Raw genomic sequence first — 138,927 nt, forward strand, 5'->3', positions numbered from 1 at the left:
ATAGACCTTTGATAGCTCGGGACACCTGGGGCCCCCCTCTGCTTCGGCAGCCCATCAGATGGTGTTTTTCACCTGGGAGCCCCCACCCCCGAGTTTCCTCAAGGTCAATTTTGACGGGTCGGTGTTGGACGGCGGCGCGCGGGGTGGCGCGGGCTTTGTTATACGAGGCCCGCACTCCAGGGTAGTTGCAGCAGGTGGCTGCCAGCTGTTCGACACGTCGGTTCCGGAGGCAGAGCTTCGAGCAGCCTGGGCGGGCATGCGCTATGCGAGGATGATCCTGCGAGCCAGGTCGATCATTTTGGAGGGCGACTCCACCACGGTCATCGGATGGATTCGGAGGGAGGCGACGGGTGATGGTACAGACCACCATTTGATCTGCGACATAGGGAGCATGATGAGAGATGAGAGAGCCTTCCAGGCTCAACATGTATTTAGAGAAGCTAATGGGGCAGCCGACTGGGTGGCGGCCCATGCGGCCCATCACTCAGGGTACACTCTTTGGTCGGGGGAGGAGGAGCTGCCACATGCGCTCCGCGAGTTGCTTTATTTTGATTTTCTTGGATGTATTCGTACACGTGTTGTATGAAATACCCGTTTTCAGAAAAAAAAAAAAAAAAAAAAAATCAAGCCGATTGGGAGCACATCGCCGTCGGATGAGATCATTGCGGGTTCTGACGGTCGGGAGAGGCGCTGCGTGCTGATGTAACTCCTGTTACGGATTCGGATGGAGTTTTTTAATCCATTTTTGTTTTTTTTTTTTTCAGCACGATGGATGAGGCCCGCTGGCATATTGGGGGGGAGGCGGTTGTGTGTACGGTCCGCTCGACCTTGGACGCTTTGTCCCGGTCCCTTAAGGATGGGGTCCGCATGGATTTAGTTATGGCGTCCGCCGCAAAAGCACGAAGACATGTACTTGCATGGATTTTGACCATTTCGGGCGATTTGCGTTGCTTGATTAGCGTTTGTTTTCGTCGAGCCCAATTGGAGAATTGTCCAAAGCTAGGAGAATTTTTTTCTCCCAATGTTTATTACATCTGCTTATTGGATAGGCTAGGCTAGGTTTGACTTAGCCTCGGCCCCACGTATAACCAAAATTAGTTAGATCTGAGATTGGCCTGGACTTCCCGGGCTCAAGTCCGATAGCCTTGGACATCGGTCTGCACCTTAAGCTTTTTGAATCACTATGTTGGCAAGCGAGGGAGAGGATGCTCCGGCGGCACCGAGAGGGCAAGCCACTGATGCGGATGCAGCGGCGGCGACATGGAAAGCAGACGATGACTTGGCTATTGTGATTAGCTGGATTCAGAAGTGCTCTGGTGACAAAGGTGGTTGAACATCTGAGGCGTGGCAACCGGAGACATTGTCTTCCAAGCCAAATACGTCTATGGAGAGATTTATGGAGCTGTGGATTGGGTGACTTTTTTTTTATGGCCAACTAGTTTGGAGAGTTCTTTGGATTGGTGAGAAGCTGCCTAGAACGCTTTGCAATTTATTATTTTTTATTTTTTAAAAATGTATTTATATTAGAGCTGTATGAGCCATTCGTTGTAATAAAAAAAAATATTGTTAAAGCTTAAGCCCATAACAAGCACTTGCCAATTATTCTATTGAATATACAGTCGGAAAAAAAGAGAGAAATAAGCAGTTTCACGTGGACCTTTTAAAGGCTAGGCTGCGGCAATCAGGGCTTGTGGGTGGAAGTGAATGGAAGTGGAGGGTTGAGCAAACGAGTTTTGGTAGCGACTTTGCATGGTCAGCTTGGAAGGTGGCCTCCATCCAAAGAGCAATCTGGCTCCATTGGTTGAGCGGAAGCAAACAAACCAAGAGGAGTTGAAGAGAGCGGAAAGCATGGTCCAATCCAAAAAGGGGAAGACGGCACAACTTGAATATAGAAATTGGTGATCAGAGGATCGAGAAATTATCTGGTGTCTAGTCAAGTTATCAATGATAAGAAGACGATATAGCAAGGACCTGTATGCATACCACATCGGCAGTGCACCACGGGAACAAATTGAGATGAGATGCATAGGGCGGCAATCCAAGATGCATGCGTGATACATAGAGCCCACAGAAATTGAGATGCATGATTGGCGTAGTGCAATGCCACGCGGTGCGTGGCATAATTTCGTAATTTTAAGAGGGTAGTCAAGTTCTCAGGCAACCAACCCAAAGGAGGCTAGAGCAGAATGGCAGCTAGCGCTCATTGGAAGCACCTTGGGCACTGAGGCTAGCTCATTGATTCCTACAGCAATCTGATCAGCCCAGCCCAGCGAGCCAATGCTATCTTGGTGGCATTGAGCCCCAATTGTGTTGACACAAGTTTATGGAACTTGACCTGGTTCCTGGCATTAATATTTCTCTTGACACTAGCATCTGGAACCAGGTTTCTTTACACCAATGCATTCATATCTGCTGCTCGCCCCCATTAATAGGTTGCAGGGTGGGCGGAGTGGGGGTGGTGGGTTTGTTGGTTGGTTAGGTTGATGTGATAGGTTGGTATTTGTTTCTCACAAGTTCTTGGTGAATTGTATAGACAATACTGCAAGGTGAATTTGATTTGTCATATGTATTCACAGGAGAAATTAATGTATCAAGTAATTCATTTTATCCACCGTGTTTAAAATATTGTTTTTTGCAGACTTGGGCAAGGTCATGATCAATCATTCTATATTTCTATGTTAGTTTTTGCATGATATGTGACATGTATTAAGAAATGATCAAGTGGCTGCATGAAAGCTATCCTCCCCTAGCCTTATATTTTTATCTAATCAGTATGGTTTCTTAGTATCGTGAAGGAAAAGGTCATTCTGCTCGTCAGACAAGTTATGTATGGTTGGGGAATAAAAAACATATTGTATGCAGCTAGGTTTTGACAGGTGTATATGTGAAAGGAACCATGAATGGACGTAATCTTTGGTATGATTAGAATTTTTTTTTTCTGTATTTTTTTTTTAAGTTTGATGATTGTACACTCATTTTTTGCTCATGCACTATTTCTCTCTCTCTCTCTCTAAAAATTTTCAAACTCTTTCTAAAATAGGTATACTTAATAAAACCGCTTTTAGTTTCCACACGTAAAATTTTTATTGCTGGCTCGTTTTCTTGAATTTTTTTTTTTGGCATGAATATCCTCATCAATATCAAATTTTACATGAATACTTTTTAAGAAATGATATTTGCACGTATATCCTCATCAAAACTTATTTTGCTATTTTGTCTTTATTTTATTCTTGTTTTTGCATATGTAACCACACCATCGAATGCAGTTAAAAAATTAACGATTTCAAATTAAAATGATTAAAATACTTCTAATGGGTAGATGCGTAAAAAGAAATATTTATAAGACAATTACGATAGAAGACAAAAAAATAATTTCAAAATTTTATTTATTTTTAATTAAAATAAATATGATTTCTATTAATAGTGTTAGAAAAACCATTTTGTTTGGGATATTTGTATAAAAATAGTATTTTATGAGAGTATAAAAATAAATATAAATTTTTAGAAGGTATTTATGTAAATTTAAATTTTTAGAAGGTGTTCCACTGTTCCTATTAAAAAAAAAACCCAAAAAAGAAATAGCATATCATCCGAAACGTTACGGCGACTAGAACGTCATAGCGCGGGCTAAGAAACAAATTTGAGTTCGCGCTCAGTGGAGCGGGATTATTGGGTTCTTAGATATCTCAGCCGTCGTCTCTCTTCCTCTCTGAGGCGGCGATCACCGGGAAAAGAGGACTGCATCCAAACGCGGCAGCTGGTTCGATCCTCAACTCCACTTCGATTTTTGTTTCAGGAAACCCTAATTTCGTCTTCCTCGAACTTTCATTTGTAATTTTCTTTTTTTTTCCTCTTTTCCCCCGAATTCTTGAGTTGTTGTTGATTCTTGTCGATATGAACTGAAATCGGTTCTCTACTTTTAGAAGGGCCCCGATCCCTACGAGTTCTTCGTTCGGAGAATGCTCAGATTTGTGTTCTCGAGGACCGCATTTCCGATTGAGATCTGAAGGCCTTTCGATTCCTCGAATTCGTGTCATTAGCTTTCCTGATTTGGTATGAGAAACCCTAATGGGTGTGAGAATTTGTGAGTTGAGATTGCTTTCTTGCTCCTCGTTGAGAGGAGTTGCTCTTTCTCATGCGTGCTTGCTGGTGCGCCGGTTCAATTATTTAGAAGTTATACGAGGAATCACGTCTCTCTCATTAGCTTTGGTGAATAATTTAAGATTCATGGCGTGAGAAGGAGTTTATTTCGCAGGTTATATGATGAAGAGAAGGTTTATATGAAGTCTTCCTTTTTGAATGTCTTAAAAAATCATTGTAATGGAAGGGAATTGAATAAATGGATATACTTGCATGGGTTCGGGGAACTGGTGACCTGTGGAGGTTTGCAATATCACAATGGGATTGCTGATACAGGACTAGCTTTTTTAATAAAAAAAGTTTTGTATCCAACTGTTAGTTTACCTGTCCCAGGGAAAAGACAGGGCTTTGCAGGGGATGGATACTCTGGTTATGTTGGTATCTACTTCAATCACCATTCATGGTGCGTAGAGGGAAGTAGATCATGAGCTGAGTATAACAACAAAATTGTAATCAATTATTCTATTGTTGACCAACGAGGGTTGCTTAATAGTTAGCATAAGATCTCACAATGCTGAGCACTTGATTTGTGTTGAGGGTTGCTTGTTCTTCCTTGAAGATCTTGCATTACATTCTTTCCAAACTACATGGTTCATGGAGTAACATTTTAAGTGCTGTGTGCTAGTGCCATGCCAGTTTGGCATTGGAACGAACATCCAGTGCCATGCAATGCTAGTGTCGATGTGCATGGGCATTCGGGTGTGTCATGCCAGTCTAGTCTTGGCATTGTACGTGCCGGTCTGTCGACAGGTGCAGTTGGCACTTTGATCCTTGTTATTGGAGTATTCTAATATCCCAAGAATCTTCCAGAGTCCAGTAGCTCGTCCTCAACATTGTTTTTCTTTCTTTCTTTCTTTTTTCATAGATAATACAACTTGGAGATCTCCACGGACACCACTATATATTTTATGTTCTCCTTATGCTCTGACTTTTGACAGTGCATCTACCTAGAACCCCTGAACTCTGCCATCAGAGGCCTCTCTTTTGAAGCCTCCCTCCTAGGCTACTGTTTTTGTTGGACAATTCCTTTGCTCTGATTGCCTATATGCCCATGATCTATAACAAAGTCTATTCACTGCTCTTTATAGCTCTCATCAGATCTCTAGAAAACTGCCTGTAAATTGGAGAACCCAACTTAAAGGGAATTATGACCTACATCCTTGAAAAGCTTGTGCCACATCCCATCCTGATAATTTTTCATTTGTTACTAGCATTTATCATTCTTAGCAAAATGTTTTGGAGGTTTTAGTCCTATAGATCCAGTACTGGAAGACAAGCTACTTCTTAAACTGTTTGCATATGTTTTTATTCCTATTTACTTCTTTTGTAGCTTAGATTGTGTGCATTGTAAAGATGATCTGATGTGAGCAGGTTGCAGTCTAGGACATGACTTGCACAAAGAGATGGACTGTAACCTATACGAAGCACATGAAGCAGAAGAGAAAAGTTTATCAGGACGGGGTATTGGAGCAAAGTGCTTCAGGTAACAAGGTAAAACATCTAGATCCTCAAACCCCCATGGGAAAAAAAAGAATTTTGGTGCAAATATTTTCTAATGACTTAGGTTTTGGTACAAAGCTAGTTAGTTTTAGGCACAATGTAAAATTTTTGTCTGTTCTGATCCTTTGGCACTACATATTTAGACAATGCAGTATTATATGATTACCTTTTTTTGTGCTATTATTGGGCAATAAAAAAAACAACTGCTCCAAGCAGAATGAAATTACTTTGCTGCAGAAGAACAGAAATTTCTATGAAAATAAAATGACTTAGTTAATAACGGTGTATGAGTGAGTAGAATGACCATATACATGACTTGTGAATTGGCCAAAAAGAACAGTTGAGTTTGGGTTGTTTCAAGTGTGGTCATTGATAAATTGCAAGAAATGTGGTATGCTTTTTCTTAAGGGAGAACCATATCTGTAGTATGTACCCAACACTTCAGGTTTAAAAAGGAGAGGAATTTGTATAGGAAATCTACTCATGATTGAAATGAGGGAGTTTGAATAGGTGTATTTCGTATGGCCATTAAGATGCTTAAGCTTGAAACTTCATTAGCCTTTCTTTTCTAATTAAAACATACCCTTCGAAGGTCTCACAAAGAACTATATTTTTCTTTTTATTTTTCACTTACTGCTCAATCATTCTTATCGGACAAAGCACTACAAAAGATGCTTTGCTCTCCTGTTTGAATCACATAACTTAAATTTCCTTATTGTTTTGGTTCTAAAAGATACCTGGATAAAGCCATGGAGATTTGAGAATCCTCAAACATGTGGTGAAGCTGGATTGATTAATTTGACCAATGACATATGGCCAGAGACCAGAGACTAATTATTATATTTATGGCTATCAATATATCTCGGTTAAAAATTGTGGGTTTACCATTTGTTTATCTCTGATTATATTGGTTAATTTATCTGTTTAGTCTTGGTTCCTTATTATAATTTTGTATCAGATAGGTCAGAATTTTCCATTTTGATTGTATTCTTTACTAATCTATCTTGTTTCTGTATATGCTTAGGTAATGTTGTATGATGACAGTGAGAAACTCATAGATAGCAGGTTTTTCAAGAAAGGTGAGGTGGTTGAATGTGGCAGAACGCTGACCATGGAAGCCCATCTTGTTGATATTGGAGATCCCGAAGCAAATCACAAACCTCTTACAAATTTAAATATCAGCAGAACAGATAAGAAATTAAATGAAATGGCTGGCCTGCAGGGACAAAATGGTAGGATTATTTATTGTTTCTTCTCATTATACTCATAGACACTGAGTTCCCTTATGCAAAACTTTAGTACATTCAACATATTGATGCAGACTAGTTTAGGCTCTTACTCATGGTAAAGTGCCTTTGTTATAGAAAACAGAAAAAGCATGTTGCAGAGTAAACGACCGAATAAAGTTTTAAATGCGATAAATTGCAGCATCAGAGGTCAGAGGTTCTGCCACATTTAACTATTTGATGCATTAAAATAGGTGATTTCTGTCAAATGTTTCAGTTCTTATACTGAAGTATCTTTATCCTCAGATAACAAGAAAAACACATCGGATGGTAGACCACCGCAGAAACATTCAGTTGCCGTACCAAGAAGCATTACAGGTCAGTCTTGTGTAGCTTGTGGATATATTGCATGCAGTTGGTCAGCTATGAATTCCTTCCCAGCTCTTCTTTTCTAAATTTTTACATGCTACCTGGCTATTATGCTACTCAAGTTCCAGCTTTCTTTCTTTTCTTGTCAAGTAGAAAACAACCTTGCACTAACTAGTTCATCATGGCTTGATTTTATATTTAATTCTTCAGTAATTGCGTATTTAATCTAGCATCGTTTAATGCTTTTCCTGATCCAGTGAGCACAAAGACTGAATTTGGTAGCTCTGGAGCACCACAAACCCGTCCAAATACAACACATACACCATTAAAAGGTTAATACAACATTTTGCTTTTTATTGCCTACAATACCATTAATATCATTTTATTTATTTTCAATATTTTGCAGGTACATGTTATTTAGATTTTATGTTCTATAATTGTGATTTAGCCTTATTTACATTTTCAAGAATCAGTTTCTTTTAGTTTCCAAGCCAAGTAGAAAGCGAAGTTGGCATATGGATGCACGTATTCCCATGATTTTGCAAATGATACTACAGAAAGCGAAGTTGGCATATGGATGCACATATTCCCATGATTTTGCAAATGATACTACAGAAAGCGAAGTTGGCATATGGATGCACGTATTCCCATGATTTTGCAAATGATACTACAGAAAGGGAAAAGGTTTTATATGGTTCCTTGCAAATATTGCAGATCTTATTTATGTCAAAAGAGGACAAGTGACAAATGAAATTATCTGCTTCTGGTAACAGGTATCATGCCTGTACCAGTTAGTGCTCGGCATGGTATGCTCTACCATATTATATCATGCTGAGTAGTCTCTCAGACTCACACCCTGCCAAGGAAAGATGCACAACATTTTATATACGTTCAGAAAAGACCAATATTCAATATGCTTATGAAACCCTTCTCGTTTGTGGTATAGACTACTTCAAAATGCCTTTTATTTTCCGGGATTTTAGTCCAACTTTATAAATATTAAGATAGATACATGCACATACTGGTTCGTGCCTGCTAAAAGATTTTTTTTTTGATCATCAGTGACTTTGAAGAAAATATTTAGAGAACGATGGTTACTTTCGTATTATATCTTTAAAAAGTGATAGTTGAAAAATACCTTTCTTTGAGCTCTCGAAGAAAAGAAAAGAAAAATACCTTTCTCTGTCCACATTCTATTTGTGCTTGCCGAAATGACCTCAATGTCATTTTAGCCTGTACCCTACTGCGTATGATTAATCATTACTGGAATATCCTACTTAAGTATAAGTAAGCAGTTTTGTCACTACATGAGTTGATAATGACATGTAAGGTACATATCCTATTCTGAAACCATTCCTTTATCCTGCATTATGATATTTACACATCCATCTCTAGACCTGCTCTCCATTCACATGACAGCAAATTATTCTTTCCAAATGGTATCTCTTTGATTTGTTTAAAGTTTCTAATTTGGAATTCTTTCCCATGTCACAATTTTAAAATTTCTGGTTTTGTAGAGTATGAAGCATTTATAATTGTCATGAGTGTAGTCCCCTTTTTTTGGCAACATGTATAGAAACAGCTAAGAATGTAACCAAACAAACAAACAAAAAAGACAGGATAACAAGTGTATTTATAAGAAGGGCGAAGATAGCACATTCCTCTTGCATCAGCTTCCAGCAGCAAGGCCAATTCCGGGTGAATATGAGATCCATCAGAAATTTCAAATGTCCTCCCTGTACCAGCTAACCAATCCACAGAAGTGTTACCTTGTCTCAGAACATGATGTACAGTGAAGTTCCGAAGCGAGGATGTTAACAGGAAGATCTGTTTAAGCAAAGGAAATACTGAGGTAGAATTGGATCTCTTCTTTAACCATGGAATGACAGTCAGAAAATCTCCTTCAAGAATGAAGCAAGGATCTCCAATTTCCAAATTTGGAAATTACCAGCACAATAGCTTCCCAAGCTCCATGTAGTTCAGTATAGGGAACAGATGATGAGTATAGTCCTTAATAGATAAAAAAGTAAGGGAAAATTTTATTATATGACTCCTTAGGAGAAATTTTATTATATGACTCATCGTTATATCTAATTTCCAGCAACGATCAGGTTTGACGGTAATTTTGCATTATTAGATAACCACCTAAAAAAGCTTAAAGTTTTCATAGAAGTATTTAAACTTATATGCCTTTTTTGTTCCCTTCCATGCATTTTGTTTTTTCCTACTCACCTATAATCCCGTTATTCCTATATAGAATGGAATGTCTTATATACCACACAAATTACTCAAAAGGCAAAAAGATATCATGATGGCATATTGCGACTTGCACTATGCGGTTCTCATAACAATCAGGTTAGTTGATATCTTTCAATTATCTTTACTAAAATTCTTTCAACAAGCTCACTCTTTTGCATTTAAACATTAAATAAATATTAAAATGCTCAAGGTCTATTTGTTATCTAGATTCTAGTTACAATCAGTACTAAAGGGCCCAAGTGTAGCTCATAAAGTTTTGTGCAAATTCTCATATGTCCTCAGATTTTCTTATTGGATGAAGATGGTGCAGTACTGAGCAGCAAGTTCCTCAGGTCAGCTGAAAATGTGGAAAAAGGCAACAAGATTGGGTTGTCCAACTATCTGGTTGAAGTTTGTGAGCCACTAACTTCCCTGGAAGGTACATTTTTTTTCTATATATCCACACGTGAGCTCTTGTTTTAATTGACTGTTTTTCAATAAAATCGATACAACATGCAAGAAGTTCCACTGGTTATGTTTCATGAGGAAAGGCTTGATGAAAAATGTCTGCAGATCTTTATTATTAAAGCTTTTTTCCCAGATGGTATGACTCAAATATTTCCTGATGTGCAGAAGGTCTCCATCAGGTTCCTTCAGTGCAAGTTGCATGTTCTAGCTGCTCTAATGACAGCAAATTCACAACTAATACGGAAAATCTTAGTGGCATGATGCTGCCTACTGGTTCGTTTTTCCTTACTAGATGCAACTTTTGGATGATGTCCATTATTGGATATGATTTTAGTGTTATTCATCCTGATAATCAAAGTGCTTTAATGTACAGAAGATTTACAGAAGGGTCATTCAGAGCAAGTTATAGGTTCTAGTGGCTCAAATATTGGGAAGTCTACGAGCTGTGGAAGGCTGCTAAATGATGAGCCATTGCGTGATGGTTCGTTTTGCCTTGATGCTTCTTTTTATATTAGCAACATCTTCATTGAAATGTTACTGATTTGACATGTGGTTCAGGCATAATATTATCTATTGTTACTATCTAAGTATGCATCAGTGACCCTATCTTCGCTAGTTATAAAGGATTTGTGGTTCCTATTGGAGGAATTTGATGGTTGCATATTTGCAGTGCGAACCATTCTTTAGTTCTCTTATAGATGTGATCTCCTTGCATAAAGTTATAGTTTTTTTGGTGACTCCTGTTCCTTTTCCAGCCTGCCAAATTCTATCTATTCTTCAAAAGCCATTGCCAAAAGAGAATGTCGGCCAAAGAAAGCTGCCAGTAGATCAAGCTCATTCATCACCATCTTCAGACTGCACCTTATTGGATGTACAAAGTCATACCAAGGAGCTTAGTGTGCCAGGGATGAATTTTTTGAGGGAAACTGTTGGTGACAAACGTGACTATGACTCTGCTGGAGGTGCTGCTCAAACCTCTACGTCAGGAAGTCCCTTCGTAGATTTTGAAGCTTCTCAGGAAGTTCATACTTCGAGCATTATCATTGCGGCAGACATTGATAGTGAAGAGAAATTGCCATCAGATGGTTGTTCATCTACTTGCAATCAGTTATCTGGGTATGCCTTCTATATTTTCAAGTTATTATAAATTAGGATTGATGTCATGCAGTAGTGAAATATATGATTCTTGTAACTTCTGATCATCTAACATCCAAACATGTCTTAATACAGAAAACCAAATGTTTGGGTTTTCATTCCTGAAGAACTTATGCTTGTTGATCATTGAGGGAAAAGGATCGATATATTTATAACTACTTAATGTGAATATTTTGGTGGTATTGTGTGGTTTTCCTTGTGTGCCTAAACCTAGATGGTCAACTATGGTGCTGGGGCTATGTCACCTAGCTTCTTCTAAAGTTTTTTTTTTTTTTTTGACTTTTTCTTTTTCCATAGAAGCATTTTTCTGTGATCATTACCGAGCATTTTTTGCTTTAAAAATTGCAAAATTACTTTTAAGTAACACCAAACATGCCCAAAGAATATCATGAATATATTTCATTGAATTTACATTTGGTCTTTTATATTTTCCATCTATTTTCGATAATGTTTTGTTCCTGTTTCAAGGATGATGTTGCTTCTGCCTTAGACATTAGAACTATTATGTTTTGGGTGTCTGTCCACGATGTTCAAACTCATGCGTCAATGATTTTGATACAGGCAAGTGGCACCAGAAACTTCAGCAACCATAATGGTTATGGAGTCTACTGAGAAAAGTTATGCGGGCATGACAGTTTCCACTGCAGGATCCAGAGTCTCAGATGCTAATGCTTGCACTTCGTTCAGGATGAGTCAAGGAAATGTGTCTGATAATAGTAGTGCTGATAATGATAGGAGTCCAGGACCTCCAGGTGAATATATTTAACGTTCAGTCTCCAATTCCTCTAATTTTATTCTAACAGCCAAGATCAATTCTTCTACAGGAACGAGTGGTACTGGCATCTTGGGTGTCTATAGCGTGAAATATGAAAGTACCGATCAGGTTTGAGAGTTTGAACCTTCTACATTTCTTGTTTCCTGTGACAAGTGACTTGTCTGTTTTGATGTTCGATATAAAAACAGTTCATTCTTCCAATGATTTAATAGGCATCTGCTGTAAACTTTACAAATGAGAGGAGCAAAAGAAAATAGTTTAGTTTTCTGGAGATCAGAACCTTAGAACCTGAGACATTTGAAACTGTTTTACCTGTACGGACTCAGTTCACATAATTATTTTTTGGTGCAGATCTGTACCGAGAACAAAGCAGATGGGAGGCTTGGAAGGGTCCCCTTGTTGGACGAATCAGAATCTCTAAATGCGACAACTAAGAATTCCGAGTGTCAGTGCTCGACAAGTATGTGCCTTGATGTGGACGAAGCACCTACATTTGATTTGGGTCTCTAAATAAAGGATCAGCAGTATGTTGTTGCTGCGGCTCAAAGCTTAGACATTCATCGGGCCATTCATTTGCTTTTCCCTGGCCAAGCTTGCCGTTCTGAGCAGCAGAAAAGTTAGTGCTATGGTCCATTTCTTCTATAGTCCTCATGATTTCAGTGCGTCACTGTAAACGTAAATCAAATCATGCTCACTTGCACTTGCACCGTTGCTTCAAGCCCTATGGTTAAATCCATTGGCCTCCTGATTTCGATTTCTTATAACACCCTCTCTCCTTGGAAAATAATTTCGATGTTGAAACGTGTGTACTGCTTAGCTCACGATGTTGAAATTTATGGTCCGGTGGCTATGTACCAGAGAAAGTTTGGTATATAACTCTATTAGTGCGGGTGATGTTATGAAACTGAGTCTGAAGACTCTACCTGCGATGAAGACCGAAGAACACATATCTGGGCACTTGGAAAGTATTCCATTCAGTACGTCTGATTTGAAATTGAATCAAGTACATATCCATGTCCGCTTATTCATCCAGCTTGCGATAATTGTGTTTGCCAACCAAGTTTCCAGATTCCAAATCAATCGACGTGCCGTAATCCGTTCTGTGTCCGGACTGCGGAGCTGAAGCCCATTGTTTCCTGGGTTTTACGTCAAATCGAATCATAATGGCCAAGTAATAACAAAGTGAACGCATAGATTTAATCACTCGTGGCCCTGGTTTCCCAGGTTCCCCACTTGTGTCTCTCTCCAACTCCCTTTGCCGGGAGACAAGAAGCAACATCTACGAACAGTCCATTTGAAAGCCGAAGTAGTAAAAATAGGCGTAGGAATGAAAAGAGAGCCGAAAGGAACGGAGAGATTTTTCCGTCAAATTTGGCTTCAGATCCTCTATCGCTTCTGGTTACCGTCATAATTATTTTGGTTCTGAAACTGCCACTATTTAGTATAAATGGCAGGCAGAAGATTCATTACTCCAGATTTCAGATTTTCTTTATTGTTTAATCTTTTTCTTCGTAAACTAAAAGGCTTAAACGGCTAGACCGGGCAAACTTGACCTACTTTCTGCACAAGATTTGCATACAATGTATTCTGATCTTGGTGCCCAGACCTGTCACCCTTACACCATTATAGGGAGAAATCATAGGGAAACTGCTATTAATTACAGTCCAAATTTGTGGCAAAAGAAACATAAGCTAGCCCAATAATTAACTGAATCCCACACGGGAGATTTGTCTAGTCAATATTTTTTATGGCTCGAACCTATTATAAGGCATCCTTTTTGAGAGAAACATGGATTAATGTTTAAATAGTTTGAAAACTATAAGCCGAAACCTTCACCTAAATAGGATTGACAAATGATTAGAAGACAAGCGGAGAGGAGACATGCATATAGGCTGGAAGCGTGTCAATAAATAAACGCCCCACGTCACCTTATCTAAAGAGCCATGTCCTTTGGATTTCGGAGGAGCCGGCGGACGCGTCTCCATTACGCGGAAAAGGAAAATAAAAGCCCTGATTACGGGAAACTGAGATCGGTCAGGTTGGGTGGGTAAACGACGAGCTCCACAACTGTCCTCTTCACGTCCACATCGCCGGCAGCTAGTCCGGCACCGGTGACAGCAAACTCACCAGCTACGATGATCCAAAATTTTCTTCCTCTTTGGGTCTTTCTTCTCCTCCTCGTATCTCCTATAATAGCAGAGTACCCTCTTTGTTTTTTATATAGAAAACTGGTGCACACCATCATGCCCTTCCAAGAAGTCTTTTTTTTTAGCAGAAAGAACAATCCAATCAAAATATTTCTACTCCTCTCTGGAAAATTTCCATGGCCGCGCAACTAAAATTCATTGATCAATCGATTGGAAATTTGCCCTCACAAATAATATAGATGAAAAAATCTGCAAAATTTAAAAAAAAAACAAAAAGGGATAATTTCCATAACAAAGAGAATGTTAGATCGCTATTGCGAGTGTTCTGGCGTACCTACCTGTGATTTGGATGACACGGAGAACAGCGGTGATTCTTTTGCTCACTTTTCAGCCAAGTTTGGTACAAGTTCCCACCGAGCGATTTTTTATTCAATTAACAAGAAATAGTTAACGGCGTTAAGGCGAGAAGTCCGAGGCCTTGCGATTTGCAAACATTCCACGTGGCCTTCCGGCACGACCGCGCACTGCGATCAACTATGAGACGCGTCCGGAGCTGACACATGGTCAGAGGTACACAACGTAGCCGTACATGCAGCCAATAAGAGCGGCTGGTTTCTGGAAACCTACGTGCATCTTAATGCATCATCATAAAAATCAACGGTCATGGTTGGCTGCTTGTACGGTTATATTGGTGCGCGCAGTAGACAATAATTTCTCAACATCAGGCGGTGACTGGATCCAGAGACCCCGCACAACTTTTGTTTTTTTACCGGAAAAATATAAATCTCCAAAGTGATTTCCTTCGATTGACGGCACACGCGGTTTCCGTGTAGCAGCGCACGATTGCACCGGCGACAGATCCCTCGCGCAGTCTTGGGACACGTGGGAACCCATGTCCGTACCTCCTCCTTATCCCCTACTTTTACGTAATTAATTAATTAACGATAATAAGTAATAACTGCCCATTTATCCCCAATTTAAAAAAAGAATACCTCAAAGTTATCTAGAGGCTCGCGATTAACGCCCCGGGATTTTCATATAATTACAATCGACATCATTTTTTTTTTCTCCCTTCGTTATATTATATTTTGTACAAATATTTTTTTTTTTTTTTTTTTGGGTACAACGGCTACCCTGTACTTATATGAATGCAGACCATAGAGTTGAGAGAAAAAAAAATAGAGCAACGATGAGGATGTCCAAAAGACCCTTTTCGAATGGGGAGCGATCCAATCAGAGTCTTTTTACCCATCGTTGGTTGGAGCCACGGCTATCTGTGGGGTTTATAGAGGGGACCCCAAATCGACGGGCATAGCCGAGAGAGATGGATGGGGATTAAAAAGGGACGGGTACTTGGGAATTCTCTTAGTTAGTCAGGGTCTTTTTGGATGTCTAACTTCGAAATTAGTGGAAGTGGGAGAAGGTAATATAGAATGATAAGAATTCGAAAGATAAAAAGTTTGGGGAAAAAAACGATTGGAGAGAAGAGAGAGAGAGCGAGCGCAAACTAGCGTCATTTTTTTTTTCCTCGCCTTGATTAGATTCGGTTTTAGATCTCATCTTAGAGAGTCCAGCGCTCCTGTCTCCCAGTTTCTTCGTTTATGAGGTATATCTTTTCGTCTCGATCCCGGATTGCTGAATTCTGGAGTTAAATTCGATTTGCTGTTTTCTTTTTCGAGTTCTATTCGGGGTTTTGTGAGTTGGGCTTCTGTTCTGTTGTTGTTTTTTCTTTTTTTTTTTGAGGTTCCGGGTTGTGTGTTTTTCTTTTCCGGTAGGTCGTGTTTAGTTTATTGGTGGATTTGTGCGAATTTTAAATAATTTTTAAATTGTAGATGGTGCTTATCATCAGTGACTGTGTTAGGAGTTGGAGGGGTTCTTTTATTTTTATTTTTGTGTCAGAAGATTTGAGTATGTTTGACTAATTGTGACTTAAGATATTGCGTGCTTTAGATTTTTTTTTTTTTTTTGGTCCGGCCCGAATTAGATATTTTGGATTTGTAAACATCTTTTGGGTCATAGTTATATTGATGGGGAATGCAGCCGTGGCCTCTTGGTTAAATTAATAGATTACCAGGGGAGTGTTAAAAGAACTCTGTGCCATGGTTATTTATTGCATAAGGTAGAGGTGGCGGCTGGGAAGAGTAAAGTTCTGCATTTTCCCCTGTTTCGCCACTCGTTCGGTACTGGCAGTTGGCTGCTTTCTTTTTTTGCCCTGCTTTGAAGAGAAAAACGGCAAGTATTGAATCATACATGGTTTTATGAGCACTGAGGATTTGGAGAAGTGGCCATTTTGGTATCTCTTGACAAATGTTTGAATATACATAGAGGATTGGGGTGCATTTTATTTTTTCGGCATAGAATTTTCTTATTTCAGCTATTGTGTCTATAGTAATAGTGTTAGTGTGGTTAATAAATCATATACTTGTCAAGAAGGCGTAAGCATAAGCTTCCATATTTGCTAAGAAGAAGCCTTGTCCAATCAATCTAGTATTAGCAGATAGTTTTGCAGTCACTCTAATGCACCAACCAAAGAAATGGATGCATGCTTTAAAGAGGCAAGCATCGTGTGTTGGTTTGTCATATTGTTTTTTAAGTTCCATTTGTCTCCTTGTTGATGTGTCAGGTTTTTTCTTTTGCTGGATGCTTTGTTCTATAAATTCAGAGATGCATGGCTAAAAGAAAGCTCCATAATGGCAGAAAACTATAAAAAGGCCATATTTCATAAGAAGCTTCAAGTGCAGAAGCAATTGTATTGACCAATTCATCTTCTTTCTAACTCAAGGGTGGAACTGAAAAATTTCTATATGATGCTCAAGTTAAATTGCGTAATAATTAAAGGCACAAACTATCTTTTTTACATGTGCATGCTTGATCATACAAAATCATAAGCAGCTAGCTTCTTGCTCAACCGACTATCTTCCTTGGTATGTCATCCATGGGCGGATCAAATGGTCATAGTAGTCGATAAAGGTTCATTTTATGAATTTAGTATGGCTATTGCCTCCCTTATCTGACTTACTGCTGAGTCTTCAGAATGGGCCTCCTGAAAGTCAATATGTTGATGCAATTTTTTAAAATGAGTTTTTTTGGATGTCACCATAAAAAAATGCTGCATCATACAAATTGAAGGGGTTTATGGAAAGATAGTACCTTTGCAATGTGGTACTGTATCTTATCCATTACTATCGTGTTTGTTCCTACTATGATGCACATGAGCAAAATTGAGTCAGGAGACTATGACTGCACTTTGAATTTCCTTACAAACTAGCATTTGTGAGGTAATAGCATTAGTCTTTGTTGTACTGAAACTTAGATATATCATGATCAAGATGATGCAATTTTTTGATGCAGCATTTTTTTATGGTGAAAATCTTATGATCCATGTTGGAACAGATGTTGACTAATTGATTTACTAGGCTATAGTCCACAAAATTGTTGCGTTATCAAATTTTAACCTTGTTACTGTTTATCAGTATTGTAATTCTTAGTGATAGAGACTTCTAAAACCAAATTCACTTCATTGCTTCTTGCTCCCTTCAATTTTCATAATTCTCTCTTACAACACTAGGTATGGCTCATCTTATCTCAACAAGCTCTAAAACTAAGTTTAGAAGAAGAGGCATGATTAAACTGAATGTTGTACTATTTCTTTCATCAGGAATATGGTTACTAAAATATATGTCCATATATAAACTTATATATACTTGCATGAGCCCCCTCCCCTGCTTCGATTTTCCAGCACAAATTCTGTCCTTTGATTGCTTTGAATAGCCTGTGTCTCAATGCTAACCTTCCAAAGAGGCCAAGGGCCTGGTCTTATACTTCATCTGCCTTATTTAATTTCATCCCATTCCTTTATTGGAATCAAATTCATTCATTTCTTTGGTGTATGTACAGTAGGACCATAATGAAGGTTAACAGTACTAATGGCAATATACAGAAATTTTATGAGAATTTCACTGTTACTTATTAATCACTTTGAATCTTGAAAATGGGTACCCATCTTCAAAAATATAGCATTCCGTGCTTGTATACTCTAACCCGATATACTAAGCTGTGCTCTACCATCCTTGCTATTGGCATGGAAACATATATAGATCTATGTTGATAATTATCTAAAGGTACACTTAGATACGTGAGGAAATCTTTTCTTCTTTAAATCTTCATTAACCGATGATGATGGTTAAACATGATTTGAACACCTAAGCTGTGTGCAAGTGCTTCTACTTCCATTATACGTCTTCTCCTTGATGATGCGTTATTGTTTCTGATAAGTGCCACAAGCATACAGATAATACTCCTTATTAGCTTTTCAAACCACATCCTTGCATCAAAATAGCATTAAAGTTTTGGTTTTGTATGTGCATATCATTTGATAGAAACTGCCACTTTTGTAGGATACTAGTATGTATTGTAATGTAAATCAGTGTTGACTAATACTAGGTTGAAATGAATTATCATGTAGCTTGAAGATATGGAGTACTATATCATGATGGGCCATGTGGACCTAGTGCCCGGTGCAGGTAGTTGCCTGTTACAGTATGTGCTAGCTGGCACTAAGTAAAACCATGATGAAGTACTCTACTTGCACATATCATTCCCCTTTCTGGGCCGACATTCATATCCGTACAAATTTATGACCCAGCTGGATCAAGGTGCTAAAGCCCTTGGGCAATCATGACTGTTGACCCATAAACAACTATTTGGCGATCAAAACTTCTTATGTAGCCTATGCTTAAATATAGGAGTAGTAATAAGTAATATGTAAATCTACTATATTGTACATGACCACATTTTTGAAACTGATTTTCAGTCATCTTCTTGTTTCTCGTTTGGGCCTAAATAGTGGCTTAGTATTCAGTTATAAATGTCGCAGACTGTCTGCCAATTCATAGTTACTTATAATTGGGTCTTGCTAGATTATATCAATGGTGAATAACACTTGTTCCTGAGACAGCTTCCATGCTGGGAGCTTTTGGTAGCTCTATTAGTTTTACTTTCCTAGCTGTTCCTTCTGTAGGCTTTTAAGGTGATGTCCTCTAAAATTTGAAATTAAAAGCTTTTTGTTTGTTTTTTTTTAATTAAAAAAAATGTCGAAGTGTTCTTACTGCTTCAGCTTTTAAGGTTAGTTGCACCCGTGTCTCTAGAATTCTTTGATAGATTTTTTTCTTTAAATCCAAAATTGCTCATACACTCTTTTTCTTGAGAATATAATTTCACTAGCTTTGTCCTCTCTGACAAAGAATTGCTGTAACAATCTGTTTTAGAGAATGAGGGAATAATGGCAGCTGCAGAAGCAAGGGCTGCTTGGCAGCGTGCTGCAAACCGTTGCCTAGTCCAGGAGGATGCAAAGAGAGCTCCAAAGTTAGCCTGCTGCCCATCATCATCTATGCTGCAGAATGATTCAAGCAATGGCAATGCAACAAATGTGCAAGATCATTCTGCCCCCAATTTTATGCATTTAAACTGGAATCCCGTGAATTCTAATCTTCCATCGGACACAAAATGGTGGCTTCAGCTGCAACCCAACTTTGGTTACCAAAAGGACTACATATGCGAACAACTGAATTTCTTAGAAGATCAACATGATGAGAAGAGTGTAGAAACTACAGTCCCAACATCTAAGTTTATTGAAGAGTCGTTGCCAGGTGAATCAATGGACATTGATCTTAAAAAGAGCGAATGCTTTCTGGAGTCTCCATGGATTGTATCTACAGCTTTTATGAAACACAGTTCTGAATCTGGAGTCGAAGAGATGAAGACGGTAACCAGTTGCCTGCAGCAACCATTAAAGCGTAAAGTAGATATGAGTGATTATCTTTACAGGGATGAGGAGCTGCTGGATTGGAAGCCAGTTGATCGGTTGGGTTCAAAGAAACAAGAGAAGGTTTCTTCAGACGTTAATACACCATGGGCAGGAGGTAACAAGAGTGAGCCCTGGTGGCGGATATCTGACAAAGATGAGTTGGCTTTGTTTGTTGCCCAAAAATCACAGCAGCATATTGAGAACTGTGATCTTCCCAGGCCTACCCAGACGGTGCATATTAGTGGGGATCCATTTCCTTGTCTTGAGAATTTAGACAGCAACGGGATATTTGCATCAACATCAGGTCAAAAGTTGCATGCTGGCATATGCAGCCCCTTTGATTATGCACAAAATAGTTCTTCTTCTGGGAGTGCGGATGATAAGAATTGGTCTCCTAATGGAGGCTATTCGCTGCACGATACTGCAAAACCGTACAGGTATTGATTGTATGCATCTTCAAGGAAACAGCACATGCTTAATTTCTTATTTCTTATTTCTTATTTTTCAAAAGGAAGGAGCATCTAATTTAGATTTAGCTTTTGTTTAGTATGATCAGATTGCCACATGCAATTGATAAGCAAGAAATTTCTTGTGTTTTGCTTTAATATATCTGTATCTACATATGTAGGTAGAAGAAGATGGCTCTTGTCTATCTTCAGTTTGCTTGCCAAGGACTGGCAAGATGAGAGCATGAGAACGAACTTAGATAAATTCTAGTTTATAAGTAGATTCTTGCATATCCTGTTACTGAGAGAAATTCAAATGTATGGTTTCATTTGAATATTACATCTTGATTCATTTCATACGACATATGCTATTTTTCGCCGTGCAGCATAAAAGATAACTGTTAGGCCTTTGCAATCATAGTTGTCAAGTTTCTTGGCCAAGCTATGATTGTCTGCTAAACAAAATATTTGTTGTTTACAGATAGGTGCATACTTCCATCCTTTGTTGGTTTTCCATCTCTTATCTATATGAAGCATACGTGGAATCTTTGACTAACTGTTAATTAATCTTCTTCTGAATTCTGTAATTAAAAATTTTGTTTATCAGATTAATTAACAGAGTGCTGCGTGATCTAAAGATTTGATATGTACTGTCTGTTCAGATTCCCTGCAATAACTGGTGGTCGAATAATTAGATATACTTTTGGTTCACGTTATTTATTCCATTCTTTCAGGATTCATGATAATATGTAAACTTGATGAGATTAACTTGTAAGCTTTTATTGACTGACTAATTATCTATATAAATCATAGCAGTTTTGGTACTTTTACAAGACGTGACTTTTTCCCATTGAGAAAATCTTTTATATGTGTCTGTATGTCCTCCAACAGTTTTCTCTTGTACAGAGACGTACTTAAATAAACCTGTTCTTCTAACCAATCAATCTTCTTCCCTTCTCTGTTATTGCTTATATATGCATTATGCTTGATGCCATGATGCTATGCAGTGGCAACCAAGGTTATTGTACAACTAAAAATGATTCACCAGAAAGCAACCAGATACCAGAAGGTGACCCAAGCCGGGCTCAGCTGTTGGAAGCACTCTGCCATTCACAAACCCGCGCAAGGAAAGCTGAAATGGCAGCCCAAAAAGCTTATAATGAGAAGAACCACATCATCAAGCTACTGTTTAGACAAGCTTCTCATCTATTTGCATGCAAGCAGTGGATACACATATTGCAGTTAGAGAGCTTATGTCTCCAGCTTAAGATGAAAGACCATCAGATCTCAACACTCTTCCCTGTCCTGCCATGGATGCCATTGAAGGGGACACCTTCAAGCAAAGATAGGAACACAAGGAGGAAAGGTAGGAAGCAGGAGACGTATAATATCTGCAAGTATGTGGTTGTCTTTGCATTTGGACTGGGTTTGGCTGGTGCAGGTTTGCTCTTGGGATGGACCATGGGCTGGTTGCTACCTACTCCGTAGATTGCCTCGCTGTTTAAAACTGGTAACCAAGAATTTCAAATCCATGCATGCCGGGTTTGTATTGTTGCAGTTAAGCAATTGCATCGAGGCTAATATTTATGGGGGTAGTGCGAAAGAGTTGGGGTTCAAAGCATGCGATGCGGTTGTTCATGTTGTGTTTATTGGCTCAAGGGTATCATCTGTTAATGTACATAAGCAGTACCTAGTGTACATGTGTTGGGACCTAGATGGTTTCACTTGTGTAATGATATACATGCAAGATGATGAAACTTTGCGGTCAAGCAGGCAATGAAATGTATTTTTTAACACCTTTGGTGATATTATTTCTGCATCATTTTAATCACATTTGCTTGCATGCATTGCCTGTGGATCTCTTAAAAATATGCAAATGTCATCAAGCCATTGGTTTGATGCAGTCTTCTTGTTATGAGGATCACCAAGTTGACAGCAAATTATGAGTTCTAATATTGGTTCAAAAGCAAATCATATTCTTGGATGTGAGGCAAAGTGCTGAGCAGCAAACTCAATTTTATTGAAGGGATGGATCAAGTTTTTGGACACATCTTACATGCATGCCATCGATTCAAACGGACTAGTGTTTTGGGGGTTGTTTGGCTGGCTGAACTATTTATCAAACTGATAAATATCAAATATGATTGTGTAAAATAGGTTTCGCAAAAGGCGAAGGCCAGACTTTTTTAACTTTAAGTACTGTTTTTCAGATTGTATAGCCGACTAGAATTTCTCATAGCAGGTGTTTTTAATTAATTGTCATGGTTCTTTTTTTAGACGTTTCCCTATATGTTATGTACCTGCCAAAACACACAGCAGGTGTTCCAATATGCTTTCTATCTGAATGCAGGGCAGGGTTTTGGCTGTGTGGCGAGGTTGGCTCACTGCCTGGCCTCTCACAGCAAGCAGAACTTTTCTTATATTTTTGGTGTCAATTGGTAGCCACGGAATGGCTCGGCTTTGTCTGTCTTGATAATGGAGATTGGGACGAGAAAGTCACGAAGATTGCTATGAACATTATCTTCGATGGAAGAAATTATACCCTACAATCCATGCACCACGTGGCCATACACGCAAATGATCACAACCACTTATTTCTGTAGTGTTGCACCGAGATGAGTATTTGATGAGGAGAAATTATACCCTACAATCCATGCACCACGTGGCCATACACGCAAATGGTCACAACCACTTATTTCTGTAGTGTTGCATCGAGATGAGTATTTGATGAGGCCCACAGGAATGAGGCCACGTGAAACATGCTGGGATATAATTTTTCTTCAGATAGTGACCCTGTTTTTGGATATCATCAATCCAACCACTCGATATTAGATACTTTTTCTGTCTTCTTCCCACGTAGAATTGTATCCGAAACCTTATCTACCTGACAACAATAATGTAAGCCATCTATATTTATGCTATTTAGTGCTGCAGTGAATTCAAAAAATTTCTCACATCCATTGGAATAGAAATCAAAAACACAATTTTCACTTAAAAAAGTATGAAATATAAAGTTCTTTAGGTACGTAATATAAATGATTTTCTGCAATGTCAGAATTTGTATGTCTTGTGCTTATAAATGCTCGCGCAGAAATTCCTACAAACAGCTGAAACATCTTTTGGCATTTGTATTGGAGTCAGGATCCTCTTTATTTTAGACTGAAAATTTCTAATTTTCCCAACATGACCATCCACATGTATCCATGCACACTATATGTACATGTATATGTACATATGTAGATAGATGGATAGATAGGTAGATAAAGAGAGAGAGCACTTGAATACATCTTATGTTGTACGCGCATACTATATACACAGACAACTATGATTTGGGGATGACAGCTCGATCCCGAATAATTGAGGATCTGAACTTGTTCACTTATCTTGCATGGAACAACTCATTTTTTTTGAAAATCCTCTAAGATCATGAGCATTTAAATGTGACCATTCAACTATTTAAGACATAGCTCATTTGACATAATGTGGATACATGAAATTGAGCCATTATCCCCCAGTCTTGGCATCGTGTCACCAGATCACTCTGCTCCTGAGGGTGATGGATATGGCTATTTCATTTTCACTAACAAAAGAACACACTCTGAGGTCCCCTCCTCTTATTTTTCCGGCTAGTGGGAACCGGTTGAGGTCCCTTTCGACCCTTCCTTCTCCTCGTTTCTTAAATTATATTAATTAGGCCAACGGGGAAGCTGAGACCACGCCGTCCACGTCCGTGGCCGGCACTTCTTTACAAATTAATCTCCATGATAAATGGTACGAATTGGCTTTTGTGGACCGGGATTTCTCCAGAAACTTTGCATATTCTAAATTAGATCAAAAGATAGAACATCCTAGTTTCGGTTCCTTTCAGCAAAATACAATTTTTTTTAATTAAGAATAAGAAAGAACAATTTCACATGGAGTTCTTTTTTTTTTTTTCTCTAGTTAACATTTCATATTGCAAGTTGTGTCCAACTTTGTTGGAGTTACCGGCTTACATCTCATCGCGATTTAAGTTCCTAAAATCCGTCGATGCTAAATTTTTCAACAATTGGTAAGAGAATTATTAGAATTTTAGTAGGATGCATCGAATCATATATTCATGATTTTTTTAAAATCGTGCTTAGTATGTCACAATTTTTTTTTTTATTTGCAATAGTTGGTATGCGCATGTATGGCATCTCCTATTCAATACATGAAATTATTTGATTACGATACATGATTAATTTTCTTATAATTACTATCATCAAATTTAAATTTAAAGTCTACTAAATATGGAAGACTCTTTCAATGTTGAATTGGCTCCTTGTCAACCTATTTTATCATCACTGAAAGGCTACAACGACTCAGTTCGTTTGATTTGGCATTGTTTACTATCCAGACAATACATTCTAATGCCATGGTTGACCAATTGTTGAACAGAGCACTAAATCTATAACATACAAACCGCTGACCAGATTGATGAAATCTAAATTAATCTCTAACTCAACCAAAAGTCAGTCATAAGATTTCTCGTGCACCCCCCCCCCCCCCCCCCCAAAAAAAAAAGGCCAAAAAAAAGGAAAAGAAGCAAAAAGAGGAACCAAGGGTTGGTCCATTGATCTAACGGTGGACCCCGCGATGGTTTCACCGGGCGATGATGCGACAGGGCAAGGCGAGACGCGCCAGGTTTGACAGCCGACCGATCGGATGACGTGGGTCCGACCCGCCCAAATCCATCTACGTGTCTTCCTCCCCCAGCCTTTAAATACACGCCTCGGAGCTTCTCCTCCGCCTCTACACAGAACCTAGCCGTGTATTTCGTCCCCCTTTCCCAATTCCGATATATATTTTTTTTCACCATTACTGCAGTTTATCGACAAATAGATTGTTTTCTGATAGTTTTATCGAAGAAAAAGAATATTTATTTCGGTAAAATTGAGGGGAAAATGCCGTTTTGCGAAGTTGGCAAATCGAGAGGAGAAGGGAATGCGATGAGGATTTTTTATAGGAGACACGGCCATGGGAGTAACAAAGTTCTCCTCATTATCGGTAAGGATTTTTTTTCCCATTTTTTTTTAATTTTTAGGTTGGTTTATCGATTTTTCCCTTAAAAATTGGATTTTGAGGGGAATTTTGGGTGCAGGATTGGCGGCGACGCATGATTCATGGGAGCCGCAGATAAAGGGGTTGACGGGGACGGTGAAGCCCAACGACGAGGAGGAGGAGGAGGCGCCGGCGGCCGGCGGTGGGGGAACGGACAGCCCGGATGAGGAGGACGAGGGGATCGAGGTGTGCTGCTTTGATAATCGTGGGATGGGGCGGAGCTCTGTGCCCACGAAGAAATCCGAATGCACGTGAGCTACCTATTTCTCTTATGTCTTAAAATTTTCGTTCTTCTTTGCTGGCTAAAAAGAACAACTTTTCCCATCCGGAAATTTGGCCCAATTTTGGATTCTTTGTTAAATTAGTATTTTTTTCTTTTGATGTTTTGAAAGGAGAGAAGGATTTTTCCTTTTTTTTGTTTTGTTTTGTCATCTGATGAAATTGTTATAGCTGGAAAGCCATTTCCAGCCAATTTAGATCTGGATAATTGTATTCGACTTTGTTTTCACATTAATTGAGACAAAAAAAATATTAATGCAATATTTTCTTTAAAAAAAATTATGAAACAGAAATTGCAACCGATGCCTAGTTTGTAAAATCTGTATCAATTTCTGCTCATCAGATCTGTTTGCGTCTTGCAAGCATATTATCACAAGATCAAATGCAGCTTATCCAACAAAATAGTTACAAATAATTTACTTTAGAATTTTGATATTTAAGAGGACTAATAGTTGGCAACGTACATTATTATTTTTTTTTTTTGTGCGTGTGTGTTGAAACACTTAAATTTCATGGCTAGCATTTGATTTATGGGAAGACACTGATGTGCTGCGTTTGATGGGGTCCAGAACAACTATCATGGCCAAAGATGCCTTGGCTCTATTGGATCATTTAGGCTGGAAAAAAGCTCATGTCTTTGGTCATTCAATGGGTGAGTTGGTTCTTTTCCTCTCTTTTTACAGCTCTTGGTTCTTAATGAATGACTTGGGTCTATTCTATTGTGTTGCTAGTATGGAAAATGGAGAGAGGGTTTGCTTGATTTATATAATGTTGTTTTTGTCATTTGTTAGCCTAATTTTCCTTGTTATCCACTATTGTGTTGTTGATTAAAAGCAGGAGCTATGATAGCTTGCAAGTTGGCAGCAATAGCACCAGAGAGGTTATGCTCCTTGGCTTTGCTCAATGCTACTGGTGGTGGATTTGAGTGTTTTCCAAAGGTATTCTAAGAAATGCATTAATTCAAGAATACAAGTCCATCTCAATACTGAAAACTTCTCAACTATGTACTTATGATAAGGATGTTATAGGGAACCTTCTGTTATGTATCACAAATGAGCACTGTCGGTTAATGCAGTTTCTTTCCTCTGATTTCCATTTATTCCCTGAGGTTGGGGATTTGCCTGTGCCTTTTTTGTTATTTTTTGAAGTTCCCTTTTTTCATGGATATCAAGGGATTTGGCATGCCACTTTGTTTAATCTTGATGCCAAAAAAGAGAGAGAGCAAAAAAATATATGCTGTTTCATATGTGAATTCAATCTTTAAATGGAAGCTTCATATAGATTCCTTTACCTTCAAAGGCATGTTCGAGAGTTCAAATGCATTGTTTCATGACAACTGTTTTACTAAGTCATATACCTCAATTTCCTTTTGCTCCAGCTTTTTTTTTGTGCTAAGATTTGCTCCAACTTTTTTAGTGGTTTTATAATTATCAGTTCATTCAGAGTTTGTTTATGCTATGACTATTTTTTTCTCTGCAGATTGATCGCCAAATGATATCCCTTACATTTCGTTTCTTAAGAGCAAAGACTCCAGAGCAAAGAGCTCTGGTTGACTTAGAAGCACATTACACTAAGGTTGGTCAACATAGACTTTTCCCCCTTTTTCATGCACTTTCTTCACCTAAAAGATTAAGTAACTGTCTAATGGAGCCTAATTAGATTTTTAAACTTTCCTAAGACATTCAAAAACAAATTAGTTGCTGACTTTTTCACATTGTGTTTTATCAACAGGAATATCTAGATGAATATGTTGGATCATGCACACGAAGGAAAATTCTTTATCAGGTAAGCGGCATTAGTGGATAGATAAAATCTGAAGCCAGCCATATCAGTGCTACCAAGTTTCACTCTGAAATTTTTACCTCCTTGCTCCCCTCATCTTGAGATTACTTACTATTGGAAAAGATTCTTCAGTGTTCAAGGCCATTTAATGTCTTCTTGGTGATAATGCCGGCATTGTTGTTGAAAATGAAACATGTACATGATAACGTTTTCCTAATATAGAAGCATAACAATGGAACAAAAAGAAACGGCCAAAATCACCAATGCTCAGACTCAAAATGTGAGGTTTTGTTTTAGGATGGAAACTTCTTTGCATCTCCTTTATACATATGCTCTGTTTGAAAGCTTTACCCATGAGACCAATGTTGTCAAGATTAACTATTTCTTCTATACTGCAAATACTGCTTAAATGTCTCTGGTTCTCTCAGACAGAGCGGACAGTTTATTTGCTTTCATTACTGTTTGTATGCTTTTATTACTGGGTCTGCCCATTTGTTTTGATGCTAACTAGTATGAACTTTGGTTGCTACAGGAATATGTGAAGGCCATATCATCAACAGGTATGCAATCAAACTCCGGTTTTGAAGGCCAAATTAATGCATGCTGGACACACAAGATGACACCAAAGGAACTTGACACAATTCGTTCATCTGGGTTTCTGGTCTCAGTGATTCATGGAAGGTTGGTACTCATACTCGATCAATGAAGACTGATGACACACTCCCGCCGTCACCCCCCCCCCCCCCCCCCTTTCTCTCATGTACACACAGATATTCACCCACACACACGCACACCTGCCAGCAACCAGCCTGCTATTGGTCAGTAGTATAGGAGACTGATTTTACAACTCAAAATTTTGATAGGGATGATATCATTGCTCAATTAAATCATGCAAGGAGACTTGCAGAGAAGCTGCACCCAGCTGCAAGAATGGTAGAACTTCATGGCGGACATTTAGTGAGCCATGAAAGACCAGAAGAGGTATGCAATATTTAGAAATAAAAAATTAGTGGCATTTCCTAGATATCATCCATTGGGAGCTTTGACATTCAGATACCAGTCAAATAATTGAATAAAATTCATAGTGATGACAATGTGATATTATATGATAGAATTGGAAACTCTGTATGTCAATCTTGAGCTTAGCATGTAACAGCTACCTGAGCAAGAAAATAATATATGCAAGTAGGATATCCTTCAAGACATCGAGCATTGCACTTGGGCTTGCAAACAAACAATAGGTACATCTGAAAACATCAGTAATGAACTTAAGAACATAGGTATATGAATTCCCTAATTCTATAAAAAGTTAAGACTGTCAAGCATCATCTATTGCATGTAGAAGATCCATGACTAGATATTATCAATGCTCAACAAATCTCAGAATTAATGCTACACCTTCAGGTTAATCAAGCTCTTAAGGAACTGATAAAGGCTTCAAAATCTAAGCTCAGACCAGAGGATTGGTCATACTTGCCAGAGGAAGCATCCGGTAAGATCACAGCAACAAGCATATTTTTATGCCAGTGCCAATCAATAGCATCGAGTATATATACCATCTCATATTTGACATTTTATATAACTGGTTTTTCATTTTTTTAACAGGGTGGCTCGTGTTGGGGATGCCAATGTCACCAAGTGTAAAGAGCAATGAAGGAGCAAGTGGACTGGTAGCTGTGTACCACTTATTAGGGAAGGTACAACTTAGCTTCCTTTACTTCATTGGGGTATTTTTGATGGGATTTCAGCACATGAGAAATGTTCTCAGAATTATGAAGCCTGTCAGAGTTGCAGCCTCCGATTCGTAAGGTAAAACTGTGATGAACAATATGAACTTCTATTTCTTTTGCTTCAATCTGTATTCATGATATATCTAAAACTTGAATTTGAATCCTCATTCTCACTTTGGTAAGCATGTTCTCAAAATGGGTCAGGTACAAGAAGATTCTGTTCTTAATCTACTTCCTTACCTTCACAAGGGTGTTGTCCTTCGGAATAGCAGTTTTTTTTGCATCTGCTATGTATTCTTTCAATCAAAAAAGAGCTATTGTATGTATTCTGGAATAAATTCCAACAGGTGTCTATTGCTGTACCATTTTTATTCTCTGTATGTATACTTTTTCGTTCATGGAATGCAAAATTACATGCTATTTGATACACTAAGGATGAAAAGCTATTTAAAGATTGACTTGCATTTGAAATTGCAAGTTGCTCCTCATTTTCACATCGTTCGCAGTTATCTTGTAGTAACCCAAGCTACAGGATTTTCCATCATCCACAGATGCTTCCCATGTAGGCACTCCTTTTTTACTCTTTCAGTATTATAAGAACAAAAGTGATAAAGGAGGTTCGGTGAGCTCTCACTAAATCTAAATCATATGATATTCTATACAAGGTTCGAAAACATAAATTGAAGCCTTCAGAAGGATAGCACAATAAATTTTTGGATGAATGTTTATATTTCATATCTAAAAGCGGAGATTCCTACTCTGGCTCAGCCACCACCCAGGTAATCTTTGCAACACGAACAATTCAGGCAAATGAACGTATCTTTTGTATTCGAGCAGGATATCTTATGGATATGATCCAAGCAAGGAAGTGTCTGAATGCCATAGCATGCAACAAAAGGATGGCACTTACAGAGTGTCGAAACTATGCAACAAAATTTCTGTACACCATAATCCAATATACCTAATCCATTATACTTCCAAAGGGAGTGCACTGGTGTCCTAATTTGGGTGTTGTTATACGTAATAGCCGAATCGACTTCCAAAAGGTATCCTAATATTCAATGTTCACAAAATCTTCAAAAATTCCTATATTTCTACTGATACAATTAACTTTTTTATATCCCATAGGATGGAGTTGTCCCGATTTTTCTATGAAACGAGATGCGGCGTTTTGTCCCGCTCCATCCTGACATTTAGAATGGAAGATGTCCTAAAGCGCACCAAACAAAATGTTGGAATGATAACGAAACTCAATACTCAAAATGGTACCTCGTCCTGATGTCCCGTGGGATGTCCTACTAGGACTTGAGTTCGTGGATACAAGCATACCAACAAATGGGCGACTATAAGTTACTTTAACCTCGGTGGACGACAAAACATGGAATGCAAAAAACTGGATTCGGTGCATAAGCCAAGAAATGGCAATCGGATAGGATATACCATTCAATGAATTCTTCATTGTTGTAGCTTCCGATGCAGTGGCTATAATAGAGAATCAAGACATTGGTACCTATATCAGTTCCCACTTCTTGGAATTAAAAGTCGAGAATATTCAGAAACTATTCAATCTTACAGGAGAAGGGACGTTTTATTTCTCTTAAAAAAAATGTTATGGTGCTCAATAATGAGAAAAATTTTCTACAAATTAGATAGAGTACTTCTATTGTCCCACATAGCTTTTGCTTCGATAAGGTCCTGTTTGACATCATTTTCAGTTTTAAATTTTTATTATTTTTAAAAAATATAAAATCAGAAACAGTGTTTGTAATCTAATATTTATATTCAGTACCTTTTTTTCTTAGGACCAAAGAATTTCATTTTTAAAGCTTTGAAAACCAAAATTGCTTGTGACCGCCATCATGGCGGTCACCTTCGTTGCCCTCTGCCGCCCCACGCCACCCCTATTAGGTACTACATGAGCCACCTCCGGCTGTTATTGCCACCATTGTTGTGAAGTGCAATCCATGCAGCTACCAAATAAATTTTATTTTTTTAAAAAAAATAAGTTTAATTTTTTAAAAAATTAAAAACTGAAAATTGGAAGTGATGCTTAGTAATATTATGCAAGAAATCTACTCCTGCTTGGGCATTGAGACCCTAAATCCAAACCTTATGACTTAGGAGATAAAAGAGAGGGACAGGCACATGCTTAACATCACTCAAATCACTCTACCGTTCAAAAAACCTGGAAGCATTTGCTAATCAAAAAACACATGCTAGCACGAAATGAAGAGCAAGACAGCAAATCGTTGTTCTAAGATAATCAATCACACTAACCCAATGAATGTTAAAAAATTTCCAGAAAGAAACTATAATGAACTTGTCTGAAATATAAAAGAAAATAAAATGGGGGAGAAAAGAAATTAAACTATTACACAAATTCTTCTTTATTTGTGTGATGATCAGCCTGTGAAGAGACTCCGGACTTCAGAGAGACTGCAGCAGGAGAAAGCATAGCCAGGGTGGAGGACAGGACGAGGGAGGAAGATGTCACGCTTGGTATCATAAAACCCGGCATAGTAGATTCCCTTGACGGAAGTATTATTCCGGACTCTCACGGGACATTCGTCGAATAATTCCCCTGCCCTTTGCGTGCTCGGTTGTTCCACCGTGGGATTTCTCGTTATCCTGCGCGTTGCTCATGGATTACTGGGCCACTCCAAATCCACCCCGCGCCTGGATAAAACCGGACTGGACCTGCCGGTTCGACCGGTTGAACGGGAAATCGTTAGTCTGTCCGGTCCGAGTCCAAGCGTATCTTAAATTGGGTCAAAACAGGTCAAACTTGAAAAAATCGGACGAACCAATCAGGCCGGTCCGATTCTCACGGACTTAGTTTTTTTTAAAAAAAATTAGAATTTTTTTTGCATAAACACCTTTCTAAAAATTTATATTTGTAGGATTGTTACGCCTTTCGTGCCTTGTGCAGGTCGAAACTCATCCAACAAAAATATTTGTTACCTTAGGACCGTTATAGTTACGACCATCGTTCACTAGGGCTTCGGTCGCCAGCTCCCCTATCATCAGGTCATCAATTTTTTTGTGGCTGAAGAGATGCTATGGTGGGGGAACCGAACTTATCCATAGTTAGTCAATGTAATTGCATAAGCCCAGAGCCCAAGTAGCTTGGCATGGGAGGAAAAAAAAGATTCTTGAACTAATGATCGATTGCTTACTCTATAATGCTAAGTTAAGCCTCTTCCTCGATACTCCAACATCATCCTATGCACTGCTGTAGATGTTCACCTAGCTATTCAAGAAGTCCAAGGTGCATAAGCCTGCTCCTCGATAAAGTTTTACTCATCCTCTTGTTTGATAATGCCTAATACCTTCTTAAAATTTATATTTATATTTGTACCCTCATAAAACATTGTTTTCGCACAAATACCTCTAATTTAACAGTTTTTTAATAAAACCATGTTTTATTTTAATTAAAAATAAATAAAAATTTGAAATCATTTTTTTTTCATCGTGATGGCCTTATAAATATTTTTTTTACATCTACCAAATAAGAATATTTTAATTATTTTAATTTGAAATTATTAATCTAATAATGTTAGATAGTGTGGATATATATATAAAAAAAAATGAAATTTTTTTTTAGCAAACTAAGTGTTTTAGCGTAAATATTAATTTTAGAAAAACATTCATGCAAAAAAAAAAAAAAAATATTCATTCTCCCGGGGCTGACCTAATCGACTAATGAAATAAACGGGCCCCTAACGGGCCAAACCCTAATTCCACCTCCGGTCCTCCCTCCTTCGAGTAATCTCCGTCCACCTCGGCTCCTCCCGAAGCTCTCTTGATCTCTCCCTCTGTCCCCTCTATCGCCGGAATCCACCGCCCGATCGGTGGCCGAAATCGGCTTCAAACCTCCCAGCCTCCACCCACCGGTCACCCGTGCTCTCTATCTCCCCCACCTCTGTTTTTCTGTCCCTGCATCAACCCCCGCTCGCGGTCCCGGCCGCCTTGCCGGACCAGAAGCTTGCGGTCCCAGTTGACTTCGAAGAGGACGCCTCAAACTCACCGCCGCTCGCCGTGAAAGTGGTTTCATCACACTACTCTCAAATCTTACCGCGTTATCGGTAAGGCTCCTCTATGTCTCTCTCGTTCCCCCTTCCCCCTTCCCCTTCTTCCTTTTTTTTTTCCTTTTTCTCACGTTATCGGGTAGATTGTCAAATCCTTGAACAGAGTTGCAAACGGCCTAAACTCAGTCTGATCTGACTTGGTAGATGAGCTGAAATTCAAACAGAATCCTCCCTAAAAAGCGGAGTTATGAAGGAGAAAAAAAAAAACCAACCCTCCTGCTGTGCTGCTTTGGAGAGTTTCGTTACCATATAATCTACCACCGGTTATCTTTACAGCTATAGAATATGATGTCATGCTTTCAATGGGGCTCTGCGAGCTTCATGTCTTCTTGGACATCATATCTGTTTCATCTCTTGTTAGCTTCTAGATTCGAGAATAAAACAAATTAAGCCGCTCTTGAACTTTGCGAGTATTATGTCTTCTTGGACATCATATCTGTTTCATCACTTGTTAGCTTTTAGATTTGAGACTGAAACAAATCAAGCGACTCTTTTCCCCAAGATCTCTTTATATGTGTCTGTCGCTTTGCCTCTTCTCACTCCCGGTCCTATTCATTTCTTATACATGATCAGATTCAAGTGACATTTACCAAATCCAATGGTTGACAGGGGCCAAAGTATGAAATTTAGTGGTAATACAATGACATATTGATCAATACCTTATGTGTTCTATCTTGTAAATTGTAATTGGTCATGTTGTTGTAGCCTTAGAGGATGCAGCAGTCACACTATCATGCTTGCTATTAAGATATAACTCTGTATCATGTTATGCTCTACAAAGACAAATGAAATTCAGATTTGATGTTGATTCCATGGTCTATTAGATCCTTTCTAATACTGGGACTTATGTTCCGATCCTATGATAGATAATTTGATCCACAATATTTGAATTCTTCCTTGTATTTTTATCTTTGATATTTTTTCCTATTTTTTGAGAATTTTCTTTCTTTATTTATTTTTAGATTTTTTTTTTTAAAAATAAACTATAATCACAACATTGTGCTGATGTCATTGGTCGGACTGGCCAGTTGACCCAGGAATTTGAAAGCTTGCCGGTTTGCTGTTCTCTTCGGTTTAAAAATATTGCTGGATATTATACTAACATTCAGCACTTGTGTTGCACATGAGGAGAATAATATAGGGTCGTTGCTATTCGATATTGTAAGCCATATGCTTTGGTTGGTTTTCCTATCGACTATTTGAAGTGAGGCCCCTCTATCATACTTCCACCAAGTTAAACATCCGAACAAAATGTAAATATACACGGAGATTTTACTGTTTCTGAAGTCGGTCTTCACATGGTTTAACTCTAATGTTTTATTTGATATAATAAACTAATATTTGATATGTGCAATGTGTGAACTAGTGTGCTGAGAGAAAGGGTAAGGATGGGCACAACTTTGATGTGGGTAGACAAGTCAGTGCCAAGTGGGAAGATTGGAACTCGATTTAAAAATAATTCAATATTCAATTACGGATTATGAATAATTATCTTTTTAAGAACTTTGACATTTACAGTACGAAGTTGCCAAGAGCTATAAATTTTATGCGACGTTTGTAAAATAAAAATTTGTAAGTAATTTTATTAGTCAAATGGGGACCTATGCATATTTTTTCCTCAAGATTAGTTATTAGCTATCTGCCTTGTTGACTTTATGTGAAGCTTGTAAAATAGAATTTTGTAAGCAATATATTATCATCTAAAACATGATATTATGAATAATCTTATTCTGAGTAATACTGCAGAGCTCCTGTATTATCCACATAAATAATTTGTTGTCATGTGGTAACAGGGAATTGATGCAATTTGTGGAATTTTTGCTAAATATAAAATTCAATTAATTATTGAGTTGCCAAATCAGTAGTTGTAGACTCAATAAACTTTTAAATGTGTACGGAGGAAGAATTTTCCTTCTACCTTATATAGTGTAATAGGAAGTCAATAGCTTCTTGAATTCATATAGACCTTGGGATACAGGGACTTTGAAGTAATTTACAAGTCAATCAGGGAACTATCAATATCTTTCTTTGGCACAACCCTTATAAATGCGGTCGGTAAAATTGTCGATTTTTTTTTTTGATTAAGATGGATGGCCCTGATCGAAAGACGAAAAATAGGTAAAACCCCTTTTCTACCCTTTTTGTCTCGACCGCATCCGCCACTTCTACTCTCTTGTTCCCTCTATGGGGCCGCCGCTATCCTCCTCCCGCTCGCCAGCCTAGCCAAGTTCTATAGACTCGGTACTCTCTCTCTCTCTCTCTCTCTCTCTCTCTCTCTCTCTCTCTCTGGGGTTAGGGTTTCAGTGTGCTGTGTATCGAATCCTTAGGAAGTTTTTCCGGATGTTGAAATCCATCTAAGAAGTTATTTTGGTATCCCAAAATTTTTGGGGGATATGGGGGATATCCCCAAGCCCTCATACTTATCACTTCTCTTGTCTCCTCTCTTAAGCCTATTCCTGCCCATGTGATATGGGGGATATTATGTTGATAACTAACCCAGCATCCATATGGTCAATGAAGCCCTTAGATGAATGTAATAACATGTTTCCTCTAAATTCATTACAATTATATTTTCTAGCTTCACATTATAAATAAATAAATAAATGACAAGGTATCATTTTCTGATAAGCTAGCTTGCACTTCTTACTCCTGTTTAATTTGAACACAAGTTATCTTTTATAAGTTATCAACATTGTCTTTGTATGTGGAATTGCCATTGTTTGCCCATCAATGCCCTCGATCCTTTTCCTTTCCACCAGACACCGCTGATAAGAAAAATGAATCTGCTCGAGCTTGGTTTTTTGAGAGAGTTTTGGCTGGCAAAAGTTTCCCTGCATGTAATTGCATTGAATTGTCTTCTTTTCTTTCATGAGGTTGCTCTTCTGGTTTTTCTAATGTATGAGGTAATGCTTTCAGAGAGGCCAAGATGGATGCTATGGTCTCAGATGCTGGCAATGTTGATTTGAGATCTCAGGCTCCTTCTGGGTGGGATTTCAGCTGGTCGGTTATTGATTTCTCCCTTATTACTCTTTAAAGATTGGAATTTAGGAAATGGATTGATTGTGTCGTAACATTTGAACAATTTTTTACTGGTTCTATTTGATTTGAATCCTTATGCTTGTCCACTGATGATTTTGAAGTTTCATAGCTTTAATGGATCTTTTGTGAATAATCTTGGTGTCCATAACCCAATTTCTGAGATTTCAGGATCATGTGTCTTTCAATAGCATAGACTCAGCATGCTATGAATTTTAGTTTTATGGTCTCATATTTCATATTGGTGGTCTCTGTGCCAAGAATTTGAACAGCTTCATCTTTCTTTAGTGCTAGAGGTTGAGGTTTTATTTTTTCATTAGACTAATCCTTGAAGAAGAGTTAAAGTTTAAATTTGATCCATGATATATTAACAGTGATGTGTTGTTGTCCATGGAAACTTCTTCATGCAAAGAGCATAACTTTTATCTCAGTTTGTGCATACACATGTTACTGGATACCACTGAACTTCTATCTGATTATTGTGTGAAAAAACTAAATATGGTTGAGAATCTTAGACCCTATTATCTCAGTAAGTGAATGTTTATTACCATTTATGAAGCAGCATAGGTAGCAGAATAATTTATGTTTTCTTCATAGTACTGGTTTGATATGTGAATTGGTAAATACCTTTGCTATAGATAGATGAAAACGTGCTTTTCACTTGAAGTCTCGTTAGGTTTATTTTATTTTGAAATGGCAGGCAGTATTTTCTCTAAATGATACATAACTTATCTTCAAAATAATTTATATATATGTGTGTGTGTGTGTGTACATAGGAAAATGTGGTACCATTTTTGTGTAACTTTCTTATCAAGGTCTTTGTCAGCAGCGATTTTGAAGTGGATTATGGATCAAAGGAGCATGCAACAATTGTCTATGCTGCATTAGCAGTTGATAAGGAGGTCTGAAAATTACAAAATGTTTTTTATTTCTCTGTTTTCTTTGTTCGCCAACCAGCACATATGCTTCTGAATTTAGAAACTTGACAAAATCTAGAGTATAATAATTTAACATGGAGTTTTGGTTACAGTTGCAGCCAGACAAGGTTAAGAGGCAGGTGTCCATTTCCGATGGCAAGCTTCAAGTGTGAGTTTCTATTTGCCTTCTTTCTGAAGTGCCGTTCTTCTCATGTCTTCTCTGTCTTCTCTTGTCATGCTAAAAAGAGGTGGTGATTTTATACAGGCACTTTGAGGCAGTGGAGGCTAGATTTCTGCGTGCATCATATAGTGCATTTGTGGATCTTATCATTCTTGCCACAAAAATCATTGAAGAATTTGGTCAGAACAACAAAAATTCTGAACAAATATGATTTTAATAAGCAGCATTTTGTATCACAAGTGGAACAGAAAATGTAGTCGGTTCTTGTATTTGTGTTGTTCCTAGAAACTCAATCTGATATATTGTACATTGTTTTTCAATCAATGGCAGCTGCTTGGATTGGCTATGCACGTTCTTTTCAGTTAGTTCGTAATATCTTGGTGGCTTATTCTCTAATTTTAGTAGACCTTTAGTTGTGTTGATATTGTTTTTTTTTTTTCTCTTTCCCATAGACAAAGTTGAGTTGTACCTTAGCTAATGCTTGTGGCTTTGATCAATAGCATTTAACACTACGCATTAGCTTAAATTCATGAGCTGGAAAGATACGAAGCTCAAAAGGAAAGTTAATTTTCTATGTGGATAAAGGTAGGCATATCTTTTTCTACTGTGCAGCAATTTAGCAGTCCAATTAACTTAGCAAAAGTTATGGTGAGCAAGGATTCTGGAAACCTTTTCAGTTGACTTACTTCCATTACCACTTACGCTTGCTATCCAGATTGAGGACATGAAACTTGGCAAACCTTTGATCATCACACAGTTGCTTTTGATGGTCATTAGCCAAACTCCCCCTTCATGCGCATTCATGATGATCAGACTTTCAGAAGCCTCATCAATCTTCTCTTTATGTGCTTCATCTCCGGCATCACCCATCTCTGAAATTTTATTCTCTATGGCAATCCTGCAGTTGCAGACCACCATCACTTTGTTCGTGATGCATCCATGCACATTACTGATTGTGTGGTTCTTCTCTAGCTCAAGTATTCAAGGTCAGCTTTCCGTTATTTTATTCTGATCATATTGCAATTAGGAAAATTGATGTTCAAGTTCTTATTTCTATCTAGTCTAAAGCAGGTGCCCCTGTTTCAGATTAGGATTCCTGCTATACAATTTGATTCCTGGTGAATTAGATGTGACAGTGTTAGCCTGGAAGGATCAGAGGAATTTTGATATTTTTGTTAATACTAACACTGTTACTCATTTATAATCTTGATTCTTTAAATTTTGTTAATGTGCGAAACTGAGAAGGGAATAGAAGTCTGAAGTTGGTGAATGGGGACCCAAAACCTGTTGGCAACCATTGTATCAAATCAAAACCTCTTGGATATGTTACAGATACACAAAGGTGGTGTCCTTCATGGAGTTGGTAACTGAAGGCAGGACCTAAGGTTTGATGGATGGACCTGGAAAATTGTGCTTTGAGGAGAGTGCATCGATGATGATCATAGTCTCGGACGTTATTTCCTTATCAGGGAAAATATCAATAGAAAAAAAAAACACCTTACTCAAGTATGTAGTGCTTGAATAGCTATAATTTTGCATTTAAATATGGAAGTCGCCCCACCCTTTATAAAACAACATTATCTATATTGAAAAAAGAATATATACAAAAGAAAATATGATGAAATAGAGAACATAATGGAAGGCAAATGGGAAGAGGTTAGCCATTTGTTTGCCCTCCCATGCTTCTCCGAGTTTTAATATCCCGGTATTCTTCCAAGAAACTATGCAGCATCTTATCTTTCCTGGACATGCCCCTACTAAGCAGGGACCTGAGGAAGCTTTGGCTTTGACTTGAGTTTTGCTCAATCCCTTTATGTTCATTCCTTTCAGCATGCAAGCGCATGGGTGCTGATTTCTGGAGCTCTGAAGGATGCTGCATGATATCGCGACTTAGGCAGAATAATTTGACTAAATCCATGTTAGGTGAGGTGCACGTAATATTGTTTCCATGCATTCAAACCAAGAGCTGTGCGGCATTAGTGAGCTAAAGGAATGCATATTTGACCTTGGTCAGAACTACATGTACATCTGATGCATTGTGAAGCACATATTTTTTTCTTCTAGAGACTTTAAAGCAAACTAAACTTACCATATAGTCACTAATGAGATCATCCTATATTATCAACATTCTTACTGTTTTATACCACTAATTCCCTCTTGATAACACATAGTTCCAGTGAATCAGACAGCAGGATCACTTGCGAATGTTCTCTGCAGTTACTTAAAATTGCAATAACCACGAAAATATAAGCAATATTTGCATGTGCGCCGTCCGATGCCTGAACTGAGAAGAGATGATCTGATTGAGAATGATAACCTGAATGTGCAAGAGGATTCCAAGTTGGAAGTGGTGAAACTGCTCTTTTATCTGTTTACATAGAAAATGATGCGCAAAAACCTCCAGCAGGTCATCAACTCTGATAAAAATCACCCAGAACTTTTACTTAAAAGTAAACCGATCCAATCATTTTAAGGACATTGTCGAGCCCGTACCTGTACCAAAAAATTTCCCAGGCTGGGGAGAAGGTGACGGAGAGAGGACCGTTTCGATCAGGTGACGAAACGCATACCCGCTGGGAAGCGCTGAGGAAGACGGAACGGAACTTCCTGCATGGATTTTTTAGTGTGCCAGACAAGGTACACCATCTCGCAACAGAGTAGACGATGAATTCAGAGTATTTTGAGATCTGTGTGAGGCATGGTCCAACAAAGATATAACCAGAATCCAATCACTCGAACATAACTATGAAATTCTTTGTCTATGAGTTTTTTCAAGATTAATTTCGAAGGACGCGTGTTTGATAGCAGCATAATTAGAGGTGCTGGCTTCATCATCAGAGAGTCGGACTTCAGGATGGTGGCTGCTGGTGGCTGCCAGATTTTCGACATCTCATCTTACTTCGAAATGTTTAGACTATGATGAGTGATGGTGTGGCCTTTTAGACCAAACATATTTTTAGAGAAGCAAATGGAACCGTGGATTGGGTGGCTTCGTATGTGGCCAGCCACTCCGGAGGCACTATGTGGGTTGGAGAAGGAGAGTTACTTAGAGTGCTTTGGAAACTGTTTTCTAATTTTATTGGATGTATCAATACTAAAACTGTAACAATCATCCATTTTACTATATATATATATATATATATATATATATATATATATATATATAAAACTATAGTTTAAGCTCAAGGACCAGTCCAGTCCATTGTTGTACTAGGCCTCTACGCCCCTTGGTTGCTATAAGCTTGTAGCTGTACTTGTATGGCTGATCATGATGTAGACTCTGGCTGGACTCATTTTATCTGCACCGTTGATCGGAGCGAACGACCTGACTTACGTTTCACCTCTACCTCACCTGGAGTTGCACCGCGATCTCTGGAAGGGAGAAGAAAGGGCGAAGGCGATCGCAGAGAGATCGAGAGATAGAGAGAGAGCGATGGGGGTTATGGAGAAGCTGAAGATATTTGTGGTCCAAGAGCCTGTCGTCGCCGCCTCCTGCCTCATCGCCGGATTCGGTACTATTCTTGTTCCTTATTTTATTTGTTCCCCCCTTCCCCTCTCCCCACCCTACCAAAACCCTAACCTCCTTCGATTCTTTTGAATAAATTCTTTATAATTTTTGAATAGCTCGTCCTAGGATAAACCAAAAGGATACCGTCCCTTCCTCTGATTTCTTTGAATTTATAAGTGATTGTGAGCTTCTTTACCCTATTTCGGAACTTATTAGATCTCTCTAGCCCTTATGCAAATGGTCATTTTCTCACGATGCAAACACATTCCATCTAAGATAAATCCATCTTGTTAGCGCTAAAATGGATTGCAAAAATATTTAATTTGGAGGATTGTTTCCTTCTCAGTGGAATACATAACCTTAAAGCTTTGAATTTTGCTTTGGGGAGGCTAAGTCTCTTTCGGAACTTAATCTTTACATTACTTGGCGTTCGAGTTCTTAAAATATATGGGAGGCAAAGACCAACTTGCTGCAGGTAATTAATGATATGCTGTAGCATTTGATGATTATGCTGAAAATTGAATTATATAGTCACCGGAGTTGCAAAGGTGGCGTTCTTTTGTTTAAGCAAGCACCATCGTGTTGGTAATGGTTTCCCAATTCTTGGAACAGGTTGCGGTGCCTCTAACTTAGCTATTGTTATGTTCTTCTTAAACTATTTATTTTTGCAAGGAATGAGATTCTCAAGAAGTTGGCTCGTATTGGAATCTCTAGAGGTCTGATATGAGGAGAAAGCGGAATAATCGTTGAGATGGGGATAGTGTAACGCGAGAAGACTTGGAGCGGATCCTTCTGTAACTCAATTTGATTTAGCTCAGCACCGCCATTCCTGATCATAGGCACCTCTCCGGGATGTTGCTTGTAACAACATCTGTACCATGTATGCCAAGATTTTACCATGTGTGAAGGGGATGGACCGACTCTTTATCACTCTGTAACTGTTTCTTGGTTCTCATTGGACATGCCATTGTGCCTGTGTTTCAAAATCATTTCCAAGAGAAACAGACCTTTTCCCTTTGTTTGGTGATAGGAGGAGGTCCCAACCAGTTAGAGGATCATAATGAGTGGCAACTTTGTATCACAATACCATGGGCATTTTTCTATATGATTAGGTTCAGCATGAGTTAATGGATTTTTTTTTTTTTTTGGTACACCGGCGTCTCACAACACTTAGATCTGAGGACGCCACAAGCAATCAAAATACAAAACACGAGCTAGTCCCTGCGGAATGGAGTCAGTGCCATTCCATGAGAAGGCCCCGGAATGCTGTTAATGGATCTTTCAGGACTGAATGAAATGTACTGATGGGGTGGCAGTTGAATGACTTTTAAACCATATTTTCTAATCTATTTAGACATGCGTGCAATATATTATCACCATTTTGAAGATGTATTCTGATGTCATTAATTGTAATCTGTTCAAGAATTTCTATGCTGGTGAGCAAAATCTGTTACATTCAGTATATCTGTAAAATCCATGATTTTTGCTTGGTAGATTTGTCTTAGCTTGCTAATTTAGTTTGGTGTTTTCCTATGATTGGGCTGGTGTTCATCTTCTTGAAAAGCTCATTGATGAGAATTAGTGTGCAAGTTGAATCATGGATGTGGCTACTGCTTTTATTGCTTGTCTGAAAAAGCGATCGTTCCTTAAGCAAGCCTGTTCATAGGGTAGACCTTGACCTCTCGTTTCTAGGGTAGTCTGATACTTCTGCCTTTTTCTGTCTGTCAAAATCTGGACGCTGCCAATACTTACTGCACAGAGATAAAAATTGTTTTGTAAGGTAAATAATAAGATGAAGCATTATGTTAGGAATTTGCCTTTCAAGGTTTAATGGGTGGACGTTCTGGAAGGATAGTGTTTTGACAAACAAATCTCAGATACTCTAGGGTTTAGAAAACCACACCCATATTTCTCTCATCTCTAAAGGAGATCATTAGAAGTTAGGATTCTTAGACACTAGAAAATACTTCAAATCCATAGTGGAAGAGATTATTTGGTTTTTATATAACAGATTTACTTCAAAAATAAGCATATTTTTTCTAGCACTTGAAATATATGCTTGGTAGTTGATGGATTTTAAAGGGTGAGTGATATCTGTTTGGTGCGTGGTAAAAGAAAGTTTTTATAAATATGACATTTTTGATATATTATTATATGCTAGCTGAGCAAGTAAAGTATTGATGTTCCTTCAGGATATAAGATTTTGACGGGTACTGGACTCATGTAGAGTGGCAGATTCTAGGAAGTGGAACTGCAGGTCTGGATATTAATCCCAAATACATATCTTTGAACCTAGTAGGAAAGAGATGAAGGAATCTTGAAAAGGAAACCTTCCTTCTTTCTGCCTTATTAGTTTTGTCCCATATGGTGCCGGTTTAGTTTAGCGGATGGAATTCACTGTTTTTCTTCATAAAACTGATTTAGGAATAATCTATAGCTACTTAGGGCCAGGACTTGTCTCCCCTTAGTCAGCACTTGTCACCCTACAGAATTTATCCCCTGCTGAAGGGAAAATAGCCATGTCAAGATTATGTAAACTAGCATCTCCCACACCTGCTTCTGGACTTGATTTTGCATATCAGATACATATGAAATCAAGGTTTCGTAGTGGATTTTGCTATCTTTTTACAAAAAAATAATGTTATCTATTCACACTTGAATAGTTGAGTTTCAATGCAAGATAAAAGTTATTTATGTTATCCATGAAACTAACAAGAATCTTTTTTCCCTTGCTGTTAGCATAATATGACTCTTTATACTAAAAATATGTATAAATCTTGTAACCATGTAATGGTTCTTGCATATAATCTAAGTGATAAATTTTGCTGCCCTAATTTTGTTTTTGATGAAAATTGCTGTCTGTCTTAGAAACCCTTTTTCTTATTCACCTCTATTTGTGCTCGCTAGGGATTCATGTCCCCATAGTGTCCTACCGGCACTATACTGTTCTAGGAAGAAAATGGTAATGAGGATGGGTGCGGGACACCAGTTCTTTCTTGAATTGGGATTTCCTGACTGTATACTTGTGCACAAGACTTGCGGACACACTGGGATTATAGGGATGGGCCAAGATGCATTATCATTTTTCATTTTTATTCTTATTGTTGATGACTATTTTGGTCCATCTTGAGCATACTGTCCTGTTTCCATTCTGTATCATCCCAAGAGTAAATAGAGATAAGGCCGGTGCTGAGATTTAAACCCTTGGTGCTCACAATGTTTCTTGTCCTCGTAAAAGCAATCTATGTTTTTCCCCTAGAATCTCTACTTGATTCTATTTCTGCATATATATCTTTTTTATTTCTGCTTCAACATCAGGCATGTATTAACTTTTATGCATATAATCAATTGTTTATTCAGTATGTACATCAACATGAATTACTGTTTGATCAGTAATCATAGACAGAGTATTATGTTCACATTACATTTGGACCATCTGGAATCCTTGGAGCCGAGTGGCTTGTTGCCTGAACAAGCTGCTTGCCCTCTATTCTTTTGATGTTTAATTGTGGTACAAAGTTAGCATTCCTTGTCCTAGAATAAGGGTGACTTATTTTTTGCAATACCACGTTCTATTTGTTTGAAATTTCTGAATAACTTTTATTTTTTCATCAATTAGTACATGGATCCACTACCAGTGACTAAAGTGTGATTCCTGTCCTGAATTTTTTTAGTAGACATTTACTGTAATTACTTCTTTCAAGTATGCTGATCTCTTGTGCAATACCAGGTCTCTTCCTTCCAGCTGTGGTCAGGCCTATCTTGGATTCCTTCGAGACAGCCAAGCAAGTTCCACAACCTGCTCTAAGCGATGTATGAATACCTTGCACCTTTCTCTTTTTTTTCTAAAAAAAAAAACTTGAGAGTAATTCATGCATGTCAATCCTTATTTTCACCTGGTTGATTAAAAATGAGATGCATTTCTCTTATGTTTCTAACCGAAGAAAAACCAATTCTCATTTCAGCTCTGGTTCATCTCCAATTACCTACTGCTTTTGATTGCTAATAATGTTCATCCTAACTTCGAAAAATGAAGTTATCAATTTCTCACGTAACAGAGTGCACTCCTACTGAATAAAAGAATGAAAAGGATGTATCTTAAATTATGTGGTGATAGTTGAAATATCAATGTCCAGGAAAGCATACAACTTCACCAAGAAATGGCAAAACTCAATTTGGTTTAGCTTCAAATTCAATATTGGGCAATCATTTGTAGGGAGAAATTTGTGAAAAATATAAAACTAGCAGAGGTTGCTTAATCTATCTCTATATGAAAGGGTTTTAGTATGTGATTTGACCTTCAGAGACCACTGGTGCCGTAGGAATCTGTGCTGTTGAAGAGCTGGTGAAAGTGTTATGATGTGATCATCTTATTCTACATTGCCTTTGATTGCAGGTGGTTGCTGGTATGACCGGCAAAAAACCGGAGTGAACTGGATCTGTTTTGGTGTTCACATGTGGCCCCAATTTCCACTCCTTTTATTTCCCATTTAGTCTATGAAACATTTTGACCACCACCTCAATGTGCTTCTGTTTCTTTGATATTTGCATACTTTGGGAATTAGGTGCAGACCATGTATCTACTTTTGCTGATGGGTTACTGGTTGGCATCCCGTGATTCCAAGCGTAAAGCTGGAAAGGATCTGTTTAAATAAAAGAAAATTTGTCAAAACATTGAGAAAATTTTGTTTTAGTACTATTTATACAGTCACTGAAGATGGGATATGGGTTAATTTTGCTGCCAAGTAAAATTTTAACGCCTCAATAGTGATGAATTCAGGATTTAGCGGAGCTTCATTGTGCTATGGTGCCCCCTTTGAGAAGCTCAGTGGCATTCTTCCAGCATATATTTTTAAGTTGATGTGTATTTTGGCGCAAGTCGAAGCTTTTTTCCTTTTTACTTTTTGTTGCTATTTCATGGTGAATTTACCCATAATCCTGAAGAAATACCTCTTGGTAGTAAGATACTTGCCTCCCTATGCCTATTTGTGAGAGTTTCCATCAGTACTTTGATGATGATGTTAGCTTCTTTTTTCCCAGGCCTTCGACCTGCGAATGAGATCTTCAAGTGGATGGTAACGCCTTTCCTCTCTCGAATTGTTTGATTTTAAGAGATGAGAACAAGATGATGACTCATTACAGGTGGACAAATTTAACGTCGAATCTAGTAATGATGCTTTGAATTAGATTTGGAGAGGGATACTTTGGAAACCTCTCTAGCCTTTGAACATGGAACCTCTTCATCTGCTTGCTAATTTCTAGAGCTGAATCTGCGAACCATCGTAGTATTATATAATTTTAAATATCGTTAATATTTTTAGGAAAAAATTAAATAAGTGGCGTGAGATTATTTGAGGAAAAAAAAAAACCAATTTTCGTGGATACTATCTCGTCCGTTTCAGGAACTGGTGTCCCACAGGCCACAGCCAGGTTTGGATGGACCGCCGTTTTCTACATGACCACAACAAATCTTCCATCAAGAGAATTAATTTCCGATCACCAAACCCGATGAGAGACTTATAACTAATTAATGATAATTAATGTCGTCATTAGAGTTCTGGAAGGTGGATATATTATTTAAGGCTACTCATTCCTTAATCCGATCACACTTGCGTGGCAAATCCGTATACATACGAATCTCCCATAAGCGTCCTTTCGAAAGATGAGCACAATTCATAGTATCGGAGACCTGAGAGAGGAGAGAGAGTGATGGAATTAATGAAATATCTTATCTTGGAATAATAAATTGAATTAAGTGACTGCAAGCATGGAAGCGTTTGACGTAAGTAACTCATTTAAATGGCAATGTGGATAGTAATTATTACGATGCAGCAGAACAAACACATCCCTATTGGATTGTTTTCATCATATTTCATTTAATCGCGTACACATTAACCTCGGTCATGGTATAAATCCTTCCAAAACCCAATGGAGAACACGCGCCAAGCGTTACTCCCGTTTGGACGTACGTGGGTGCCCTCTCCATCGTCAAACTTCTCCTCTCCCAAACTCTTTCTTTCCATCGCGTTGTTCTAATTAAAATTCTATTCTTATCCTGTTCTTTTTTTGTTTTTTTGGCAGAGCAGTAAGGCTTCTACTTGCTGTCTCTCTCTTTCCTTTGATGTGGATGGACTCTGACCATCTCAACAGTCTCATGATAATAGACGAAAAGGACTCGTTCTGGGCTCTCTTAGGAGACCCACTTCTCCATGTCCCACCACTACAAAGGTGGAGGTATGTGTGTCTGAGAGAGAGAGAGAGAGAGATTTGAGTGTTTTTACCAGATCTTTGAGTGTACTTTGCTTTTGTGTTGCAGTGAGACGGACGCTCTGGTGCCATTTCCTGAGAGCCTGGACCAAATCGACGACCTTCATGGTTCGGAACCATTGTCGGATAAATCAGCTGCTCTGGTTCCATATCAATGCCATTCTCCGCCTCCTCTCAATGAATTGGCCATGGACGACATCAACCTTGATTCTTTTACGGAGGACACCAACTTGACACCCTACTGCGGAGATGTTATCAGTGATATCGCACCACTGAACGTACTCACCAGTTCCCATGATGTTTACAATGGCAAAACTAATTACAACTATCCATTTGAAGTATCCAAAGTAGATCAGGTTGAAGAGAGAAGCATGGGGAGGAGAACGAATGGGAGGCCGAGGTTGGCTGATATCGGCTTCGACGAGATTAAGAACTATTTCTGCATGCCAATAAGCCGAGCAGCGAAGGAGATGAACGTGGGGGTGACGGTCCTGAAGAAGAGATGCAGGGAGCTCGGCATCCCTAGGTGGCCTCACAGGAAGATGAAAAGCCTGATGACTCTCATGCATAACGTTGAGGTATAAGCAATTTGGTAATTTTATGTATACTGTTACTACTGAGTGTGCTAATAGGACAAATGATCTGAAAATTGTGAATAAAATGATTAGGATTTCTTCTTTGGTGATGAAATTATATGTTTTTGTAGGAGTTGGGAAACGGTGCAAGTGAGGAGAGCATGAGGAGGGAGCTGGAGAGGTTGGAGGAGCACAGGAGGCTGATGGAAGAGAATCCAGAGATCGAATTGTCGGAAAGAATAAAGAAACTAAGGCAAGCTTGCTTCAAGGCTAATTACAAGAGGCAGAAGGCTTTGCGAAAACCCTGCTTCGACCTCTGTAACATATATTATTCTTAATTCCTTGTAATCTCTGTAATTAAGATCTTATTACATGCCATCATGAGTGTGCTCATGAGATTTTGATTTTTAAATCAACCTTTGATATATAGAAACTAATCTGATTTGCATTTTACCATGATGCGACCGAACTCGTAGAGCATTACAAATCTCTTAAAAACTGAATTACAAGCCAAACATCAACTACAATTATCTCAAATTCATCTGATAGGATAGGATAGGATTTTCTGTCAAATGGTTTTCACATCGAGTGTCACACTTGCCAAATTACATATTTCAGTATCTGGTATGTATGATTCAACTGTGATGATGTCCACCTATTTTTTTTTTTGAGGGAGCTTCCACATGAACTTTGTCCATTTAATGTTTTAAGTCCCTTATATATATATATATATATATATATATAGCGTTAGATGAACTTGGACATCTAATGCTAAATTCCCTATGTACATATGATGAACAACAATAATAAAAAAAAAAAATCCGACATTGTGTTGGGCCTGTGTTGGGATTTGAATGTGTTTGATCCAGATTTTGACCTAGTAAAAACTTATTATGATATTATACCCAATCACTAGAGATTGAGGATGAGAGCTCCAGAGGAAGAGGATCAGCTTCAAATGAATCCAAGTCCCGTTGGGCGCCTTCACTTGTCAACCAATCAGCAAATTGATTTCCTTCGCGAAATATATGTGAAGCTTTCAAGACCAGTAAAACTTTTTTGAGCTGAGCTGCCATGTGTCCCCAAGGAGAGGATGATATTGAGGTGCAGATGAAGTCCCAGACCCACTAATCCGTTGGATGATACTATTTGAATCTCCTTCGATCCAAATTAACTTGATGGCTCGGTACATATAAATTGCAGCACACAACCCTAAACCGTGCAACTCTGCTTCAGCAACAGAGCATTTGGGAAGGCGCATCGCAAAAGCTCGAACCATTTCACCATCTAGCCTCGCATTGGCCAAATTTGGACAAACCTTGATTGGGATCGGTTGAGCTGGGCATCGAATTTTAAGACCGACTTCGATCCTAATTTTTTAAAAAAGAAACTCAGTTCACTAAAGTCAAGATGCGAGAGGTATAATGAAGCTAGTAGTCCATCTAGTAAGAGGATCAATAAAATAACATGCCTGCTTGCGAAAGCCACAAACAAACGCCATTGGACAACTAATTCTTGCTCCTCTTAACTAAGCTAGGAAATTTCCTATAAAAAAACAAAAAAAAGACATTGGAAAGTTTTATGATCTCTTTTACTTAAAGACATGGAATTCTTGCTCTCTTCTACTTAATTAAAGAAGCCTTTTGTTGTATTTATACTTTTTATATGAAAACTATTTCTTTCTAGCTGGATACCTTGCAATTAGAAGGATTTATGATCCTATCTTTATTAGAATCCTAGTACAGCCAAATCAAGAGCCTCTCAATTTTTCTAGCAAAGTAAGATGGTTTCTACCCAGCTTAGGTGAAACTAAGTTTTAAAGAATTCCTAGCAGGAAAAGGAGTGGGATGGAAATATGGTACAAAAAGCAAGAAAAATGCACCCATCATAAGATTACGGCAATCATTCATCTTCATCCTAGTCGCACATCCTTACCATAATTTAGGCCCAGCCCATCATCAGAGCAAGCGATTAAAACAATTCGAATTAAATTAATTCGGCGGGCGCCGAGCTTTTTCCCTTTGAGTGCGCGAGGGGTTATTTTGAGACCGGGCGCTCCATCATGTCGTTATCAAAACTCGGTGAGGTCCGCCGCGTGCAGCCGTCCGTCGGATCCGCTCTCCGTTCCCTCCGCCACTTCCCGTCCTCTCCTTCCGCCGTCGCCCGCCGGCCTACCATCAGACCTGCCAAGAGTAACGCCGGAGCCCGCCGGTCTGCCGCAGCCCCTTCCAGGTTCGGCCCCAATCCCTCCCCTCTCTCTCTTCCCCCCTCACCTTCCGACCCTCTCAATCACCTCCGGCGACTCCCCCCCCGCCACCTCCTACACCCGCCCTTCTCTCTCTCTCTCTCTAAGCCTAACACTACCCGTAACCCCATTCCGTTTCCCGATCGATTTGAAAACCCTAACCCTCATTATGCTCATACTGGAACCCTAGACGAACTCTAAACCCGAAAAATCCTGCTGCGGCCCTAGTTTCTGTACACTTTGACGCATGGTTACTTTCTTTATCACTTGACTTGCAGCCATATCTGGATTTGATAAAAAGTCGTGGTGAGGGAACAAATAAAATTAATAAAAAAAAAAACTTTTTGATATAGTAGTAAAAATTAGTTCACTGGGTGATTCTTAGTTACACTTTTGGCCATCCCTCATGATCATATTGGCTATTTTTCCCTCTTAAATCTCATTTAGTTTTCATCTGATCTTCTCTGATGATGGTGCTGTGCTTTTTTGATCCTGGTGTACTAGCTATTAAAAATGCATAATTTTTCAAAATTACACTTTTTTAAGCATCTTGTCATTAGTTTCTCTATCTTCAATCTTGTAATGGTTATTAAACCTTAACTGGTTGTAATACAATTGAATTTGTGAAGATTGCTAATTTTTGTATTCGATCTTAAACCCAGCTTGTTTACTAGTTGTGAATAAATAAAGAAAACACAGAAAATTCACTGATCTATTTTAAATTGATCGGCAACATACCAAACTAGGCAAATTCTTTTAACGAAATGTTGTGGCACAAGGCAACAAGTTATCTATATGATTGATTTGTGAATTTTTCCTATGTTCTCAATCAGACAATAATATGGACAGGTGTCATTGTGTATATATTTTTTTCAACATAAGATTGCCGCTGCATCTAAATAAATGCAAATGCATTGCAAGCTATGAGAATAAATAGGTACAAGTTACAACTGACTATTCTTATTTAATCTATTTGAGAATGGCATTTTGAATCAACTTTTGTTATTTATTTCTATCAATTATACATACTTCATCAAAGAGGTAAGAATATAAACTGAAGATGATAATTTTTTTTAATGCTAACACTATGTCAACATGACTAAGATGCATACCTAAAATATAGTAAACCATTTGTACATGTTTATGTACAACATGACTAAAGAATTATTTTTCCCTTTTTTTTATTTAGATGATGACAAGCTCGATAGTGTTATTGAAAGAGAAGAACTAATGATGCAATGACAGTTATAAATATGAGGAGTAATGACGAATGACCAAGTAACAAGAAGGGCATATTGGATTACAAAAATGATAAGAGCAATTTATTTGTGATTCTTTATTTGTTTATATATTTATTTGTTATAATTCTTGTTCCTCTCTTGGTCTATTAGGTTAGCTGATTTCACTACAGAAAGAAGAAATTTTCGACTTTGATATGCCGACGCTAGATAGAAGTGTCGGTACTTTGGCTCGCGCGCCAAAATTTGCTGACGCTTTTTCGTATCGTCCGTATATTACAACGCTTAAATGTATTAGCAATGGAGGAAAGGACTATCCCGACGCTTTTTGTTAAGCGTCGTCGGAAGCCAATAATTAGACAACTCTTATAAGCATTGTTGGAAGCCAATAGCAAGACATATTTGATATTGTATCAATTTGATTAAGACGAGCGTGAGATTGTTTTCTTAAAAAAAACAACTATTTCCCTTGTTAAGCCGATATTATTTTCATATATTGGATGTAACCGGTCGGCAGGATCTAGAGTTTGTGTCCTTTATTCATGAAAATAATACCTAATCAGCGATCCAATAATATTTTTAAACAACTATAACCAAGAGGGTCATCCTATTTATTATGGTGTAGAAAGCTGACCCTTTTTTTGCAATTAATGCTTTAGTTCATGAAGGCACACAGTATGTTTACACTGTTTACCACTATGGAGGTGGGATTTGATGAAGCATGAAATGGTTTAACCTATACAGTTCTCACCCAAATTATATCAACTCCATTATGACAATGTTAGCATTTTGCTAGATTGGTTTTACTTTTTCTATATATGTTGATTTCTGTATACATCACTATCTCATTTGTGGTTTCTTTATATTCAAAAATTAGGTTTACTTAAGTGAAATTAGTTGTTCACATATAGAAGTATGAACTTTAAAGCTATGTCTGAAACTTGAAAGGAAGTATTTTGAGTGAAAGTTTCCATTGGTTCATGATGATTTCAAAAATCTGTGTGTAATAATTGGACCTTTTCATGTGTTAACTGATGAAGAGTATTTTAATTTGAGAAAGATTGTAAAACAAACAACATAATGTCAGGAATAGATCAAAAAGAAAAAGAATAGATTAGTGTTATGAATGGCCAGTTTACGAAATAGTCTTATTTTTCTAAGTATCAATTTTCGTAATTTTGGAATTTATAAGCATAAAACTATAAGATCATTATTTCACTGGTTTAAGCCACCATATATGTTACTAGAGTGTTAGCCAACAATTACCATTATAATATTGCAATTATGAAAGATTAAAGGAAATAGTCTGAGATTTGTAACCAATCACGATCAATTATAACGTTAGAATGATCAAGTCGTCACCATAAAACATCTGACATGAAGTTTGCTTAAGAACTTGATATATGGAATTGCAACTGTGAACAACTTGGCGAATTTGTATATTTCTTTTCCTCCACTTTCTCACTTAGTGTCTAATTTTATTTATCTTTTTGCAGATAAGTTGCAATTCGATCAGTATTCTAATATAATGGACAAAAGTTGGATAAATAAGTCAAGATCCAGCGATGAATATCTGAATGGAGTTCAAAATTTTATTAAATTTGCTTTTGAGAAATCTAATATGAACGGAAATATTTTTTGTCCATGTCAAAAATGTGTACATCGTTTTGCTCTCACTCCAAAAACTGTTGAAGAACATTTGGTGTGGAATGGTTTTCTAAAGGGTTATACTACATGGATATTTCATGGAGAGTCCATGTTGCCGTCTCCATGTAATCAACCCTCCTATAGAAAACACACCTCTAGTTTTGGATCTAGTAACACAAAAAGAAATTTCGTAGAGCTGCACATTGGTAAAGCTGCACGAGCATCTGAGGCGGTTCCTCACACATCAGGCTCGAAGAGTTATACGAGGCGTACGAGGCGTAGAGATGAATTCGTATGTTTCTTTGAAACTCTGTCATATTTCAAACTACTCAATCATATATTCATATAGATGAAACTCTTTGAATTCATATGCGTGTATCTTCTCTCATATATCACGTATCATGGATGATATATAACTTGCCAATATACTATTTGTTGTAGATGGAAGAGAATGGGAGGGAGCCTGGTAAGGTAGAGTTCTGCGGAATGACTCACACCCACCGAGATGGCAGCTTTGTCCAAAAGAAGTCAAAAGATATGGTTGTATGTATTCATTTTTTATTTGTGCAATTTTTTTATTAGTTTTATTTTTTTCAAACATTAATATGTGACTATTTTTTTTCTAAATTATGAGACAAGGCTACATCCCTTATTCCAGAGCATGTCGGAGAGTCGTCATCATCCGGTAAGACCAATCGCGTCGAAGCTCAAGTATTCACCAAATTGATAGGCTCAGAGCGTTATGGTCGAGTGAGGGGTTATGGCGTTGGAGTTACTTCCACTCAGTTGTCTGCAGTGAGCAGATATGCTCAAGATGCCAGACAAAGTAATAGCACTGCAGAAATTTGTAGTCTGAAGGCAGCGATGGAGGAGATGAGGCAGAGCCATCAGACAGAGATGGAGGAAATGAGACAGAGCCATCAGACAGAGATACAATCTTTGAGGGCTCAGCTTGACTAGATTGCATCTATGTTGCATAAGTTTATCCCTTCTCAGGTAATTAACTACATATATTTGAATATTTTACATAATTATCATGTATTTTTGTATGAGCTTAATGATTTTTATATTTTTAACTTCTAATGTTTCTATCTTTTTCTTGTAGGTTGCTGATACTTCCAATACTCGTAGAGATGATGATGATGCCGCCATCGACCTCTGATAGCTTTTAGACTATTCATTTAAGAGTTTTATATATATATATTTTATGTTTTTCGAAACAATACATGGACAATGTCGATGTAATCATATTTGACCAATATGAATATTTTGAATGATCTGTTTGATTGTGACTTCTATTATTATATGATTTTTGTTGTTTATGTGTTTGGTATATATATTAGTATACATAGTTTTAAATTTTATTGGCGATGCTTATAAGTGTCGACGTCTTTTATAATTATCGACGCTTTCAGAAAGCGTCATAAAATTAGTAGTTTACAGTAGTATGGTATACGCTTTTGCGACGCTTTAGAAAGCATCAGGAATAAAACTACCGGTGCTTTTTCGTATTGATATATACATTAAAATATATTGGCAATGCTTGATTTTTTTATACTGTGTGTTGCACGCCTCAGGATGAGCTCACATTGCATATCTTTAGTTTGTTTTCGACATTGGAAGTTGGCTGAGTTATGCTAGAAATTATTTAGAGAGGGAGAGAGCTATAAAGCTACATGCTATAAGCTACATTTTGCTTTATTTTAGTGCAGTGATAAGATTATTTCATTATAGTTTGAAGGTTATAAGTTGAAAACATGGAAGCAGGTCTTTGGACGTGGATATCATATCAAACCATCCTTTTACACTGATAAACAAAAAAACTTAAACTTTTTGATTAGATTTTACAAATACTCATTTCTCCTCTGGATAAAACTAATCAAAGTTATGTAACATTGTGTAACCACGCATAGGCTTCTTCCAGCAGCATACGGCGAGATAAAACACATTGCCCAATCCGACGTAGGCTCAGCAAATCACGTCCATCAAAAATTCGTACCAGCGTCGCATCATGCAGCATCCGCGATTTATGACCTCAGATCGCACGCTCTTTCCTCCACGGTACAAATTGCTTCAGGCTCCCATAAATGCCGGCCTGCGAGCAAATTAAAATCATGACCATCAAATGCGCAACACCATCACTTAAAACACACCGGGGGGGGGGGGGGGGGGGGTGGGGGCGGGACCATAAATTTTTTTTGATATATCTTAAATAAATTTTTTATGTAAATTTAATCCTTATTAATTAAAAATATAAATCAATATGCTATTTTCTATAATAGCTCCATAATTTTGTCACATATTCTACTTTTAGTAGCCCTTATCATATATTTATAAATCATATAAAATATATTATAATAAAATATTAATATATTCTATAAAAATATATTTATTATTTCTATAAATTATTAATTTTTCATTATAGAATTAATATTTTTATTTATACTTATAATAGATTTTCTTAATACTAATAATTATTTTGATTAGAAAAATAAGATAAATAGAAGTAATATATTAAATATTTTCATTATATAAATATAAAATATAATAATATATGTCTACTATATTTTAAAATTATTCTTCAATAACAATAGAATAATAATATGATTAGTAATATATTATAATATAATATATATCATTAATATAATATATAATATCAACATAATATTATATATATATATATATATAACATTGACATAATATATTGATGACATATTGATATATCAATTTTTCTGCTAAATTGAGGGATATTTTTGTCTTTAATTTTCAATCCAGGATCACTGTCTTAGGGTGATCTTGAATTTCAAGACCTTAAGGACGGATATTCCATCACCAAGTTGGGCAGCGATTTGAGGAGTGAAGGTGATTTAGAATCATCGCCACGTAGAATCACCGTGGTGCAACCAAACGCGGTGATCTCATCACCTCCGCCCATAATATTTTTGACCCTATACCAACTGCCTACCAAAGAAAATAAATTAGCTACGTGTCAGACAGCTAGAGGTCGCCATTGAGTACGGAGCCTACCGACGGCCGGTGATGGACAGCCGAGTACCTGGTGCACTAGGGTAGAGGGCATACATATACCGCCAAATGGAGAAGTCAAAGCAGTACTTTGACCCAGGACACGGGCTCTATGTACAGGGATTAGATTCTGGAGCGACCTGTAGTTTGACAGTTCGATCGAGAATGGACGGCTAGTGGACCGGGTCCACGACTTCCAGTGGTTATATTTTGTTATCGTCACATCTTATCGAATGTCACGTCAGGGGTCAATTCTTGTTTGGTTCGTAGCGGAGCAAAGGTGAGAAATTTCCGGCCTCTGACGTTCAGGAGCGGCGAAAGAGAGGCATGGAATTACAGGACGCGTTGCGGATAAATTTCCAAGTCGTGCCGCGTGCCGAGTAGTACTACAAACGAAGTAATTAAAAAAAAAAAAAAGCGTAGGAATCGGAATGACATGCTTTCGCTTAAAAACTCTTGTAAGAAATTCAATATTTTTTTTTAGTTTCCAAATTATAGAACCATGACCCGTAATTCCGTAAAGCAAACAAATGTTTTAACAAAAAAAAGAGCAGATTCCATAGCTAATAAAAATGAAGAGAATGTGAGAAAAAATAAGTAAACAATCATCCTTTGTGCCAAAATTGCACTGGATAATAAGCATTAGAAGAAAAGGGAAAGATATCAGAGTTAGAGAAGGAAGACATACCCACAGGTGAGAGGTAGCGTGAGAGGAGGCACTTGCCAGGCTCTTAGTCCTCCTAAACCTTGTAATTCTCACCTTCTTGTCATGTTTAGCTTCCTCCTCCTCCTCCTCCTCCTCCTCCTCCTCCTCCTCATTGCCAATCCCATCTCCACCACTAGAGCCAGCAGAAGACTGAGATGAAGAGGAAAGAGAAGGGGAAATAAAACCCCTCAAGCCCCTAAAATTCATCTCCCAATTCCTATACCTCCTCACCTTCCTCTCCCTTCCCCTCCTCCAAAACCAGACCCCACTCTCCTTGCTCTTAACCGGGTTCTCGTCTCCCAAGGAGAAAGAGTAGCAGGAGGTGGCCCGGCCCAAAACATATGGCCCGTCGAGGACGGGGATGGAGGACATGGTGCTGCTCCTCATCTCCCCCGCCACCATCCTCGGCGGGAGGTCCAAGCCCCGGTGCCATCGGGGCCTTGGGCTCGGCCTGGGATCGCAAGGGCCGCGCTCCTTCCTCGGCTTCCCGGGGGCCTCCTCCCATGCAAAAGGGACGGAGACCGGGACGCGAAGGGGCGGAGTTGCCATCCCGGCCGGCTCCGGCCGTTGGCTTGGAAGCGAGTAGAGGGAGAGCTTCGGGGGCGTGGAGCTGGGGTCCGTGTTGACGGACTTGGATCTCGCCATTGCCATGACTGCCTCTATGGAAGAAGTCTCGGAGTCACGCCGCGGGCGTTAGGGGTCTAAATACGGAGAAGAGGGGGGGGGTGGGGGAGGCCAGCGTGGGGTGAAAGAAACAAGATGGGGGGTGTGCGTATCAGGATAATGCACGAACGACGCTCCACTTCTGTTTTGACTGATCTCATTATATTGTGGTGAATTCAATTTCCGTCACGAGAAAAAGCCGGGCCACGTACCTTTCAGTTATGATTTTAACCTCCTAAATTACCAAAATGCCCTAGGTCCCTTGAGTTTGAACTGTTTTCTTTTGGTCTCCATCCCTATCTTGCTGCCAATGTGCAGTGTGATTATGTCCTTGAGTCCTTCATCCATAAAGCATGATCTCCAGTCCTCTCCTGTCACAAGTAATTAAACAGTCCCTAGTCCTTGGCATTGTTATCCTATACTTGGGTAGTTGCAAGGAATGAAAATCATTAAAGAAATTTTTATTGTTTGCAATGCCATTGGCTTAATTAGGTTGTTCAAAAAATTGTCGGCCTAGTTGATCGACTTGTTCTTCGGGAATCAGAACCGATAAACATTCTATGTTTTCCATATGTATCAATCACGTCGTTCGCATTATCTTGATGCAGCATCGAGTCAATGTGATGCTGATGGTTGGAATGATTTACATACTTTTTTTTTGCTTATGGCAACTAATGCACTACCAAGACAATCTCAAATTAAATATACTAGCTTTGTCTGAAAGAAAATTAAAAAAATTAGATGCTCACATTTTAAATAGAAGCAAGCCCTTCTCTCATTTGCGGTCTATGTGTGCGCAACCTGTATCTTGCATGGTTGTCTTTTTTTTTAGGTATCCAATTAATTTTGCGTAAATATCAGTTCTTGGCTAGGTCTATTGATATTCCTTAGATGGAGCAATAATGTTGATAAAACAATTATGGCCACGAAGTAATATGAGACATATGCCTTAAATCTCATTTGAGTATCTAGTTTAGATTGGCATCACACCGATCCCATCAATCATGCCAGTATTCTCATCCTATGTAGCATGACAACCGTGAAGAAATATTTTGGTATTAAAGTTAGGGCCCATAAAATTACTCTTTAATTTTTGAATTTTTTTTTCTTTCGAGATAGAATATGTCTCTTCCTCCATGAACATTTGCACGAACCTAATAAGGTTTTGCATCTGCACAGCTAGCCTACACTGTTCACTTGTGCATCGAAATTCATATTTGTCGATCTTAATGCATGGGTCAAAAACTCAGCATGTCCCTGAATATTTTATAGAGAGGATGTGCACAAGAATCTTATGCGAGCCTGCACGGTCAAACATTTTTCCCATTATTCTCTATTTTTGCTGCTAGCTTTGATCTAGGAGGAGGTTAGCTTATCCATTCACGATGACAACTCCCATTCCCCAACCCATTCCATTGAGAGCATGAGGTTAAGTTCTTATAGTTGTCGTCAAACGCAGTTCGAGCGCATATATATATATATATATATATATATATATATATATATATATATATATAGTATTGAAAGGACCCCTTCTCTTCCTATCATGCAACACCTAAAATTTGTCGCCACTTGGCCACTGTTACATAATAAATTAATGCCACCAACCAACAATGTAACTCTCCACTTCTTAAACTTGGCCTCGGTTGATTTCCAGAGTCGTACAAACCCACTATGGATTGTGAGAGAATAGAGCAAAAATGAGCAAGCTGCTACTGTACAAAATGTAAGGATTTGACAGAAAAAGGTCTGGCTTGAATGAATGGAGACAGACAGTAAAATTCAGTCATTTGTATCATTAAGAAAGGAAAAAACAGATGGCCAGAACAGGGAAAGAACTGAGACACCCACTTTGCATAAATCACTTACCAACTAAATTTCATTAATTAACAAAGAAAAATGAGAAGCTGGATGCCTTTAGTATCACATGCAGTCCATTCAGTTTGCCAACACTTTTCATGACAACAAATGGAAAAGTGACAAGATTCCTAAAAACACCGTGAGAGCAAAGCAAGCAGAAGTTTTATAGCATTTGGAGAACAGGGATTTGCACAGTTAAAGTATCAAAGTGAATGGAGATAACTAATAATGGTTTAAAAAGTAGGTGATCAGATGAACTCTTTTTGACAGGGCTGCAAATGGTCTAGACCACTCTGCTGCAGCTTTAGAAAGCATGGTCTGGAAGATAAGTCATAACGACAAAACCATTGTCCTATTCTCTTCTTTTGAAGTTCTGTCACTTTTAATGTTGATATCGGGTGTACAATTTAAACTGGTTATATCCAGCAGAAACAATGTTGTCGACTATCAGTGAAGCAGCTAACATCAGCTCAACACTTTGTTGCTCAGAATTATACATGTTCGATAGCTCCCAAGCGTAAATCCGGGCTTACTCAAATCAGCTGCGAAGAATACTTGCAATTTGAGACCTTGGAATCAAATACAACTCAGCTATCCAACAGGAGCCTTTGAAAGTGATGATGGTTTCTGTTGAATTCCCCAGTTTCCATGGAGATATGTTGAGAGATGATGAAACATTGCTTTGTAAACTTTGTAAACTCCAGCCTTGGTATAATATTATGGAAACATGTATTAGAGTATCAGAGTATGGACTCGTGCACTTGAGAACCAGAATAATGAGAAAGGAAACACTTTATTCTCAGGAGTTTTAACTTTCATTACAAGCTCAGGCAGCAAAAGAAAAAGGAAACACTTTATTCTCAGGAGTTTAACTTTCATTACAAGCTCAGGCAGCAAAAGAAAAACAAAGCATTCCTAAATATACTCCAAAAAAGAAAGGAAAAGAAAAGAAAAAACACTTTTGGTTTATCTATATTTCCTATGATTCATATTGTGAAGATCGCACTGTTTACAAGGAAAACAATTAAAACTCATTTCATTTTCACCTGTGAAGAATGCCATCAGAAGCTAGAGTCCCCTCAAGATCTCCAATAACTCGAGCTATCCGAACCTCCACACCCCTCTGGATTTCCCTGAGGAGAGTTCTTACGTTATCTGCAAACAGCCTTTTATTGAAGCCTACAGACTCACCAAGTTCGCAATTACCAGCAAAGCTGGAAGCAATCCTGGACTGCATCTCCATCAACTTCTGGCCTGTCGCCACCATATACCTTTGCAGCTGAAAGGTTTCTTCCAGGAAGTGCTTGAGTGCTTCAGTTTGTTCCTTTGTCCTGCCAAGTTGTGAATTCCTGCTGCTTCCAGATCGGTAGTTCTCGTGCTGAGGTAACGGGAAAAAAGAGAAGAAAAATGCCAGTTGCATCTTTAAGTTATCAGCAAAAATCAAGAAATAAATAGACATTAACCTGAAATGGATTCTTACCATTCTCTGGCACAGGTCATCTGTCTTCTCTTCAAGAGACTGATACCTTTTCACTTGTTTATTTAGTGAAGAAATCATCATCATGACCCCCTTATCTTGCTGCCTGTTCTCATCAGCTCTGTCATTTGATGCATCATCCTTGGTCGTCAGCTGATTCATTGCTTGAGATTCAGCCAACTTTTCGATCACGAGCAGTTGCTGCTTCAGCCTTTTGATCTTGTAAGAAACTCCAAGAGCATGAACATCCATTCTCCAAGAAGAATCCTTCTTTACAATCGATGGCCCAACTGATGACAACTTATCATCGATGTCAGCCCCTTCTTGAAAGCTATTCATCAAGTGAACATTACCTGGGTCCATGCTAACCTCTTTCTCTTCTTCGCTCTCTTCTTTGGGAGACTGGGATGTCAGGATGATACTCTGTACTTCGTCCCTTGATGTATTCTCCGCTCTTTTAGGTTCTTCTGAAGGTGTCTCACTAACACAGACAATCGCATTTTCCTCAAAATTTTTATCGGCTGGTGGTGCTACATTTGTTGGACTAATTGTTCTGGCGCCAGTAGCTGTACTCTCTTTGCACATAAATTCTCTATTTTTATGTGATTCCAGGTGCATCAGTTCTGTTTCTTCGTTGGCATTCCGACCATCCATCTCTCGAGCAATGTTCCCTACGTTCTGGGTGCCTCTAACTATGCTGGTCTTCAACTCTTGCTCTTTCTCCCTTGGCTTCCTCTTTGTGATCTTCACTTCTGACCAAAGAGCTTGAGAATCACAAGACTCAGAACTGGAAGAACTCCTTTTCAAGTGGTCGAAACGGGGAGAAGAATTTGAGTCATTCTTTTGGCAGTGTTGGACGTGGTATCTGATTTCCTCTTTCAACAATTTCAGCTCCTTTTCCTTGTCCAACAACAGGGCTTCCAATTTAAAGTTTTCCTCTTTGAAGTGAGACAGGTTCCCATCGAGTCCTTCTACGTGAGACTGAAGCCGCTTTGACTCGAGCTCCATGCTTAGAAGCTGCCATCGAAGAGCTTCTAGTTTCTCATCTTTGATTCTCAGTTGCTCTGTGAATGCCTCTATCACTGCATAATGCCTTTGCTCAAGGATGGTCGCATACTTCTCAGTCTCCAAGCGAACCCAATCTTGCAGTCGTTCAAAGTCATCGCTAACTGTTTCATAGCAGGAAAAGATGAGCAGCTCAGTAAAGGGAAGCATAAATTAGTGAGCAGGAGCATAGCAGCTTGCTACATCGATCAACTTGACTAGAATTCTTCACATTTTCCCTCAAAAGAAACAATTCTTGAATTTTCTAGGTATCTCATTGCACATCCACCCCAGATTTTCTAAAAAAATTGGAGTACCAAATCTGGATCAAAATTTTTGAACTCCAGAAAATTAAATATACTACTGTTAACTGTTCAGAGATGCTCTTTTTTTATGCAAATTGTTCAGAAATACTCAAAAGAGATGCAGATCTTTCTTCGGTGCTTTCCTATCATCAAAAAAAGAAGAAAACATCGCCCGACATTAAACAGAAAATGGGGGAATTGATACCTGCCTGTCTACAGAAATTTCAGATCGCAGTGATTTGTCGATTTTGATTCGCAGAACATCTATGATGCATCAATGAAGAGGTTCAAAGCACCAAGCATTTATAAGAAATAAAAAGATACCTGGGTGGTCGTCGCTCCCATCGCTCGAGTCCCGGTCCAAACATTCAATTGTTGCGATGAAGCTTTCTCCCTTTGCGGAGGAAGATTCATGCTCTTTCCTGCTCTCAGCTTCCAAGTACTCTGAAAGCAGAGTCCTGGAGCCGTATCCACGGTTCTCTAGCTGGAATTCTGCTCTTCGGTTCTGCGAACAACCTGCCTCCCAAGAGCTTGCCGCCCTCGATCCCTTCTTGTGCCGTGACTCCCACATGTTCTTCCACCTCTCCATCTCCAGCTCGGCCTGTTTCTTCTTAGCCTTCGATATCTTCACCTCCTTCAGCAGCATCTGTTTGGCCGCGGTGTCGAGCTTGGATTTCCTCAGCATGGCCGATAGGATCTTATCCTTCTGCTCGGCATCCTTCTGAAGTTTGACGATCTCCCCAGAAAGCTGCTCGACCATCGCGACTGCTTCCTCCTTCCGCTCGAAGACCTCATCCAGCTCTTGCTTCGCCGCCTCGGCCTGCCGGAGGGCACGAGCCATCTCAGCTTCCAGCTGGCGCTGGTTGGAGACGAGCTCCACGAACGCCGTCTTATGCTTCCAAAGCTCGGCCGAGCGCTCTTGCGCCTCCTTCTTCGTCCTCTCTTCCAGTTCCTCCATCGCTTCCTCCGCCAATCGCAGCTTCTCCTCCAGCTCTCTCCTCTTCCCTGCTTCTTCCTCCAAGGCTTCATCCTTAACCCGCATCGCGGACTCGTCCTCCTCGGCTCTCCTCCTCGAGTCCAGCACGACCTCTTCGTTCCTCGCCTTCAGGATCCGCAACTCGGCGACGAGGCATCGGATCTCACGCACGAGGCTCTTCCTTCCCGCGATCCATCTCTGCTCATGGGCGGCGAAGATGCTCGCAACCTTCTCATTGGCCTTGGCGTCCTCAGTTCTCCGCTGTTTCAGCTCGTCAACCTCCAGTTCAGCCTTCCGCAGCTTCTCCTCCAATGCCTCCTCCCTTCGCCCAACTCTCTCCACAAGCAACCCCAGGAGCTGCGCGCTCCCTCGAAGCATCAATTCCCCGAGGCGGCACCGTTGGGCGTGCTCCATATCGAGCCTCCTCCTCCTCCTCGACATGAGGTGGAGAGCGACGAAAGCGCAGGAAACGCCGAAGTACGTTGCGTAGTTGCCATCGTTCATCCGTTGGAGCGAAGCCGATGGCTCCTTCTCGCCCATCATTCCTCGACGCGGTTCTTACTTGATTACGAGGTAGATCTCGAAACAAGCAGCGGGACTTGTGAGACTCTGGAATCGGAGGCGATCATGCTGCTGCTAACCGGAGCAACCAAACGGCTTTTGGCGGGCAGCAACCCAACTTTCCCACTACGAGAGAGAGAGAGAGAGAGAGGAATGGCGGGCGGGGTGGATTTCTGTTACCCGGAGAGGTGGATATGGATGGCGTGAGATTGGCACGTGTGGATGCCCTGGTTTTAAGCCTGTATACCGACGACGGAATGCCCTTCTTTTTTTTTTTTCTCTTCCCTTTTTCTTTTTTTGATCCTCTGACCGTCCGATCATGGTGACTGAAAGGAGCAGCTTTCACCTGTGATGAAGGACACAGATCAGGATCTGAGTTGAGTTTGTCCTCCTCGTAGCACAAGATCCAACTCGAGCTATATTAAAAGAGACAGCATATTAAATACGTTCCACAAACCTCCCAAAAAAGGAACAAGCTTTTTACCTTATGGTTCTAAAGTTTGAAGAGGAGGTGACCCAAAACATACAAATTATTCTTAGACGGTTCCAAATGTTAAAGTATCTTTAATATGTCAAAAAGGGAGAAGGAAAACCTTTATGAGGATTATTTGCTCCCCCCACCCCTAAAGTAAAATTTTTATTATAAACCCACATGTCAAACCTTTATATGTGGATGATGCTCGAAAATTTTAACTATAAAGTAAAATTTGTCCAAATCTAACAATCAGGTCTTGGCTTTGATCGTATGAATGGTTTCCATTAGGCATTGATTCAACTAAAACTGTTCTCGTAATATTAAAATGCCATGGAATTTGTCTAAGACTATCATAGAATGTTAAGAATCAGCTTGCATTAAATTATACGCCTATCTGATGGCAATGCTCACGCGAGATTAATGTAAGCTGCTGATGTACAAAAAAAAAAAAAATTTATATGCATGACAGAGGATAAAAGGGATATCCCCGAAAAGGAATCAAAAAATTGCCACCCAACCAACCAAGCATATGAGAGGAAAAAGCAAGCCTGGAAGCCATAGAAAGCAGAGACCTCACAGAGGATGGCGACATCCAGTGCAATAATTGTTGCGGAATCCTAAAGGCTACATCAGCATCATCTTTTTATATGAATAATTGTCACTTTTCTTATTGTTGTAGTTAGTAGTTACTGTTTAAGCTTCCCCAGCTCGTTCAAAAGTCTAATTCATGAAGCAATATCCTAATGCATGAATGAGTACTGCATCTTCCTCTCTAACTCATCTCTATGTGCCCTTCAAAGATGGCTTAAAAGTCGTCTAGTCCCCATCTCTCGTCATCATCACAACAACCCATCCAAGAAAACGACGCTTTCTCTACTCTCGTCTCTAAATCACTCATCCCCTCTTTGGAGACCTGTAAAGTGGGGAGCTGCTTAAGAAAAGCACGACATCCAGACCATCATAGAATGGAGTCCCATGCCATATGGATAGCAGCAAGCCCTCATAATTTACCACTCCCAAAATCTTGAAGTATGGGAACAGACCAATCTGAAGTCCCAAGGAAAAGGAGAGAAGCCACATGGAAAGCTATCTCTTCCTCTTAGGTGATCACCCAACTTTAATCATGAAGCTTAGTGATCACTCTTGCTAGGACTAGGCTAAAAGATGTGATTAGGTGATTAAATTAGTTTATCATTGCTGCGATCGCTCGATTTTGTGCAATCCTATGGATAAGTGGCAGTCGATCTTCTAATGACAATGGACCACAGTGGTGATTTGGATATAATCTAGTTTATGGTTAAACAAGTCTTTAAACTTTTCATTCTTGCTGTGTTCCCGAGGATATTGTTTGCCCCCGACCCAACCAAATAGATTGGTCCAAGAAAACAAAGATCAAAGATGTTTCTCATCATTAGATTAATTCCACCCAATGGCATGGAGACCACATTTTTTCCAATGGAATCACAGCATTCTAATTTCTAAGTTGAGTTAGGTTGCTTCTTGAAGGGAGCCTGCTATACCTTGAAAAGTAGTAGTTGGAGCTCCTAATTTTCAGTCAAACCAATTTTCTGAAAATTGGGTGAGCCGGTTGGGATGGCTGCTAATCTTATCTACTTTGGTCAGCACTTTATGTTTCATCCCTCATTCTTTAAAGAATGATAATGAGAGCACCATCAAATATAATTACATAGATTTAACACTTGGAGAAACAATATCATCAAGATTTGAACCCCAACTTCCTTCACTAGCTGCAGCCGAGTCTGCCATGTTTGAGATTTGCCAAGCAAGAAGAGATAACCCAAACTGCCCTCGAAGATAATAAAATAACTTGCCTTGAAAACCTAGAAGATAGTAAAAATAACTTGAAGACTACTTCATATGCATACGTGGATAGGAGGTGAGAGAGTTGCAAATATATAATTAGAACCACTCAGATGCTTTCCACCAAGCATCCTCTTGGCCATGGTGTACCTTAGGTTGCACATACAGAGAATGGTAAGATGTGAAGGGTCAAGCCTTTGGCTTTGAGATGAAGCTCGAATTATAAAAGCAAGGTATCGTGCAGGTTTACTGGTGCACAGGAGAAGCACATCAAGAGAAGCACAGGAAATGCTGCGTAGGCTAAGGGAAAAGGAGAATAATTAGACTAATTCATAAGAAGGAGATCATCATATCAACACCAGTAAAGGTGGTACTATGGAGCCAAGCCAGAACAAGAGTGAGGAGAGAGAGATTAGTGGAATTAAAGAGAGGATGACACCGATCGTGACAATTAGGATAAGCACCTAAGAATTGTCCTTGATGACTTATGACTCACACTGGGATGCAGACCGAGAGGGAGACATGGTCAATTCGGTACATAAAGCTAGATGTTAAACGATTGTAGACAGTTTCCAACCCTAATGTAGGCGTTAAATACGAGTTTAAGGTGGCCAAATCCTAAAACTTTTAGTATGAGGAGCCCAAGGTTTTAAAGAGGAAAGAGAGACCAATGCCCGGGGTTCTACAAGAGATATAACTAGTAAGTCTAGAAGTAGTTACAAATGGATCAATACTTTACCATAATCTGCCTCGAGGGATGGGACCACATGATACATATATTGAAAGAATGTGCTAAAAAATCTAGGACAAGGACATTATTTGAGAGGCTCTGGGCTTAAATAAAATAACCGACGTGTGGTCTCCATCCTTGAAGAAGATCTAACTTTGCACTTGAGTCTGAAAATAAAATAGCATACTAGAGATAGACTAGGATCCGGTCAAGAAGATCTCCACTCGGATATGATAACGTTGATAATCTGAGCCACTAGATGTGATCTGCTATCTCTGAACTGCTTGTACACTAAAAATTGTATGATTTGGAGATCGTTGGCATGCGCATCAAGTAATCAAAATAGTATGTTTTGTTTTATTACATTTAAACTATCTAATTTTTGACCACTCAATGCATAAGCTAGAGATCGCTAAATCACATGAATTTTTGGTGTGTAAGTAGTTTAGAGGCAGTATATCACATCCAATAATTTGGATCATTAATGTCAGATCTGAATGAAAATCTACTCAATCCAATCATATATATATATATATATATAGAGAGAGAGAGAGAGAGAGAGACACACACACACACACACACACACACATTAGTTCGAATTAGGACTAGAATCAGTCGGTAGGCCACACCACTAATCAAATGCAACCCAAAAGCTTTTTCGATCTTTAGGCCTTCCTTTTTTCCAAATCCTTATCCGTGCTTAGGCTTGACCTAAATAAACTTGGTTGGACCGAATTAGCTTGACTGACCCAAAATTCTTGGACTAATTAGCCCAAAATGCTTGGCGCAGCCTAAGAGACTCCTACCAAAAAGAAGATCTTAATGACAAACTTAGGCCGTGTTCAGGTTTTTGCTTCAACCGAGAAGACGGGCTCGAGCGGCAGATTAGGGCCAAGCTAGCTAATGTATCAAAGGTTGTCCAAAATTTATTTAGATCCTATTTTTAGGTCCAAGCTTAACCTGAACAGTTTTGGGCCTAGTCCAAGGCTTAACCTCAACTGGCCCAGTCCATTTCCAGCCCCACCTAAAATATATGCAAGTAGCTTATTGGCTGGAATGGGTGGAATTACTACTTTTTATCCGATTTAATTGGGTTGGTGAATTTGCGAGAGAAAAACGGTACCCCTCTACTAATCATGCTAGGTTAGTTTTATCAAAATGTCTGGCATCTCAAGCTGCAGATTGGGTTTAGGTAAAATTAAATAAATCTCATTTAGATAATCAATGTATAGAGCTTCAAAAATTCCAAGGGTCTAGATTATATGTGTTGCTGGTGGTCCAAACCGAGAACGATTGGCATAGCGGTGTGAACGGGATTCCGTCTGAGTTGCCTTGGTTGGTGTTGATTGTGCTCCACCTTCCACCGGGAAACCTGCAAGCAAGCCTCGCACCACCACTGGGGTAGTGGGGGCCCTCCGACGATCAAGTCAGAGGAGATTGGAGGAGAAGGAGAGATAATTGCAGGTTGTAGGAGAATGCTCTGAAAGTTCTTGCTTACCTCCCCCCTTCTCCCCCCCGCAGCATATATACCAGGCTGGGGGGTCCTTCGGGGGGGGGGGGGGGGTTGGTCATCGTGTGGCACAATGGAGTTGCCACTGACATGGCCGTGACAGGGCGTCGTGGGGCAGCGCTGGGTACGGCCGTGACAGGGCGTAGTGGAGCTCCGCCTTGTACGGCTGTTACAGGAGATCGTGGAGCAGCGCCGGATACGACCGTTGCAGGGACAGAGGGTCGTGGCGTGCTTCAGGGGAACAGCCTGTCGTTGTCGAGAGGTTGCCGACTCGGGATCGGATTGCTGGATCAAGGGGCAGCCGACTCGGGGTCGGGCTGCGAAGCCGAAGATATCCGACTCGGGGTCGGGTTACTGGATCAAGGGGCAGCTGTAGTCTTCTTGGGCGCGCGTGTCGGTCACGTGGGGCATGGTGGCTGAGTTCCCCCGTAACAGTAGCCCCCCACTTCCGAGCCTGGAACCAGGAGGGGAACGGGTGAAGGAAGTGATGCTTCGAGATTGCCGCCATCCCTCGAAGAGGCGCGCGCGCTTCGAGCTCCCCGTCTTCTTTATGGCGTATGGCGGTTGTTGCTGACCTGGCAGTCTGAGGATTTCGGCGGACATCCTTCCTTAATGGCGTCGATTCGCCTTGGGGGCGCGAGCGACCCTTCGGCAGCCAGGCGTCCTCTGGCGTCACCGGGGCGTCACCCACCTTTCCGCCTATTTAACCGGGGGTCCTCCTCCGTCCGCCTTTCTCCTTACAGACATCTTCGAGTTTCTCCTTTGCGCTGCCGTCATCGCCGTCGGACTGTTCGCTTGCTCCTCCTTTGACGCTCTCGGAGCTGTTCTTCCTTCTCTTCCGGTGAGTTGCTCCATTCTTTAATTTAGGGCTCTCCATACTCTCCTTTTGTATTAGTGTACTCCAGTCGTTCCGGTCTTTTTTCCCTTTTCGACCCTGTCCTGACCGTAGATTCACTGGCCATTAGGGATGGGCGAAGTGAGAGCAGACCGCATTAAGTCGGAGTTGGCCGCCGAAGACCTAGATAGGTTCGTGGCTCGATACCACCTTCCCGAGGCTTGCAATGTTACACTCCCGGGGCCTGAGGAGAGGATGTCCCATCCTCCTCCAGGGAAGGTTGCCATCAATGAGGGCATTCTTCAGGCCGGGTTCCGCTTTCCCCCCTCGGACTTAGTCGTTCAGGTGCTTCGGGGTTTAAGAGTGGCGCCGACGCAGCTGGTGCCGAACTCATGGCGCGCCCTGACAGCCTTTCAGGTTCTCTGCCGCATGCACGAGGTTTCCGCCACCCTGAATGTCTTTTGGGAATGCTATGGCCTGAGTGGCCACCCCCAGGATAAAGGGTGGTGGTGCTTTGCGGCGCGGCGAGGGTGCGGCCTCGTCAAGGAGGCTCCCACCTCCATTCACGGCTGGAAGGAGCGCTTCTTTTTCGTTGACGCAGATCCCTCTTGGGGAATCAGGGCAACCTGGGAGACGCCGATGAAGTCCCCGATTGGCCTATCGAGGTTGTCGAGGGAGGAATCCGACGGCGTCACCGTCTTGAAGGAGTTGGTTGCCGAGGGTCGGCTCCCCCCGGTGTGTCGCCTTATTTCCGAGGATACCTTGGTGAACGTCGGTCTGAGCTCGGTCTCCACTGACCGTGAGCCCGCCACCATTTCTTTTTTAGCTCTTTTCTCCTCTTTCGTTTCGTTCTTTCCTTCAGTTTCTCAACCTCCGACCACCTCGTCCTTTTTGCAGAGATCGACGACGTCATGCGGTCGGACAAGGCAACGGCTGTTGGTAGGACGTCCCTACTGGAAGCAGTCCGGAGGAAGAAACGAGCTCCTCCGAGCGGGGCTCCACCGGCGAAGAAGTCCCGCCGGCAGGCGACTCCGACGCCGACAGACGGGTCCGGACCCACCGATCAGGGGGACGCCGCGGGCGCGGACCGGGAGTTGACGTTGTATCAGCCCTCCGATGCCGAGACTACCGTTTCTCCGGAGGCATCACCCGGGCGCGCCCAAGATGGACGGGTCGGACGTGATCGATCCCCAGCCCAGCCTTCGACTCGGTCGGCTCCGGATGATACGAGGAGGGACGCGCCGAGGCCCCGGCCGAGCAGGACCCTGTCAATTCCAGGGGCGGCCCCCGCCCCGAGCGTGGTCAGCATGACTCTTCCCCAGGCGATGGGTAAGGGTAAGGCTGCGGAACCACCGTCCGACTCCGGGGAGAAGTCGGGGTCGGCCTTCACTTTCGCCGGCGCCCGAAACCTCATCGAGACGGTACTGCTGGAGAAGGACCGCAGGCAGGTCCGGGAGATGAGGGTCCCTGACGTTGGGGCTGCCAGCTGCGTCTGTCTCATGTCGGTGAGTGCTCTTTCGGTCGCTTTCATCATTTATAGGCTCTGTTGATCCCCGCCTGACGCCCTCGTTTTTCCTATCTCTTAGCTCGCCCAGTACATGATCCGCCTGGAGGAGTGCTACGAGGAACAGGCGAGGCTTCTGGCGAGGGCCGAGAGCCAACTGAAGGCAACAGAAGAGGGAGGTCAGGCTGCGGCGGGGAGGATGACCAGGGACCTCGAGACGAGGCTCCAGGTAGCCGAAGAGCAGGCACTCGGCTTCGCCACCCTCGAGAAGCAACTGTTGGAGGCTCGGGAGCAACTCAAGGTTGCCTCAGGTCTCGAGGGCGAGATCAAGAAGGCGGAGGAGCGGGCCGAGAAGCAGTCTCGGAAGGCTGCCGACTACCGGAAGAGGTGGGAGAAGGCCCAGCGGTCAGCCGACAACGCCCGCAACCGGACCCGGTCTCTTGAAGCCAAGCTGGGCGAATTGGAGTCGGCTTTGGAGAAGTCCCGCGCGAGCGACCAGGAGCTTCATTCGCGCCTGGAGGAGGCTGAGGCTGCTCGCATCGCTGCCGAGGCGAAGCACAAGGAGGCCCAGGCTGATCTGTTGAGGGTCTCCTCCGAGGCGGATGACCGGATTGTGGCGAAGGTCTTGGAGGCAAAAGCTCAGATTATGGAGCGAGCAGAGGCGACGCTGGCCGAGAAGAGTGCGGAGATCGGGCGTCAGGCGGTACAGGCTTATCGTCAGTCCGCCGAGTTCATCCGTGATATGTCGGAGGCGGTACAGGCCTATCGTCAGTCCGACGAGTTCGTCCGTGATATGTCGGACGCGGGGTCCGACTCCTTTGTCCTAGGCTTCGAGGAAGGCCTGGCAAGGGTGTCGGCTAAGTACCCCGAAATTGACCTGAGTGGGATCTCCCTTCTCGACTCCCCTCCGGCGCCATTGCCTGCTGCTTCTCCAACCGTCTCCCTACCCCCTACGGACGTGCCCGACGTTCTCGACCCGGGGGTTCCTCCAAGCTGACCTTCTGTATTTTGTTCTTTTCTTTGTGTGTTGGCGTTTTGCCAAATTGTATGGGTCTCAGCCCTGAAACAATGAAAGTTAATGCAAATAGAGTTTCTTCATTTCACTTTCGTCCTTCTTCTTTTTAACTCTTGGTAGCGTCTCGCTGACTCCCGACTCTTGAAATTCTGCTGGCGCTAGGCCAGGCATCCGAGGGTTAGGCCTCAGGAAATTCTTCCGGCGCTAAGCCAGGCATCCGAGGGTCAGGCCTCAGGAAATTCTTCCGGCGCTAAGCCAGGCATCCGAGGGTCAGGCCTCAGAAAATTCTTCCGGCGCTAAGCCAGGCATCCGAGGGTCAGGCCTCAGGAAATTCTTCCGGTGCTAAGCCAGGCATCCGAGGGTCAGGCCTCAGGAAATTCTTCCGGCGCTAAGCCAGGCATCCGAGGGTTAGGCCTCAGGAAATTCTTCCGGCGCTAAGCCAGGCATCCGAGGGTTAGGCCTCAGGAAATTCCGCTCGTTGGTCGGCCAAGGCTGGCGCAAGCCGAGGCGACCGGTCGGGGCTTCAGGCTAGTCTGCTCCCGGGATGATCATCGGGTTAGCCTGGCATCCAAGGGCCGAGCCTCGGGAAATTCCGCTCGTTGGTCGGCCAAGGCTGGCGCAAGCCGAGGCGACCGGTCGGGGCTTCAGGCTAGTCTGCTCCCGGGATGATCATCGGGTTAGCCTGGCATCCAAGGGCCGAGCCTCGGGAAATTCCGCTCGTTGGTCGGCCAAGGCTGGCGCAAGCCGAGGCGACCGGTCGGGGCTTCAGGCTAGTCTGCTCCCGGGATGATCATCGGGTTAGCCTGGCATCCAAGGGCCGAGCCTCGGAAAATTCCGCTCGTTGGTCGGCCAAGGCTGGCGCAAGCCGAGGCGACCGGTCGGGGCTTCAGGCTAGTCTGCTCCCGGGATGATCATCGGGTTAGCCTGGCATCCAAGGGCCGAGCCTCGGGAAATTCCGCTCGTTGGTCGGCCAAGGCTGGCGCAAGCCGAGGCGACCGGTCGGGGCTTCAGACTAGTCTGCTCCCGGGATGATCATCGGGTTAGCCTGGCATCCAAGGGCCGAGCCTCGGAAAATTCCGCTCGTTGGTCGGCCAAGGCTGGCGCAAGCCGAGGCGACCGGTCGGGGCTTCAGGCTAGTCTGCTCCCGGGATGATCATCGGGTTAGCCTGGCATCCAAGGGCCGAGCCTCGGGAAATTCCGCTCGTTGGTCGGCCAAGGCTGGCGCAAGCCGAGGCGACCGGTCGGGGCTTCAGGCTAGTCTGCTCCCGGGATGATCATCGGGTTAGCCTGGCATCCAAGGGCCGAGCCTCGGGAAATTCCGCTCGTTGGTCGGCCAAGGCTGGCGCAAGCCGAGGCGACCGGTCGGGGCTTCAGGCTAGTCTGCTCCCGGGATGATCATCGGGTTAGCCTGGCATCCAAGGGCCGAGCCTCGGGAAATTCCGCTCGCTGGTCGTGCGCCTGTCGCTCGCCGCCCGACGGAATTTCTCCATGGTCAGCTGCGATTGTATTTCTCCTCCTCTCCAAGCGTCGCCTGGGGAACACCAGATGGGCATTAAGTGCTAATTAAGGGGTTACCTGGGAAATCGGATCGCCAGTTGCTGCTTGCGAGGAGTGTCAGTTAAGCGGCCGCGATACGCGCGTTCTTCGAGGCGGATGCGGCTTGGGGCGCGAGCGGAGATACGTGGACCTAGGGGTACAGGCCACCCGGAGTGTCCGGTTGAAACGTCGGGGCGGAGAACGAGGGCGTAGGGCGCCGTGGTTCCTCGCCGGCGACGGGCTTCTGCGCCGACGTTGAGGCGTCGGGCTCCTCCCCTGGCGTGCCTCTTTTCGCCTTTTCTTCCCGAGCTTTGGAGGGATCTCGGCGGCCTCCTTGCTCCGGTGGGCGGCCGCCTCCTCGGCGTCCGCATACTGGTTCGCCCGGGACAACAGCTCCGGGAAGCTCCGCGGCAGGCGTTTGTCCAGGGAGAAGGTGAGTCTGCCCTTTCGGAAGCCACGCTTCAGGGCTGAAAGAGCCACCTCCTGGCTCAGGTTCCGGACTTCCAACGTAGCCTTGTTGAAGCGGGTAAGATAATCCCGCAAGCTTTCTCCCTCGTTTTGCCGGACATCAAAGAGGGAGTCGGAGACCAGTCGCCGCCGGCTACTGACGGCGAAATGGGTGATGAAGAGGCGGGTAAACTGATCGAAGGACTGGATCGAGTTAGCCTCCAAGCCGGCGAACCACGCCCTTGCCGGGCCACGGAGGGTCGCCGGGAAAGCCTTGCAGAGGAGAGGACCTGATGCTCCGTGGAGGAGCATAAGGGTCCTGAAACTCTCGACGTGATCCCGCGGGTCCGCCGCCCCGTCATAGGGCTCGATCGCCGGCATTTTAAACCCCGGCGGATTCGGGGTCCGCAGGATCCTCGAGGCAAGCGCCGGTTGGGAGGAGATCTCCAAGTCGGCGAAGGGATCTTTAGAGTGGCCCTTCAGGACCTGGAGTTGTCGGTGGAGATCGTCCACCCGCCGGTCCAGGGAGCGCGACCGATGGGTGGGAGACAAGGAGCACCGAGAGGGGGACCGACTGGAGCGCGGGTTCCTTGAGGACTGGGGGGTCTGGGAACGCGCCCGGGCCCGCCTCTCGTACCCCGCGCAGCTCCGATGGGACGGTCCCGGCAGAATGGACCGTGCTCGAGAATCTTCCTCGCGCCGGCGCTCCTCCCCATGGGAGAGGAAGGAGCGCGGGTTAAGGAGGACAGGTGAGCGCTCAGGGAGCAGCGGCTCCTGGGCCCGCTGCGGCGCCCGAGACATCACACCCTGCAGGTTCTGCACCGCCTCCGCGAGGGTGCGAACCTGCTGGGCTAACTGGTCGAACTGAGCGGCTTCGACCATCTGAATGGGGGGTGGAACGGTGGAGTGTTGCTGAGAATGTGTTGGAGACGCAGCGGCCTCCCGGCCGGAGGCGCGAGAGGCCCCGCGACCGGAGGCATTGGAAGCTCCACGACCACCTCGCCGTGCCATTACGATCGCTCTAAGATTCGGTGCCCTCCTTCTAGCGCCAACTGTTGCTGGTGGTCCAAACCGAGAACGATTGGCACAGCGGTGTGAACGGGATTCCGTCTGAGTTGCCTTGGTTGGTGTTGATTGTGCTCCACCTTTCACCGGAAAACCTGCAAGCAAGCCTCGCACCACCACTGGGGTAGTGGGGGCCCTCCGACGATCAAGTCAGAGGAGATTGGAGGAGAAGGAGAGATAATTGCAGGTTGTAGGAGAATGCTCTGGAAGTTCTTGCTTACCTCCCCCCTTCTCCCCCCCCGCAGCATATATACCAGGCTGGGGGGTCCTTCGGGGGGGGTTGGTCATCGTGTGGCACGATGGAGTTGCCACTGACATGGCCGTTACAGGACGTCGTGGGGCAGCGCTGGGTACGGCCGTGACAGGGCGTAGTGGAGCTCCGCCTTGTACGGCTGTTACAGGAGATCGTGGAGCAGCGCCGGATACGACCGTTGCAGGGACAGAGGGTCGTGGCGTGCTTCAGGGGAACAGCCTGTCGTTGTCGAGAGGTTGCCGACTCGGGATCAGATTGCTGGATCAAGGGGCAGCCGACTCGGGGTCGGGCTGCGAAGCCGAAGATATCCGACTCGGGGTCGGGTTACTGGATCAAGGGGCAGCTGTAGTCTTCTTGGGCGCGCGTGTCGGTCACGTGGGGCATGGTGGCTGAGTTCCCCCGTAACAATATGTATTAGTATTGATAACTTCCCCGATGACTACTCAAAATTGCGCAAATTGACGACTCGAGCAGTATCTTCTTCTTGACTTCGATAAATTTTTCTTGAGTTGCTACATATGCTTTATATTAATTTCTTGAAAAAAGGATCGGCAACTTAAAACCAATGATTTATTATCCAAATTCAAGATCCGAATTGTTAAATATAATCTACGCTATAAAAATAATCTAATAAATTAAATTCACATATTTTAATAATTTTTGATCTAATCATCTCAAAAAAGAAAATTTTAATACATAAAAATATGTTTTACTATGACCTGTTTATCAAACCTAATTTATGTACTCAATCATATATTTTGTTATATTAGTACAATTAAAACTATTCATTTTTGTACTGACTTGATACATATGTTCGAGCCATCAAAATGCATGAATTCTGATTGATTTAGATCTTCAATTTGGACCGCCTGTGATTGATTTTAAAATCATTAACTTCTTTCTATAAAGTTAATATAAAATATATAGTCCAATTTATTTTTTTATTAAAGAAAAAGAATCTTGGTGTACCATATTTGATGCAAAGCCTGACTCAAGCCGACGAAGATATTGGCAATTAAACCAGCCTTGTTTTCGGTAAGAACTAGTCCTTTTATAAAGAAAGCCAAAGACTAATTTGCTGCCCACCCGTTACGCCATGCTATCGATATTCCACGGGCTATTGCTTTAATGAGGCCGACCAGCTATGTTTGCGGGTCTTCCGTTGACAAGAGTGCAAGGACACATTATTTAAAAGAGGAGGTTGTTAGAAGAGGACACTAGATGGTGCTCTGATGCTCCACTGTTTAAAAGGTTAGCTTCCATGTTAAAAAAAGTTTTCCCAACCAGGGTAGTTCAAAGAAGGAAAATGTTCAGGGATAATTAAACATAAACCTAAGAATATATATATATATATATACATATATGAATGCAAGAACACCAACTGCTCATTTTTGCATTGGATAATCAAAGGGCCCAGAGAACAACTTAGCAGGTTGCACAAAGACCCTTGGAGCAGCAGGACTGCTATGCCTCGCGTGTTGGCTCAAATGGCCATCCAATTTCAGAGCCAAATGAATGCGAGAACTTCTACTGCTATGCGACAATCATTGGCTGGCGAGAAAATATAGTACCTTTCAGACCGTGCATGTGTACCGCGAAACGAATAGGACAGCTATTGGATCGTCTCTTTTACTATCCAATACTCTGAAGAGGTTCTCTAGACTTGTTATGTATCTGTTTCTCTACCGCCGAGCCGTCTTTTTCTTTTTAACTCTGTTAGCTGTGCTCATGCGAGATTCGTATGAGCAGCCCCGTGTATCAAAAAAAAAAAAAAAAAACATCCTTGGCACCTATCCTTTTCTTGGGGACTACAAGGCACTGGGTATTGAGGACACTCTTTCAGAGCCTCTCCAGCTGCAAGCAACTATGCAAAAGAGATGGAAGAGCAAGTAATCTAAACCAAGTCGACGTCGTCGGCTCGACTCGAAAGCAACCGAACCCAATCCGCATTAATTAATGCAGCAGACAAGACTCATGTGGGTGACGAGGGAAAGACAAACCCTGACCCTACCCCACCGCACCCGACCAAACCCAATGGAGGTCTAGGCCATGGCTTAAGAGAGCTGCTACAGGTCCAAAGAAATGGTCCAAAAATTATAATGTGACGGCCAGTAACAGGCGGACACGTATTCTGGACCCCACAGCCCACAACCTCCCCGTTCACCTCGATGCGCGGTCACCGTTGTTAGTCTTTTAACCAGGTAAGGTCATCTTTTCAGAAGGTTTGGAGCCCCACTTAACGTCCAGTTACAGCACGGTGGAATTGTTAGCCATCCATTTATGCCTAGTTTGTGCCTGACCATGTGGCCTGTCGCTAGGAGAAAGCTACCCCTGCTGCATGGACCATGTTAGCCCTATTGCCTCAACCAACCCCACGTAAGAATAAATATTAAGGGCTCGTTTGGTGCACGGAAAGTATTTTTTCTCCTAAAAATATAATTTCTAAAAAGTAGATTTCTAGAAAGAGAATGTCTGAAAAAATACTTTTGGCATGTTTGGTTGATCATGGGAAAATGACAGATTTTGAGAGTGCCTATATTTGGTTGACCATCCATTTTTTTAGAAAAGTTATATATAATTCTTATTATACCCTTAATAAAAATTAGGTCTTTAGTGCCTCATTAATGCTGAAGGACTTTTTTGAAAAGAAAAAAAAGAGTAAAAATGAAGTGATTTCCGGCTCATGGAAAAATAATTTTTTCATGTTTCTCATGAAAAAATCTTTTTCATAAAATGTGAGAATCATATTTCTATCAGATTACAACTTTTCCGTCTCTCTTCCTTGAAAACTCCAATCAAACAAGAGACGTCTCATTACTTTTTTGTTGACTACACTTTCTCCCCTTCTTTTCCGGCAAACCAAACGAGCCGTAAATTGTGATAAAACCATATCAAAGTTTTTGGAAGAGGAATAAGAAGAAGAAAGATCTACCTCTGCAGTTTGTACAAAGTAAAAGAAAAAAAAGAAGGGAAGCTGCTCCTATTAAATAAGCACCATTTGCCATATGGGGCCCAGCCTAGCTGTCAGTTTCAGGAGTTGAAAGGAGTATGAGATATTGGTAAAGATAGGGAGTAAAGCCTTATTGGGGAAGCTCATTCTAAGCCCATACTGACGAGCAGTCCTCGCCAAAGCTGTTGTGATAGTTCCAGTCTTTCAGATGCCAAAGTGAAAAAAGATTATTTGGGCATTCATAAAAATGCAACCAGTCATCTTCAACATAACTGACACCCATATTTCCTATTACGTTGCTTTAATGATGTCTGATGTTTATAAGAGCATTTTAAATTATTATCTGATATGCAAATGGATCAGGCCCAAGCTGCAAAGTTAGCAGATTGTGGGCCAGGCCATTTGCATCGCTAATATCATGCTCCAACTCCAGGTTAACATCGCCAATTTGAAGTCTTATTAAAAGATAATCAAGAACGGGATGTGAGAGAGAAGAGAGTGCAGTGGCGGCAATGGGATCCAGTATGATTTGCTGCAAAGGAAGTATAAGTTTCTGCCTGAGCTATAAGAGAACAAGATAAGGTCAAGGAATTACCTTTTTCGGCAGTGTGGATCAAGTAGCCACTCATAATTTTCCATCGAACTACCTGAAGCCCAGGCATCTGCTGCAACCTAGCCGCATGGATTACCTGGATAATTTATAATAATAAATATGGATGGTTGGATTACCAAAAAAAAACAAACAGAAGAAAGAAAAATGCATGGCTGAAAGAGTAACAAATTTAACCCACTTCCTACAGGCCCTTCAAAAAACTATTGGACACTTCTGAAATTCTAAAAACGATCCTCTCCTACGTATGGTAATATTACTAAGACACTGTCCTGCAGTAAGAAAATTAGAACTATTACTCGTACTTTGTTCCGGCTCGCAGCTAAAATTTCTATACAAATTTCAAAATTGAAAATCGATCAGGGATTCACAAAGAAAATCAAGTTTTTTTTTAACTAAAAAATGCCTTCTCATGTATCCTGTTACAGCATCACAGAATAAGTGATATTTATGATTTGCCTGGCGCATGAACATTTTTACAGCACAACCACATTTAAAAAATTTCTAAGCTTAAGATTTGCTCCAACTAGCAGCCACCAAACTAGACCTGCAACCTCATTATTACTTGCTAAGCAAAGCACAAGACAACTTTCCAATTGATGGCAATATGAAGTACCAGAACTCAAGCCAATAACACCAATCCACAACTATAGCACAACTGCCTAAGCATGATGGTTCAGATTCCTCATTGAAGAAATCATATAGTCCTAACAAAAGCCGAATATGTACAAATTTTGAAGAGAAGCAGAGAAGGAACAAGGCTTACATCGGTGCAACCTATTAACCTTTTTTTCTTTCCATTTTCCCTCTTGTGAAAAGAGATTCTACAATTTCCGCTTGCGTATCTTGAAGGTTGATGACCGGATGACATCATCATCAGCATTGAGCCGGGACTCCAGTGCAGCCATGGATTCTGGTTTGGTGAAATAAGTGAAGAGAAGGTATATGCCATCCAAGTATGTGTTGCTCTCTCCTGCCTTGTTCCTTTTCTTTATGCTGTATGCAAGTGGGATCACTCCGCGGTTAAAGACCTCCACGTACATGCCACCCCCTGCAACAAGCAACTGCAACATATACCACCGAAAAAACAAATTGACATGACTGAGCCACTTACAAAATTGATTCATATTGCGCATCAAGAATGGTGAGGTAAAGGCCGAATAAATTATTACAACAAATAAATTTAATAATGTTATACTGCCAATCACAAAGTTAGCAGGATTTATAGGAAAAAGCATCAGGAAATTCCAAGACTATTTAGTTCCAACTATAAAATCTCATAATCTGATGGCAAGGTTTGGAGAATGCTCTCTTTGGGCTCAGTGAGCATAATGGCAAAGACATGCATGATTGAACATTTAAGATTTACTCATAACTATATCAGCTGTCAAATGAAGTCAGTCAGGCAAACACCACCAAACAATCTATTGCAACACACAGCTATTGATATTCCAAAAGCAACCAGCGAAACATGGAGAATGATAATTTGGAAACAACTCAAACTCGCTGGAACCTTCATTCTGAACTGCATCCAAAATACTATGGTGTTGTTACCAAGGTTTTAAGTGCCAGTTTTGGAACCTGTACTAGTAATCCAATCAGTGCACTGTAGGTACACTACAGTTTTTGGTATCGACGCTCAGTACAATGGGCATACTGGATATCATGCCCCTGCTGGTACAGATTGGTGTGGCTTGATACCCAAACCCATGGTTGTTAGCTTCTGTTCAGCATACAGAGACCTTTCCTTTGGTTAACAGTTTTTGCCAAGTTCATTCCTTCAGATTTCATAGTGACATCAAGCTACCTTGTTTACCAAGCTAACCAAAAGAAGCACCACATTTCTGAGGTCAACTAAACCACCACAAAATGAAGTCTTTGTGCAACAATAAACTCTCCCTCAAACAGGATAACATAATAGGAGTTGTTGCAAATGCTGCTCGCCAAATGTACAGCCAACCATCTTGTAAATGCATAATGGGTTGTATTTAATACCTGCTGTCAGCACGTAATGTCCTTACAAATCTTTCATTTTCTACATCAAAGTGTGATTTGCCCTCCATTTGCACAAAATTGCTTGTCGTGCGAGGCTCACAAATTGGTAAGCTATAGCTGCTAAAGAAAAAATTAATTGGATTAATCTGAGGATTGAAGTGGCACACTCAGGCACGTGAGGCTGAGGTTTTAATGAATATTTTTATTGATAGGTGCAATTAATCTCCTTGAACAGCATAAGCAAAATTCCTTGGACATGCACATGAGGGAGAAACTAAACACCTACGTCATAACATGTTGAATAAATCTTTGCTTAAATCTAGCATCAGAGAAATACTAACACATGATAATCCTTGGTAGGAGAAAGGATGTGTTCAGAGAACCTAATGTCTTATCTCTAGTATTCTTTTAGAGAAAAGAAAGGGCCTAAAGCCAAACTAGAGGGGCACAACAGGCTAGACTTCGCAAGGATGTTCAATTAATAAAATGGAAAATTAGAAAGATATCTTAATGATGAGTGGATGGACTCTGTTCAATATGTTAAGGGGAAAAGCTTCCAGGGTGGAGTATCTGTAATTAATTCATTTCTTTCCAAAATTCCAAACATGTTCGGCGACAAGTTAATGATTGTTCATGTATGCTCACTGTAATATGTGCATCACTACGGTCTTGCATACAGTTTCTTGACTGTGAACATTTCAATCCAATGCTCTACTAATTTTCATGTTAAATAAATCTTCAATATGTCTGCTTCCTAATTCCTTAATGTCCCTTCTTTTCGCCAAAATGAATTACCTTTCTTTTGATACATGTGATCCATACTCTCATTGACTCGCTCTATGCTCTATATTCTGAGTACCCTTGCAGACTGCCCTATAAACTAGAACTTATAATTTAGATCTCTAAGACCCACCAAACTTATCCTTGCTTGCTTGATTCCTTAATCTCCCTATCTTTCACAGAGACTGAATTACTATTTCAACTTTTCCAAATTTCTAGGTTCTAGACTTTTAGTGTAGTGGCCTAGGATCTCACTTAAAAAGGCTAGCTGAAAGATGTTATTTGGATTCCTTGGCCCCGTATAAGTACCCAAGATCTACGCACACCTGAGACCAAACACACGCCTGCAGTCCTCGCATATAGACACACTTTCATCTTCTCAGTAAATTTAGTAGAATTATACAAACCAAGCCTTGTAACTGTTTATTTTGAGTCACACTCAAAATTCAAGAAGTATTTGTCAATCATCTTTAGGGTCCCAGAACCTATGTAGTGCAATGTCATCTTACCATCTTACCCATTGAAAATGACTCCCTTCTTGCCAGTGCTTTGCCAGACATTTCGCGTCACATCGTGGACGTACATAATTGGAGATTGATCTCCTACTCCTTCACCTCGAAAACCTTCTCTCCAGCTCAAGATCACGCTATCACGTCACTCTTTTTTCCATACTAACTAATAGGCTTAGGCTGGCGGTAGTTAATTGGCAGGATGCCGGAACACTCCAGAAACCTTCGAAGAGGAGCTATTAAAGCTCTTAAGCCGAGGAGCGGAGTTTCAACTCGAAAGCCGGCCCGAAGCAGAGTGAACTATCTAAAAAGCTCAGGACAGGAGCTATTACGTTTGAGAGCTTCCCCCTCGTGGAAGGGTGCTTCTTCTCTCAGAGATTCCCTCTTTTTGCTCAGGCTTTCCTATGGAGATCTAGGGTTTTCCATCAGTGAGAGTGAACCGAGCTGGGCATAAGAGACAAGAAATTAGGGTCCAATCAGTCAAGACGAGCAGATAGAGCAAGTGAGACTGAGCGTAAGTGTTCAGGTGTTGGTGCTATGACCCAAAAGGTGGAAGATCCTCCCCTGGTTCTAACCACCCTGAATGAAGAGTGGGCGAACAAGCTTTGGCAAGTAAGCGCGGAATGGACAAGGGGCGAAGAGCAAAGAGACCATTCTCAACAGGAATGCGGGAAAAGCTTCTTCTCGCCCTAGAGTCCCGAGCTGCCTTAAGCCCGTAAGCGACTTCCTTAAACCCGTAAGCCAGTTTCTTCTTTTCGTCTTTTCAAAAATCTCCCCCGTAGCCTACCTAAATGGTCGAGCTTGGCTCCTTCCCTCTTCTGTTGGTCATCCATATTATCAACTTTCTATTGCAGGCGTGTTGAGGGTTCAGTCAGTACCCAACTGCCGAGACATTCATCCCATTCAGGCGCAGGACAGCCTCCAGGTTCTCGTTGCATTGCTTGAGAAAGGTAAGCTCTCTTGTTCGAAAAAAAAACTCGATCTCAGTGTCCACCTGAGTGTCAACACTTCTTAGTTTAAGGCGGGACTCCCCTTTTGGAGCGGAGATTCCACATGCAATGTCGGTGACTTGGAGAATTCGGGAAAGCCTCTTCTTTCTGGTCTACATCAAGTGCATTGAATGCCCCACAATCAGAATCAAAGAGGATGGGTCAAGGGGAGGTTCGGGACGAAACCAGAGTGGATTCGCGGTAAAGCGGAGCCTCTGGGGGTATGGCGGCTTGTGTTGTGTCGTCATTTCAGATTCCCAACCGATTTCGGCACTAGTTAAATGGGGTTAATCATCCAGATCTTGAATCAACTAGTAGATCATCAACATAGGGGTCCAATTCATTCTACAGATGAGTTGGGAGCTGAGACCATGAAATGCTTGGCGAACTCGAGACAACCCCTCTTAGAAGTCGACACTTTTCTGAGTGGATATTGTCACACCCAGTTTGTCTAACAACTGCGAGTATGCCTGAGCCACCTTACCTTCTGTTATGACTATGTCGTCGCCCATAGTGGCATAGTTGCAGAACGGCTCTTTCTGGTCAGGATAAACCTTATATGCGGCAAGCCACACCAAGAAATGGTGTGATAGAGCAAATAGGATAAACCAAGAAAGAGGTTGATCCACTTCATTCGCCTGGCGAATGATCTTCGCTTTGCGGGAACAACAAAAACCACCATCTCGCTCTTTCCTTTCTTCGGTGCTACCTTTTTCTTTCCAAGGGATGGGGTTGGGGTGTATAAAAACCTATTTTTTGAGTATCCCAAAAACCCTGATCAAGATCAAATTAACAAACAGTTCAACTGCGTCTGTAATTCTATCACTAACTCATGGCCTCGCTTAACGCCTTCAAAAAATAAATGCCACGAAAACACTTAGCAACGCAAAATTAACTGGAAATATACCGACACTGCAAACAGAACAAACAGCAAAGAAAAAAACATTCGCATAGGGTAATACTAGAATGAGTTTGCAGAAGAGGCCAGGGGAAAATATAATTAAAAAAAAATAAAGAATTTTCTTCTTCTGAAATTATTATAAGATCAATAGAGAAGATACATGAGTGATTACCTCCTCGTATCTCTGGATGAGGGCGAGGCGCTCGTCCTCGGTCATATCAGGCCGGAGCACAGCCATGGTCTCGTACTGGCGAAGGCCCGGCGGGCACTGCGGTTCCTCCTTGTCTTCCAGCGCCATGGCAGCGGCGGCAGCCGAGGGGCCGGAGGGTCCATCCCTCTCCTCATCTCCCCCTTCCTCGAAGAAAGAGCCCGAGAAATCTAGGGTTTGGGCTCGGATGGGGAGCGGCCGCGGGGGGGTCCGGCCACCCAGACGGGGCCGGAGGTATCCAATGCCGTAGGTTAAAGAGAGGGAATGGAACCCTAGGGACGAAGGGCGGAGGGCAGCGGGAGAGGAGGCGAGGGCGAGGGCGAGAGTGGAAGTTAAAGAAGCCATGGATAATTCGCGAGAGAGAGGCGGGAGTGAGAGTTAAGGAGCAGATAAGGGTGGGACAACCGGACAAGGGGAAGCTTGTTACGCTGCTCCGCGGGGTACCATAATTTCATCTAACGAGTTCCTGGGAGGGTGGATCAGATAGACGGCTGTGATCCGCACATGGCACAGGTGTGAACCTTTATCTACCAAGCGGCATCGGAGTACATTGATTTGGAGCAAAAATAAATTCATTATTCCACCAAGCAATATTGCCTGGAGCAAAAATAATTAATAAAAATTTATCTAATTTATTTATAATTTTTTTTGGAGATGCATAATGAAATTTACGTGGTCCAACCAATGCCCTGGTCCAGTCTAATAAAAAGAAATTCGCTTAAACCACCTTGACCTACACTATCGATGCTAACCCTGCACTGCTCCTTCTACACATCTTATCGTATTAATAAAATTAAAATATAAATTTTATTTTTTAGTAGGTTTATCAGAGGTTTCATTTTTGAGAGTCGGCGATAGCATACATGGCCAAAGTTTTCATTACATATAGAGAGAGAAGATAGAGATATAAAGATAAATATTTTTTTTCTTCGGCTCGAAAATTAAAAAAAAAAAAAAAACAAAGTGATGCTATAAGTTTAGGTGAAACCCTACATTTCTTTCTAGATTGCTCGGCAAGAGAGGGTTAATATTGTAGTTTTGTGGTTCCAGCATTGTAGGGCAAAGGGGGCTTTTATTAAGAGAAACGACTGCATTGAAGGAGACCATAAAAAAAAACACTGTCCTGATTAAATAATAATAAATAATGTTGCATACATGTGGGTCTTGAAAGCCATGTCACTGGGTGTGTGACGGTAGATTTTATCCATGTATCAATAAATGAAGCATTTTTCATATATTGAGTGGGTTGCCCCTCTCTTAAAATGATTGTGTGGTCATCATCTTCATTGGTCTTTCATATTCTTTTCATGGGAGAATTATCACGCCCTGGATTCAATACTCAGGTTGGCTATATGACACAACCGCATATTTTCTATGATAAAGCCCTAAAAAATATGTAAGGCCTAAAGAATCTTTTGGAGAATTTAAAATCTCAAATTTATACTATGATTATGTATGTTGAGTGAATAGACTCAGCGCAATGACAAGCTCGATGACAAAATGACATATTTCAACATATTACTACATCTTTAGTCTCCCCACTTGACACATATTTCGATAAGTTATTTTACCGTTGATGCAGCTAGACCCAACCAATTGCATATGCTGGGCTAGGCGATTTTGAAACTGACTGTTTTGCCATCTTGAATCGATGTGCTATGTAGGTAAGGTTAGAAAGAGGCTCAAGCCGGCCTAACTTCAAATTGGACTACAGGCTAAGCCTGAAAGAATTCAGACCGTATTTAGGCTAAATATAAAGCTCATTTATTTTTCAGACCATATTTGAATATGTCATCAACCCAGCCCAAGCCCAAGCCCGAACAAGGTTCGAAATGGGGTCCAAATTCAAGCCCAGACTAATTTATTTTTATATGTTGTTATTTGGAAAGAATGATAATGAAGTAAAGAACAAATTAAAATGAGTTTAGCTGAAAATGATATATCATGTAGTATTTACTTATAGAGAAAGCATAGTTTTTGGCTTGCTCATTTATTTGTGAAGCAACAGTATGAAACTTAAACTTCAATAAAGTTCGGGCTAAATCTATTTTTGGCCCAAATGGGATCGAATCAGGTTTGGCTCCGGCCCAATTGACTTTGAATCGGGCTCAGCCTCGGGCTTGAGCCAGACCAGACTCAAGCCTGGAATATCCAAATATTGTTGGACCACGACCCGGCCCACTTTTGGCCTCTTCCCCTCGCCTCTTTCTAGTGCTTTCCGCTGCTTCCTCGTCGGACTACCGGGCTTATTATTGTTATTGTCAGGATTCTGTTTCTCTTCGTCATTGTTTATTTCGTCCTAACAACAGCGATCTCTCGTCCCCAGGTCGCGCCTTGATCCTGTGATCCATTCCCTCGGCGTCTTCGTCTCGCATCATTATCGTTATTGCTCGGCGCCAAATCGTCTTGGAGATTGGTTTCTAGGGATTCCTTCGATCGGAATCACGTTCTTGATCCGATCCAATGGGGGAATGGAAGATGGAGGAGATGCCGCTCCCTGCGCTCTTCGAGCAGGCAAGGAAGATTCACTCTATGGCATCCGAATCCTCCGCTGATCAGGTTCTCCTTTTTTCTTTTCCCTAGTGTCGCACTGACATGACTGTCTTTCTCGGATTTTCTTGGATTTCTTGGCACTCTGATTATTGTTATTGTTGGCCTGAGATGTAGTAGTTGCTGTTATTTTCTTGTTTTTTTTTTTCGTGAATTTTTATTTCTAGGAGACATTGAGGAAGGGAATCGAGGCCCTGCGCCGCTGCTATGAGATGGTAAGCAAGCTGGGATTGTTTTCCTCGAATGAGACGAAGGACGATGTCAGCACTGCAAATCTGAAATATCTCTTGGTGAGTTTTATATCTGCGATGATTGATTAAACGTTTAATTTTTTTAATCAAGTGATGTTGATGGTGGGAATTGATCACGGATTGTATATTTCTTGGGAATCTTTTCATGGGTTTCGAGTGAAAAAAGAACATGCCCTTAATTTGCTTCCATGATTCAATTTATAATTCGAGAAAATGCTGAAAAAAAAAACTTGCTTGTTTGGAATTGATTTGCACCCATGAAGTCATTGTGTCTTTACTTGCTAGCTGTAGTAATTTGGATCCTATTGGAAGGTTTATCAAAATTTATAAGTACATGCAACCTAGATTTATACGTATGCATGCATGCATGCATGTACGTATGTATGAACTGTATTGCATTTTGAAATTTACAAGATGTCAACGATGAACTTGCTTATGTACAAAAAAGTTAACTGCAACAAACTTCAGAAGCTACATTGCATTGGAGAAAAATGTGATTTGCAGCATGTGTACAGAAAAAGAGGATCTAACTAAAGGCATATAGTTAATAGCAAACGTTTTTGATGTATTTGGAGTTCATGGATATGATGAATGGATTTGGCTTACACTTTGTATGTTCTTACTGAATTACATTATACACCTGGTACAATTGATGCAGCTATGCAGAAGAGCAATATCTTCTCTGGGCTACAATATTCATTAAAGACCACAAGTTGCTTAATGTTAAAGGTGGAGTAGTGATGAGACGTCATCAATGATACATATATGCCTCTATGAATCCTATTAAGAGAGATGCCCTTATTCTGTTGGAAGGTCTAGGACCAAAATATTAATTGGAGCACATATTCTTGCATTCTCTTGTCCAAGTGGTTAAACGTTGAATTAAGTGCATGTTGATTTGTGGACTCACGTTAACTATTACATTCATAATCTTGTTATGGGAGGTGATTTTTGAAATATAATTCAATGAATGCTCAAAGGTAATTTATCCTAGAAATACTTGCAGTTATGAATATATGTTTCCTAAGTTAATGGCATGCCTTTTGCTCATGTTACTGTGATGCTGTTGAAGTGGATCTTAAACCTTCTTGTTAAGTACAGGGTTAGAAGTATTTCTTGTCATATTGCTTGACTCCTTGTGGAAGAATTTTCTCTCTTGCAGCTTTCTTTATTTAAATTTACTTTTATCCTCAAAAGTCTGAAATTTGAGAAGTTATAATCACAAGAGTCCAGTTCTTGGACATCAAGGGTGTATTAACTGAAGCTAATGACATCATCAAGCTATGACTCAATATTTACAACATAGGGAATGAGCTAAATTATATACTCTTTTCTTCCTTAATAGTTTTTGTTTACAGAAGTTTGCGCAACAACGATTTAATGACTTCATATTTTTTTGGTATTTTCAGGTTCCATTTTATCTCGGAGAATTGACAGAAAAAGTTGCGCAAGATGATAGGATACAGGTTCCCAAGATATCACAGGACCAATTGAAGGTTAGTTTCTATTCCATATATGAAGTTTACATGTATGCTTTTGTTGGCAAACAACAGTTGCCAACATCTATTGCTTTTTCATCATTTTCAAGTCTATTTTGTTTAGCTATATTTCTTATGGGTCAGGATTTTTTTTTTAGCCCTTCACAAGCCAGGCCTCAATCTTCTGAGCCCAGCAAAAAGCAGGCCTGGCTTGGGATTAGCATTTTTTAACCCTAAACCAACTCGATTTTCCATAATCCCTGTTCTCCCTTCCCTCTCCTTTGCTCACACCAAGGCTATCCCTATCCGCCACTCCTCTTCCTCGTCCATTCTCTTTCTCCTTCTACTTCCCTTACTCCGCCCGCACCTCCCACCCCCTCTCCCAATTGACCTCCACCTTTTCCTCCTCTCTCTTGCGCACACTTGATCACTCACCCCACAAACTCCTAGCCAGCTGTCAGGACCGCCTTCCTCCCTTTCTCCCTCTCTGTCTCTCCTCGGTCAGGTTGAGTAGGGCCTAGTTGGGGTTGTTGGTTTGGTCGGTCCTGATCCAATTTATCTTAGATCAGTCGGGCCGGGCCGGGCCTTAATAATATATAGGGGGCCAATCTCAGTCTTCAGCTTTTGGGCCCAATGTTGGGCCAGGCTTGGGCCAAAAAATCTGTTTTGATAGTAGATTTTGGCCTTGCTTGGACCCAGCCTGGCCTAGCAGATGCTCAGGTCTATATCGATGATTTTTCTTGTTTTCTTCATCATTATGAGTATATATTTCAGGAGTTCATTTCAATTTGTGAGGCATTAGAGCTTGTACCTGATGATGAGTTAGAGACATCTGGGCAAGAAGGGGCAGATACTTTTGCAGCTCGACGGTCAAAAAAGGTTTTTCTTCTATTACCATAGTTTTGTAGAAATTTACATATGTTATTGTTGCAACTTGAAGGTTCTCTATCTCCTAGTCTATCATTTTCTGACTTCTTCCAAGGTTTATACAGATACATATGTTATCGCAAAAGGTTAACAAGTTTCCGCTGCCCTTAGTTTTGTCACCTTAGTTGTCAACATTCGCATTTTATTAGTTAAGTGTTTAATCTAAGCATGTCTTATATATAAATGACCTACTTTTATTATATGAATTATTTATTTATTTTTTGATCTTTTCATGTATGTTCAACTCTTTGGGCATTGCCTTCAAGTTAAAAATTAATGCTTTGTGTAGTAGCAGATTCCACCTCTATGCATCGTAAAAATATATGATTGATCTGTAGTCTTATCTCCCTCTAAAGCTACTCTCTGCTATGTAGTTGGCTTTGCCTCAGAAAAATCCATTATATTGGAACTTGGGACTATTTCATGGACTATTTTGTGACTGTGAGAATAGCTTAAGCAAGACTCGAGAAATTACCCAATTTGTATACATGCTAAGGATTGTCATTCTTTAGCATAGGCATCCTAACATAAGAAACTCCATAATAACAACTCAGAAGTTAAGAATCCACTGCTGTGATGTTGGATTAGATAAAATGAGAATATGCAGTTTCATTTCAACTTCATGTCCTGCATGACACATATATTTGCAGGGAAGATTTTTTCACATTGTTGCTGTTGGTCATTTTGATAGCCTGGGGGGCCAATTTCCACTAATAAAATCGCCACCAAAACTTCCAGCTCTTGCTAACTCCAATAGCTGAAAAAGTAACAAGTACCCCCAAATCTGCAGTCTATAATCTGCCTCAAACCCTGCAAGCCAATCAGCTGGCTGATTACTTTCCTTGTAAGCATGAGTAGCTTGGAAAGATAGGAAGCTGTGCACCAGGAACAAATGTATAAGGGCGGCAGACTGGGTGTGTCTCTATGTTTTGATCCAAGTGATGGCTGTCATTGAATCACCCTCTAGCCAAACTCATTTGGTCTGGACTCTGGAACTTCTCTTTAGCAACCACAAGCCTTCCTACATGGAACAAAACTTGGCATAGGGCACAGAACAAGGTTGGAGTTTTCCTTGATTCCACATAAGATATAAGGTATTTAACAGCCTTAGATATTTGGTTGTTGCTGTGCTGGTGACACCCTAGGTTTATAACAGCATTAAATGTTTGGTTGTTGCTATGCTGGTGACACTCTAAGGTTTATAACGGCCTTAAATGTTTGGCTGTTGCTATGCTGGTGTAGATCATCATGTGCATGCTTACAGTGCGTGATGCTTACTTTTCTGGTTGGTTAGTGTAGCGACCCGAATCAGGGAGCTACTTGTATGCTGCTGTTGGGTGTATGATCAGGTAAAATGTTACAAGACTATGGTGGATTATCTTTTAATGCATTTTTGTAAAACATTTTAAGACCTGCTTGTTCATCTTTCTCAAAAAAAGAGACTTGTTTGTTTTCTTGATCACTCGATGATCAGATAACTTTTAGCCTCTATAAACAAATGAGACTCATGATGCAGAAATGGAAATAGTTCATGGTTATTCTAGACGAGAAGTTTACATGCAACTTGTAGCAATGTCACTTTGGACTTTGGAGTATACATTAGTGTTAATATAACTATTACTCTATCCTGATTGTGCGCAATTTCTTTCACTTTGATTCAACCGGGGCTAGATTGCTAGGTTCAAATGGCAGAGAGCTGCAGAAGCAAAGCTGCAAGAATTTAAAGAAAGAAAGGAGAGACGTGGACGGTCATTGAGGGCAACAGCTCTGTCCACACCTGTTGAAGCTGGGGAGGAGGATGCACATGATGACAATGGAGAAGAAGAAAGAGAGGTTAGCTTCCATGTTTTGAGAAGAGAAGCTCCAATTGTACATAAACTTATCTGATCAGATACAAACTACTGAGGTGTCATTTGTTATTTGAAGAATCAGATCTGAGCTTTAAATCAACTTCTCTGGAATATTTTGCTTTTTGTATTGTTATCTACCTTTTCCCATTTTTAGTTATTAAACTTGATGTGCCTTCAGTTGTCTTGTAGTAAAGCACTTTCAATCATTTAGATCCCCTAATTCTCTTTTTTCTTTTTCTCAGGTTGTTCCATAATTTTGATGCCATATTGATGTTACTATGTTAAGTTTGTTTTATAACCTTGAGGATTTCTGCTTACTGATCACCTTTGATCTCTTATAAAGCATGCATTTGTTCACTTGTTTTTATTATACCTGATTTTGGCTTGTCAGCTAATGCATTATTTAATGAGATTAATTTCATTTTGTTTGGCTCCTTGTACACAATCAGCACTAGCTAGCTGCATATTTTCCTCATGTTTGAATAGGTTAGCATGTAGTGCTTTGTAAAGTAGCCACACTGATAACTGGCTAGACTATTTGATGTCAGATATATTTAGATAGAAGTTTGTATCTTTCCAAGGACCAGTGAAAAATTTCTGTTGTATCCATAAAAGATACTAGTGCTGCTTATTTTTTAAGTGGGATCTCTTCTTTGCCTTAATATCAAAGAATCTTCACTTGTGTAATCGACCATGCTAGTGCCAAATTTGCTCCGATGCTCCATATCTCTGATATTGATGTGATTTAGAAAATAATCATCTTGAAGTCTACCATACACCTGCTCATCTTACGATGCTAAAATCTGTATTCAGTGAGTTCATCTTCCAGCTTGAGTAATAGCTATTTTCAGAGGCAACCTTCATCTTTTCAGTCAAATGAGCTAATTTAGCTTTTAACTTGTTGTTGCTAAGGTTTGATGAACAGCCTTTATTTCCTGGTGCACTATCATACATTGACTGTAGTTGGAGCCAGAATCATTTATCTACTATGCCATGCCCAATTAAAATCTTTATAGACACAATGGGAATCTTTCTAGACACTATGGTCCTCCCAAGCACCTGCTTCCTATGCAGTAATGTTCCTTTATTTCGACAATTTATTTTAGTTTTTTATTCTTTTTTCTGCTTTTTCTTTATTAATCTTGTATCAATTCTTATTACAAGTGAAGTATGTTATCTGAGCTCTTGCACCTAGATTGAAGAATCCCTGCTGGCATGTATTAGCCATTCAGACATGCATCAAACGCTTCCCATGCTTATTGAATTTTTTTGATTGTAGATTTCTTCAATTTCCAAGGAAGCATCAAATTTTGTAGCATATACTTTTCACTGGACACATCAAAGCGGACACAATTATTGGAATCTTTGGAATCGAAAGTTAGACGATGAATTACTTTGTACATTAGTTAACACTTAATAACTAAGAAGCACTTTATCAAATTTAAGATAGAAGATAAAATACCTAATTGCATATTAGTTCTACAATATTGAAAAATTAATAGAAGATGTGATTAAGATTAACATATCCATTTCTTATGTCACCTAAGATTTGTTTTTTTCTCTTCCCTCTATCGCCTAATAGGACACGCAGATACATGTTGAAATTTGATTATTTGTCTGTGATAGCTAGATTTCAAGCATTTAAGAATATGAGCATCCTATCTGTTGTTTTGTTTTGATTTGAGTATTTTTTCTGTTTAATAATTAAGTTGTACATGCAGATATAATTTTGCAACAATTACACGCATAGTATAGTGCATGTCAAAACATTTTTCATCTATTGCATAAAAATTGTCCATCCTTCTAAATATACATTTTGTTTATGTTTCAGGCATGGCTAACTACAATCTCCTTAGCTCTTTGTAAGGTTGGTTTGGTCAAATTGTTTATTAAACTTGTTAGTTTATAACATATGTTCCATCCTTTTTTCTTTTTTTTTTCCTCTGGGAATAATACATGCTTACATCTGTTTCTTTGCTTACAGGCTTTTGATCTCCTGGACACGCTAAAAAAAGAGGAAGAGATGCTTCTTGCTGTGAAAGAAAAACAATCGAAGGTATTACCATGCAATGGAATTTATTTATTATTTTATTATTATTTTTTGTGGGGGTTTGGGAGAGGCAAGCAGTGCTGCTGAGTGTTGTTTAGACTAGAGATACTCTAATCATAATTGTAGGGGTTGTAACTTCTCAGTTCGAGTCATTTCGATATCCTTAGTAAATGGTTCAAGCTTGACTTGAACCACACCTGACCTGTCACATGTCTATGCCAGCCATTTGACCCATACACTTCAGCATCTCAACCACTTTGACTAGCCCTATTTGATAAGTTTGATATTTGTTCAAGATGTATGATCTCTAGACTTGACTTGACTCAATCAAATTGACCGAATTCATTGACCTTTTCTCACTCATATGCCAACTGCGATTTAAAACGGTAAAAGGAAGAAAAACATGGCATGACTTCAGATTCATAGCATTTACTCTTAACACAAAACCATGATAATTTGAATTGAAAACCAATAGAAGTAATAAAAGGAAATAAAAGAGAGAAAAATTGAAGAATTCTCATGTCTGCATATATTGGAAAGCTAATTTAAACACTATTCTGATGATTTAAGCCTCACTTATACCTTTTCCATCTACTATGCCGCTCCTTTTCGGTTGCTACTCTAAGGACTTAGTTTCTGGTGTGAGTCATGCTTCACACCAGTCACTGATTCACTCAATAACCCTCAGATTTGTCATCTATTCTTCTTATTCCTTGCATCCAGTACTTAACAGCCTAATTTTTATGTCATCTCTTGTGAAATCCTTTTGTTTGAGTCTTTATTGCTAAATTCTCCCATCTTTATTTAAAACTTGGCTACTGTGTATAAATGTCCATACCAAACACCAAACTTGGTGGTTAATTTAAAGGCGCACGGCCATATTGGATTGCCAATTATATTGATAAATTATTATTGGTAAGAGTGCTATGTTATTAGAGAGTATAATACAGTGGTGGTAATATATGTGATTTGGGAAAACAAGTGATTGATTTTGAATGATCAGATTTCTAATGATAGCGGTGTTCTACAAACCAGCGGCTCATTCTTTTTCTTCCTTTGGCTATTGTAACTCTAACCAAACTATGTGGCAGGAAGGGGACAAAGAATTTACTCGTGAGATTCTTGACGAGCGTACAAAAAGAGCTGAAACTTGGCATCGCAATGCTGCAAGTGAAGCACCATTTCTAAAACCTGCAGACCCCATCACATGCGCAACTTTTGCTCAGGATGTTGTTGAAGGGAGAGCAAACATTTCACAAGCACATGAACACAAACACCAGCCTTTGATATTTGGACCTGCAAGTCTTGTGGGTGGAAGATTAATGAGTGAGAGGGAAAGAATGGTAGCACAAGTCTTCCAACCATGGTACAGGTATGCTTCACAGTTCTTCTGAGGCTTAAATATCAAGTATTTTAATCTTAATATTTTTCGATTTTGGGATGAAGCCATCTCAATTTTGGAGTATAAGTTTTTTCAATTTTGGATGATAGATGGCCTCTCATGAAAGATTGTCATGCAATACCACAGAACATAGAAAATGCATACAACTTTAGGCAGTAAAGATGCACATTATTTTGTTGGGAAGAAATTCTTACCTTCACAAAGAGCTGCCATACCTTAGGGTTAAACTGGAATACAAGACAAATGTATCATCTAAGTCGGTGACTGAAAAAGAGTGTCCCAGTGCATGAGACTCCCACCATTATGGGGTTTAGGGTGGGTCAGATGTACGTTGCTTTATCCCTGCATGCAAAGAGATTATTTCCGTGTTTTGGAACCATAACCTTTAGGTCACAATGGAGCAACATTGCTATTGTGCAAAGGCTTACTCTCTATCTCAAGGTAGTGACTATTGACCTAATTTGTCTAATGGACAGTTGTAAAATTTGCACTTGCTGATAATTTGTCTAAAATTTGTGTAGGGTCAAGCGGCAAGTGTTATATGTATATATAGGTATATGTATATATACGCGTATGTTAGAGCTGATCAAAATTCGGGCCGGGCCGGGCCGGGCCTAGGCATAGCCATCGGGCCTAATTTCTGCTGTAGAGCCCGGCCCGACGGCTATGCCCAGGCCCGGCCCGGCCCGGCCCGGCCCGACGGCTATGCCCGGGCCCGGCCCGGCCCGGCCCGACTGTCGAGCTTAAATTTTTGTCCAGACCTGATCCGACTTTATAAATCTGGTTCTAGGCCCGTCTAGCCTGGCCCGACCCGATAGGCCCGACCCGATAGGCCCGACCCGACAGGCCCGATTTTTTCTTTGTTTGAAATCTGGAAATGGGCCAGAATGGCCCGACCAGGCCCGGCCCGATTTTTTTGGTCGGGCCGCTTTTCTTGCCCAGGCCCGACCCATGGGCCTTTTTTTAATGCCCAAGCCCGAAAAATTTCGAGCCGGGCTGGGCGGGCCAGAAGGCCCGTGATCAGCTCTAGTGTATGTATATGTATGTGTATGTATATATATATACACATGTATGTGTATGTATATGTATATGGATACATTGATATACATGTATATGTATATAAGTGTATGTATATGTATGCATTATGTATGTGTATATATATGTATATGGATACATTGATATATATGTATATGTATATAAGTATATATGTACGTATATGTATATATATGTGTGTGTATGTATGTATGTATGTATATGTGTGCGTGCGCGTGTGCGCATGCATGTCCCCGCATGTGTGTTCACCATACAGAATTACCAACATGCTCAAATTAACTTATATGTAACATCAACTTCAGCCAAAATTGCCAAAGCCGCATAGAAAGAACATATATAACACAAAATACTCTAAAGCATTGTGTGATAACCTTTCTTGGCTTATATTTCTTTTATTTTTTTATTTTCTTTGGCTGAAATTTTGAAACTTAGAGCGGAACTTTCAAAATAAGGCTGTCACTAATACCCCCAGAGCTAGACATTAGTTGAGCCATGCGGTCTTTGAATGCATAATTTGAAAGCTAGACCCATGAAATTTCTCAGGCCGGTAAATGAGTCTACTGGAACTTTACCCATCCTGGCCAATTATATGTTACTTTAGGTATGAATTTTGACGTCCATAAACCCAATTTGACCCAAACCCTGAATGATGGTTTATCCGGTATATGATGTACTTATCTCTCTCATGTTAGAACATATCATTTATAGCCTGAGGCTTTCTCCTTAGTGAACAGCTTTTGAGGGCATGAATGAAATTGAACTAACAAATTATAGCATCCACTAGAGAGCCGAGCTCTGTCTGATCCATAACCCAATCCAACCAAACCCAACCTACCTGACCCAATCTCCACTCGGTCCTACTTGATGCTGATCGGCCCAACTCTTGGATGGATAGGGTTTGCATTAAATAAGATCCGAATGCCCAATGTGTTTAGGTTGGAGTTAGGGCTTTGCAGACTTTGACTGTAATGTGATAGCACCCTTATTCTAAAGTTTTTTTCGAAGCTTCTGAAACGAGCAAAAATTCACGGACTTGGCTGAAATTGAAGCCGAAGCTGAGTTTCCAGACCTTATTCTACAGAGCATTTGCTTCTAATATCCCTTTTATATACATTGTGCATGCATGCATTGAATGCATTTTTTATTGTACAATTTTTTTTATTCTACAAGATATTTGGAGATATGTTGGTATAGAACTTTTTTTTTGAGAAATAAGATGGGAATGGTACTAGGGTTCTAACCCTGAAACTCTATTTTTCAAGCTATTATAATAAGGTTGCCAGCCCATGGGCTCAAGTTGTGTTATTGCACTACAAATCCAGACATGATTTCGACCGCATTTGGTTTCTAAGATTGTGTACCAATTTGTTGAAGAAAAGGGGCACAAATTTTAGTCTTACTAGTAGGTTTACAGACCTTTGACAAACCCTGCATCTGTTTTGATCCTCTGCTTTTTCGATGACGCAGGCACTGTTCTTTAATATCATGATTCAAATATTTCTTGCATAGTTTGTTCCTTGTTTCCTTTAAATGCAAATGATGTGCAAGATGTGGATGACTTTGGAGTGTTGGGTGTCCTCACTTTGGGTTTTGGGATTGATAGGTTACCCACCATGAGCATAGAAGAAGCCGGTTTGCGTGAAATGGAGATGATGAAGAAATGGCAAGAATGGAATGCCAAGCTCATGGAGGAAGCAAACTCTTCGTGGTACAGGGATGGTACCAGGTCAGCGGACGAGGACGAGGATGCTGAGGTCGAGAAAGCAAGAGAATTTGCTGATTGGAAAGATGACCATCCTCGTGGAGCAGGCAACAAGAAACTCACCCCCTGTGGGTAAATTTGGTAGTTACGCATCCTTCTTATTACGAACTTCTACTGTGAGCCGATGGTTGTGTAGAGCTGGCGCAATGTCTACTTTTTTCCTCCTTTTATTCCATGTCAAATAAAGAACACGCGTTGTGTATTATTACATGTATTACGTTGAGAAGCAGTGTATACCATATCTGATCTGGTGGAAGACGTGGATTCCGTTGGCCCAAAATTTTACTGCTTCGAAATTTTGACCACGAACTGTCGTGTGGTTCTAACGGTTCTACTGGGGTTCGCTAATCCTGTTGCACTTTCATTAAGTGTGGAGTCCTTTGGAAACCAGAATTAGAGTTTATTGACACCCACAAGTAAACTATTCAAAGACGGTCTGCACTAAATTCGTTTTACCGGAGAAACGAGCCTCTGTGCTATGCATGCCATCTGGGGATCTTGGAAGCACGTTTTGTCAACATTTGGTGTCAAGACTATCTTGGAATTTAAACTTTTAGCAATACCCTCCATAAGATGTAATGATAATTAGAAACTAAATTATGGGGTTAAAAACTAGTGGCTGGTGAAATAGGAACTGTAAGGTCGGATGATCCTGTAGCTGAAGAATAACCCGCGATTTTCGAGGGCATTACATATACACAAGGCTACAGAGACTTCATCAATATGAATGCATTGCATATACTAGTAATCAGCTGGGCAACGAATGCAGTACACTCCCAGATTTAGGTACACGAGCCCAAACTGACACTGCGTGAGGGTAATATTGGCCGCAGGAGGCAAGGCAGCTGAGCTCAGGCAGCCACCAGGCTTTGGTCTCACTCTACCGAGTCGACTCCAAAGCCCGGAGAAAACAGTGGGTTGCAAGATTTTATGAATGGTCAAAAACACTAGTAAAAGATGCTGCACCCAAAAAAGTACTCATATATTTACATAGCTTATTCTTCGTAGAGGAATCAAGAAAAGGAAGAGAAAAATATTAAAAAAAAGGACAGCATGCCCATAAATTAATCCCAGACAGCACCAGAAGATCATAATATTCACAACCAAATCATTCCTTCCACTTTTCTTTCCCACCTCTCTTTTGTCGCCCAACCACACCTCCTCTCTCTAAAAACTCTTAAAGACCTAAATGCTGCTGAAAGTATCCAATCATCAACATCTTCATTTATTTAATCCTTCACCTTTTCCCAAATTATTTTTTAGGCTCTGAAAAAAAAAAGCGGCAAATTAGCAAGATTATTGTTGATATTTGCCACGCATGATAAAGTCCTTTCTGATGTTGAGTCAGAAAACTCCCTGCCGAGAGAATGACAAGGAAAATCAAAGACTAAAGTTGAAACCCCACTACCGTTCAGTTCTGGATGCTTTCAATTTTGGGCTCTTCGAGAGCAGCAGCACGAGCAGCCCCACCACCTCCTCCTTCACCCTCTGATGTTGGAGCTTCAGGAAACTTGCTCCTGGGCCTCATCTTCTTCACCTCTTCACTTGTATAGATGGATATCTTCTTCACCATCTTACAGAATTCTCTGCCAGCATTCAAATTTACAAGCCACTTTAGCATCACAGATTTAACTTAACAAAAGAATCCGATTTAACCTGCAAAACCACAAAAAGATTCAGAAAGACATACGGCCAGGGATCATCACCCACTAGCATCATGTCACCCTCATCATCAGTATACACCACTTCCCATTTGTTCCGATGGTGTAGCTCTCCTTCGATCTCGAACATCTGCTCCAGCTCCAGTATCAAGTCATCATAGCCTTCCAAGTATGTCAGATCAACAGCTCGACCGACCGCAATTCCTTGCATGTGAACCTTTGATCCCCCAAAAATCAGCATCATCATTCCAACACAACTCAGAAGAGGCATAACCATCATGAGGGTTTATTTTTACCTTGGTGCGGCTTCTGGTAGAACAGTTCTGGTTGTTTTGGATCTCCTTTGGAAATACTTGCAACCCTTGTATCGGCTCTTTGGGAGCTTTTGAAAGCCCTGAATGCCGGTCCGAGTCTTCAAGAGTTGCGGTGGTGGCCTGAAGAGGATCCTCATCGGTGGCACTTGATAGGCTGATCGTGCCAGCAGTTGCCCTCTCAATGCTGCTGGAGGGATTGACCAAATCAATCCCAAATAACCTACAAGTGCTGCTGCTCTCGGGTTTCTTCCATTTTTCTATGTTGCTACACAACCACAGTGAAGGCTTCTCATTCAGGCAGCTAGATAAATGCGGCCATGACGGGTCGATGGCCTTTGTCTCTCCTTTCGCACCCTCAAACAGCTTCAGAGAAACATCTGTCATCGAAGATGATGAACTCTTTACCGGAGATTGGAGATCCTTCAACCAGCAATCTGCTAATATTGTGTCGTGCGGGCTATGGCTTTTTAAGAAATTAGAGTCATTGCTTTCTTTTGGTCTCTGCGGCAAGAGAACTTGTGTCTCAGAGGTCTGGGCATCAGGGGCACCTACTTCCAGTGACTGCGTTTTTCCTGTGTACCGGAATCCTGAATAAGCTTCTGTACTCCAAAAGAACAAAGTGAAGAGGAACAAAGAGATTAGTTTTTATATTATGTAAAGAGAATAAGAAGGAAAGGAAAAGAAGCTTCATCCTACATACCGAAGCCTGAGAGATCCCAGGACGAGCGGGATCTTTTATTCTTCATAAACACTGGTTGACTTACACTTAAGGCAGTCATAGGACCAGTTAAAGGCTCTATATCCCATGGCGAAATCCTTTCCGGTCTCTGAATGTTGCTGGCTTCATCCCATTGTACCTAAAGCATGCAGTCATTAGAAGCATGACAAGCAGAGAAAAAATTGGTCAACAAGGGAAAAGAAAGAAGACCACCTTCAATGATCTCCACTTAGAACTTGCCCACTGAGAAGAAATATCTCCAACTCCAGTTATGGTCCCAGTAACCCTAGAAAATGAGAACAGTAAAACAGACTTATAACATATCTTCCGTATTATTAGATCAGTGTGAGCAGCATCTCCCTACATATTCTATATGTGGGTGTGGGTGTGTGTGTATATATATGTACACACACACACACATATATATACACACACAGACACATATATATATATATATATACTCTATATGTACACACACACACACACATATATACATATACATATATATATATATATATATATATATATATATATATATATAGGGTTCTGTGTTTTGTGAGGGTGATATATGCACAAAGCTCTCTCCAACTCTCTTGCTACATTTTTATCTCTTTTTATTATCCTACTCGTGCGGATTGAGTCTGCCGGTTTCGTCGGTCAATTAGGCAGTGCAGAGACCAAGTAAGCTTATCACTTGGCCATTGCATCTCAAGACAAATTTCTAGGAGCCCTTCTACATGTACTATGCGGGGCATGCATACATCAGTAAATGAAAGGTGAAAAATCCTAATAAATCTAAACAAAAATTTTTCAAGGATCACCTTTTCTCTGGAACATCTTCTCCCTCGAATCTCATCTTAAATCTCATCCCGACTGCGAATCCATTTTTAAATGCCTCCAAATACTTGTTGACACGAACGATAAATTGACTGATCCTGGATTATATACACCCAAAGCGTAGATTCCTCAGCATGCTAAACGAAGCAGCAAAAAAGCAAAAAAAAAGCATGCCCAATATATTATAGCCTAGGCAACAGTTCTAACCTGGGCTTGTAGAATACTGTGAAAAGAGAGTGAGTCGAGACAGCATGGGACGCAGTGGCAAGCACTCCAAGGTGCATGCTCTGACTTGAGATCACAGAAGATGGAATTGTATTCTGCTGTCGAGCGAGGCGTCTCACTCCAACATGCAGTTCTTCATTTTCCCCTCTGTAAGACAGAGATCAAGCCATATCCTGCTACAATTTAGATTTCAGGTGGATAGGAAAACGAAAACACCGTAACCTCTCATCCAGGAGATGATACCTCATAAAGATGAATACATCACCAGCGACTAATCTCTTACAAGTAACGTACGTACTCCAGCCAGTGGTTAGCAAATGCCTCCGTGGTTGACCTATCCTTTCAGAGTTGTATTATCGAACAGAAACGGCTGACAAAACCTTAAATTTACGAGACGCAACCAAAACAGAACAGGACGAAAGAATTCAGACATTCTTAGATTCATTTAACAAGAGAGAACGCGAGCAATACCTCTAAAGATGTGCTTGAATCGCCATTCAAAACCATGGAGATCCTTGGCGGCGAGCTCCCGAGTTGGGGTTGGCTGCGACATATCCTGTCCCGAGGAGACGAGAACCCAAAACACGTTGAGAGAGCATCCGAAAACCAAAAACGGGTAGCAGAAACAAATGCGGAGAAAAGATGGAACTGACAAGAGGAGGAAGGCATTCGGTGGCATGTCGCCGAAGAACCGAGAACCCCCCATGAGTGCTCGTGTCCGATGCTGTCAGAATCTTACAGAATGAGTGGACCGACGGTCTCAGTGGCTCTGGGAGACAGGGATCAGGACTTGTAGGCTCGCTTTGCTGATAGAATGGAACCAAGTTTCCAATTTTACATCAAGAACTCAACCAGATTCACATCACGATATGAAAAAATTCCATCTTTTTGAAATCCAAGTGAAACCTACAAAGAAAAGATCATGTAGGTTCTTACATCCGCTTCCGGGAGTAAAGTGATTTGCGCATAGACTTCATCCGTTTCGGGCTCGGCCTGATAAATATCGAAGTTTTATGAGCTTCTATATGTACGACACAGATGAACCAACACCGTGGAATTAACCATTTCTTGCTCCACATAAACATCGAAGTTCTTCATAATCTTACAGAAGATAAGAAAAACAGAGACTGACCCTCAGTTCGATGTTAACAACGCGGCAGAGTATCTTCGAAGGAAGATTGAACAGGGGAATCTGCTGGTCCGACTCCTGATCCGTGGACGGCACCAACTGCAAAGGATCACAGAACCACCGCTACAAAGGCCGTAAAAACAACGCAGGACAAAGCGCAATCCAGGAAGGGAAGAAAAGCAGCGAGTCTCCGAAGTCCTCACCTGCTCCATATGCCCCTGTGGGAAGTAGAACACCCTCTCGTGCAGCAGCGGGACCTCCACCAGCGGTCCTGCGCACGCCCTCCATAGCTCCTCGTACAGCCCTTCCTCTCCCGACCCTAAAACCCAGCGAAATCCATCAGAAAAACCGAAGCAAAAGAACGAAAAAGGCGACACCTTTAGAAGAACTAGCCACCGCTCACCTCCGTCCGGCCTCTCGCCCGGCCGGCTCGCCGGAGACCCCGATTCAAACGCCATGAGAGACCTCGACTCCCAGAACCACGCGCTCGTCTCTCCAACCCTCCTCTGTCACCAAGCTCGCTCTTTTGCGATCGCGCACGCCTAAAAATACCTCTTTTGTCGCTCCCTCGCCTTCTAATTTCCTTAATTCACCCCATTAATGGAGCGGCCGAGCCACCACTCCCAGCCAAAGAACGACAGAGCCTTGAAAGCGTCCGCCCCACCCTCTCCCCCCTCCGCCCCGCGTAACCGCCGAATGCCGCTTCCCCTCCCCCAGGAACCGTTTCCCCTCCTCCCTTCCGCGCGCTCCCGCCCCCAGCCAAGACCTCGGAGCTCAGAGAGAGAGAGAGAGACAGAGTAAAAACGCCGAGTCCCTCTCGCTTTTCTACTTGGGCTCCCTTGTCCTGTTCCCCCGAGCCCTCCTCTCTGAGGTGAGGACGGGAGGGATTACCTGGGGTTAGTGTAACTCGCCCCGGAGGTTATCGTGCGGCGAGGCCAACTGACGTCCCCTGTCGTAACGGCGGCGCCAAAGACGTTCGATTGATTGACGGTACCCCGCGGGAGAGGAGAATGACGGAGAGGATGACGGCGAGTTGACGGCGTCCGGGCCCCGTTGTCTGCCGGTGGGTTGGCAGCGGTTGTGTCTCGCTCCAGTAACCCCCGGCAGATATTTGGTCGGTACTGCGACCAAAAACTAGACTTCAAAAAATAGGAAAGGATTGGCCTTTCCTTTACCCTTTGGTGGGCCCAAGGGTCCACGTGGGGAATACCACGATCAAGACGGTCCACCTAACCCGGTCACTTCCGCTGGGCCCTCATGCCCTCGCCAAGACTTCTATCTTCCGACGTGGCCCCAGTTGAGCGGATCTCAGAGCGCCGGCCCGGGAAAGAGCCAATCGCACCCGTTGGATTTAAGTAGTCCTTGGGCGCACCAATGTCGAGTGGGCCCCTGGTCTTTTCTGTGGTGGTCCTTGTCTTGCGATTCGCTAGGCTTCGCGGTTGAACAGAGGGGAGATCAGACGGCTCTGGAGCGAGATGGGCTGGGGACAGGGCCCACTGGGGTGGGATAGAGGGTGAGCAGGGGGAACAACGACCGGACTAGGAACCCGACTCCGTACGTTAGGACAAGAGCTTAACGAGAGGGTGTTCCTTTCTCATTAGTCTTTGAAAAAAAGAATTATTGCCTAGAAAATAATTTCTTTGTCATCTACCGACAGTTGATATCAACAATGTGTTTATTGCATCTATCTGATTATTTTTTTTTTGTTGATATAAACGAATAATTTCATTAATGTTCTCGAATTTTTATTAGAGAAGGATGAGAGGAGCAAATTTGTCCCATATCATACATACATCCAGACATACATATATATAAAAGAGCTTGTTTCATTCGGGGTTTTTTTTTGACGTGATTAGATAATGTTATTAATATGTTTGGATTTTTATTCATTGAAGGGGTAGGCATATGGATTAAAAAAAAAAAAAAGCAAATCCTATATCATTTTTTTTTTGAAACTTAAAAATGGAGTCTTTTATAGTTTATTTTTTAATAATTCTTACGTGCCAGTCATAAATCAGCTTTGAAAACTATATATATTTATAAATATATAGATAGATAGAGAGATAGATAGATGCATCCATTCACAACCAACGATAAGAAGAAATAGGCTGGTAAAAAAAAAAAAAAAGAGAAAGAGAAATAGATAAGGTGGGCATCGAAACTCCAATTAGGTGATTGTTTAATCAATTGATTAGTTAATAGATATTGTTTAATCAATTGGTTAGCTAACAGATTATGTGAAGGAGAGAAAAATAAAATCATAAAGAGCTAAAATTTAGAGTTTAGGGTTTTAGCGGTTAATTAAGCAGGGAGGCCGGCACTCGGCTGGGTTCGCTTGTCCAAGGCAGAGGGCAGAGGTTTCCGAGTTTCTCCTCCTCTCGGAGACGCAAAACCCTGCGTACCTTTCGATGCGACTCTGTCTCGCTTGCAGCAGCAACTATCAACCATGCTTTCCTCCAAGATAAAATATAGACCGTAGTTTTGAAAACGTGATGATGCTTTCACTGGTGATCGAGCTTTTTAACAGTTTAAACGTTAGCTCCACTGCATGGCGCATGCATCACGTATCTAGTACCTTGGATTATTGTCACAAAAACTTGGAAATCTTCAAGAGTTGAAATAAATCATACAAACTTAGAAGAGATTACAATTACTTGTGGTTGCAGATGTTGCGAAAGCCTGGTGTGCTGAGAGATTTAATGGCCCCACTAAAGATCAGCATTTCATCATCCATGTAATAGCCTTGTGCATCACCTCTTTGTGTGAGGCCATTGCATGCCTTGGGCGCAGAAATAACGCATGCATCATGCCTATTTGGGACCATATGCACCTACGAGCTAGATGGTGTCCCTAAAATGTCAGACATCCTCTCGAATAAAGTAAGGTGCATGCCTATAGCTAGTGCTAACACTAAGAAGTCATTATAATGGGATTATACATTGTTATATGTTTACTTTTGTTAATTTTAATACTCCGTTATAAGGACATAACATTGGAATGCTGATGCATTGAAATGTTTTAGCATATTAATTAAAAATGTAGCAAAAAAAACTAGTATTTTTTTCCTGTATAATTGTTCTGCAAATGAAAATTGTTCCCTAAAAAGGGAGAAACTTTAGTTGCACTCGGTATAAGAAAAAGAGGAGAAAAAAAGAAACGGAAGAAGAAACTCGAAGTTCAACCTATCTTCCTCCTCCTTTGGCTATCTATGCATGCATATACTACTATGAAGTAGCTGGAGTAGACAATATATGATTAATTTCTTTGAGAAAAATTGTTTAGATTGGCGTGCATTCAGGTATTTATTCTTCATAACCAATTACAATTTAGAGCTAAGATGATTCTTGCTCTAAATAAGACCTTCGTTTATTGTGGATAGGAAGTCACGAACCGGTGTTATATGTTTTAACTTACCCAAAACCTAGAAGACTAATATAATACTATATTATTATACACTCTAAGATAGTCAATAATATGTCACAAGGCCGGTTAGCTCGACAACATATATAAATTATGTACATTGTCTTTTATATGCCGAGTGGATAATAGATCAACATGTGAGTTCATTAACATGGCAATATAGGCATGTGTTTTTGCCTCTTTATTAATTATAATATATATATATATATATGTGTGTGTGTGTGTGTGTGTGTGTGTGTGTGTGTGGGCTTAAGCAAGCTAATACAAGCAATCTAACATGAAATAAAGAATTAAAATACTAGAAATTTGACCAATATACATTGAGCTACTCGTGGAAATGGAGCTCAAACTAAGCAAGTATGTCACAAATATCATTTTACTAGAACAACTCTATCCCAATTGACCAGCCCCCTCTTTTTTATAGCTTATATGTTAAGCTTGTCTTTCAATCTTTATCGTATCTAACAAGTCTGCTGTTGTGAAAAATACATTCATCGGGCATTAGTAGAAAGAGCATAGTGCTCAAGGCTGCCTCTAAAGGGAAAAGTGTATGTGGCGGCTCTTTATTTACCGTCAAACACAATCTAATTCAAGATTCGTCTCTTATCAAACTTTAAAAATGTCGGTGTGATTTGTTATAGGTTTTATATTAAGTGGGAGCCAAAACCATGTAAATAATTTGACCAAGTTATATTCATCTCCTAGTCATTGAACGTAACAAGTATATACCATAGATAACGGTCATAAATAATATAACCTAGAGATTTGAAATCAGATTCAAAGCAAGAATGAGAGACCGAATAAATTGATCATGCGAGCATCTAACTATGTGGATTAGGAGGACTTTGTTCCTTTTTTTTTTCCTCCATCAAACAGCACATAAAGCTAGCAACCTGAGCTTTCTTAGTTTAATTATTAATCCGCAAAGTTAGGAATACTCCATCAACCAAATGGTTCTATATATATTGCAGGTAGGTAGGTAGGTGGGTGGGTGGGTAGGGCACCCAACCATATACATATACATATACATATACATATACATGCACATATACATTGGAGGGAGAGAGAGAAGAGCCCAAGTGAAGTCATCCCACCCACTCGTCTACTCTCCGGGCTCCTTTTCTTGCTTTGATCCTTCGCCTGGCGAGTGGTTGGTTGGCTAATTGCCCTGCTGTTTTAATTAAAGAGCAAGGTAGTGGATGGCATTCTATGACTTGCATCAGTGTGACGGTGCCTTTTGGGGGTGGATGTGGAGCTGTGGATGGGACATTGGCTCGAGGGGCATCATTCAGGTGTTTCAGACTCACACGTCGTGCAATCATCAAATGCATGAAGTACGTGGGCACATCGTTGGCAAAACCCATAATGCACCAAGGAACGTTTTGGACGGTGCTTTCTCGCTTGTAAATGCCTCGATAACTATTAGATAAGATCAATAAAGATTTACGTTTCACTTTGTCCCATGGCATCCATCGAACTAACTCCTTAAGCGAGTCTCCGATTTGTCTCTTGCCCATCACCACCTAGACTTCTATAAGACTCTATTGTGCGGGACTCGCGGAATGCACAGGGAGAGTGCAGGATGACTACTTATGCCTCCAATAACATGGTATGGCAGGCTATCATCTAGAAAGCAAGAAGATTTGGTGGCTTGTACTGCCCTGCATTGGACTTTGGACCGCTCTTTTAAATGCTTTACGTGACTTTTCCCATGCTTGATGCCTCGTAGCTGGTGGGCAGCATTTGAGTGAATCTAAACGGTTTCCAGCTAGTACGCAGCATCCATTGTTGATATACCAAGCAGGCGAGGGTCATGGCTGCAACTCATATGTCTTGTGTCGTATGGGAACGAGTCTTTCCCATTCAATTAATGTTGATGCCTTGGGTTAGACAGGGTCATGCAAATTGTGACAAGGCCACATAGAGGACTCATTAGTGTAGAATGATTTGGATCCTGTTGATGCAATCGCATACCTTTCTTCCAAATTTCTTTTGCCACACCGCTTTATTTCAATTATTTATAATAAGGAGGGTTCGTTCTCATCCAATCGCCTAGATAAGATGGGATTTGAATGTAGATCATTGGATACCATCTACTTGAGGAGTTGGTACCTATAATTTCAATCATCTCTTCTAGCTCTTCGGTGTGCTACAAAAAGAAGTAACAAATCTAGGCCATGTTGCTTCAAAAGCTCTCGTTTCGAAATGATGCAAGTGTTTTAATGATTCACTTGATGATCAAAGCGAAACTATCAACTTACCACTTATTTTCATAAATGATACGACACACTTTATTCTTCTAAAGAATACGATGAAAGTTCCATCTTAAGGTTTGGATCTAAAATCTTGATATTCCACATAAATAATATGAGAAAATTGGCAACATGATGGTTCAACCTTCTAAACTTCTGGCAAGATTAAAGCTTGAAGCTGCACCGACACATTTGCAAGCATACAAGAATAATTATCGGATTGAAAGGAACCAAGTTGAGCGAACTAAAAGCAGACCTAAGAACCAATCAAGAGTTGGAGTAACGCATACCGAATAACAATCTCATACTCGAAATTGACTCGACTGTCGTGATCATATTTCAAAAGAAAATAAAAATCATCAAACTTTCATCCGTGCCTCAATGTGATGCTAATAGAATAGTTTAATAATACAATTTAATAATACAATTTCTACAATTTAATACAATTTAATAATGTGATTCTCGTGCAGTAATTCTTGCTTGCCATATTTAATAATACAATTTCTACAATTTAGATATGTCAGAATCTTAATAAATTTTAAAATTTTATTAAAAAATAATTTTTTACTTAAAACCTGTTTGAATCACAGCATCTTTTGAAACACTGGGAATTCCCCTTTCATTTCTTTAGCAATTTTGACGTGGAAAAGTAGGAGTCAAGCCAGTGATAAAGAGACCATCCCTATTGAAGGAACAAAAAGATATGGATTAGCATCCACAGAAATAAAGAGCACAGTATTTTTGGTTGCATGCTCGGCTACCTCCCACTAATTTTTCTAAACATTTATGGCACATGAGACGACGTGATGACCGTATCTAATGTTTGTTATTTTGGAGAGTACGCCCCATGTGGAGACCAAAACATAGCCCTAACAAAGGGCGAGGCAACCCACACGCCGAGCCCGCCACCTTTTTCCCGGCCCATGCCTCCATCCAATGGGGGGGATGACATACCAAAACATGCACCCCATCTCATGGAAGCCAATCGATCATGCTGAGGGTGGAGGCTTCGCCAAATTATAACCCAACAATGGATTCCTCTCAAACTATTATTTCATATTATTTATGTATATATATAAATGAATGGTAATGCTTAACCGTTCAATCTGTTTAACTTATTTCAATTTTTTTTTTTTGTAAATCGAGCTAGATTGCCTATTTAATAAAATAGTCGAGTTTCAAAGTCAACTTCGATGGCGGCGTGTCAGTGGATGGAGTGTATGGTGGAGTGAGCTTTGTGATTAGAGATCATCTCTGCAGGATGATAGTGGTGGGGGTTGGCGTAATATCGGACTGACCGTCATTGAGGTGGAGCTTCGGGCCGCTTGGGAGGGTATCTCTTTTGCAAGGAGAGTTCTTGGAGCGAACAGAGTCCACCTTAAGGGGGACTTCTCCACGGTGATCGATTGAATACGGAGAGTGGATCGTTATGGGGACGGTTATCTGTTGATCAGTGAGACTCGCAGACTGGTCAGAGAGATAGTGTCCTTCCGGGCACCACATGTATTTCGGGAGGCAAACAGAGCTGCATACTGAGTTGCCTCCTTTGTTGTCCAGTACTCCGGAGATTTCATCTAGACCACGACCGATAAGATTTCTTCTTCGTTGTATCATTTCCTTTCTTTTGACTTGGCTGGCAGTACCATTTAAGAGCTATATGAAATGTCATTTTCATCAACAAAAAAAAATAGTTGAGTTTAGATATGGACTTTTGATCCGTTTGATAAACAGCTCAGGTTCAAGTTGGTGGATTTTTTATTAACCATGTATCCGACCCGACTGGTTTCTTGTTCGTTGCCACCCCTAATATTAATTATGGCAGCTGCAACATTAGAAAGCCCAGTGGAGTCCCTCTCAATCTTTTTTAAGTGCTAACAAATTTCTGAGTCGAGAGAGAAAAAGAGAAGGCAGGAGACAATACGCAAAGGTCTTCAGAGCCGGCAGTGGGATATTGGCCCGCCCTGCCCGAGGGGTCGCACACATCCCACCATCTTTTGACTTGATTTATGGCTCACCTGCTTTCAAAACCTAACATCCTTGGATTCTGACTTTTGCTGCGGCCGGTGGTGTGCATAAGACCGGACCTCAGAAATTCTTGATTAATTTCTTGGTCTTCAATCTTTCTCCCTTTCCAAAAACTAACAATTGGCCACCAAGGTGGTAGACTAGTGGTGCTGGACGGAATTTCTATCCTCATGGTCCCAAATTCGACTCGCTGTGGCGTTGATTAAAATATGGCTTCGGCCACTGCTTGGACATGAGGCATAGGAATGCTTCTTGGATCTCTAGTAGTCGGGGTGGTGTCAGGTGTGACGTACTCACACGTGGAACTTGAACCAGAGCCCAAAAGGTGGAAAGGGTATGAGTAATACCGGTCGGAGTGCCCAACACACGGTCATTTCTGCCCGCATTGAATATTCTCCTGGCGGGGCGGGGGCCCAGTGGAGGCTGCTACGCGGGGGTGGGCTTGTCCCTTCCTCCCCCTTCCCTTTTTGTTTTAGCAAAAAAAAAAAAAAACTAACAATTGAGACTAAATGGACGGGGAGTCCTACGTGGAGGTTACCAATGGGAGGCTGGTTTGAGCCTGACCAATATCTTGTGCTTGTTGCAAAGCTGGTCCGGTACAAAAACTTTGCCAAACACTTGAATGAAACCATTATTGAGAGTCGAGCAGTCCTCGTGGGGTGCAGAACTTTGTAGGGATGTGTGTGAAATCTCCTTCTTCCTTCCTTTCTTTTTTGTTTCTCGGGTAGAAGAAGACGTAAATGGATTTCAAGAGTGCGTTCTTGGCTCGCACCATGCACCCATGGTGGTCCAAGCCTTCTGTCACAATCTACAGGACCAGCAAGGTACCTTAATGTGAACTTCCCAGTTCCTATCCTCTTCTACGGTGGACTCCTGTTTGACCGTCCCACTAGTTGACCCACTCACAGCTTCTCGAAGTGGCTATGGAAAAGGTGGGATTCTTCTTCAATTCGGGCTCATTCCTTGTCACTGCTTGATAGTTTGCAGGAAAGTTTTCATGAACGGGAATGCAACACATCTTCTGCATGCAGTCCCGGTCAAAACAAAGGTGGTGGCGTGGCTTGGGAGAAGGGAATATAATTAGTATGAAATACTACTCGAACCAAGCGAGATTCCTTTGGGATTAACTTATGTTAATTGGAAGACAAGTTGGTGATGGGGGTATGTAATGAGTCATGTGGTGAGGAGATGATTAGTCAAATGAGTAGATTAGTAGCTAACTCTGGACAACATCAATGTTAAAAATTTGCAAAGATATGTCGGGGCAATTTGCGGTATCTGACAACTCGGCTCGTTGTTATTAGCACTTAATCGAGACGTAATTGCTGACTTATGGCACGATTTGCTTTGAACATAGAATAATATTGTATCTAATTAACTGCTGTTAATTTTGGCTAATATAAGACTAGATGCAATCTTACATAACAATTCTTACTCTGCAAGGTTGCTTATTACTATAAATAAAAGACGATAGGAGCAATATGTTTCAAAAAGAAAAAAAATATTATATATTCTCACAAATTGGAACTAGAATAACGGGTTAAATTTTAAAATGGATAATATTGTCCAAGGAAAAGCTTGATAATATATAGACTCTAAGGATGTTGTACAGTTTTAAAGTGGAGAAAAGTAAATAATTTATCATTATAGCAAGAATAATAATAATTATTTAGCATTTACATTGTTCATCTAAATTATTTTTCTATTAAAAAGTTGTATCAGCTGAGAAAAGTATGCTTTTAATCAATAAATTAAACCACGGACAAAAGCACCTGCCCTAGGCCTACAACTCCCAATAGTTTGCTAAGCAGGCCCAGAAGTCATGGGCCCAGTAGCCTGATCCGAATTTGTTTGATTGGTTCAAGATCACAAAGTGGGCTGCACGGCCCAACTGCTTCAAATGCTTATTAGAAGACGGACCCAGGAACGAATGCTTATTAGATCACAATTACGCAACCTGCAATTGGATGATATGAGATGTCATAATATTAATTAAACACTTGTCTTTCCTTCTCAAAAACAAACAAAAACATTTGTTTTCCATGAGAATAATGTTTCTTAAATACACACACACACACACACACACAATGTAATTGGCTACGCATCCTGCCTTTGGAGTGCTTTGATTGGCTCTCCATCTCATAAATCTAGGGCCAGGATGTGCTCCAAGAAATGGAGGCTAAATTAGGGATAGAACTGAGTGGGCGAGGGTTAAACTATTTGATGAAGAATAGGGATATGTTTTAAATGTAAAGCTAGAAATAGAGTACTATATAAGCAAACTAGGTTACTAGTTTCCAAGTAGAGCTTGAAGGAGGTTTGGATTCTCTTTCTGCTTCTTGTTACATGATGTTTCCATAAGTATTTTCATTTCTTTGAAGAGACTGCAGTAATTTGACAATTATTCTCCTGGAAAAATTTTCTTGGTTTAGGTGTCTGGAATTGATAAAGTTCTGGCCCTAGCCTTGTTTTATTTTCAGTCAGGTTTCCTCCTGCCCTAATTCTTAAAAGAGAAAAAAAAGGAAAAAACTACCAATATTTGACATTGATTGGTCACTTTGCTTTTAAGGTCCATTGTAGCTTAGTTTTTTGGTCCCTTGGGAAAAATTTTAGTTTTGATGTACAACGGCCTTTTGCATGCTTATGATAAACCTTTGGAATTTACAATAACGCGAACAGGGTCCATTAATTTTAGTGGGACACACAAAAAAAAGTGCAGCCAAGTGGTGAAGAAAAACCAGTCCTCCATGGCTTAAAGCTCTACTACTTATGTTTGTGAATCACTCGAATGAAATAAAATCCAAGTTCAAACCTGGGAATAATTTTTTTCAAAAAGAGGCTATAGATTAGCGATCAGAACTTTCCTCCATACTGAGAGGTGCCATGTGTTTGAATTGTTCTCGAGGAGGAGGAGGACAAGAAGAATCACCTAAAAGTCGAAGTAGAATCCAATTATGAATGATATGAATCATGTTGCATTACAGATGGAGAGATGCCATGTCTTAATGGACAGTGATACCATAAACACGACAGCGAATTAGACCATAAATACGTTAGATAAGGGACTAAAATAGTTTCTCATCCATAGCACGAACATCTGAGCTTGTTCTCATTTATATGCAACCGCCACGTTTTACTCAAAAATATCATGCAACCATTATGCAAGGCACCGAGAAATTCAGAAGAATGCTTCCAGGTTTCGTACGTCCAGCTTCTCCAGATTCTCTATTTTGAGTCATCAACATTCTTCCTGCCCAAATATATTTGAAGGCAACCCACAACCGAACACAAATATTCTCCTCTCTTAGGGCTCGTTTGGTTCGCAGGAAAGGGAGGGGGGAAAGTGTGGTCAACGGGAAAGTAATGAAATGCCTCTTGTTTGGTTGGAGTTTTCAAAGGAGAGAGATGGGAAAGTTGTATTCCCATGGGAATATGATTCCCACATTTCATGGGAAAGTCTTTCCCATGAGAAACATGGGAAAGTTACTTTTCCATGAGGTGGGAATCACTCCTTTTTTATTTTTTCCCAAAAAGACCCTTCAGCATTAAAGAAGCATTAAAGAGGCATTAAAGACCTAATTTTTATTAAGGGCATAATAGGAATTATACATAACTTTCCTAGGAAAGTGGATGGTCAACCAAACATAAGCACTTTGGAAATTTGTCACTTTCCCATAGTTAACCAAACATGCCAAAAGTGCTTTCCTAGGTATCCTCTTCCTAGGAATCTGATTCCCAGGAATCATATTCCTAGAAGGGAAAATACTTCCCGCGAATCAAACGAGCCCTTAGTGTTCACGACTTCAGCATATCTTCAGCATTCTAATTTGTGGATTCCATAGGTGGTGCCGTGATCTAGTTTCAATTCCTAAGAACTCGATGCGACACCTCACTAGCCGTAACTTCATAGTTTGGCACCACGTCATTTGCACGCTGGCAGTTGGACGGTCCAATTTCATCGAGATAGATATTGTTGCAGGGTCCTTGTCGATTCCAGAATCTTAGCACGTATCTATCCATGGGCAACTGTTTCGTCACTGCGGTTTTGTCTGGCAAAACAAGTTAATGGCAGTCTTTTGAGCAGCAAGATTGGATTATTTGATTCTCTTGGTGAAGTCATGCATGAATCTTGCTCTTTTGTTGCATATGACATATAAGTCATGTCTGCGTGTGCGGGATGATGTGTCATTGCCATTGATTGACAAATAGAATGGTACAAAATTTTATATCGCAAAATTTTTCTCCCATGTGTTATTGCATAACTCTGGTGAACCTAACCTTTTTTTTTTTTTCGTCCTGATATTGAAAGCATTGGCCATGATAAAGTCCATGAAAACAAGAGCTTAGCACTCTTATACACAAAAACACAAGCTGTATTTTTCCTAAGCATCACCAATATTATTTGTTAAAATATTTGGAGAAAAAGAGAAAAACAAAAAAAAAAGAGACTCTATTGTATCATATTCGGTACATTTCAGGAGTTATATATACTCGTGTACAGACTCCATACGTGAAGAATAATATAGGTTGATATAGGATCTCACTAATAATGGAAAATATTATGGATAATACGGATTGCCATGTGATTCTTAAAATTACTCCAACAAAATTATACAATCACGTTGATAAAAAAAATAGTATAAGTAATACAGTTTGTTACGTGATCTCTAAAATTACTCTAACATTATTTAAGATATTTTTTATGTGATAGCATCAGAATTATTTGCTTGGCAATTATTTTAGCCGCTCAGAGAATAATATGAGGGGGCAGTTCTCAATTTTGGAAGATCTTGGCAGGATAACTACAGTTTGGCGAGAAAGTATTGATTCAGAGTTGTGTTTGGTTTCAGCCTAGTTTCATTCAATGGTGCATGGCACAAATGCCACGCTAGTGATCCATATGTGAGGCTTACCATCGTGGCCTGGGCCCACTGCAACAAGCATGGGCCGCACACCTGATCCATAACCTCGCCCGACCGACACCCAAAAATACGACTCCCGTTACCCACGTTTCCTGGGACCCACCCAGCTGTCATATATTTTATCATATAATATCAAATTATTAGATGTATCCAACCCACCTAATAATTTCTCCCACACAACCAACCCTACATAAAAGCCGGCCATGATCGCGTTCCCTCGCCGTCCATCAAAACACTTCCTCGGATGCTCCTCTATCCCTCATCATTAGCTGAACACGTGTCCCACCTAGATCACACCCCTAGAGCTCCTTAGCACCTAGTTTCTCCGCATGGCAGCCAAACAAGCTTCTGGAATATTGTCCCAAAAAAAGAAAAAAAAAAAAGAGGCAACTTTCTAGAATACGTGGCAAGCGACACGGCTCTCCGCCTGTCCCTATTAGTTCCCCCTCCACTAGTACCTTCCCTGCGAAGTAATCCCCCTTATTCCCGTGTTAACCCAACCACCACCCACCACCCGAATTAATTCATCCAGAAATCCGTCATCCCCCCTCCCTGTTTTGACTTCCAGAAAAGCGTATTCGTCATCCCCTTACCCTCCTTCCGATAAATCTCCCACGCATCCTTCCGCCCACTCCCAAAATTGCAATCCCCCGTTCTCTCCTCTCCCCGCACCTATTCCTCAATTCATCTCAACTCGTACACTGAATAATTTTTAGTTGAATTGGAGTGAATTGGTCGCGGAAGATGGAGGCCAGCAACCAGGAGTTCTGGCACTTCAGCGATCAGATCCGGCTCCAGACGATCGACTTGAGCAACCTTTCTATCGGGGATAGCATCTGGAGCGACTCGTATTTGAAGAGGACCGACGAGCGTCGAAACTTCGAGAATCCCGTCGGGCCGTCCGATCTCGGCTGGAAGATGGGATTCGGGAATCAGAAGCTGGCGTTCGGGAATAGCAACAACCAACGGATCAACAATAGCAATTCCAACGACAACAGCGGTGGGAATAACGGTGGAATGAAGAATGGGAATTTTGCGACTAATGGTTACAACAGCAACAACAACAACAATAATACCAACGGGGTGATTAAGAATTATTTTAGCAAGGGGACTGGGAAGTCCGTGAATCACGGACATGGTGGGAAGAAGAATAACGGTTATGATGGCAACGGAGGGAGTGGGAAGAAGAAGAATAACAATAACGGGAATAGCGGCAGTAATAACAACAATAGCAACGGAGCGGTGGATAAGAGATTCAAGACGCTGCCGCCGTCGGAGTCGCTGCCGAGGAATGAAGCGGTCGGCGGTTATATCTTTGTCTGCAACAACGACACCATGGAGGAGAATCTCAGGAGGCAGCTCTTCGGTATGCATCATTTTATTTGCTTAATCGCCATTCTCTTATTATTTGATGGAAATCTTTTAAATTTTTTTTTTTATAATAAGTATATTTGATCGCCAACTTTCTGCAGTATGGGTTTAATCCAGATAGAAATCTTTTGTCATCTTTTTTCCTAATTCTTTTGGTTGGTACCAGGTCTGCCATCAAGGTACAGAGACTCGGTCCGAGCGATAACACCAGGGCTGCCTCTTTTCCTCTACAACTACTCCACCCACCAGCTCCATGGGATTTTTGAGGTGCTGCGTCGATCTAATCCCATCATCTTAATTATATGCTCGATGGAATTGGATTCTGTTTTCTTATGCAAATCTGTCTTTAAATTTGGTCTGCAGGCGGCTAGCTTTGGAGGAACCAACATCGATCCGACGGCTTGGGGGGACAAGAAATGCCCTGGGGAATCCCGTTTCCCGGCCCAGGTGTGGATTCCTTCATACTTGCTCTTGGAATTGTCACGTAACTCCATCATGCTTTGGGTCTGGCTAGATTTTATCATGTTAATCTAAGTTTTCAGGATTTCAACTAATTTTCGCCAACTAGTGTTTTGTCCATGGAGCTATAACAACCACTCTTATCTTTCTTTTCTATAAACTCGATCAACTGAAATTAGATTGGTGAGATCCCAGTCAGATTGGTGATCGAGATTTGAGAACGTGTCATGCAGGTTTTGGATCTTGGTCTAGATCATAAATTGGATCAGTGGTTTAACTTGGGCTTGTGAAATGCTGCTCGTTGTGGGTGTAGATGTGCTCAATTAAATAGTTTTTAACTATCAGAATAAGTGTTTAGTGTTTTCTTCTTCTCCTTCGTGTTCTTGAGATAATAGTATCTGAATGCTTCTTATTCTTTTTCTTCTTCTTCTTCCTGTCCTTGAGAAAATTGTATCTGAATGAGTTTTTGGGTATATTCATGTAGATGTATTTTGTCTTCCTTGTTGGTGTCACAACCTAGGATCTTATCCAAAATGACTAGGTTAGCTTAAATGTATTATTTAGATTTTTTAGCTCTATATAAATATCCAAGATCTATTCAATGCATAGCTGACATGAGACTAAACACGTATACCCGCAACGATCCTCACAGTTAGTAACCTACATGTTGTCAGACACAATGAGGATATTGAATTGCATCAAACTTATTCAATCCATTTATGCTACTATTGGAGGCCTTTCATGAATTTGGATGGACATCAATTTTAGGTCAGGAAGATAGTTTACCTTATTCCCACCTGCCTCCCTTCACCGCCGCCCTATTTAATTCTGAAAAAGGAGAGGGGATATGATAGTATATTCTTAATGGTTTGAGCAGGCAGTTTGTTTCATCTTTTGGTGCTCTATATTCACATAAATAGATTATTTTATCCGAGTTGGGGTGCAGCTCCACTTTCTATCATAATTATTTGCCCATCTGCTAATAATAGTTGTTGAGGTGGTTGCTTTGTTTATGCCAGAACACAAAACTCTTTAACCAAATTCCTTGGACCGTGGCTTCCAACGTATTTTTTTTCTATTTCTTTGATGGAGACCTCCAACAACCAGGATATTACCCCTTATTTTTTCTCTGCCGAAGAGATTTTTCTTAATGACTTATCTGAGGGTTATGTGTTTAATTGCTTGTTTAAGTTATTCTCATTGTTTTTTTTTCCCCCTCTTTTCTTTGATTAGGTGAGAGTAATGACAAGGAAGGTCTGTGATCCACTGGAGGAGGATTCATTTCGCCCTATCCTTCATCACTACGATGGCCCCAAGTTTCGGCTGGAGCTCAGTGTTCCTGAGGTTTATGCCTGAAAAGTTTTATTTGCTATCTCTACTTTTCATCAGCTTGGTTGTGACATTGTGATGGCATGCTCTATTTTTTCAGGCTCTGTCTCTCCTTGATATATTTGCGGTAAACAATGCTTGAGATGGAGTTGGCCTATTCTCAGAACAATCAACCTGGATGGCGATGCAGGCATATCTATATATAAATATCTGTTCTTCGTACTACCTTGGAATAAGTTTGTGTTTTCTGGGGATAAATTTTAGTGGACTATATGATCCAGATGAAGAAGGGTGGAGTGATGAGGCCTGTTCTTGGTACTTATGCCAGTTTTTGTAAGAAATTCTGGGACAGACTCTGTTATGTAAGTGAGTCATATAGAAGAGGATCTTTTATCTTTTTTTCCGCAAATAATAGTGTTTGTTGGTGTGCAAGATGGTAGAAGTATCATCTGAATAAAGCGGCTGAAGGAGCACAGAATTCGTGTTGGGATTACCTACCCAATTTATTTGATGTCATGGTTTGCGTACTAATCCTACCATCCGCAGCCCATCTCTAACGTTTCAATTGACTTCCTTTTGTAGCTTGGAAGCTTTGCATGCGACCTTAAGTTGATTGAAATTGTATCTTTGTGATTTCTGCATCCTGGAGATCCTTAAATTTGTGCGTATTTTGCATTACCTCACAATTATCTTGTTGCGGCAAAGAGAAAAGAGTAACAAAATAAGAAGAGAAATTAAAAAAAAAAAAAAAAGAGCACATGATATTTATATGATTTAATTTATTGATCTACATCTAGAGGTAGAGGTAATGTAAAATTTTTTTATATAAAAATTGGAGATTAAGAGTTTAAAATTTCTTTATAAATCTTCTCTTCATATGCTTGATCTTGAGGCCATTCAATTGTTTTTTTTCCTGTTTTAAGGATTGTATGATATATATATATATATATATATATATATATATATATATATATATATATATATATATATATATATATATATATATATATATATATATATATATATATATATATATATGAATATGATAGAGTAAGTTGATTTAGACTTTGACTAATGTCCTAATTAAATTAGTCCAACGTTTCTATACCTTCATCTAACTATTAGTGCATTTCTATACCTCCGTCTAACTATTAGTGCGCTTTTATACTTTCGTCAAACTATTTGTGCAACTTAAACAAAACATTTATAACGGTTTGGAAAAATTTGAGTAAGTTGATTTAGATTTGGATTGATGTTCTAATTAAGTTAGGCCGACACTTCTATATCTTCGTCTAACTATTCTTGCAATCTAAACAAAACATTTATAGCAGTCTTAGAGGATTTTTTTTTTCTTTCTCCTATCCATAAAAAAATCCTCCTTGGACTCTCTGGGCTTGCAAGACTTCCATTGGGAATGCTGGGTCAATGCTTAGTTTTCTTCCTTCGGGAAGATAGGAGAATGGGGGTGGTTAGAGGCCTTAAATGGTAACGTGTTGAACACGTAAGGATGGCCTGCGACTGGACCAAAATAATGGAGAGTGAGGATGAAATCCGTCCACATTGATTGAATGGAGCTACATGAATGCCGGATGCGAACGATCCAGTCTACAATGGCGCCCAGGAGGCGAAGCAGTTGAAGTATTATCCTATGAATGACACGATCTAGTCGAACATCACGCTGGGAGGGCGCTTTTCCGAAGAAATAAAAAATTTAGACCTAGGGTAGGCACCTCGATTTCTGGAGCAGAACTGCAGATGGCTTGGGCCAACCTGCGTCATGCACGGCAAATACTACAGGCCAGCTCGATTATATTGGAGAACGACTTAGCCGCTGTGATCAACTGGATCTAAGATGGCCTGAGCGATAGTGAAGGGGAACACCCTCTGCTTCGAGATATTTGGGCGATGGTGAAAAATATAATTGCTTTTCAGCTAAGCATGTGTTCAAATAGGCCAACAAGACCACAGACTGGATGACTTCTTATGTGGCCTGCCACTCCGAGGATATCCTATAGACTGGAGAGGGGGAGTTGCGTAGAGCACTCTAAGACTTGTTGTTTTTTGGTTTTATTGGGTGTATCCATACTCGTAATGTATGAAATATCCATTTTAGTAAAAAAAAATATCGGTCTAATTTCTTGTTACGTTTTAGCAGAAATGGTTTAATAACGTTAGAAACCTAACTTAAAAGATGCCATACAGGGATGGCAAAATATGATCCAAAATAATTGAATCGGGTAGGATATTTTTGTGATGGCTCGTCTCCAACAGCGGCCAAATGCAAGATCCGGAACGTTGGCTTAACCCCTTTGCTAGAAAGCTAGGTTTGCACCGGACTCAACCCTATCCAATGGGCTAACTTTTATGGACCTGGCACCCAAGTTCACACCTCCCCCGAGTGTTTTAAGGACTGGATATAACCAAGAAGGGTGCTCTTTTGGCCAAATGCAAAGGGGTCAGTTGTGTTTCCGACATCAGGTCCACCTACCTTACATTAAGTGCACTGCACATGGTTAGTACCGTTATTCTTAACGGAAATAACGGTGACTATGAAATGACAAAAGCTACAGCGAGCAATGAATTAGGTTTTAATAAGTTTCTAGAACCCATCGGACTATTTGGGCCAACAAACATGGGCTTTCGCCTGGCTTCAAAATGATGTTTGATGAGAAATAGCCAAGCTTCACAATAAGAAGTAGCTTTAATCATTGTAAGGTGGTAGGGACTTAGTTTTGGCCTCCTAGGCTAGTATTATTTTTAGATATCGGTTTTGATAATGTCCGAAATAAAAGATTGGAGAAACTCGGGCCCTAATATATTGAATATATTGATATTGTATCTGATACACCTCAGATCCGATCGTTGCCGGCATAATCGACCGATCAATGGAAGTCCACATGGCCTTCGCTAGGTGCGCCCACAAAGTCCATTAAAGCTCCTCTAATTACTACTTAGTTCACAAATGTACGCCCCGTGCAATTAAATCTTGCAAAGTGCGAAACGTACAGACAGTTACTGCTCGCCAAGCAGTTAAGGCACATGCTTTTCTTTCTGGTGATTGGCACCGATCGTCACTCTATATAAATCGAATCCGAGTACGCTCATTCTAACTTTCTCCACTTTTGATTGCTTGCTCTACTGTTTGCTAGATCTGGTCCAACTTAAGCATCGAGGAGTCTCCCATTGTATAAAGTCCGCCCACCTTCACTGTTCTTCTTTTTCTGCTCTTTGCTGGTTCAACCTATTGTTTCAGACACAGTTTTGACCACTCAATTCCAAGCTCTAAGTGAACCGACCTCACGCCAATTTTAAAGCACACCTAACTTAGGTCGGATTCTGGCGTTCCATATTTCAGGGCATACCACATCAGCATATATCAGATTATTTTGGCTGAGATTTTTTTGCCCTTTCGAATCACATTTGTAAATCTCTCTACTGATAGAACATAAGATCTTGTTCCAGATTTTGCCCGAGATTTTGACTGCAAGCATGTTATTCTTTCTCTCCATCTTAAGGGGAAGAAAATAAGGAGAAATAAAGTTGCCGACAGGGTTGCGTCGGAGGTCCAACTTCAGTACCCGTCGCTGTTTTGTATCCCTGCTTCAACGCTTTTTCTGCTGTTGCACTCCACTCTTCTTTTTTTTTTTCCTTTTTTCCCTCGTATGACCGAGAAGCAAATGGAGGCAATTATTGACGAGAAACATGATGTGGCTTAGTTTGTTTTTTTTGAATTTTTTTTGAAATAATAATAAGTCTTAATTATTGTCACAGTTATTGCATTCGGTGCGTAGATGCAATTTGCAAACAAAACGCTCGACATTCTAATGCCCTACAAAACAAAACATAACCACGGACAATTTGCAAACAAAACGCCCGACATTCTAATGCCCTAAAAACCAAACATAACCATGGACATGGCATATTTCCTAAGGAAATATGGTAAAGATGAGCTAGAATCTGGTAGAACGGCGAGCGGCAAAGCTCAGAACTCCAAAAGCAAAAAAATGGAGTTCAACTGCATTTCATCCATCGACAATTGAGGATTGAAATAGATCCGATGCTCGTATTTAAATGGCACTGCTCTTCATGCACATCTTAATGTGCAACGTATGGCCGATGATGCATTGGAGCATGAGATGGCCAGATGAGCTACGAGTTTATGGACCCAACCCAGTCCTTGGCAGATGAACTAGCTCGTATGATCGTATCCCAATAGCTGGATCTCTGCTTCGCCAGGACGTCCTTGTTGTCGCACTACTGCTGCACGTTCTGTTCCTTTCTCCAAGCCTAAAGCATGCTTCCGCGGCCGCGTACCAAATTCCGAGATCATGGAGCTGTTCAAAAATTGAACTCAGAACCCTCTCATCCCAAACGAGAATCATTTAAATACCCATTGCGTACAACGGATGGATAAAAAATTGTGGCTTCTTTTTTTTTTTTTTTTTTTTTTTTTTTTTTTGCTGAAAACGGATATTTCATACAATACGTGTACGAATACATCCAAGAAAATCAAAATAAAGCAACTCGCGGAGCGCATGTGGCAGCTCCTCCTCCCCCGACCAAAGGGTATACCCTGAGTGATGAGCCGCATGGGCCGCCACCCAATCGGCTGCCCCATTAGCTTCTCTAAATACATGTTGAGCCTGAAAGGCTCGCTCATCTCCCATCATGCTCCCTATGTCGCGGATCAAAGGGTGGTCTGTACCATCACCCGTCGCCCCCCTCCGAATCCATCCGATGACCGTGGTGGAGTCGCCCTCCAAAATGATCGACCTGGCTCGCAGGATCATCCTCGCATGGCGCACGCCCGCCCAGGCTGCTCGAAGCTCTGCCTCCGGAACCGACGTATCGAACAGCTGGCAGCCACCTGCTGCAACTACCCTGGAGTGCGGGCCTCGTATAACAAAGCCCGCACCACCCCGCGCACCGCCGTCCAACACCGACCCGTCAAAATTGACCTTGAGGAAACTCGGGGGTGGGGGCTCCCAGGTGAAAAACACCATATGGTGGGCTGCCGAAGCAGAGGGGGGGCCCCAGGTGTCCCGAGCTGTCAAAGGTCTGTCTGAAGAGGTGGTGGGTACAAACTCAAGGGCCTGAACACGAGCAAGCTCCGCAGCAAACCTCGGTGACACCCTGCGGTCGCCGAGAGTACGAGCATTTCTTGCCAGCCAAATCTGGTGCGCTGTGCAAGTCGCTCTAATAGCCTCCTGACACGTCCCGGAACTGGGTAGCCCCTGTCGTATCATGTGAAGGAACTGTGGCCTGTCACTCCGGGCCTCCTGCGAGATCCCGGCCCACTGCCATGTCAATCTCGCCCATACACACTGAAAGAGCACATGGTCTACCGACTCCACAGCCCCACACGCTCCACACTCTGCAGGGATCCCCCAACCACGCCTACTCAGCGCAGCTCTCGTCGGAAGGCGATCCCAGAACACCTTCCATAAGAAGAGGGCTACCCGCGGGTGGAGACCGTGCCTCCAGATCCATGTGCAATCCGGCCCCCTCTCCCGTTCTGACTGGATGACACGGGAGAGGTCTCCTAGCCTAACACTGGCCTGGCTCGATGTGCCCCATACCCTGACATCCCGCCCCCCACATCCTGGTAACGGAAGAGACCGGATCCTCGCTGCGAGGTGTACCCCAAATAGCTGTCGAAGTCTAGTATCATCCCACTCTACTCCACCTCCTGCCAAAAGGTCGCTAACCCGTAGTCCCTCTACTGCCTCTACATCGACCATGGTCGGCCAACGCCTCAATGGCACGGTGTCCACCCATGGCTCGCTGGTCACATCAATGCTCTGCCCGTCGCCGATCAGCCACCTGGTGCTCGCTAATGCAGTCGGTAAGTGCCTCACAATCTCACGCCACATGAAAGAGACTTGGCGGCCCCTCCATGCCCCCCCTAGGCCCCCTCGTCCATATCGGGCTGCCATCACCTGACTCCATAGGCTATGTGGCTCAAGTATAAACCGAACTGCATGCCGAGCGATGAGCGCCTCGCGCCTCTCCATCAGGGACTGCACCCCAAGACCGCCCTCACTAATAGGACGGCAGACCTGCTCCCAAGCCACCAAATACACTCCATGGCCTCCACCGTGTGAGCCCCACAAAAAACTCCGAAGAAGACGCTCAATCCTCAACAAGGTCGTCTTTGGCATAACAGTGTTGGCCATGAGATACATCGGTATGGATCCCAACACTGATCTGACCAAAGTCAATCTCCCCATCATGGATAGGGAAGATGCTCTCCATCCCTCAAGCCTGCTCTGTACCCGCTGCACCAGGCCCGAGCACTCTGCCACTCGCGGTCGTCGGCCGGTGATGGTAACTCCCAGGTAGGTCAGCGTCCCCTCCTGCTCTGGTATCTGCAGTAACCCCCGGATCTCCTGTCGAACTCTGGACTCCGTACTGGGGCTGAAGGTAATAGCTGACTTCCGGAAGTTCACTCTCTGGCCAGACGCTATGCAATAGTCCGTCACCACCCTGCGAAGAACCCGTGCCTCAGCCACTCGTGCCCTGGTCAAAAGAAGACAATCATCAGCGAAAAATAAGTGGGAAAGGGGTCGGGCCCCTGGTGCCGGACTATACGGCACCAGCTCCCGGCTAGCGCAAACTCTCTGCAAAGCTCGTGACAAAGTATCAGCACAAATAATAAACAAGTATGGAGATAAAGGACATCCCTGCCGTAGCCCCAATGTGGACTCGAAGAAATGTGAGGGCGTGCCGTTGACCAAGAGGGAGAACTTTGGTCCCCGTACGCACCCCATGACCCATCCGATCCACTGTCTGTGAAAACCATATGCCTCCAGCGCCTGCTCCAGAAAGCTCCACCTGACCCTATCATAGGCCCTCTCCATATCCAGCTTGATGGCCATCAAGCTGCGCCGCTTCGGTGCTCTCTGAAGATCCCACATCATCTCCTGAGCCAACAAAACATTATGTGAGATATTTCTACCAGCTACAAACGCCCCCTGCTCCTGGCTAATGATGCCTGGCAAAAGGGGCTTCATTCTGCCCACCATTATTCTTGCCACGACCTTATATAAAGTCGTGCACAAGCTAATAGGCCTGAAATGACTAGGCTCAACCGCATCCGGACGCTTCGGTATAAGCGTAACGAAAGTGGCTTTCCAGTCCTCCGGCATAGCAGCCCGGGAGAAGAAACACTGGATAGCCTCCACCACACCTCGGCGGAGAATGCCCCAGTACTGACGAAAGAAAAAAGGCGGAAAACCATCGGGCCCTGGGGCTTTGTCTGCTGCCAGTGCCCAAACTGCCTCCTGCACCTCCTGTGCCAGCACCGGTCGGATCAGGGATGCCCTCTCGACATCACCAATACCCGTCTCCACCCTCAAAGGGCGGAGCCCATCACTGACCTCCTCATCCTCCGTCCATCTGGCGCGGAAAAAGTCAAATAAGGTCTGTCGGACCGCCTGCTCGCCCTCCACTCGGTGGCCCGAGTCATCCCGCAAGGAATGGATCATGCTCCGCTGCCTCCGAATAACCGTCGACCGATGGAAGAAGCTGGTATTACGGTCGCCCTCACTCACCCACTGCACACGGGATTTCTGACGCCAGAAAATTTCATGCTGCCGTAGCAGGGAGTGGTGAGTAGCTAATAATCCCCGAAGGTCGGACATATCGTCCTCCGGGAGTACACCCCCCAGGTCTTCTCTCCTCTGCAACTCCGCAATCGAGGACTCTACCCCCTCCAAACGTCGGAATATGTTGCCCACAACCTCACGATTCCAACGGCGGAGACGCCTCTTCGTCAGCTCCAGGCGGCGCGACACCTGCTGCATGGCATCACCACGCACCGGAGTACGCCACGCCAAAGGCCACGAATATGTAGTAAAATGCTAACTCAGCTATTGATTGGATAACTTCCTATACAGTGTATTACTTAAAAAAAAATTACGGGTTGTTTTTTTTATTTTCTTAGCTATATGCCTATACGTTTCGTGTGGAAGATCGGTGTAAATAAAAATAAATAATAATAATAATTAAAAAAATAGAGAGAAAAAAAAAACGGCGAGCCTTAGATGGGAAGGCGAGCACAAGATTCGACAAAAGGCTGGCTCTACGTGTCCACTGTTGGTGCTGCAGAGATCACGAGGACGTACTTTAATGAATTGAAAAGCATCAACACCGGTCTTCCAGTTACCCGTGATAGAGACCAGAAATGGACGCACTTGTGTGCCATTATTTGGAAGGAATCAAGGACAACTCCGGTTGATTTGAGTTATTGAGCGTTCTGGGATTGTCCAACTTCTCGGCTATGGCATGCATTTTTCTGGTGGATCAATGGCATGCATGTCATTTGCTGGACTGTCCCTTTTTAATATTTTCCTCATTTTCCCTAAGTTTGGCTCCATTAGATTGCATTATATGATGTAACTGTTCTGGCTAGCCCTCAAAAACCGTAACTTCTTTTAGGGTATGCTTGGTCTGAGAAGAATTAGACTCTATAATAAAATTGAGAATGAGCAACTTCAATTGATATCCATTTCATTCCGATTCCAAAAAAGAATGGTAATGCTCTAATTCCTATTTTTTCTTATTATTTAAATTTCATTCTGATTTTGATATTAATTACGAACCAAATATATCGAAGGATATGGTTATTCTAACTTTTATTCCGATTTTGAATTCTAATTTTGGTCGTGAGCTGCAGGCAAAACTTCTCTTATAACAGTTGCAGGCAAAATTTTGATCATCTAGCAAGAAAAGACAAGCCATACTCATTCTACTTGTACGTTTTGTATTGACGATGAAATGAGCAGGTATCGTAATATTTGGTCAGGCATTTTCATGGCATTTGGAATAGATATTGGTATAGCTTTGGTAATAGATGACTTCTCTTATAACTTTATTTTATCAGACAGGCACAAGCACAACTAGAAATCATTTGGACCACGACAATCTTTCCTGGGTAACTTGGAGGATTTACTTTGTTCGCTGGTAGCTCTATAAAGCTTTAGGCGATGGATATAATCTGTATAACATCCCTTTTAAGCCATAGGTAATGTCGAGTAATTTAGTTTTGTATATTTTAAAAAAATTAATATGCCAATGTACTGCCCCTGCAAGAAGTCCTAAAGAACCGAAGATATCATCTAAATATTCTTGATCGGGGGTGGATATAGCTTACTTGAGTGGCCGACCTTGAATGCAAAAGATTAATTATATTTTTTTTATTTATTAACAAAAATCATATGTTGTTAAAAAGTAAGGGTCGAAAATCCTTTTTTTTTTGAATTTTGAAAATAAATTGATGTAGATACATTGTAAACACACTTGCAAATACCACATTGTAAACTATTTTTTCACAATTATTTGAAAAATAAATTCCATGCACCATATTGTAGACACACTCTTAAGTGTTTTGAGTATTCAAATTGGCCTCTAGTTGACTCATTAATTTAGAGTTGTGGAATTTTATATCTGAATTAAAGCCACTCCATTAGGAAATATAAATTAAGAAAAGACTAGTGAATCCGTCATTTGCCATTTTAAAGCAAAATATAATATATATTATAAATTAAATACAATATTATAAAAATATATATTTAATTAGACTCGGCAGATTTTGATCGCATGCCAGGGGTAGGGGAGGAAGAAGAATACGTGACTTTATCCAGCCGCACAAGGTCCAAATCACGTCATCTCACGGCGGAATTCAAGTGGGACCATTAAATGCGGTTCACGTTAACCCTTCCGTGCTACCGTCGCGTTGCACCTCACGTGGTTTTGCTGACGCCGTTCGGAGGACCCAAGACCTTCCGCCACACGTCCTTCCCGCCTCCAGAACACGACACGTGTCCCATCTGGCGACGACCTCGCACCTGGAAAGCGTGCGTGACGTTTCCTCACGCGGTTTGCTGTCTCGACGCTAGACAGTATCAATCCCTCAACGTCTGAGCTATTCCTAACCGTCTGATTCGACGGAACCGTATGATTCCTCTTGGGCACGGCGATTGAACGGTGCAGATTTCAGGATTTGCAGATTAAACATTCTTACAGTGGTGTAACAAAATTGATGGCTCGGCTCGGAGTGAAGCCGGGGAGCGAAAGCTCAAGAAAGTACGTTGACGGTTACCAAAAAAAGAAAAAAAGAAAAAGAAAGTACGTTGAGGTGCAGCAATTTCACGTGAAAGAATAGCGGCTCGCGTGAGCCAACTCCGAGACGTCTCTCGTGATTCGTGCCCGATTTAATCGGGAAATCGACTGAACCCGAAGGAAAAGATAAGAACGAATTTCGAGGGCCCTGCGCCTGGGACCCAGGATGCGGACTCTGAGGAGATCCCTCGTGGGGTCCACCAACCAACTGTAATGAGAGTGACATGGTAGCGTAGGGTCTGGTTGGGTTTGCGTGTGGGAGCAAGGGATTGGGTCTGGTGTGTCTGCAACGTGGTCGGAAGGAACCAAAGAGGGGAACCATTCACGTGTCGCAAGAAAAAAGAGGGAATACATTTCCAGTCTTGGGTTCGCTGCTTCTACTCCCTGGCTCATCCAAGGATCAAAAGGTGAGGTGGGGTTTAAAAATGGAGAGGGGGAAGTTGATTGGAACTTGCTTAAGGGATAGTTTAGAATGAATACTAATATAATATCTAACAACTAAGTATTAATCTTTGCATGGGTCGCGGGGGAAGTCGCATTTGATATTTTTACCATGATGTAATGATAATTTTTTATGCACCATCATGTCTTGTGGAATCGCGCAGTTATCAAATCGAGTTATATATATATATATATATATATATATATATATATATATATATATATATATATATATATATATATATATATATATATGCGCGCATGGAGATGCAACCCTAGCCATCGTGCATATGATATGTACGGTTTGATGTATATATATATATAACTAGCAAATTGTATGATACTTATAAGTAAGTGTCAACTTATGACAATATATTAGGAAAGAAAAATAGACATAAGCTACATTTCACCATGTGTCCTTAAATGAGATTTATTAGTGATTAAGAGTTAGGTACAAGTTGCACATATGCACATAAATACTTGGCTCATGATGGATCATTGATGTGGAATGCATCCATTAATTTTATATTACCAAATAATTTAGTTATAGAGAACCAAAGGCAATAATTGTAAGAGTTACATTGCAGCATATCTATGTAATATTTAGCAAGTATGGAATTATAAACTATATTAAATGATTCTGGATAGAAAGAAAGTTGTATTTCTGCGTAAAGAAGTTGTTCTTGATAGAATATTGATATGAAATGTACTTTATTGTATGTTGTTAAATAAAACCTATTTAATGATAAATTTGTCGATATATTTTGTTCTTGAATGTCTGGAACTTTTTAGCTCAAGTTAATAAGAATCGATATTTGTGAACCGCAACTTAGATAAAAGCTTTGGAAATTCATGAATTCTAGTCAGAGAGTCATAAAAGGGTGAGTTAACTCATAAACTCATATTGAAAGTTTGTTGGGCATCCTATACGAGAGCCCTTCTCACCAAACTGGATGTTAAAAGCACTATCGGCTCAACCTACCGTTCTATTTGACTTGCTATAGAAATGTAAGTGCCATGAAGCTCTTCTTGAAAGTGAGACCGTTTCTATATTTTTCTATAAAAATAAAACGGAAAAGATTTCTCTCCTAAATTTTTAGTCGCCCAGTTGTTGCTCCTATACCTCGTAATTGTAGCCTCCAACTTTCTTAATGCAGTACGAATTAGTTGCAAACTCAGAGACCTGTGGAGTGTGGACTCGTATTCTCATAACCCCAAGCAATGAATAATTGCAGCAGTTTCTCTTCCTTGGTCATCACCCTTCTTAAACGTTCAATAAAAAAATTCCATGGCCAACTAATATATGACATATTTGCTGAGGGTTTCAGCTCCGGTCTAACTGAATACAAATGCCACCCATAATCTTCTTTTATTCACACGGACCAGACATCGAACCAAAAGATCGCACAAACCAACACGTCATCTAAAATTCAAACCAGACCAAATCTACGTCACCGTAAATTTCCTCTTCTTGTCTTCCCTAAAAAAAAAGAAAAAGTCCATTTCCAGTCGCAGCTCTGTCCCTCTCACATAACGCCGTACGTACGCAGTAAAAACATAGATATATTACAAGCCAAACCGCATTTATTTCTGGCTGACCACCCACCCACAAAACCGGCGGCTAAACCAGGCCTGAGCCCACCGAAACCGGAAACCACAAGACCGCGCCGAACCGTGGCCAACGGACTCCGGCCCACCAACACGTGCTCTATCTTCCACCGCACGTACCTAACGATGCACATGTGGCTGCGACCCACTGGGCCTACCTTCGCTAAACCCAACGTTTAAATATATATTTTTTTTCTTTGCAGCCGGCTCGGATGGACTCGGTGGCGGACCGGCTCGCCCGTCCCACGTTCGTATAAGAGGCGCGAGGGGTTGACACGAGTACTTAAACCAAAATCCTCGCCGACCTAGCCCTCTCCTCCGTCGTCCTCTTCCTCCAAACTCCCCCTCGCCCAGCACCCTCTCTGATCCCATCGAGGTCTCGAGGTTTAGATCTAGAGTGGAGGAAGGAATAGAAATTTCTCTCTCTAATTTAGTTTGATTTGGTCTGGTTTGGTTTCCATTTTGCTTTGCGTTTTTTTTTTTTTATTCGAAGAATGAGATCTGAGAAACCGGGGAGGAGACCTTGGGAGATTGTTGAACGGTTTTAAGGATTTTTTTTCGGGAGATTTTCTAGGGCTAAATTTCCGTAGATGAAGACGGAAATGGGGACGGGAGTGGGTTCATCATTGTGGTCCGACGAGGAACGGGCCATGGCTGTGGCCGTCCTCGGCATCCAGGCAGTCGACTACCTCTCCTCCAGCCACGTGTCATCCGATGGCATCTTCGCCGCCGTCGGCGGCCACGCCGACCTCCAGACCAAGCTCCAGGACCTCGTCGACCGCCCCGTCGCGCCCTGGGCCTCCGCGATCTTCTGGCAGATCTCGCGATCCAAGTCCGGCGATCTCGTCCTCGGCTGGGGCGACGGCCACTGCCGCGAGCTCCGCGACTGCGAGGAGGCCCCCTGCCGCTCCACGGCAGCCCTCGACGACGGCGGCCGCCAGAAGATGCGAAAGCGGGTGCTCCAGAAGCTCCACGTCCTCTCCGGCGGCGCCGACGAGGAGATCTACGCGCTCCGGCTCGACCGGGTCACCGACGTGGAGATGTATTTCCTGTCATCCATGTACTTCTCCTTCCCCCGGGGCGCCGGGGGTCCCGGGAGGGCCCTCGCGTTCGGGGAGCCCATCTGGGTCTCCGATCCCAGCCTCCGATCTCCGGCGTCCGCTGCCGATTACTGCGTCCGGGCGTTCCTCGCAAGATCCGCCGGTTTCCGGACCGTCGTGCTCGTGCCGTTCGACACCGGCGTTCTCGAATTGGCCTCGGTAAAGACCGTGCCGGAGAGCTTCGAGGCCTTGCAGATGATAAGGGCCGTGTTCTCTCCCGGCGGGAGCAATCCCGTCGAGATGAAAGATGAGAATGGCTCGGTTTTCCGTCTTGAGGGCCGGGCGGCAGGGGGGGAAGAGGTGGGGCACCCGAGGATTTTTGGGAAGGATTTGAACATCGGGGGACGATCTCAGTTCGGCGAGAGGCTCTCGATGGCAGCCAGAGCAGAAGAGAGGCCTGTGGAGATCCAACGAAATGGCAGAAATCATCATCATCGGATGGCGCCGGTGCCGGCGCCGGTCTCCAGTGGCATCGTTAATGGGCTGAATTGGAGTCATACACGTACTCCCCCTACGAATTCTCACCAGCAGAAGTTTGGTAACGGCGTCGTGGCGATCGGCGGTGGCAGAGTGGATCCCTCGCCGAGGGCGTTCGTTCCTCACGGCAACGGGGTGAGGGAGGACCCTCGGACGAACCAGTTCTCGACTCCGAAGCAGCAGCAACCACAGCCCCAGTCGCAGCTGCGGCAAATTGACTTCAGCGGCGGGGCGACTTCGAGGGCTTCCGGGGCGCTGGTTGCCCGATTGGGCGTGCTGGAGTCGGAGCATTCGGATGTGGAGGCTTCGTGCAAGGAAGAGCGGCCGGTGGCAATGGACGACCGGAGGCCAAGAAAGAGAGGCCGGAAGCCGGCGAATGGGAGGGAGGAGCCCCTCAATCATGTCGAAGCCGAGCGCCAGAGGAGGGAGAAGCTCAACCAGAGGTTCTACGCTCTCAGAGCCGTGGTGCCGAACATCTCGAAGATGGACAAGGCCTCCCTTCTCGGCGATGCCATAGCCTACATTACCGAACTCCAGAAGAATGTCAAGGAAATGGAGGCCGAGAGGGAGGAGTGTCCGGAATCCGCATTCATGGGTCGCAAGAGGCGGGCGCAGTGCCCGGAGATCGATGTCCAGGCCGCGCACGATGAGGTGATCGTCCGAGTGAGCTGCCCGATGGACACCCATCCTGTTTCCAAAGTAATCCAAGTATTCAAGGAGGCGCAGATCAATGTGGTGGATTCCAAGGTCACGGCGAGCAACGAAGCTGTCTTGCATACATTCGTGGTGAAGTCGCCGGGATCCGAGCAACTGATGAGGGATAAGCTGATCGCCGCGATATCTCGCGAGACCACGAGTTCGTCGTAACCATATCCATGGCGACCTGTAGATGAAGTAGCTGGGTTGGTACTTGGTAGGAAGCACTCCATAGGCTGCCTCTTTCGGAGGGAGCATTGCTTGAATCTTTTCATGTCGGTAGTATATATAGCACCATTTCCCCCCGTCTCTTCTGTAAGTCAATACTCTAATTCTATCACCTAAGTTAAATTTTTGTTCTGTCCTCTGTTATTGTTTCCTTTGAATGTTGCTGCTGCTCGATTCCAGCTCTCTGCAGTTCCAAGCTTGGCATGGAATACTAGATTTTTGGATTCAAGCTAGCAATTATTATTATGTTCTTTAGGCAATTCCTCTTTTTGTTTGGCCGTAAACTTCAGATGGAAGTCGAAGTAGTTTTTGTGGCTCTGTCCCAGTGGCGGTCTCGATAGATTGTACGTCAAGTTTTTAAGAATTTCAGTAAGCTTCATGTGAGTCCTAACTGAGTATATTTAAACATTTTACGCCATCACCTGCTTATTGGTGCTCTTTCTATTGTAAAAAAATTCTCTACCAGTGTTTGTTTACGTTGTTGTCTCTGATTCCCTTCTTCGTGGCAGCACTTTGGTGTGCTAACTTGAAGGCGAGCGTTTTTGGATTCCGAGCTTTATGGACCTCGTCTAAATTTTATTCTTTTCAGCGAAAGGAAGGCAGCTCTCGCCTTGTCGCCACCCATGCTGGTCCAATCTGGTTTATGAAGACCAAAGGCTTTTTTTTTTTCCTTCCCGGAGGAGGAATCCAAGAGCCTGCGTGAGGAAGCTACTTGGCGATTTCGCCCATGCGGAAAATGCTTTGGGATTCTCCATTGGGTCTCTCTGCCCCAGGAAGAGTGCAAATGCGGGAAGGCTGGAAACAGCACGAGTCTACAGAGCCCGGACTTTGGGATCTAAGAACTGGTCTTAGCTCTCCCATGGAGCGTAGATTTGAATGCATGGTACTGGAAAGCACTGTGTATCCACTGAAACAACCCCCTCAACTTGACGGCACAAAGCTTCATCTTCAATTAAAATTTAATGGATTCTGTCCACAAGGGAGCTAATGTCAGACTTCAAGCGTGCATTCTATTCCACGCGCCAGGAAAAAGTCACCACGCGGAATAGAAGCACGTCAGAGCATAAGATCAAACCTTGGTAAGCTCCGATAACTAATGCTTTTAAGGTGACGATTCTCTCCGAGAGGAGGAGGATATTTGCGCTTTGGTTCTGGAGGTTTTGCTATTCATTCCAACTCGTCATCACCGCTTGAATAAAAAAAAAGAAGCATAAATAAATGAAAGTCTAGTGTAATCTACAATCAAACGTAATTAGTTTATTAGCCTTAAGCAGTTCAGGTGTACCTTACTCAAAAAGAATCTTCGATCCAATGGAGATTCCTCTCCAAGTTTTTTCTTCCCGTGCGTGTCCAGGTGAGCTCGACATGGATATTAACCTCATCCCAGGATCCTATTTGTCAAATATCAGTGTTTGCGTCGGAGGCTTTAAAGGTCGCTGTTCGAGGTCCCTGGTGATTGTTTCATGTAAACATCTGGCTTTACTCCTTGTTGCCATTTTTCGTAGGACTGTGATGCTGCGACTTGGTAGCCGCCCATGTTTTATTTGCGTCAACGCATTTTTCACTTCGCTGGTATTAGGGCTTGCCAGGGGAATAGATTGGGGCCGGCTAGGAGTGTCGTGTCAAGTCTATCCGCGCCTTAAAATTCTCAAATGCAGCCAAAAGAATTCGCACTTATTCGTATCTTGTCGTTTCAGATGATTCTTCCGGCTATCCATCAATAATTGAATTCTCATTCAGCTGTTTGGATTTCTAGGTGACATCGCACAATATTTAGCTGGATATTTAAATGCAGTATTGAATTATTTGTGTTGTTTATTGTTGCTGGAATACTGATTCCTTGCTCTGTCCTGTGCAAGTTTACAGGATGATTATATGGAGAAATTATTAGAACGACCAGGCTTGGTGGACCAGTCCAATAGCTATCCGTCACATTATCTCTCTTTGTATTTAAACTCTTCAAGATCGGAGCAAAGGTGAAAATTCATCTTATTATCTATCGTGATTAGTTTTCTGAATCTAATTTATCTAGTAATTTTTTCGTGTATATAAATTATTGAGAGAATTCATTAATATAGTCCTTTTTTTAATCTCTATTTACTATTTATATAAATAGTTTCACAGAATTGTGTATTAGTAACTCATAGAACTATCCTAATTCATTACACGACCGTCATCATAAATCCTTGCAAGCCCTACGCTATCAATACTCTTATGCAAGATAGAATATAGCTCTAGCAACTCCCTATGACCCCTTCACAATCCAACCAGCTTATTGGATTCATTTCAGGCACGAGTTATGAATAGTTTCCGCAACGAGCCATGTTTTGACCAAGAACAAACTCGGTCCCACTAGATTCTTGATGCTTCCAAATCACCAAATAGCTTTAGATCAGGACAATTTCTTTGATAACGTCATTACCTGCAACATAAAGCGGTGCCTATCTAAAGAAGGTGGTTGCTTTTGGACTCCTCAAAAGTGGAAATAAATGGTCATCGGCAAACCAAATCACATGGAACACCCCTTCTATATCCCACATTTGGTTAGCCGCCATAATTTGTGGTGTCATGTCCCAAAACAGAGTAGCTGCTTATTTGGGAAAGCTAGCCGCTCAACTTATAAGCAATCCTACCTCACTCTGGGCCAAAGTTGTTTCAGCAAAATATCGGTTCGATGGATCTTGGGCATTTTACACTAAACCCCGACATTGTTCAGTTATGTGAAAAAAAAAATCTGTGATCATGGGCAAATAATACAAAACCAAAGTAAATGGCTGATTGGAAATGGGAATTCAATCAATATGAACTTGTATGAATGCTAATTTGAAAGTTAGTGATTTGATGTCACTATCTAGAGGCTGGAGATTGGTCTGATCAGCTGGTGTGGGGCCGCACCCAAAGCAGCCTTAGTACCCTTAAAGATATATCCTCTTCTTAAGAAATCTCAGTTGGTAAATAACCCCTGTCCAAAATGGTTGCGGTTGATGAAAGTACCCTTGAGGGTCAAATTTTTTTGGTGGAAACCACTCTGGAACAGATTGCCTTCTAAAGATCTGCTTGCAAGATGGGGAATTATTGAAGCAGCTCTCACATCATGTGACCTTTGTGTTAGTGTGTATTAATTACACAAAGAGAAAAAAAAGGTCGCAAGTCAGAGTAAGCGGTTGCTTCTCGATATTCGCAGATTATTGTAGGATGTGACGTCCATCAGGCCACACACACTCTTACAGGGAAGCGAATGGCACAGCTGATTGGGTTGCATCCTACGCAGTCCACCACTTCAGAGGCTTCGTATGGATGGAACGCGACAAGGTGCATGGCTCCTTATCTGCTTCAACAACGTGATATTCAATTTTCCTTTTGCTTCAAGAAGTTGGAACCAGCTGACATAGTATGTCAACAATAGAATCTGTGCCAAATTTTTTGTCGGGCATGGTGGATTTTATATGGGCGGCCGAGGTAGAGGAAGGGCATTGATCCTTAGTGAAAATTCTTGCTTGGCTGATTTGGATCTTCCAAATCATTTCGTTTTGCTCGAAATGAAAGGATCTTCCAAAATACCAGTCAGTCCCCTACACAGCCTGTAAGATGTGCCTACGTCTATCTTGTTCCAAATGAGAATGCTGAATATCAGCAGCACATCAATTCCCTCATCTTTATACTTCAATGAAGATCAATGTTACACTCCTTCACTGCAACCCACATTAATCGCGAAGCCAACAAAGCTGCTGATTTCATTGATAAACAAGCTCTCAATCAAAACGAGGACATCTGGGGGCTCGTAGCATTATGAGAGACGAGATCAATCATGTTGGCTATCTACACAAGTTTCGGACTTGAGTTCAGTCCTTCTAAAAAACTAAAGGAAGCCTCGGCTGTGAAGCTTTTAAGCTCTTCTTTAGGTAAACCAGATTTACTAAACAAATCTAAAATCAATACATTCGTAGGAATGAGAAAATAAAATGACTAAAAATGCAGAAGCAATATCTATCAAAATCGTCCATAAAATGGTCTCGTGGATAAGTAGCCATTCCGTCGGTCAACAGTCAAAAGTGAACACCCCTTCTCTATCCTTTTACGGAGCTTGGCTGTCACATACCATATATTCTATCCTGCCAGGTTTCATTTTGACATTTAGCTGAAACTCCCACCAATATGGAACTTTTGGAAAGAGTCTAATATAGGTAGCCTTACCGAAGATTGTTTCATTGTTTCTAGTCAAAAATTTCAAAGGTACAAGTTCAAACACGGCAAAAGAATTATTATATTTCTCTCTATATATTATAGTTTAACTAATATCAGAATGTTGGTTGTCGAGACCAGTGCATGCGTAAGATTTTCTTACGATGGGTATCAACTAGTTTTAGAATAGAACCAGTTCTAAAACTTACTTGACGTGTATCAACTAGTTCCAACATGCCGCATGATTAATTCAAATTCTTTTGGGGTAAGGTTCGATTAGTTCCGACAAGCCTCATGCGGGGACTAATTTAAACCCTATGATAGCATCATTATATATAACTCTTCATTGAAACATGAACATTATTATAAAAACATAATTATTTTAATTATTTTACTAATAATTTTGCACATAATTATTTTAATCATTATATATAATTTTCCCCATTAAGATGATTCCTTCCATATTCTTTAGTTTTCTTTAATTTTGCTCCACAAAAAATCAACAGTTTCTCTTTTTCATACCTCTCGATAAACAACTAATATTTCGTCCGGAACTTCCTTTTTAAATTATATTTTTGATTACCGTTTTTTCGGTGCCGGCGGTTTTGGCAGCATTAATAGAGCGACGTCGCGGCATGACATCATAAGTGGAATCACGCAGTGTGAATGGAAGCCAACTAGCCAAGAATGCATTGCGCTAAACAAAAGTATGACTTGACCAAAGAGATTTTGAGACGCCAGATTTAGATTTCATCGGGAAAATCCTGTGTGTACTTAGAATTCAAAATCCTGGATCCGCAATGTGAATGGAAGCCAACTACCCAAGAATGCATTGCGCTAAAGAGAATGAATCTTCCAAGTGTACTAACATGGTATGCTGTGAGTCACCGTTGTACCCCAAAAAAAAAAAAAAAACCAGCAGCAGCAGCTAAGTCCTGCCAGGACTTTACAATAAACAATGGCAGTGTCAAAATGTTTACCATTCCCTTTTTAACTTCTGTTTCCTTTGATTGAAAAGGGAAGACCCACTCTATATTAATATAAAGAAAGGTACAAAAGAGAAAAAAGTTAAAAAACAAAAAACATCCCCCAACTTCCATTCAACATAATTACGAAATTCAAAATCCAAAAAGTCAAAACCCCTACATACAAACATTAAACATCATTTAAATCTTGAAACATATTAGACAGGTAACCAAGTCATAAGTCTCAACTCTCCAGAAACAACTAACTCATTGTTAGTTGGTCTTGACTCCAACCTGACCCACTCTTCCATACGGCAACACGACCTCTGCTTGGTGAAGAGCAAGTATACAAGGTTTTGAAACGTGCAAACAACATTCAGTCTGACTCTTTTCTCAAAAACATTCAGCCCTACTCATGCATCTTCTCAATGGCTTCCTCTATAGCAGGAACTGCTTTCCGAAAGGCTTCCCATTGATCAACAGTCAAACTTATCCCTGAGCGTACAGTAACAGCAGGATCAAGTCTACAAAAATATAACCATGCAAAAATCTGAAGTAACATACTGAAGTAGGATTGTGATAACAATACACAGTAAGCATTAATTAGTAACATCATCTTGGCAAGCCTAGCTGAAAAAAATCTAGTAGCCAGACAACAAAAGGAACAGAATCAGGAGTTCAAAGATGATATGATCTGGCATCTTCGTCATCAGTAATGTGCAAGATCAAACCGGCTTACAAAGAATCCAAGCAGAAAAATCTGAATCAGACGTCAAACAGTTCAGCAAGTCAGGCAAGCTACCTTGTCCCCCTAAGAAAAGCAACTATGATGGAAAACGACTAAATAGAGGACATGATGCTAGGAAAAGTCGCATAGTTACAAATTATTAGCAAGTTCAAGCAACTGTCCAAGATTTTTACTGTAGAAACCACTGAATGCATCTCAACAGCAGTCTTAGAGTTGGAACATATAGAAAAACACATTTACCTCCTCTGATATAGGGGAAAAGGTAATAGGGTGAGATACTGGAGTGTGCTGATGAAATTTCTATACATTGTGTTGAGGACTGATTGGAAAATTTAGAATTATTTTGAGCTTTCACTTGATAGAAGTTCTGAGAAAGCTAAAATTAGATGGCTACAAACAATCTACTTTAATGAATGCAGGCATATAGCCGTAAGAAGGGTAAAATGACTAAATTAATCTTGCTGGCTACATTAGGAAGAAAGAGGATAGGTCATGGGCTCTTGTAAAAGCTAGAACAAAAATGCTGGACTAAATCAGCACTTAACAACCGTGTACAGAGAAAAAAATTAAAGTCAGCTGACAAGTTGGCAGAACTTAAGGTTCAAATTCTTGTTTCAAGAAATTTGAACTTGGATGTACAACTGTATATCCACAGGTAATGTGTTTGTATTCACGAAATTTGAACTGCATAAAGATAAACTTCCAACAGCCCCTAAACCAAGAGGGCAACAAAGAAGACAACTCAAAGAAAGAGCCACCGAAGCATTGAATGGACCCTGTG

General features: G+C 41.3%; 14 protein-coding genes and 1 pseudogene across 24 annotated transcripts in view; 10 read left to right on the plus strand and 5 right to left on the minus strand.

Annotated features, from left to right (window-relative positions):
- Positions 1-3,605: 3,605 nt before the first annotated feature.
- On the plus strand, positions 3,606-12,740 carry LOC103721443 (uncharacterized). Of its 4 annotated transcripts, none has more exons than XM_017846116.5 (14): positions 3,606-3,760; positions 5,512-5,631; positions 6,665-6,872; positions 7,005-7,076; positions 7,173-7,244; positions 7,493-7,567; positions 9,493-9,590; positions 9,777-9,912; positions 10,107-10,214; positions 10,315-10,422; positions 10,697-11,057; positions 11,658-11,848; positions 11,921-11,979; positions 12,223-12,740. In XM_017846116.5, exons 2-14 carry the CDS (start codon positions 5,527-5,529, stop codon positions 12,379-12,381), a joined length of 1,752 nt encoding a protein of 583 aa, XP_017701605.3. In that variant the 5' UTR covers positions 3,606-3,760; positions 5,512-5,526; the 3' UTR covers positions 12,382-12,740. The 4 variants fall into 4 exon arrangements, with proteins under 4 accessions (XP_017701605.3, XP_038987153.2, XP_038987152.2 ...); XM_039131225.3 differs by having other exon boundaries at positions 3,615-3,760; positions 10,318-10,422; XM_039131224.3 differs by having other exon boundaries at positions 3,615-3,760; positions 10,110-10,214.
- A 2,591-nt stretch (positions 12,741-15,331) lies between these two features.
- On the plus strand, positions 15,332-22,066 carry LOC103719022 (uncharacterized). The gene is made up of 3 exons (XM_017846355.5): positions 15,332-15,624; positions 19,286-20,261; positions 21,278-22,066. Exons 2-3 carry the CDS (start codon positions 19,300-19,302, stop codon positions 21,756-21,758), a joined length of 1,443 nt encoding a protein of 480 aa, XP_017701844.3. The 5' UTR covers positions 15,332-15,624; positions 19,286-19,299; the 3' UTR covers positions 21,759-22,066.
- A 2,952-nt stretch (positions 22,067-25,018) lies between these two features.
- On the plus strand, positions 25,019-29,576 carry LOC103719030 (uncharacterized). Of its 2 annotated transcripts, none has more exons than XM_008808114.5 (11): positions 25,019-25,298; positions 25,393-25,603; positions 26,152-26,283; positions 26,469-26,569; positions 27,111-27,206; positions 27,363-27,416; positions 27,946-28,094; positions 28,277-28,394; positions 28,818-28,905; positions 29,019-29,222; positions 29,348-29,576. In XM_008808114.5, the coding sequence occupies exons 2-10, from the start codon at positions 25,516-25,518 to the stop codon at positions 29,219-29,221; spliced, it is 1,029 nt and encodes a 342-aa protein (XP_008806336.1). In that variant the 5' UTR covers positions 25,019-25,298; positions 25,393-25,515; the 3' UTR covers position 29,222; positions 29,348-29,576. The 2 variants fall into 2 exon arrangements, with proteins under 2 accessions (XP_008806336.1, XP_008806319.1); XM_008808097.5 differs by having other exon boundaries at positions 25,048-25,298; positions 26,201-26,283.
- A 3,306-nt stretch (positions 29,577-32,882) lies between these two features.
- On the plus strand, positions 32,883-37,726 carry LOC103719055 (transcription factor). Its single transcript, XM_008808124.5, has 5 exons — positions 32,883-33,228; positions 36,148-36,231; positions 37,097-37,169; positions 37,298-37,353; positions 37,450-37,726. Exons 2-5 carry the CDS (start codon positions 36,158-36,160, stop codon positions 37,574-37,576), a joined length of 330 nt encoding a protein of 109 aa, XP_008806346.3. The 5' UTR covers positions 32,883-33,228; positions 36,148-36,157; the 3' UTR covers positions 37,577-37,726.
- Positions 37,727-40,650: 2,924 nt separating this feature from the next.
- On the plus strand, positions 40,651-45,556 carry LOC103719079 (uncharacterized). The gene is made up of 3 exons (XM_008808153.6): positions 40,651-40,877; positions 44,604-44,686; positions 45,270-45,556. The coding sequence occupies exons 1-3, from the start codon at positions 40,799-40,801 to the stop codon at positions 45,303-45,305; spliced, it is 198 nt and encodes a 65-aa protein (XP_008806375.1). The 5' UTR covers positions 40,651-40,798; the 3' UTR covers positions 45,306-45,556.
- Positions 45,557-45,711: 155 nt separating this feature from the next.
- On the plus strand, positions 45,712-48,161 carry LOC108511736 (protein RKD4). The gene is made up of 3 exons (XM_017845877.3): positions 45,712-47,107; positions 47,190-47,718; positions 47,847-48,161. The coding sequence occupies exons 1-3, from the start codon at positions 46,995-46,997 to the stop codon at positions 48,051-48,053; spliced, it is 849 nt and encodes a 282-aa protein (XP_017701366.3). The 5' UTR covers positions 45,712-46,994; the 3' UTR covers positions 48,054-48,161.
- A 1,498-nt stretch (positions 48,162-49,659) lies between these two features.
- On the plus strand, positions 49,660-54,124 carry LOC103719063 (uncharacterized). Its single transcript, XM_008808135.5, has 5 exons — positions 49,660-49,947; positions 52,695-53,137; positions 53,287-53,388; positions 53,485-53,841; positions 53,951-54,124. The coding sequence occupies exons 2-4, from the start codon at positions 52,727-52,729 to the stop codon at positions 53,803-53,805; spliced, it is 834 nt and encodes a 277-aa protein (XP_008806357.3). The 5' UTR covers positions 49,660-49,947; positions 52,695-52,726; the 3' UTR covers positions 53,806-53,841; positions 53,951-54,124.
- A 470-nt stretch (positions 54,125-54,594) lies between these two features.
- LOC103719088 (uncharacterized) lies at positions 54,595-57,307 on the minus strand. The gene is made up of 2 exons (XM_008808164.6): positions 56,558-57,307; positions 54,595-54,940 (listed from the first exon to the last, which is right to left on the minus strand). The coding sequence occupies exons 1-2, from the start codon at positions 57,224-57,226 to the stop codon at positions 54,881-54,883; spliced, it is 729 nt and encodes a 242-aa protein (XP_008806386.2). The 5' UTR covers positions 57,227-57,307; the 3' UTR covers positions 54,595-54,880.
- A 2,626-nt stretch (positions 57,308-59,933) lies between these two features.
- On the minus strand, positions 59,934-78,291 carry LOC103719095 (Ribonuclease P protein subunit P38-like protein). Of its 2 annotated transcripts, none has more exons than XM_008808174.6 (4): positions 78,198-78,291; positions 62,249-63,807; positions 60,579-61,744; positions 59,934-60,476 (listed from the first exon to the last, which is right to left on the minus strand). In XM_008808174.6, the coding sequence occupies exons 2-4, from the start codon at positions 63,441-63,443 to the stop codon at positions 60,141-60,143; spliced, it is 2,697 nt and encodes an 898-aa protein (XP_008806396.3). In that variant the 5' UTR covers positions 63,444-63,807; positions 78,198-78,291; the 3' UTR covers positions 59,934-60,140. The 2 variants fall into 2 exon arrangements, with proteins under 2 accessions (XP_008806396.3, XP_088561144.2); XM_088705018.2 differs by having other exon boundaries at positions 62,249-63,877; positions 78,198-78,278.
- Positions 78,292-78,808: 517 nt separating this feature from the next.
- On the minus strand, positions 78,809-83,973 carry LOC103719111 (Translation elongation factor EF1B/ribosomal protein S6 family protein). The gene is made up of 2 exons (XM_008808190.6): positions 83,559-83,973; positions 78,809-79,276 (listed from the first exon to the last, which is right to left on the minus strand). The coding sequence occupies exons 1-2, from the start codon at positions 83,937-83,939 to the stop codon at positions 79,037-79,039; spliced, it is 621 nt and encodes a 206-aa protein (XP_008806412.1). The 5' UTR covers positions 83,940-83,973; the 3' UTR covers positions 78,809-79,036.
- Positions 83,974-85,828: 1,855 nt separating this feature from the next.
- LOC103719122 (PP2A regulatory subunit TAP46) lies at positions 85,829-97,197 on the plus strand. The gene is made up of 9 exons (XM_008808206.4): positions 85,829-86,153; positions 86,312-86,434; positions 87,805-87,891; positions 88,648-88,752; positions 90,472-90,633; positions 92,482-92,517; positions 92,635-92,706; positions 93,792-94,072; positions 96,759-97,197. The coding sequence occupies exons 1-9, from the start codon at positions 86,058-86,060 to the stop codon at positions 96,991-96,993; spliced, it is 1,197 nt and encodes a 398-aa protein (XP_008806428.1). The 5' UTR covers positions 85,829-86,057; the 3' UTR covers positions 96,994-97,197.
- A 681-nt stretch (positions 97,198-97,878) lies between these two features.
- On the minus strand, positions 97,879-102,694 carry LOC103719129 (auxin response factor 11-like). 4 transcript variants are annotated; one of them, XM_088705021.1, is made up of 15 exons: positions 102,205-102,694; positions 102,005-102,120; positions 101,805-101,900; positions 101,609-101,665; positions 101,326-101,478; positions 101,144-101,228; positions 100,916-101,006; positions 100,655-100,819; positions 100,432-100,545; positions 99,824-99,896; positions 99,593-99,749; positions 98,875-99,491; positions 98,608-98,795; positions 98,326-98,503; positions 97,879-98,183 (listed from the first exon to the last, which is right to left on the minus strand). In XM_088705021.1, the coding sequence occupies exons 1-14, from the start codon at positions 102,257-102,259 to the stop codon at positions 98,329-98,331; spliced, it is 2,142 nt and encodes a 713-aa protein (XP_088561147.1). In that variant the 5' UTR covers positions 102,260-102,694; the 3' UTR covers positions 97,879-98,183; positions 98,326-98,328. The 4 variants fall into 4 exon arrangements, with proteins under 4 accessions (XP_088561147.1, XP_038987155.1, XP_038987156.1 ...); XM_039131227.2 differs by having other exon boundaries at positions 101,805-101,924; positions 102,205-102,616; XM_039131228.2 differs by having other exon boundaries at positions 97,879-98,503.
- An 11,948-nt stretch (positions 102,695-114,642) lies between these two features.
- On the plus strand, positions 114,643-118,081 carry LOC103719163 (DCD domain-containing protein NRP-B-like). The gene is made up of 5 exons (XM_008808276.6): positions 114,643-115,786; positions 115,958-116,058; positions 116,155-116,238; positions 117,484-117,594; positions 117,680-118,081. Exons 1-5 carry the CDS (start codon positions 115,165-115,167, stop codon positions 117,719-117,721), a joined length of 960 nt encoding a protein of 319 aa, XP_008806498.3. The 5' UTR covers positions 114,643-115,164; the 3' UTR covers positions 117,722-118,081.
- An 11,942-nt stretch (positions 118,082-130,023) lies between these two features.
- LOC103719154 (transcription factor MTB1 pseudogene) lies at positions 130,024-132,664 on the plus strand (annotated as a pseudogene). The gene has a single exon (XR_015969084.1). The product of XR_015969084.1 is annotated as a transcription factor MTB1 pseudogene (transcript).
- Positions 132,665-137,501: 4,837 nt separating this feature from the next.
- KELP (transcriptional coactivator p15 (PC4) family protein (KELP)) overlaps positions 137,502-138,927 on the minus strand; it is a 6,464-nt gene continuing 5,038 nt past the window's right edge. Inside the window, exon 3 of one of the 2 annotated variants that reach the window (XM_039131231.2) lies at positions 137,502-137,922. In XM_039131231.2, the coding sequence (XP_038987159.2) occupies positions 137,888-137,922 (35 nt within the window). In that variant the 3' untranslated portion in view covers positions 137,502-137,887. The remainder of the gene's footprint in view (positions 137,923-138,927) is intronic. The other variant, XM_008808287.6, reaches the window with a different exon arrangement.

The sequence above is a fragment of the Phoenix dactylifera genome, chromosome 9 (genome assembly GCF_051530095.1).
Source record: "Phoenix dactylifera cultivar Ajwa chromosome 9, Ajwa_hap1_PhDact_Kaust_v1.1, whole genome shotgun sequence".
Taxonomy (NCBI): Eukaryota; Viridiplantae; Streptophyta; class Magnoliopsida; order Arecales; family Arecaceae; genus Phoenix; species Phoenix dactylifera.

Coding starts and splice junctions, on each gene's coding strand:
- LOC103719111 (XM_008808190.6), bottom strand. CDS start 83,939: ATGGCTTCTTTAACTTCCACTCTCGCCCTCGCCCTCGCCTCCTCTCCC. Junction 79,277..83,558: donor TCATCCAGAGATACGAGGAG/GTAATCACTCAT, acceptor TATATGTTGCAG/TTGCTTGTTGCAGGGGGTGG.
- LOC103719063 (XM_008808135.5), top strand. CDS start 52,727: ATGGACAAAAGTTGGATAAATAAGTCAAGATCCAGCGATGAATATCTG. Junction 53,138..53,286: donor CGAGGCGTAGAGATGAATTC/GTATGTTTCTTT, acceptor TATTTGTTGTAG/ATGGAAGAGAATGGGAGGGA. Junction 53,389..53,484: donor AGAAGTCAAAAGATATGGTT/GTATGTATTCAT, acceptor TTATGAGACAAG/GCTACATCCCTTATTCCAGA.
- LOC103719129 (XM_039131227.2), bottom strand. CDS start 102,259: ATGGCGTTTGAATCGGGGTCTCCGGCGAGCCGGCCGGGCGAGAGGCCG. Junction 99,492..99,592: donor CTGGGATCTCTCAGGCTTCG/GTATGTAGGATG, acceptor TTTGGAGTACAG/AAGCTTATTCAGGATTCCGG. Junction 98,796..98,874: donor CTACCAGAAGCCGCACCAAG/GTAAAAATAAAC, acceptor GGGGGATCAAAG/GTTCACATGCAAGGAATTGC.
- LOC103719095 (XM_008808174.6), bottom strand. CDS start 63,443: ATGATGGGCGAGAAGGAGCCATCGGCTTCGCTCCAACGGATGAACGAT. Junction 61,745..62,248: donor TGGGAGCGACGACCACCCAG/GTATCTTTTTAT, acceptor GCTATGAAACAG/TTAGCGATGACTTTGAACGA. Junction 60,477..60,578: donor ATGACCTGTGCCAGAGAATG/GTAAGAATCCAT, acceptor CCGTTACCTCAG/CACGAGAACTACCGATCTGG.
- LOC103719088 (XM_008808164.6), bottom strand. CDS start 57,226: ATGGCAATGGCGAGATCCAAGTCCGTCAACACGGACCCCAGCTCCACG. Junction 54,941..56,557: donor ACGCTACCTCTCACCTGTGG/GTATGTCTTCCT, acceptor ATTTGCTCGCAG/GCCGGCATTTATGGGAGCCT.
- LOC103719079 (XM_008808153.6), top strand. CDS start 40,799: ATGGGGGTTATGGAGAAGCTGAAGATATTTGTGGTCCAAGAGCCTGTC. Junction 40,878..44,603: donor CTGCCTCATCGCCGGATTCG/GTACTATTCTTG, acceptor GTGCAATACCAG/GTCTCTTCCTTCCAGCTGTG. Junction 44,687..45,269: donor CACAACCTGCTCTAAGCGAT/GTATGAATACCT, acceptor CTTTGATTGCAG/GTGGTTGCTGGTATGACCGG.
- LOC103719022 (XM_017846355.5), top strand. CDS start 19,300: ATGGCAGCTGCAGAAGCAAGGGCTGCTTGGCAGCGTGCTGCAAACCGT. Junction 20,262..21,277: donor GATACTGCAAAACCGTACAG/GTATTGATTGTA, acceptor GATGCTATGCAG/TGGCAACCAAGGTTATTGTA.
- LOC103719122 (XM_008808206.4), top strand. CDS start 86,058: ATGGGGGAATGGAAGATGGAGGAGATGCCGCTCCCTGCGCTCTTCGAG. Junction 90,634..92,481: donor ATGGAGAAGAAGAAAGAGAG/GTTAGCTTCCAT, acceptor TTTATGTTTCAG/GCATGGCTAACTACAATCTC. Junction 92,518..92,634: donor TCTCCTTAGCTCTTTGTAAG/GTTGGTTTGGTC, acceptor CTTTGCTTACAG/GCTTTTGATCTCCTGGACAC.
- LOC103721443 (XM_017846116.5), top strand. CDS start 5,527: ATGACTTGCACAAAGAGATGGACTGTAACCTATACGAAGCACATGAAG. Junction 7,568..9,492: donor AACACATACACCATTAAAAG/GTTAATACAACA, acceptor ATTCCTATATAG/AATGGAATGTCTTATATACC. Junction 10,215..10,314: donor TGGCATGATGCTGCCTACTG/GTTCGTTTTTCC, acceptor TTTAATGTACAG/AAGATTTACAGAAGGGTCAT.
- LOC103719163 (XM_008808276.6), top strand. CDS start 115,165: ATGGAGGCCAGCAACCAGGAGTTCTGGCACTTCAGCGATCAGATCCGG. Junction 115,787..115,957: donor TCTCAGGAGGCAGCTCTTCG/GTATGCATCATT, acceptor GGTTGGTACCAG/GTCTGCCATCAAGGTACAGA. Junction 116,059..116,154: donor AGCTCCATGGGATTTTTGAG/GTGCTGCGTCGA, acceptor TTTGGTCTGCAG/GCGGCTAGCTTTGGAGGAAC.
- LOC103719055 (XM_008808124.5), top strand. CDS start 36,158: ATGGATGCTATGGTCTCAGATGCTGGCAATGTTGATTTGAGATCTCAG. Junction 36,232..37,096: donor TCTGGGTGGGATTTCAGCTG/GTCGGTTATTGA, acceptor CTTTGTCAGCAG/CGATTTTGAAGTGGATTATG. Junction 37,354..37,449: donor TCCGATGGCAAGCTTCAAGT/GTGAGTTTCTAT, acceptor GATTTTATACAG/GCACTTTGAGGCAGTGGAGG.
- LOC103719030 (XM_008808097.5), top strand. CDS start 25,196: ATGCCGTTTTGCGAAGTTGGCAAATCGAGAGGAGAAGGGAATGCGATG. Junction 27,417..27,945: donor GAAGGAAAATTCTTTATCAG/GTAAGCGGCATT, acceptor TGGTTGCTACAG/GAATATGTGAAGGCCATATC. Junction 28,906..29,018: donor CTTGCCAGAGGAAGCATCCG/GTAAGATCACAG, acceptor TTTTTTTAACAG/GGTGGCTCGTGTTGGGGATG.
- LOC108511736 (XM_017845877.3), top strand. CDS start 46,995: ATGTGGATGGACTCTGACCATCTCAACAGTCTCATGATAATAGACGAA. Junction 47,108..47,189: donor CCACCACTACAAAGGTGGAG/GTATGTGTGTCT, acceptor TTTGTGTTGCAG/TGAGACGGACGCTCTGGTGC. Junction 47,719..47,846: donor CTCTCATGCATAACGTTGAG/GTATAAGCAATT, acceptor ATGTTTTTGTAG/GAGTTGGGAAACGGTGCAAG.